Raw genomic sequence first — 129,102 nt, forward strand, 5'->3', positions numbered from 1 at the left:
ACACCACACCAAATTCTTAAAAGAATTCTATACAGGTACAAAGAATAATTCTAGGACTTTAAATGCCAAGTTCAGGTTTTGTCAAATTAGCAGATTTACTAAGCTTACTCCTAGAAGACATGTTATTACCAATAATTTCAGTAGCTTTCTAAGTGACATCTGTGCAAATTTTTAAATACATCACTGCATTGAAGCATGAAATCTTGGAATGATGATCATTGGCATTTGTGATTATCTCCGTGTTACTTGGGAAATTAGGGAACCAAAGCAGTTTCTGTAGTTACCCTAAAATAACTTCCCATACTGAAAAAACCTGAAATGGTTTTATAAAGCAGTGCCTATTGAGTATGTTCCTTTGGCTTTCCTGCTCTAATTTCAAGATTCCCCTTATCATTATAGAGCTGGTAAGGACAGATTCCATGTTTGTCATATCTCAAGAGGCCTCTTAAGACTGTGCCACAAAGGTAGAGAAATGCAAGAACAATTATGTCTAGTATAGATCAACAGCAGGATGACAGCTGTGATAGTCTTCAGAAAAAAATCGTTTATTCATCAATAAAACTATAGTTTACAGTAGTATTTTCTAAATAAATTATAGAATTTCTCTTTTACAAGAAATAAAGTAAAATCAAAAATATTTCAAGGACAATATATATACACAACATAAGGCCTTGTTATAAATAACATTTTTATCTCCTTTTTACCAACAGTGAAAGTATCTTTAGAAGGTCATTTTCATATGGTATGAGCAGATATTTGCCCTAACCCTCATACAACATCAGTTCCAGTTTCCACTGGTGTGGACCTAAGCAATTAGAATGGAGTGGGTCAGAAAAATGAAATTTATTTTATTCATCATTGTGCTTATTTTTAAATAGGTAAAATAGATAATAGATTTTGCTTATGCATAGTTACAGAATGCATGCAAATGAAACTACTAGAGAGCTGATAAGAAAATATCACTTCAGAGTCCAAAAAAGTTGATTGGCAATATTGTAGAAAGCAGCCTGAATACACAGTTCTTCACAGTTGAGCAAGCAACAACAGATGATAGCAGAGTGTGGAATGTTTAATATCATTTTTGTCAAGTCCATCAATTCTTTCTATGGTTCAAAGATCCTGGCACTTCTTAGAATTAGTTCTGTTGATTATTACTCTTTGTCTATTAGGCTCAGCAAATTCCTTCTTCTTAAACAAGGAGTGTAGAAAGTGCTCTTCATTAACCATGGTCACTTCCCTTAGTTTTACTCTTCATATATTCTTTGTTACTGGAAATACAGAAATGACAAGTTAAGAGTTGTGTTTACTTGTTTTCTTACAGAATCATACATAGGCAACACCTTTCTTCCTCCAAACAGGCTGCAGTACAATTTGGCAGTGATTCTCTTATGACCTTGGGCCCTGATCAAAAGCACTGGGTCTCTTGTACAACATCTAACCCCTATGGGTTTTGCAGGCATTGCAGTACACTTGTATTATGTGAACTAGAACTTGCTGCTCCAAAATGCTGAACACTCTGGATATCGGAGAAGACAGAACAATCTGAGACCACTCAGCAATTCACAACAGGTTATTTTTATCTTGCAGAACTGTGGTATTTATTACTTTAAAGTAGCAGTCGTCATATATCACAAATATTAGTGCTCTCAGCAGAAGCATGGTGTCTTTCCCCAGGTGAAAAATCATACCTATCAAAAAAAAACTTTCAGGCACAATTAATGTTCAAGTCAATGTGGCAATCATTTGATTTCACAAAAAAAAAAAAAAAAAAAAAAAATTAATAATCCTAATGGATCACAGTTTTCCTAACTACCCTCATGTCACAGAAATAGTTGGTCACTTCTTGGCATCCCTGTGGAGTTAGAGATGAACTGAAAAGAAACTCTTCCTTGCTGAACATTTTATTATGACAAATCAAACTAAGGATAAAGTGGCAGACGAAGAATATATTTCAGTAAACTGGATGCATTTCAGCTGATATACCCAAAATGAAGCAAGACACAAAATCAAAACAAAGGGATCTGCAATGACCTTACTCTAAAACCTTATCAAAAAAACATTACAAAGATGTAAGGTTCCATTTATTAAACAGATTTTTAAGGTCACCTTTACCTTATGCTTTTTGATACAGGCACTTAACTAACCTTTAAATAGTTTGACAACAGTTTAATCTTGATTATGAACAAAAAAATCTCTGAAGGCATTTCTTAAGCTTATCTCAGAGAAATGTAACCAGTAGATTTAAATCAATATTTTTATTATGACTTCTAGCACAACCCTTGAACCTTCAGGAATGATATTTCAATATTATTCTATGAAAACTTTAAACTTCCTACTGTATTGTGCACCAGTGTTAGGGTGTTCATAATCACTGATGCTACTGAGCACAGCGCCAGTCTCTCAGGTGCTGTTCTCTCTCTCTCTCTCAGGAACTGTGGTCTGGCAAGTGGAGTTGATGGACATATTAGCATTGAATGTCCTAAGGCAGTAAAGTACTTAGAAAGTACAGAACAATTTCATACGTGAAGTGAAATTGTTGGACAAGTGAGTAAAATTAAAGAAAGTGGTATTCTAAAATCAATGTGATGTAAAGCTAACAAGGACTTTCAATTAATTTTACTGCTTTTCACAAAGGTGACTATTGGTATTGCTGATGCTGGTTTTATGGTATTCCACTAATTATGCAATGGAATTATGACTAGTTTATTCTTGTTCTTGTTTCCTTTCCTCTGACCCTTCCAAAGCATTTAATGAAAAATTTCAATAAAAGATGCATGACAGAGTTGGAGAAAAGAGACCTGACAATAACTTGTAGCAACTACCAACTGTATGAGTCAATCACAGAAATACTCTTGATGGTTCTAATGCTCTTTTAAGAAGATGGGATTTTCAGATGTTCATATTTATGGCAGGTACAGTCCAGTACTGTATTATTCTAGAAAGAAATCCATCTATTTCAAGGCTCAGGACATGATCCTCTAGGCAACACTGTATCTACTACACAACTTTTGGATTTCACTGATTACAGATAAAGAAAACTTCTTTTTTTTTTAAATAAAAACTGAGTTTGGCTGTAGCAATTCGGTCCAAAATGACAAATAATGCACAAATGACACTACAGGAATCATTCCTGTAATCACTGCCTGAGATGTCTCACACTGTGTATATAATGGGTTTACAATGTTTGTGCCTACTTGAGGCTGTCTTGGAGCATATTTGTGCTCCAGTTCTCTTTCCATGGATATGTTTTTGAGCTGATTGATTTCCTCTTATGGTGTTTTAAAAGCCCCAGGCATGAGAACATGTGAAAATACGTGCTGGCATTTTAGCACTTGGCTTCCTCAGGCAGCATATTGCTTGTGATCTGAATTGGTACCTTTTTAATCTAATCAAGCACCTTATTCCTGTGTCTGATTTTCATGCAAGGGTGACTAAAATGTTCCTTCTTACATAATGTTTCTTCTGCAAGAGCACCTCTGCCAAACAACATTTGACTGCTCATTTGTTTTTCACCTCCAACCTGGTTTCAGTTTCATGGAACACATAGGCCTCGTTTTTCTCTCTCCTTTTTTGGGATCATGCATGGATGGACACAGATCACAACAGAGGAAAGGAGCAGTTAACTGTGCTGCATAAAACAAGTTGGTTTGCCCCTTTCAGCCTGAAACAAGTTCTGTTTTGAGGGGAGTGCTTGATTGGCTCTACCATGTGCACATAACATTTTAAGGGTTCTTATGCTCTCAGGGGAAAGAAAGGATGCCTGTAAGTGAGGAGGTCATAATTCCTTTCTCATACTCTCAGTGTTCAGGTTCAGTCTACTGAGTTGTTCCACCAGTATCTTCAGAAGAAATGGTGAGGCAGAGAAACTGAAGTTTCCGTAAAAAGAGCAACATATCAAAATTTGAGGTATGCTGTGCAGTGTGACGGCACAACTTCTAGCACGTTTTTACATGTATTCTGCCTGGGAGTTGCTTTAATCTCAGCTGCACTTTTAATTATTCCACAACAGCACCTTGAAGATAACTACACTGTGATTAAAATTTAATTGAAATTACGAGGAAGAGTATAGAAGAAAAGGAATACTGAAGAGTCAAATTTTGACAGCTTCTAAGCAAGCATTTTATAGACCAATAATTGTTAATCTGCTTACCTATGCATCTACAGCAGTTTTGAAATACATAATTAATCTTCAATGTTATTTTAAGACTTCAAAATCCTATAATAAAATTGGCATTTGGAAATAAGCCGCACCATAAGTAATTTTAAATGTAATAATATAATCTATGCAATTCTTCTGACACAAATCATAGCTACACTAAACCAGGCTCTAAATATACTGGCCTTGCTCATCACTACAGTTATTCCATGATTTTATTTTACTGAAGCCCTTACCAACCCATATCTTCAGTAGCAGTGACATTTAAATATAAATTTTATGAGCCTTTCCTTTAACAACAAGAGGCAATGCTGTATTCTCATGTGAAAACTTCTGTACTACCCAAGAATTTTGCATTGTAGCTAAATATACAGAAGTATTCTGTAACCAAAAAATAATTCATTAATGAAATTCTATATGCAGGACATGCATTTATTTAAGATCCTATACACTGGACACATATTTCTTTATTTAAATCCTATATTTACTACCAGATGACTTAACATATACAGCATCATAATGGAAGAAACTTAAAAGTTTTTCACTGCTATTTACATGCATTTCCTTTTTCTGTTGGAAGTATAAGGGAAATCAAGCTTACTTGAAGTAAATCAATTAAATACCTAAGCCTTACTACTTACTACTACCTAAGCCTTACTTCTTACTTACTGATTTTACTGATATTGTAGTACAGTATATCAGCTATCTTTATAAATAATGTCACGGGAAGGCAAAGAAAACACAGTAAAATAGTTTATAATAGCATGTGTTGTTTTTTAAGCTAGAGAAAACTCAATCAAAAATTTGATACTTCACTGCAAAACAGAAGGAGTAAGGTGACTTTTATTCCTTACTTTTTAAGTGGAATTATCACTTTTAAGGCACATGGCTATGCTGGACTAAGGTCTTCAGGATTGGTTGCATTGTTAAGGAACTTTTGCAAGACTGGACTTCTATCTTTTACTAATCAAATGCCATAGGACACTGAGACACTGACAACAGCATTTGCTGTCAATGCCTGAACTGAAACCAGTATATAGGGCTTCAAGGGAATTTTAAAAAGAGGTCAAATTTTTTTTACAGAGTAAGAAGGAAACCCTGTTTTGTAGATTTCTACATCAAAGTGCTAAATGGAAGTGTGTTACCTTCTCTGTTTCTGGTTTATATACAAGAAACCTGTTTATCTCAGACAGAATCATTTGTTTCCATCTGTCTGACCTATCATTGTATTACATATTCATAAAAGCAAGAAGCCTTTAATGTTTGAAGTTAGGCAGAGAAACATCTCAAATTTAGAAGTATTTTCTACATCACCGATCTTCTATTTATTATTTATAATTATTCTTTGTATTATTTATTCCTTCTATTTAATTGATAGTTAAAATTATTTGTATGAATTAATCAGTATTGTAACTATGTTACTAGAATAATTGGAAATCATTTAGATTTAGAAATCATACTTATTGCTCATTGCTTAGTCATATTCTAGTCATAAAAGCTAGATTTCTTAAGCTATTATCTGGGTAAAAAGGTTTATGAGAAAATAAACCAACGTAACTTAAAAGTAAACTTGATTTGAGAATGTACGTAATGGTGCTTCTTAGAGTAGCAAGTTAACAAAATGCTAGTTTGAACTTGGTCTTTTATCAGAATTAAGGAATTATGGGCCCCGACCAGCATTCAGTTGTGGTGTCCTGGAACAAGAATTCTTGTAACCTGCTTTTACCAGGTACATTCTCAGTTTTGACATCAGCAGCACAGTGTGAGTTTGCTTGGAGTTCTCTTAATGTAACACCTCAAATCCAATACTATTGCCTGTAAGAGGAATTCTTTTTTTTTTATAACTTAACTTTTTTTTCTGTTCCCCCTCACCTTACTTGACTATCAGAATTTCCATGCAAAACTGCTCAGAAAATGCCATTTTAAATTTACTCTTTATAGTAGATTAACATGATGTCATTTTACGACAAAATTTTTTTTCTATATGTGGGACCAAAATTCATACTTCTTAATTTACTAGTGGACTAAAATTTGTCCAAAAGATTTAGCATTTTGGCATTTCAAAACAGGAGGCAAAGACATCACAGAATTAATGAAGCCCAAAATTAAGCAAGTTAAGGTATTTTTCATGAAAATATATAGTGGGTAAGACTACAGCAGCTTGCCTCGTGGTAGAAACACAAAGATTATTAATCACAGGCTTAAAGGAAAATCTGAGAATGCCATTTAAAACTACATTTTTCTCCTTGCATTTTCCTCTTTTAAAAGTACATCTTGTAACCTTTCATTGATTTGTTTTATTTTTGAGACGTACATTAGAAATGACTAGTCTGTTTCTAGTGTTCTCAAAAACATGCATATTTTCCTTCTAACATGCATTTAATCATCCTCCTATAAAAGCAAAATTGCCTTCCTGTCAGCACTTATACTTTAGTACTATCAGGTTTTCCCAGCCACAGGCTAATTGTTGTTTCTAGGTCCACTGAAGGATATTATGGGGAATCAGGAAGTAACAGATTAGTAGATGGACAGCATACTGTTCTTGTTTCTTCCACAAACACCTCAGTACGCATACAGGGTATATGTGAATAAATTAAAGCTCACTTCCACAACAATCTCAAAACAAGCAGGCATCAATACACGGTGTGGGGACATGAGACAGAAAGCAGGGGTAAGTAACTTCTCAAAATGAGTTTGCTTATGAAGTAGTATGTGCTTAGCTATAGTATCCAATTTCCTTGAAGACAGCATACCTAGGGAGTTCAGGTCTGTGCCATTACCTTGATTATTGAATTTTGAATTTGTTTTTCTTCAGAGTGCAGAGAAAGGGTGCTGCTAGTTCCAAAAAGCATCTGTGATTCTCTCCACATAAGACCTATTTATTCTTCCAGACCTTTGCGCAGGGGAGTAAGCACTGGGTATTTGTATGACATCCAAAGTTGGGGTTTAATTATTTTTCTGTTGATGTTCATCAGTGGAATACCCACCAACTTACTGCAATCTCCAAGACATAATAGTAATGAATGTTCTGCAAGCTGAAAACTAACTGAAGAGATTATTTTCACACCTCAAACTCATACAGACAGCTTTACAAAAGGTGTTACCTGTGCCTGTCACTAGATTTTCAGAGCATTCCACCCTCTACCCTACAGACTTCAAACATATAAAGAAATACTTCACAGTGCAAAGCAGTATTATTGTTAAAGAAGACTGTTGCTTTATAAACTAAATTCAAAAGCTATCAGGAATAAATTGTTTCCATGTTTAAAGGGGGCCAAAAGAACAACAGATTGGCCCAGGCTAAAGGGACCATAAGAGGCTATCTAATTCCTCCTAACCTTTTGTGGAAAGGCAGCCTGGATGAGATTATCAAGCATCACTGTCTGCTGCATCTTGAAAACCTCCTGTGATGGGGACTTTACCACATATCCCTGGGGAAGTTGTTCCTGTGAATCATTCATCATTATAAATACGCACTCATTGTAAATCATTCTCCTTAAATCATTTTTATTGTAAAACCAGTTATTTCTTACATAGCGAGGAAACCTCCCTCACTACAACTTGTATCCACTGCCTCTAGAGAAAAGGAGGGTCTCAATACTATCTTCAGTCATGCCTTTAAGTTTTGGAAAACTTTGTTGAGGTCCCCCCTGAAAATTCTGTGGACTGAAACAAGCTGACTTTTACACTCTTTCTTCAAATGTCAAGTTCTCCCTATCCTTGACCACCTTTATGGCACTCCTTTGACTCATCTTCAGTCCATCCACATCTGTTTTGGAACTGTGGGGGCCAGAACTGGGCACACTGCTCCACGTGCAGTCTGACAAGCGCTGGTGAGGTGGGATGGTCACATCCCTCTCTGTGAGCAGTGCCCCATGGATGCATCTCAGGATCCCCTTTGCCTCAGTAGCTGCAGCAGTCACTGCTGACCTGGTCCCTGCGTGTCGTCCGCTGGGAGCCCCGGGCTCCTCTTGGCAAGGCTGTCCCACAGCTACGGGACCTGGCCTGGCCAGGCTCTTCGGTTTGGGGCTGCCAGGTGCAGGACTCTGCACTTCCTTGGTTGAACTTTACACAGTTCCTGTGGCCCCATCTTCCAGCCTGTTCATATCTCTGCAAGGTGACTCTCCCTGCTGATGAGTGTCCCTCAACACCCAGTTTAGTGACACAGCAAACGTGGCGAGGGTGCTTTTGCTCCTATCATCCAGATCATTCATGGAGATGTTACAACTTGGAGCCTGGTACTGATCCTTAGGGCACCCCCCCTTGGGACAGGCTGCCAGTCTCAGTACAACAAGCTGATCACCTATAAGATGATTCCTGCTTATCTCACGGATCAGCCCCATCCAGTCTATATTTGACATTTGTCTAGCTGTGGGACATATGTCAAATGCTTTACTGAAGTGCAGGCAAGCAACATCCACTGCTTTTTCATTATTGACTGAATATGGTAATTTGTTTCAGAAAGGCAATCCGGTTAGCCTGGCATGATTTGTTTCTGATAAATCTGTGCTGGATATTCCCAGTCACTTGCTTCATTTAGTTGGTAATAGTTCTTAGGAGGCTTGTTCTGCCACTTTGCCAGGGACTGCAGTAAGGATGCTAGGTCCTCTTTTGGGCCATTCTTACAGACAGGTATGAGATCTGCCCTCTTCCAGTCATCAGGGATGCCCCCTGATCTCTATGAATTTTCAATAATGATAGGACAGTGGCCCTGCAATAATATCAGCCACTTCTGCTGATACTCTGGGGTATATTCCCTCCTGGGCCTTGCATTTATGTGGGTTGAGCACTTTGCAGGGCACTACTGGTAGGTCAATGTCTGTTGTTATAGCTGCTTGATGCTGGGAGCTACGGTCTAGTTCTGGCCACTCCGCTGACCAAGGAGGAAAGAAGGTACTGAGAACCTCTGTCTTGACAGCATTATCTGTAACTTTTCCCCCTGCCTGGTCTAATAAAGGGCTATTGTCTTCCCTGGGCTTCTGCTTAACTGCTGCCTTAGGTTGCAATGCAAGATGTAACCAAAAGTATGTATTCTATCACCATCTGTTAAAACCAGGTGGCGCAGTGTTCTTTATCTCTTCCATGACTCATCCCTCATAACTTCCTCGGGGCGGGGGAAGAGGTGGATATCTTCTGCTAATGGGCCATCAAGCCTCACTGCATGACTGATAAAATTACATCATCCCACTGTGAGATGCTGTGCCCAGGGGGAGGAACCAAGCATTCTACATCTAATTGGCCACTGGTACTTGATACTGTTTTGCGTCAGTGGAGGCAGGACAGACAACAACTCCCCTAAGTGTGCTGGGCTATTAAATTAGTAGCTATTAACTGAGTACTATGCGCACTCCAGCATTACTGACTAAAGAAAAAGGAAAAAAACATCAGTGGCACGGCCTACAGAAAAAGAGAATGTGACAAACGTATTTCATCTTGATGTAAGATCAGACACAAACATGTTTCATCTGAACACATGAAATTTTTTTTCTGGACAATAATTACTGAAACAACTTCTGCAGGAATGTGGCAGAGTTCCAATTGCTGGAGGTTTTTAAGCTGCGGTGCAAAAGGGTGTTAGATAATCTTATCTAGGCTCTCTTTTCTGCAAGAAGTTGGACTGGATGATCTCTTGAAGCTCCATCCACCTGAGCTGTTTTATGATTCTAAGATAGTATGGCTTTCTTAAGACAACGATCAGGTAACTCTAGGGATAAGAAAAATTAAAAAATGCAAAAAATTTTATCTAGAAAGGAAACAACCATGTATCTGTTAAACATTTATTAGAAACATTAGCAAACTTTCCTCTTTTGATTCTTCATCTCTGGTACAATTCTTGCCATGACAGTCAAGGGGAAATATTACTAGAATCATGTCAGAATCGTTTATGATTTATGAAAATAAGCCTTTGGGAAAAAAGGCCAAGCTTAACATACCTGCCCCCTACATTTATACTGACAATTTCAGAATAGCTTAAAAAATTAGATGCAAAAAACTTCATTCAGTTGGGATTTGAATTTGGGTGCCTACCGCCTTTATGTCTGTGGAATGTGAGCTAGAGAACATTTGAAACACCAGTGATATGAAGACAACAAAATATAGACTTGGCCTTATCTTTCAGCAGTCAGATAAATTGCTTACTAGGAACTGAAACAGTAAAGAAAAGATACATTTTAAATCAGCTGTCACAATTGGACAACCCTTCAAATCAGAAGAGGGGGCCATTAAAGTATTTCACATTGAGCTCTACTGGCTTCAAAATCAGTGGTATAAACACAGAACTTTCCAACCTGAGAAATTTTTATTTCTATACTATGAAGTATTCTACATGAAGAGGAAAGATTTTGTTGTTGTTTTTGTTGGTTTGGGTTTTGGTTTTTTCCCCTCCAACAGAAACAACAGAAAACACCTATCATGAGAGAAAAACTGAAAGGTGTTTTGGTATACTTCATTATAATGCAATAGTTAATATGCATATAAATTCTTCAGGGACTTGCTTTGGCAAATCATACTTATGCAAACTTATGCATGTTTCATACAAAAAAAAACCTCAATAAACCTCTGGATTGAAGTTGAGCAGGTATTTTAATCATTTACTGAGCCTGAGTCAAAGCAATTACAGGCCAAAAAAGCCCATTAGAAACAGTTTGACAACTTACTAAGTAGACATCCAAAACTGAAGCATTATCATTTTCCATTTCCAATGTGCTCTGTTCTGAAGTCAAATAGATGGCACTGTCTCCCAAAGTGAATGTTGAACTTGAAGGTAACCCTTTACTGCAAAGAGAAGGGAGAGTACAGTCAACCAAAACCCCAAGTTACAAAGCTTAGTCATAACTGAAAATTTTCAAATAAGTTTCTCTATTAAACATGAAAATCTCCCAAATACTTGGAAAAAAGGAATGCAAATAAACAAATATAGATATGCTGGCAATTGCTAGATAACAGGAAGCTCACATTTGACTAATTGCACAATTTATTTTTATTTTATTTACTAAAATTTTATCAGAAAGCAATGCTATTACTGAGTTTCAATATTTATTTAATGAATTAAACTATGTCACAGTAAATGTCACATAATTACATTAATCTCAAAATGCATTATTTCCACATTACACATGGTGTAAATTTTGGCAGCATTTTGTAATTCAAAATGGGGGAAAAAAGAGTTAGCAATTAGGCACATTGTAACATTAGCAACATTGGACTTTTCCATGCAGACACAGTTTACTAGCAGCCATAAGTTCAGAAGGAAAGGTGGGAGAATAAGAGTGTATTGTAATTAGTACACCTATGTAAGGGAGTGATGTTTACAAAGCAGGTGCATTCTATTACTTTATTCATTGATTGATTTTTTGTTCTCTGCCTTACAGAAACAATGTGAAACTGCAAATGCATCTCCACATAAATCTCATTTTGTAACACACTTGGTCAACAAAGCTGAAACTCAAAGGTGTTTTAATGGACTCAGATGTCCCTTATCGCATATGTTACTGGCTGCCAGAAATTAGGCTCCAGGCTGCCTTGAAAACTCAACTGTTAGTTTTGCAGTGACATATTTTAGAAATTCTTACCTGTTTACAGACAAGGTGAAAAGCAAAAATTCTGAATTATAACATGGTATGGAAACATGGTTACAGCCATCAGTCCAGATGTGACTAATTTTCCCCTCTCTTTGTACTATTTTAAGTATATTTCAGATAGGATAGAACTTCAGAAAGTGCAAAACTAGCATGCACAATTAAACTTTACATGCAGAAACTAGCATGTAAAGTTGAAATTCAAATGCTCAACAAAATAATGAATCAATGTCATACTGGAACAGATCTTTACATTCACCACATTACAATGTTCTTTTATCATGTAATGCACTTGACATTTTTTTTAAAAGCAAGACTATTTCTCCTGTATTTGGATGACCTAGGTCCCATTGACTTAGCATTATTCTCATATGTGTAACTTGAATTGTACTGAGTAGTGTAAAAGAGTAAAACCAAAAATCTTGTCATTAATCTCTTAACAGCAATACACATGCTGTCAGCAGTTGGTAACTGAAGTTCAGATTTCTTCAATAGCATTATCATAGCTGCATTTATTGCCAGTTTTAATGCAGCCTGATTTTAATGAGGTTGATAAGGCAAAACCATATTGGGGGTGACACAGGAAAGAAGAAGTGAAATCCCCTCATGCACAGTGTTTCAGAAACAGCGGTTTAGAGGAACAGAGTTTTAATACAGTTTCTACAGTGCACTGAGTTCTCATCCTTAATTCTTAGGTTGAATAAGAAAAACCAAGCAAAAAAACCCCCAAAAAACCCAAAAGAAACCAAACACTTTTACAGGTATTTTCTCGCATTCAGTAATGACCAGCCGTAAGGAGCATGCTCAACTACGCAGTTGCCCTTCTCTGGCTAAAACACTCTATTTGATCTTGGTTCTTAATTAAGAAAGAAGAAAAGAAGCAAAAATAATTCCATCATTAGAGAACTGGGAAAGCTTTGTTTTACTTTAAGCCACAATTACACAATTGTTTCAATCATAGTCAAATTTTCTTTCCCATGGGGATACCCCCAGTGACTCAGTGCATCTGTTCATAGTGTTTGAGCATTCAATCCTTTTTCTTCCACCCAACTGCTTATTATCATGAAGCATGTGTGAATTTAGTCCACTTTGAATCAAATTCAAACAAAGTTGTCTAAGCTTCAGAAGCTAACAGTAGTGTGTGGACAGAGAGAACATTGAAATTTAACACACAAAAGTTTGCTTATGTAGAATACCAACTGGCAAAAGGGGTGCTTAATGTTCCTTACAACAGAAAAAAACCTATAATCCCTGTCACTGGAAAAAATTAGCAGAACAGCATTTCAAAGTCCGGATGCTTCAGGAAGCTTGACTGTGTAAGAGAACAAACTCACAATCCCTCAAAGCCTTCCAAAATTCCAAGTGGTCTCCACCAAGAAACAGCAATACAAAGGTAAGACAAGAAATTGCAAAATACATAGATAAAAGAAAGAAGGAGAAGGCAGAAGTCCAGACTACATATACATCTTCCAGAAATGAGGTATAGAATGCATAAAGAGAAAGAAGAATTAGATTTCATGTAGATTTTTTTTCCCTTAGGCTCAGATGTATGAGAAGAATTAAGCAATCCTCCTTATATAGATCACAGCATCTTGGCATTGCTCTTAAGAGGGAGTTGAAGCACCCCTTTATGCATCATGGGATTTTGTTTGGGTTTGGGACTGGAGAGTCCCATGAGACCTGCTGAAAAATATATTGAAAGAATACTTTCTATAATCTTGGGCTATTTAAACAAGAATTGTAAACCACCTACAGTTTGAAACATTTTGAAATATTTTAAAGCAAGGTTCAAACATTTCCAGAAGCACCATTGACCTTCTTCAGCTCTTTTCAATTCTAAAAGCCATGTCAAGTGAGACAAGAGTCATAGTGCTTAGGGCATTCAGATTTGTCATCTTTAATTTAATTCATCAGTACTAATTGGGAAAACTTTTCCTGGAAGGGAAAAATATCTGTTATCACTTCTGCTATAAAAATAATCCCTAATATAATATGCAAGTATTACATTTCCTAAGATAAAACAGATAAAGAAATAGTTTTGGACTAATAATTACATTTTCTAGTGAAAAACAGACCCTTTAGGTACTAAAATATCTCTGCACCAAATATAAACCTACTTGAGGAATAGAAAATATTTGAAAATTTTAATAGAAGCAATAAATTGTCAATTCTTTTCTTTTACTAAAGGAATACTTGTGATTACTTATGATAAAACCATTTGACTGAGAAACAGCTTCATGGAAAAGAAAACAGCTATCTTCTGACATACAAGAAGGCCTACATTTACTGAATAGCATATGTCATGATTGTATTTTTTTTCTTTTTCCTTCTGTTTTTAGATCCAGTCCTTTTTGTGCTGAAAAATACAGCCCTTTCCCTCTCTCCATGAATCTTCCATTTTTACTAATTCCTGCTCACACTGTCTGGATAGCACCTTTGGTTTCCTTTTTCAGCAACTGAGGAATAACTTGGTGAAAATAATCAGCTTGCAGCCTGGAAAAACACTCCTAGTAAGTTTATGTTTATGACTGCTCTCTTTTTCACTTTAATCATAAGTCCCTAAACACTTCTTTGCACTATATACCAATTAGTTATGCTAGTTTTAACCTGCACCAAGACAGCTTTACAAAAGCCCTCCTCACAAGACACAGCATCAAGAGCTGGCTCCACCTCAGCAAGTCACCTCCGTCTGCTTAACCTCAGCATCAGCAGTTTCTCCCTTTCTACCCACAGATGCTGAGCGCTCTCAAGGACAGAGGGTGCTGATCACCTTTCTTATGTTATAAGCCATTTGCCTCTCCTTAGGGAAGTACTGCATTGGATAACAGAGGGTAATTCTGAAGAAAAAACCCAAATAGGAAATACGGTGTGTGCTTCAAGGTATCAAAAAGTATTATTACTCTCTTTTTAATGAGGAAAATAATACCATCTGTTTTCTAAGTAGTATGGGCACATACTGCTCATTAGTAGGAGTCGAGGAGATGTACAAATATCACATTATTACTAAGCACACAGGACTCTCATCCTTTATTACCTTAAACCAGAAATTTCTGACAGGTTACAAGCAAATGAATGTACTCTCTACTTTGTGCTATGTTACTTTGAATAACAATAAAAAAGCCTGATGAAGAAGATGCCAAACTGTAATTCTAATAAATAACAAAGCAGAATGTCATAGTCAACTATATATTTAAAGACTGAAGGCAGGCTCACATTTGTAAACAAATCTTTAATTCAGACTTTGTTTCAAAGACTGCTCCAAGTTTTCTGTTTTATCAGAGACAAATCAGAGGCTTTTAGAATTGAAAAGAGCTGAAGAAGGTCAATGGTGCTTCTGGAAATGTTTGAAACTTGCTTTAAAATATTTCAAAATGTTTCAAACTGTAGGTGGTTTACAATTCTTGTTTAAATAGCCCAAGATTATAGAAAGTATTCTTTCAATATATTTTTCAGCAGGTCTCATGGGACTCTCCAGTCCCAAATGATAAGTCCTGCATCACATAATTTTCTAATATTCAGAAGAAGAACTCTGGCAAGAAAAGCCTCAGATCTGAATCTTCAATTCACTGCATCATTGTAGCATGGGGGTTTTTTGTGGGTTTATTTCCCTGCTAGCTTTTTTTATGAGAGGACTGAACTTCCTTGAGTGAACCATAAAAACATAAGTAAAACTTTTGATGTATATATTTTTTAGTGCCAAGAAGAAGGAATGACCTCCCTGAACTGATGCCAAAAGAAGTGGGCACAAAACAGCAGGTGTCCAGAATCTTATGGAAATTAGTTCATTACTGAGTATGCTTTGCAGCTTTCTTAGCTCCTAGCTATGACAAGGAAGCTAATCCTCATGAATTGTACATACTGAAATTGTGACACCCACAACTAATAATGAGAATTAAAAACTGCCTCCAGGCCCTAGCTGGAAGGGGCATACCTAGACCAGCAAAGGTGTTATTTGCTAAGCCCCTATGGCAGATCTCTTGGCTACAGTGCAGATGTTTTGGCAGAAGATGTGGAGAGAATCACACATCTGTGAATGCTGGTCTGCTTTGTCAGAGAATGTGCCCTCTCGTGATGATGAAGTCCATACCTGGACTGCAGACACTAACAACCTGATTTTTAAAGATACCCATGCTAATCACATAGCTGCCTTGCATTAGAGGTTATTTAATTGACTACATCACTACTGGGAAGTAAATGTGTCTAGATGTGCAAACATAGTGTAATCCTGCTATTTTGGAGTATGTTTACAGTACAATATAGTAGAATTACTTATAGGTTTTCTTTACAGTTAATTTTTTAGAGAGTAAAGAATATTTGAAACACTTTAAATCTGAACTCTATTCAGACAACTTCACCATTTGCTTTTCCTGACTGATGCTAATACAAAGCAGTTCTGTATTTTTATTTGATGCTTAAAGTACTCTATAACTTTATTTCTATCAAAGAAAAAACTTTGTGAAAGATCATGAATATTGAAGTCCTATAGGTAACAAAGTTGAAGTGAATGAGATCTATTTCTACTAATGTTTATTCATCAGTAGTTTTATTTCCTAAAACTTGTGCAGAAAAATTTTTGTTCTGCAATAAACACTTCATCTTCATTACACCCCAAAACATGCTTCATTCCAATTTTTATAGCAAATCATCAGACACTTGGAAGATGCCAAATCAGTGAAATTTTTTTCAACGTAATGGAATTGGAAGCTGTAAATATCACTACCATCAATTAATGCTGCAAGTCATTTTACTTTTTATGTAAATACAGTTGTCCAATATTTAACGGGATGTAAAAACCTACTGCGTCATCAAGATTGCTTTTAAAATAACTTGATTTTTTGGGCAACATGCAGTTTACAGGAAAGAACTACATGTTGGCACATTAGTGCATTTGTCAAATTTATACATTGAGGAGTTCAGTCCAAATTTTTCCAAACAATATTCAAGATGCTTGAATGGCTACCCTTCTTGGTGAAAACAGGCAAAGAAATGGCTCAATACACAGTAAAGAGATCTGCAAGCAGGCAAGGTGACACAACACAGCACTCTTCAGGTTCACAAGGGAGCACACAGGCACGTGCAATCTCCCAGTAAGAAGTACTCGCTTAAGCATGGTATTGGACTGACACAGCTGAAATATATTCAAATACAACTCAAATCACATTTAACCTAGCTCACTAGCATCTGCACAAGTTTTCTTAAGACAAGTTTTCTTTCCTGTTTTTATACTTCCGGATTAAAATCAAACAGGCTCTAAGCACACCCACGGATGAAGTTTCACAGAAATTTACTTCAGAAAATGGTTGTTAGGGAAGAATTTAAAGCATACCAATCAGTGTACATTCACAATAAAGAACAATTTTTCCTTTTCCTAGCACATCACCACTTTCTGCAGCTGTTTCAGTCTACAGCCAAGTTACAAGGAGTACTTCTTACCCTGACCTTATGGTACAGACTAAGGCCCAAGCAAAGTTTAGATATTCAATTTAGTTTTGGAACATGAAGAAAAATTCATATAAAATTTTTCATCATATTTATGCTTTCTATTTCATGATCCCCAATTACAATATGCATAATTACAAACAAATACATTATAAATCCTATAAGCATTTGGCACCCCTCCTTCACTGGAAAGGTTAAAGACTGAGTTACAGAGACACTTGTCCCTTCTGTTTCTTACTTTGCAGAGCCCCCTTTTGTTGAGCACAATGTTAAACTTCTAGCAGAACAGAGGAAAATCCTCTAACATTTACCTGCTAGAATAGAGTGTAGGTTGATCACGCTGACAGTGATCATCTGCATTCAAGGAAGAAGAAGAAAGTGTTGTTGCCAAGGAAGCTGCTTCAAACAGAGATGGAGTGCTTGGCACTAGATCCGGCCGGTGGTGTGAACCTAGTACTGCATATGCAGAAATAAAGAACAATGTTAACAAACTTAGTTTTAAATTTAGCCCAACAATCTTCATGTAAGTATATCAAGTCCCATAGTGCCCTTCATAAGCTTCTTGAAGTTTCCTAATGTTTGAATTGATGAGATGGTATTATTCATATGCCCATACCCACACTCTTTCATATTACAGAGTGAATTTCAGCTGCTAACAAGTACATTCAGAATACAGAGTAACTCCAAAGTCAAATATTAAACAGAGGTATGAGTTATGAATTCTTCTCAGTCTGAGGACTATTCTCATGCTACCAGGGCTCATTTATCAGATTGGATTAGGTAATTGGCTCTGCTTTCATCATGGCTGCAAAGCAAGTTCTGAAAGGGGCAAAGTTGTATCTCAAAAAAACCTCTGGGAACATGAAATGAGCTTCAAAACATTTAGTGTGACATGCTTCTTTAGAGGCCAGTGAAAAAGATAACATTGGCTCTGGCCAAAATTTTCTACCTGGCCTGAATATCTTTTTTCAGGATGTCCTGAAATCTGAAAGTTTAACATCATATATGAACTTTGATTCTGACTTTGTCTTGCTTCTGAAGGTCCATTTTGACAAATATTACTAATTACTCTCTCCCTAAGAATAACCTGACTCTTATTTTGAGAGTTCAGCCATACTAGTAATGTTCTAGTTACAGGACTTCTAGAGCTTATACAAAATTTTTAATAACATAATTTAGGTTGTTCATTTGAAAGACCGTACCTTCTTCATCAAGGCTGGCATAACTTTGTCCTTCAGCAAGAATGCCATGCTTTTCATCCTTCCACTCCTGGCTAACTGCACACACTATTTCTTGTGATGCTGCCTTCAGGGCTGTGATGGAATTACACCGTTTCTTTGAAGGTGAAGGCTTTAAAGCTGCATTACCAAATGAACATAGATGTTGAATGATGTTATCTTATCTCCCTACACATCTTTAACAGCAAACAAAAAAGTAAGCGATATAGAAAATAAAGGTTTGAATACAGGTGAAGAACATATCCAAAAACCTACTTAACAAACATTACATTAAAACTAGAGGGAAAGGTATTGTTATTTCATCCACAAGAGATGTATTTTTGTCTTTTTCAGTTTCTTACTGCTTATTATAGGACAATAAGGTAAGTCACAGGCACTACTGATTTAAAAAGCTCCTATGGAGTACCAACTCATGTAATCAGAGACAGAATGATACAGAAAAAACCCCCAGAAAATACAAAAATGGAAAAGACATTTGGAGTATTCTGAGAGATTATGATCTCTTTTTTGAGCTGTTAACTACTTCTATGTAATGCTACTGAAGAATTTCCACTTCAGACTCATCTGTCAAACATTTATTTTCAGATACAATAAACACTTCCAAAGTCTTGATGGCCTACACACTCAGGTATCAGCGCCTCTTTTATAAGTCTTAGCAGGGCCTGCCTACTTAAACAGCATTTTGAATCAAATTCTACAATTGATCATTGGCACTACTACTGAACTGTGACCCCCATCTGTAGCTCTTCTCCAGAAGGATGCCAGCTATTTAATTTAGTGTTTTTCAGCTGCTGGCTGCTGATCTCCACGCATTGGCTGCAAAGTTACTTTAGATGCACTATAACACTTCTTTCATTGCTTTACTACAAAGTTCAAATTAAACACATCAAGTCACTTGGCTGAACACTGAAGGAAAGAATCAGATACATAATTCCAGGGTATTTTTAAAAAAGAACATAGAAGAGAGTTGCTGAGCTAGCCTCTTCCCAAGGCTAAATCCACTTATTAAGTTTTTGTTGTTAATTATGCAAGGTTGCTCTGTGCACTAGGGGAAAAAACAGATTCAGAACAGGGCTAAAGTGTTTAAACTGAAATGTCTGACTCAAAGCTTAGAAATAATATTCCTGAAGGCAGGAAGACTCCTAATTTTTTATGAAAGAATAATAATGCATTTGAACCATTAATATGTATAAAAGTGCATTAACAGCCCTGTATACAGAGGAAATCAATAAGAGTAGGATACTTAGACAGGTTAATTGCCTGGGAAAATGAGACAGATTAATTAAGATCAGAGAGAAAATTAGGCATGATATACTTTAATTGTACATTGTAGCTTGAAATACAAACAGGTTGTGTCTTGTCCTGGAACAAATCAAGCAGTCAGAATTAGAAAGAATTGGGGAAAAAAAGACGCAGATGTTGATGTAAGATATATGGTATTTATTTTGTCAAACAGGAGGGAGTGTCAAGTAGTAAGGAGCAGACACTCTTTATTCTTTATCAATGCAGAGAAGTTCCTTTGAATATTGTCTCAGACAGCAGAACTCCCACCAGTTCTTTGCTAAAATTATTCTAAGATTTAAAGAGAACTGGGTATCAGAAGGCTGCTTTCTCCTTTAAGCTGAATTTTGCTTCACATTTTGTCACATTACATCAGTTGCTTCTATTTTCTTATTAATCAATCTTTTACAAAGGACTTAACTTTGAACACTTTAAATGGTTAGTTTATTCTAGTATTTGTAGTCATTTTTGGTTTACTTAAATCTTATTTTGTTCTAAAGCTTGTTTGTATTTTGTTCTCTCTCTGTCCACACAGAGTTGTTTTTCACTTCAGATAACTAATGAAATTGTTAAGAGACTAGCATAACACTGGTCAAAAAGTTTTTGCAAAACGCCTTCTATCAGTTTAAGACAATGCCATATGTTCAACACTTCTCCTGTAGTATTTGAGCCAAGTGACCATTCCACATTTTAACACTCAAACTCCAAAGCAAATACACTTCCATGAGCAGGTTTATGAAACTGCTAACTCAAATCCATTTTAAAGTACAAGCTCCTCTACAAACTAGATAATTCTAGCTCATTAGTTAATAAATACTTATTTGTCAAGAACACTGCTTTATAAATAAACCCTCAACTCAGAAAACACTCTGTCCTACAGGGTAATCAAACCCAGCCATTGTCTTACTAAAAAGAAAGGTAAAAAAAAGGTGCCATATCAGCATCACCTCCACATGCTTAAAAAATAATCTGGTAGTAAAGCAGCAAGTTACTATGTGTGCACACTATTCAAAACACCTAATCTGTATGTCTTACTGTAAGGTTTTATACCACTTGTGATAATTGTTGGAAAGAAACCTCATTGCTCCCAATAATCCAAAGAGCTTTTCCCCAAAGAACTGCCTGGACCTCATCAAACCTCAAGCATTCATCTTTGCCTTGCCAGTATATTTATTAGAGACTTTCTTACTGTGCACACATTGAACATATCTCAGCAGTTGTCACAGAATGGCATGTGTTCGAAGCAATATCAAAAATCATTTAGTTCCAAATCCTGCTGAGCCCATTGACACCTACCACTAGAGCAGGTTGCTCGCATCCCCACCAAACTGGCCTTGAACACTCCCAGGATGGGGCATCTACCATTTCTCTGGGCAACCTTTCCTGCGTCTAATCAACCTCACTTGTAAAGAGCTTCTTCCTAATATCTAACCTAAATCTACTCTTCTTCAGCTTAAAGCCATTGCCTCTTGTCCTGTCATTATATACCCTGTTTAAAAAGTCCATCACCAGCCTTCTTGTAAGTCTCCTTTAGGTACTAGAAGACTGCTACAAAATTTCCCCATATACTTCTCTTCTTTGGGCTGAACATCCCCAGCTTGCCTGGTTTGACCTCATAGGAGAGGGGCTCCATCCCTCTAGTCATGTTGTTGACCCACCTCTGGACTCTCTCCATCAGTTCCATGTCCTTGCTGTGCTGGGACCCCAGAGCTGATGCAGCCCTGCAGGTGGGGTCTCAGCAGAGCAGAGCAGAGGGGCAGAATCCCCTCCCTGGCCCTGCTGCCCACGCTGCTCTGGATGCAGCCCAGGACACGTTTGGCTCTCTGGGCTGGGAGTGCCCATGGCTGGGTCATGTCCAGCCTCTCATCCACCAGCACCCCCAAATCCTTCTCAGCAGGGCTGCTCTCATCCCCCAGCCTGTGTTAGAACCAGGGGTTGGTCCAACCCAGGTGCAGCACTTTGCACTTGACTTTGTTGAACCTGATCAGGTTCACATGGGTCTACTTCTCAAGCTTGTCCAGGTCTCTTTTGTGCCCCATCACCATCCTTCTCTGCACTTACAATACCTCACATTGAATTTCCTTTCAATAGCATGGTCAATTTATAGAGAAATTATCCATGAATTCATTAATATTTAAAAGACTCCCAAAAAGTTTTATTTTCCTGAAAAGCTGCCATAACATATCATGCATACAGGGAATCACTACGTGGGGTTTTGGGGATTTTTTTTGGGTTTTTTTTTTGGTTTTTGTTTTTTTTGGTTTGTTTTTTGTTTTTAATTAGTAAGATGCTAAATTAATTTCCCTGTTTTGAGTTAGTTTTTCTGGGGATAGTAATTGGTGAGTGATCTCTCCCAGTCCTTATTTGAACTCACCCACCTTTTGTTATACCTTTCCCCTCATCTAGTGGAAGAGGGGGAGTGATACAGTGTCTAGGTGGTCACCTGAGGCCAACTTTAGACAGCCTTGATATGACAAAAATACATAGTACATAATTCTCTGTAATTTTACTAATGGATCTCAATTGTCAGTAATTTATTTTCTTGACTGGAGTTACAAAAGTGCTACATGATGTTGAAGACAGGCTTGTTTCATTGCAAAGACAGGAGCATTATAAGATTATGGTTATAAAAGATATCTAAAAAAGTAGAAGTCACTACTCTCTTACCTTGAACTTTTTTGAAAACTCTTGCATTCATAAACTTTAAAAATCTGTCTGCATAAAAACTTGGTCGGTGAACTGAAACAGTATCCTACAAGATTAAAAAATATATCAGTCACATTTTCTACAAGTAAGGTGTCAAGAAGAAGCTGGACACCTCAGGTGAACTATATTATATATTTCGGGCATAGTCAAAATTAGCGAATCATTACCATTTATGAGTTATGAATTATACAGGATATTCTGCAAAATCTTCCAAGCATTTGAATTTTTTTTTCAAATTATGTATATTTTTCAGTTATAGATTCATCAATGTTTTGCTGGGTGGCTAGACTTGTGTAAGTTATAAGGACAAACTAATATTATTAGTTGTTATTTGAAAGCTCAATAAATAAAACCAGAGCATGTATTGGGAAAATTTCAGCAGCAGCTCAAACCACATGGTGAGGTTAGACTACAAATGTACCAGAACAAATTTCTTCCTGGTCAACATGAGTCAAAGGTCCACCAGCTAAAATATCAGCAGTTTAAAAAATTAATAAAATCTACTTACCCCATCATAAACAAGAGCTTTCCAAGAATGTTCCAGCTTTTTCATTAACCTAAGTATGTAAAAAACTAAATCAGAACTGCTTTATAAAGCTTACACTTTTAAAAGTAATTTCAGAATATTTTGTTAATTGAAAATTCATTGAAAGTTGAAGTTCAACTTACCTGTAAGATTGGAGAATATCAATAATACCCATAAATAAAAGTAGCTTTTCACCTTTATGGCTTTTTGCTGGAATACCTCCCATTCTAAGAGAAACAACATAGAATATTTTTTAAGACATCTCTGATCACCCGTTACCAGCTGAACTGTACCCACTTGTAAGCCCAAAGGAGTAGACAATATTCAAGGCAGATACCACAGTGCAAAGTCAGTCAAATGTGAGTCACCTAGCATGCAATGGATTTTGAATAGAAAATTTAAAGTATCTGGAATTCAGTGGCAAATATCCATCATTAAAAAAAAGAATAAATACTTTAAGACATGTTTTAGACAGATTTGGAAATATTCAGATGATCTGAAAAGTGGAAGAAAGTATATTTCTAAGATAAGTGGAAGAAAGTTTATTGCTAAGGAAAATAAGTAACTTTAGATAAGGGAGAATTTTCTCACTTTATTGATCATAGGTAACAAATCACAAAGAGTCTGCAAATTAATCAAAGTCTAAAAGGTTGTTTCATATATTTTTCACTAAAAATTATGTATTGCTGTGCTTCTCCAAAATTTCTTTACAGACAGATAAGTGAGCGATACAGCAAAAGTATGAGGCTGAGAATTCTGACTGTGTGGGCTTCCAGTTGGTTCCAGATCCGTACTCAGCCATGAACAGTCATTCTAAAACCCTCTGTTCCTACTCCAACACCTAGAAAAATGGTCCATTTTAGAACCTCAGCATTGTTTTTTGCTCCACTAGCCATTATACCAATATAAGAGAGATAGTGCAAGGAACAAGGAAGGACTACATTCGACAGGATTTGAGTAGGACTATTTTAGCTCAAGTGATGTGGGAGCCCAGCTAGTGCAACACCTCTGCCATCATACAACAGCACTGGCCATCTTCTGTGTGAATGTGAATGAGTTGTAAAAACCAAGTGAAATAAAGCTCTGTCTAATTATAGTCTAGAGTTCTCAGTGTCTGGAAGCGCTCTGTGAATGCTGAATATCATAATTCTCTCATTTGCTTGCGGTAGGTTTAAGCACAGACTTCTGTATATTAGTTATATTTAGCTACATAGCTCTCTTGAGAACCAGGAAGAAAAGTAAATCCTTAATTTTAGATTAAATTCTAATTTAAATAAAAGACTGATTATATGCAATGCTGAATGGTGGCGATAATACTCTCATAGCACTTAATATATTATGAAAGAAACAAAAGAATAATGATTGTTTATATATTCAAATTTCTATTAAAGTTTTTGCTAGACAGAAAAATAGGAGAAAAACATTGGTTCTCAATCTCAGGAAATGGAATATATGACTGCACTTTAGTTGTTGATGATACCATCCTATGTACATCGAGTATACTACTTCAAGATGAAAACAACCCCCATAGGAATATCCTTTTCAATATTAATTTATAGTTTTTGCTTTGGTCTCACCAGGCTGCTTTCAGTTAAAATTAGATTGTAGCTGGGACTCTTGTAATAGTTGTCTGATAGTATTTCTTTTATAAAAGAATGTATGTGTGCATACGTAAGTCGCTCTGAACTATCATGTATTTAAAGACTGTCAATCTACTGACCAACATTCCAATTTCATGCTCTGTGGCAAATCTCAATGATGCAAGGGGAAAAAAAAAGGCGGCTAAATCTTTCAATTCCTGGAATGCAGTGTACTCATGAAAGTTTTGCCTGTTAATACTTTTAAAAGCAATCTTAAGAGCAGGTTACAGCACTTACGTGTTTGTTTTCTCTGTGGTGAGGGAGTCTCCAGACTTCCCAGGGCCCTGTATAGACTCCATGGCTGTGGAATAGAGAACTTTCTGCCCTCCATGGCGTTTTGCATCTGAGGCACTCTGGGAACACTCTTCTTCTCTTTCCTTTGTGTTACTGTTCAATATGTGGATCCCCAGAAGCAGACTGTAATCCATGATCTTAAAGCTTTCTAGAACCTACCAAAGAAGGAATGACTATACTGAAACCACAAAAGAATTACACAGCAGTATTTTGCAAACCTGAGTGAAAACAAGCTCTCCAGGTACAAGCTTCTCTTATCAGGAAGTGTGTGAAATTACAGTTAAACAAAAACTTTTTACTATTCATACAAGCCAAGTGCTCTAATTAGCTGAATGCTCTTGTAACAAGCGAGAAAGAAACATGCACAGCTGAAATGTAACCTGATGTTATTTTGTAGTCAAGGAAGATAATTCCAGGCAGCACCTTTTCCATTATAGCAAATAATTAATGGTTCCATCATATACTTATGAACATCACATTTTTAAAATTATCTCCAATCCACATTCCAGAGCTCCCTGAGCATTTTTGCCTGTACTCTTATCTCCCCTCCACCTCCTATTTGTAAAAGAGACAGTACTTTTGGAGAATTTTCAAATGTCAACAGCAGTATTTGCTGCCATCCCCTTATTAGCAGCTGATGGGATTGGAGTACAAAAATCATGCACCTCTCTACTAGGCTAAATAGAGCCTATCTAAACTCAAAACATAGCTTTTACTTCTGAAGCATGACTTAATCAACCATCCTTTTCTTCTAGCTCTACCAACCATTTCTGTCTCTGGCAGCATGTCTTCTCTGATACACAAATAGTTTCATTTGTTTTTAGTCAGCTACAGCACTACGAAGTCTGGCATGCTGTCACTGAAAGGCAATACAGGTCAAGTCAATACCCAAACATGAACTAAAGCAAGCTGCAATCACATCTAGTAATATAATCAAACTGTTCACAGTAACAGTTCAATGTCAGACAGCAACTGTGTTTAATGCCTTACACGACACTGCTAAGTGGAGGGAGAAACACCAGTAACAGCCAGGAGGGATATGCTGCGTGTTCACCTCTCCTTTACCTCATGCAGCTCAGCAGTGATTCATGATGTGTTTTGGCACAGTGCCTGAAGATAATGTGTAATTTTTGTCACAGAATCAAGAGGCAATAGTAGTGTCCTTTTATGTGAACAGGAAAAAAAGTGATTTTACAGAGATGAGAGCAGATTCCAGTTATGTAATTTTGATGAAGATTATCCAAGCACAAGTATTTTTGGTTAAGCAGAAACATCCTTTCTCTTAATGGGGAAAAAAGAGCAATAGGTTTAAAAACTATATGGCAGTAAATCAGTAATTTAGTATGGATCTGTATGTCTAATCATAAGGTTTTTATACCATTTACCTAATTGTTGGAAAAATACTCATTGCTCAGATAACCACAGCAGTGATGAAACAAAGCATAATGTAGAAAGGCACAATCAGACCTGATTTTCAGACTCAGAGAATGACTTTAAGACACCATGGGTTTGCTCTTGTGCAGAGAGATTCTACTCAGCGATGCCTTAGTTCAAATGGAACAAGAAAAAGGCTGCTAATGTATGGCCTTAGTAGTCCACAGCATCTTCTAATGACAGAACTCACAAAGCATTTCATACACAACAAAAGCCATATTCTAACCACAAGATTCTGAAATTTCATTGGGCATTGTGTGGACATGTTGGTCGTTTACAAACATAAATTGCAAAAATAGCATGGCTAACAGGTGCAAAGCACTTGGTTCCAAAAATGTCTAAAATTCTATTTTCTGCTTATTTATTGCTAAACTTTACTCCAACTTTCTCAGAAAGAAATTACAACATCATGTATTCATTAAAAAATATGTAATCAATGAATATTTGCCATCAAATGCTAAAACTAAGTTCAGGATAGATTGAAAAATAACACCTTAGTAAGCAACACTGTTCATGCAAAACCAGAACAGGAGCTAGTCAGGCTTGGTAAAAGCATTGCCACATTTATTTTACAGTTATAAATTACTGCTGACAGTTCTACCTTCAGCATATTTACTGCATTTTGAATTAGGTCATATTAGACACATGATTTTACTACACTAATCACATAACCTACTTCTACAATTGAATGTAGTCTCATGGGAGGCTGTGCTGTAATGCGCTACTCCTTCTTCCACAGGGACCTCTTATGCGATAAAATTAATCCTTCTGACTACATCAATTCATCACTGCCACTTAAACCCATACTACTTGTACAGTACAACAGACCATACCTTGACAATTTATGATTTTAGCGTAGGATTACAAAAAAAATCATAAAAACGAATTTCATTATTGCAGTTCATTAACAGACTGAAACACCTTCACATCCAATGGATTAAGTGCAGTACAAATTCTTGTAAACAGCACACAGCATAAGAACCCTTGTCTCCCAGACACTCAGTTCATGGCCCTACTCAGAGGTGACATTACACTGTCTACAAAGCGTCTTCAGGATATCATGACATGAACTGGCCCTGTCTGCCCACAGCTTTGATGTATAGTTCTGATTACTTCCCCTTAGAAATGTGATAACCAAAACAAACCACTCCTTAGGCAAATTAACCTTTTTGACCATATCTAAACACATTTCTCTCCCCACTTGTTTCTAATGAAAGTTCTGGTAAGAAATAACTAACCAGAATAACAAGGAAGAACCTTGTAGATCAGCACTCAACAAAACTTTGTGTCAAACTCCTCAGTCTGTATTAGGACAGTAAATCAGTTGGATTTACAGATGAAAGTATCTGAGGTGTTCTCACATATGAATTTTCATTAATATTTAAAATACCAAATCGTGACAATTTTAAAATATGTAAGTAACATTTTGCACACACAGTTGTACAAAATAATCTAATAACAAGGACAAGTTACAAAATGCAGAACATCAAGACATTTCCTGTGCTGAGGTTTGCTTACAGATACTTTTGATAATTTTAGGACTGCTTTTGAGATGCAGCAGCAAGTTTTTGCTACAGAGGCACCAAAACTATAACGTAATATAAGGAAAAAAACCCACTCAAATAAATTATAATATTACATGGTTATATTCATAGCAAGAGGAGAAAGCCCTGCAAAACACCTGATTCTGTCCATGTGAGATCACTAGAAATTGACATAAACTCCTAGAAATACACTACTTATATAGGTAAAGGGATCCCAATCTTTGCTCATGTAACCATTCTGACATGTTCCTTGCTAGCAAAATGGCATTGTGAAGTTTCAGCAGGAATGATCTTAATCATGCTGTGTACTAACAAGTGGTGGATTTGATAACAAATAAACCTTCAGTTCATTAACTTAACATTAAATTGTTCATCTTGGTAGTACTTATATATATTAATTCACTAGCTACACAGAATCTGCCAACACAGTGTTGTCACTTGGTCACCAAGTACTGCTGTCAAGGCTGACTTCAGCTGCTCTGAAAACTTCCAGATGGCAAGTGACACTCACCCCTTGTAACCTTAAGCACTCTTTTTTTCATACCACATAAAAACCCACAGTAAAATGGCATCACAAAATATGTCACTTCAGAACATAAAAAATTAACTCTCTGAATCAGATTTCCTTTTCTCAGAGCTAATCAGATGTTAAACTATTCTGTGAATCATCTTAGACACGGTTACGCTCCAGTATCTCAGCCACTGACTAACTGAGCAAAACAAGTATTTCTGCCATGAAATGTCATTCTTATTTTATATGCAGCCAGCCCAAACTACACACTATCTGACAGAGAAATCTGCATTTACATTTGCTATCCATGCAAAACAGCATACAAAAAAGTCATCAGATCATTTTCATAAAAGGGTCAAGAAAAATACAACTCAAAAGAAAAAAATTAGAAGCTTATTTAATGAAAGTACGAAATGAATAACCATGCAAGGAAATTTTCCTCTTCTACAAGCATTCTGGAAAAGTGACATAGGAATTAACACAGTAGAAAGAAGACTGATTTTACAACATATCAATAATTATTATTCAACATAAGGAACTATATGAAATTAACACAAATTAAAGGACTGTCTCACAAAAAAACCATGTCTTAGGAACAAGTTCACAAATGTCAATGCCAAAAAAATGGGTCTGGTTTAGAAAAAAATCTATCCTAAGAAAATGAATCACCACATTCCCGCCTAAACATATGTGGAATCACTTCCCATTTCAACAGAATTCTCAAAATATATTGTTAATTAACACTCCAAAACTAACAATCTGGATTCTGATTTTAAAAGTAGAAGTAACAAGAAATTCCTAATGTCAACTGATATGACAGGAGTGATAATATATAAAGATACAAGAGACCTACAGCATTGTGCTACAGTCGTTTCCCTCAAACTACCATTTCTGACAGAGGCCCTTCATCTAAAATTAATATGTTCTCCATCTCCATGTCACATCATGACACCTTTTATTTCTATCCTATGCCGCAGTTTAATATTTCATTAAGTTATGCCAACACTACTGTTTGTAAGGATATGCTATACAATGGGTCACTGAAGTTATTTGGCTTAAAGATTTGTGTCAATTCTTCGAGGTAGAAAAAAGGCAAAAACCTGCAAAACACCACACATGCTACTAAGGGATTTGAAAAATTCTGTGGATAAATTTGGTCATACAGGGTCTCCATCACATTCACTAGAGCACAAAACAGATGTGCAATCACACCATCAAACTTTTGTAGCAACTGGCTAAAACAGCAGTGATGAAAATAATACCCAAGTCTCAAATTTAGGAGATATGGTCCTCTTTAAATTTCCTGATCTTTACAGGTTTCCTCATTAGTCACTTTTAAAATGCAATTTCCTCAGAAAAGTCCAGTGGTTTTTTGCCATAAAGATAAAATGCAGACTCTCAAAACCCATTCATTTCTCAATAGTAAAAACATCTTCAAATTATTTTTTTGCTCTTAAAAATGACATGACCACAATTTGATTAATTGTTACTGCTTCTCCAAACAGGCAAGGATACTTGCCAGCTACAGAAAGTCTCAGCAATAGTCTGGAATTTGAAAGCTAGTTCAAATTTTCAATTGTGTACATTGTATATATGATAAATTCATTAATATTCCCTCTTTAGGAACACTGTAATATTACACTCCTTGGTTCAGTTAAGGTGCAAATGATGCAAAATAAACTGTGAGACAAGTTTTCAGACCCTGCCACCTCAAGTGCGAACAAAACAAGCAGGGAATGCAGGAGCTGAACAATGCTATCAACCTGTACTTGTCCCAGCATGGGTAATCTGGAGGCATCAGCCCATGAGGGATCACCACAAACAACTCAGCTCCATTCTCTAATTGGGCAGGCCATGCATCTCCTCACCAGCACTGCCGGGAGGAGTGAAAGGCCAGAACTACTCCAGCAGTGGTCTACCATCTTAGTACTGCATTCCCCAGGGAAGAAGCTCTGTTTCAGTTGTCAACATTGTCTGTGCTGGATGAGCAGATGTATCAGGAGGCAAATTCAGCTAAGCAAGGAAGCCACAGCACAGCTTGAACGTGAAGAGCCAGCATGCAGGACAGGAAAGGACAGACAGGCTAGAAAGGAGGAATAGAGAAACATTGTCTGGGCATCTAGGGATGGCAGCTGTGATCAAGGAAGTCAAAAGGCCAGACGGAGTAGAGACTAGCAAGGAATATCAAGACACAGAGAAAAGCTGACCAAGGAAACATGAGTCCATTGGTGAATAGGGCAGGAGATTTAATGGCAGCAGTCACAGACCATAGCAGGTCCCTACCACCACTATCTTTCATTACCAGGAAATTCTGCCAGGCCTCTGAACTCAGCAATTGATCTTAAGGAGGAGAGGGGCTAGCAGACAGGGATGTTTATATTTAAGAACTAGGAGAAAAGTCCATTACTTCCTGATTCTGATTGCAAATATGAGCAATGGAAACACAATCCAAATTTAAGCAACACAGAAGAGAATTTCTTAGTCCTGAAATACTGGAAAGATCAAAAATTTCATTTCTTAAATGAATTCTTAATTTCAAGTGCCTACACTAACTTCTTCACTTTGAAGTAGCAGTAAAAAGGGATGACAAGTTCTCAAGTCCTAAAAAGATGGTCAGTTGTCACTATACCCATCCAAATACCTCATGGGCAGAAAAAAGCAGAGGCAACACTGATGTGCTTTTCACAAAATGGATGGAATATTTCTGGTCTTTTTAAAGGCAGAAATAAAAGGCAGGTAGTCAGATCCAACCTTATTAGCTGAGCAAATTCAGCGATATGAAAGATAAGAGTGTCTGCTCCCTCTGTTTTACAACACAGAGTAAGACTTGTTTGAATAGAAAAAAAAGGCAGCTAATTTTCAATATACATATAACTTTCAGTGTGTTTATATATCTACAGTTACACACAGACATATATTTTATTGTGTATATGTGTATTTATGTAAATGCACTGATTACTATAGGATAATTTTCTTCTTTACTTTTAATACTTTTAAAATTTAGCCAGGCCTTTGAGAACTCTAGACTAACTTTAGAGTTGTTAATTTAAGATATACATTGAAAAAGATTATATTAGCACTCAAATAATATGTATCAGGAATTTTCCCAGACTTGCAAAGAATCATTAACCGTCCCTTTATATGTAGCAATTAAATTATTGATTCCTGTTTTTACTTTTCAGTCCAGTTCCATCTTTTAGATACCCTCAATTATTTCCAATACAATAGATTTCCCCAAGCTCTAACTGGATAAGTAACCTTGGACAAGTGGGGGGTGCACAGAAAGGCATCCACATCCCCAGATGTGACATACTGATGCATTCTGTGTCATCACACATGGTAGGAGCTCAGGAAATACTCACTGCAAGAGGCTACAGAAAGAACAATGTGTCGTGTTAGATAAATGTCTCTTGCTGAATGCACAGCTGAACATTAGGTCACACAGCTTTACAAACCAATCACAAGGCATTGCAGACTTCTGTGATAAACAAAAAATTCTATTCATGTGCAAAAACAATGCTTTCCATCTTGTACCACAGGTGGCAGTGAACAACAAACTCTGATGTTGAGGGTGCCTCCTCTATGTGGTGAGTTCAGACTATTTTGCTTTATTATTATGAAATTCTTACTATTTCCCTCAGAAAAAGCAATTTTATTCTTTCCAAAACGCTATGAATCCTGGGAAGTTCTGAGAGATCTGGAGTCTCCCTTTTCCTGCTTTACATTTTGTTACCCATGCCACAGGAGAAAAAAACCGTTTAATAGCAATTCTCTCTCCCGTAATAGGAACTGATTCCATTCATCAAGGTCCTCTCAAAGAGTAATGACAGGTATCCCTCTTCTGCCTTGAAAATATTTTGTGGACAGCTTTTATGTGGACTTTTCAGCTGAGGAAGAAATTACCTAGCTCAAGAAGTAAGACTGCTGCCATTAGGCCTGCCTTCCCATTCCTAGGTAACCAAGAATCATGTTCACAGCAGCTCTACATACAGTTTATCATGCATAATAAAGTTTCACAGGGCTTATTATGTTTCAAAAAAAAAGTAATTAAAATCTCCAAATTGGTGGAAATCATCATCATCATCAAATCTACTGGACTTCATTCCTGTATTAATCAGTATTGCCACGGATGGATCAGTGTAATCCTAGATGTACATAGAAACAGAGGGATAGCCCTGGAACTTAGGGTTGTGCTAGATTATAAACTTAACGAGTCAGCAATGTGCCCTGGTGGCTAGAATGTCCACCTGTATCCTGGGGTACACTAAGCACAGTACAGCCACCTGGTTTGAGAAAGGGGATTGTCCCACCACACTCAGCATTGGAGCAGCCTCACCTCAAGAACTGCAAGCATGTTTTGGGCTCCACAGTGTAAGGAGGATATTAAATATAAGAATGTGTTCAAAGAAAGGCAACATAGACAGTAAAAGGACTACAGGGCATGATTCGTGGGGACCAGAGGAGGATATAAGGTTTGAGGGTGGCAGAAAGGGTGGTGCTGATCTCTGGTGCCTGGTGATAGGATGCAAAACAACAGCTTCAAGCTGCATTGGGAAAGTTCAGAGTGGATAGACGAAAAAGTTCTTCAGTGAGATGGTGGTTTAGCATTGGAACCAGTTCCACAGTGAGGGAAGTGCTCATGGTCCCCAGTCTTGGTATTCAAAAAGGATATGGACATTCTATCTATGACTATGATCTCAGTTCACAACAGCTTAACTAAAATACAGGCTTCATCAGTGCTCTGACATCCATAGTTATCCCTCCTTAAATAGCATGGAAAACAAATGGAGGTTCAATAATCTGTACTGAGTAAATTTAGAGCAGAGGTGAATACAGAGGTTTAAATTTATACTCACTCGACAATCCCGCAGTAGTGTTTTCATGAGTGCACTGTGTGTTTCAGAGTCAAAATACAACCCTTCATGCATATCTTGCAGGAAATCCAAGTCTTTGAATGTAGGGTTGGACTTCTCCCTCTCTTTTCTTGATGCTCTGCGTTTGTATGTGGAGCCTTTCAAGTCGTATGTGAAATGCATTTTCAAGGCTCGTGGCAAAACATTGTTCATGACAACAATTCTAATATTAATGCCTCCTGACTGAACGCAGTACAGCCCATAGAATTTGGGAAGAAGAGTCCTTGGATTCTGGTTCAGATTCTAAAACAAAAGAGATATTTTTAAATATGTCTGTTTTCAATGAACTTCCATGCTTAAGAAAGGGTTTTCTTTAACACAAAAGACATTAACAAACATGAAGAAAATTATGAATGTTTTCTTATTCAGCACAGTTTCTTCAATCAGTTGATTATCTTTGTGGGTTTCTATTCCAGAAAGCTAGCATAGGCACTGCCTTTTTGCCAGGGCCTTACAAAGGGCAACAGCAGAGCAGTAACTACATTTATGCCAGGTTTCTCTTTCTCACAGAAAAGAGCAGACTAGATCAAACCTAAAAGCATCCCAAAGACTTCATTTTTTTTCCTGACCTGAACAACCTTTGTGTTTTACCTGCTGGAAGGAGTCTGGGTTAAATGTAGTTCTCATTATCTTGACTTGGATTCTGAAAAACAGAACCCCTCTCTCCGTGAGGCTTTGAACACAGTCAGGGTTAGTGCCAAATCACTAAATTATTTCCAAAGGCATGTGAGGGCATAATAGAACCACAACTGACCATCAGAACAGAAAAGTGTGAAATACTCCAAATTCCACAACAGGTAAAATAAATTTAAATACTCCAAATTCCACAACAGGTAAAATAAATTAGGTAGGAGAGGATAACAGAGGTGAGAGAGAAAATCTTCCTCCTGAATACAACTGTTGTCAATCTTCAGCATGAAAAAGAAAGAAGGGGAAAAACTGCTTCAGGTCTTAGATGATTACTAAGTCACAATATACAACTATCAGAAGAAAGTATTGTCACAGAAATAATCACAGTAATTGAAGTTTTATATTTTGGAAGCAATTGCATAGCAGTGAGAATAAAGTTCCCAGAAATAATACAAACTGGCCTTATATGTACTTGTAATAACTCAGACTTGTGCTGAGTGGATTATCATGGTTAGGAACAACAAAACCTGTCACCATTGTCCTTTTTGATGTGTCAGTACACATATTTTTTTTTCTTACACACACAGTGAATCCATGTTACTTTAGTGCAATAATGACAACATTCCTCATTTTTAGTATAAGTGAGAGGGTAATTTTTCAAGTATTTACATCAGGAAACAAAGCAAAAAAAGAAAGTCAGTCACAGGTCTAATAATACAAATACATACCACCCAGAAGAATGTCTGTTCATATGTATGGGTGGCTTTTGTTACAAAAAAAAAAAAAAAAAAATTAAATTCTACTCACTTTTTAATCAATGGTTTTCCTTTTAGATGACACATTAAACCCAATACAATGGACTTAGAATTAGCCCTCAAAAGGCTACATTTAAAAATTAAGTTTTGAACAAATTGCATGGATAAAAATATCTTTTACATCATTGCTTTAATACATGAGAAATGGAAATCAGTAGTTGGAAACAAAAGGAAAACTGACCGGTCTAGTTTCTTTGTCCACTCTGAGTGAAATGCAGAGGGTAGACAAACACAAAATGGAGAAAGAAAACTGAATTAGAAATTTAGAAACCTTATTTTGTTACTAGCTTATTAAAAGCAAAGTTTGGTATCAAATTAGCTTATGACATTCAGCTTCATCTTGAATGCTAAAAGAGCACCAATTCTTATCTTAAATATATTCTAGGTTTATACCTATTCTTTCTGTTGGGTATGTACAGAGTGAAGTAGAAAGACAGGTAAAAATGTTATAAATATTACAAAAAATACAGATTAACCCAGTGGAATATTTCAAGACAAGTGAAACTGAATATTCAGAAGTGACATGAAGCAGGAGAAATAGAAGTAAAATAAAGTCTTCAATTACTTACCATGTAATAACCTGGCAAGAGCTTCTGAAGAAACTCAGCCTCTTTGTGTTGAACTGTTTTGATGATGAATTCATCGCCACTAGTTACAAAAAATAAAGACCCACTGGCACCTGGGTTGGATAATTCAATTAAAGGTTCACTGCAGATTGAGTACTGGAAGAGACAAAAATTGCTTTTCACTGCGTGCATTACCCAAACACAAGTTTAATATGAAGAACTGCAGGTTCAAGTAGTCACAAGAGAACCTCGTAGCAGCACTACTGCTGCTGGCTGAGGTTTGGCAGGCCACTCTGCCTGGGCCATGCTGCTCAGCCATAGAAGAGAGCTGGCAGCTGAGCATATATCCCTCTTGGTGTTCCAAAGCAACAGGTTCCTTTGGAGTGAAGCCAGTGGTTTGTGTGGAAGGAGTTGATCTCCATGCTGTCAGCATAGCACATTCTGAGACAAAAGCTTTGAGAAGACATTTTGACTGGAACTGTTTGTTTTCACATCCCTTTTTTTTGAAAGAAACAGGTACAGAATGGTAGAAAAATAAACTGGGAGTGAGGTTTCTCATTATAGACAAACAGGCAAATCCTGTTCTGTGCAACTGGGATTGAAACTATTAGACTGATAAAATTGGTATAGCTATAGCTACTAATTTTAGTATAGTTACAAATTCTTCAAATCTTTTACTAGTTTTATGATTGAAAACCACCTGAATCAGAAAAAAACTCAATACCAGTAAGCAAGAAAACCTGGAATTTGAAGGACCATTATACTGCATATTTAGCCAGGCTTCCTTTTCCACAGGACACATCAAGAATTACAATTGCATTATGGAGCAAAAAGACTGTGCTTTATTAGTAGAACCATACTCTAATACAGAGACAAATGTACATTTACTAAGTGTTCACTATTCCAAATTTCATTCAAATTATATGGAGAACTGACATTCAGCTTAAAACCATAGAAAAAACTATCTATATTAAAATTGAAAGCAGTGATACTAGAAAATCTAATAAATATGTTCTTTTGTGAGCACTTGAACTAAAGAAGCATGTTTCCTATGGGCTCATGCCATTGCCTTAATGCATCTTCTTATCCTAACTCCAGGTAAGGCTTATAATTTTGAAGAGAATTTTGCATGATATATAAATATTTCTTCTCCCTGCTTATACTCAATTCCAATTAATGCAAAATAGCTTTCTTGTTAATCCTATAGCTGCAATTTTCTACAGACAGAATGGTCATACCAATCTGTAACACTACAAACCTTTAGAGCAATTCAGCAGTTGAAGTGCAGCAATTACATTTTTCTTGACAAAATATTTAAATCTTAATGAGTAACTGTCACTGTGAAAAACATTTAAATATGATTATCCCAAATATTAAAGTTCAATAGAACAGTATAACATAAGCAAAAAACATTGTCCTACACTCTGCATTGGTCATTTTTCAGTGGTATGCATTTCTGTAAAAAAGTCCACCCACCAAATGCTGCTATAGAAAGGGCCCAGCTAGTTTTAACTGGACACCTCTGAAAGGCAAATCAAAACCAAAAGGCAAGAAAATCCCCAAGAGCCTGACAAGTGAGTATTTATGATCAAGAAGTTTCCCTGCAAAATGGGGAAACTTCTTGTAAATCCATGAGATTTACAGTGACAATTTAATTCTACCAGCTGTTCAAATGTATTTACATTTGTTATCCTGTCTGACTCCTACAAGTATGTTACTGCTCATCCTCCTTGAAAAGGTGAAGCTTTAAATCTTGAGCTTTGTCACTTCAAATTAACAGTGTAAACTCACATGTGCTTTCTACTCTTCTTATTTTACTTCACATGCCCTTCAGCCACAGCTAGACAACCATTTACTACATACATACGTGTGTGTTTTCCTGTGCCAAGAGAAAAAAGAATCTGCAACAAGTTGTCTTTACTAGTAACTTCCCTCAGGGAATAGTCTTTTTGTAGTTAAAATGACTGTCACAAATCTTATTCACAGCATGCAGTCTTTGTATAAACTTTTATTTCTGCTACTGCAAAAGCTTCCTTAGATGGAAAAGAAGTTACAGGTGGTAATAACTTTGCTCTAGGAAGCACAGTCCTTTTAGCAGCTGGCAACACAGCCCACATATTTCATCTTTTACCAAGACCATAAAAAGAGATAAGATAAAAAGCACATTACATAATGACACAACTGTCATCCATGATGTCCTTGTCTCTAATCTGGAGAGGCATAGATTTGATAGATAGATAACTCAGAGGATAAGGAATCAGTCATACTCTAAGAGTTGTGGTCAGTGGAAGAAAGAAATTCTTCACTCTAAGGATGGTGAGGAGCCGGAATGTGTGGTCTAGAGAAGTTGTGAATGCCCCATCTCCAGAAGTGTTCAGTACCTGGCTGGATTTGAGCAACCCAGTGTAGGGGAAGATGACGCTGCCCATGGCAGTGAAGTTGGAAACAAATAATGTTTGAGCCCCTTCCAATCAAAACCACTCTATGACTATGATTTATAAAATTCCCAAAAAACTTAATTTCCTTGCTACTACCATTTATAATTCAAAATAATTATCTTTTTTTATATGTAACTATGGTCATGAGGACAAACACAAAATTCATACATGGCACTAAAGAATTAAAATAAGACACCCACATTAAGACACCCATATTCAACCTAAATAAAAGCAAAACCAGGCTTATTATTCATCTAGGAAGAAAACCCCTTTATAGCAGAATTGAACACAACAGAAACAATTTATTTAGTAGCATATTAATATTTCAGAAACATTTAATCAATTTTTCTTTTTTATTCACCTAAGCCCTTTCAAATTCTTTTGGTCTTAAAGAAGCCATTATCAATAACAGAACAAAAGCTCATTCAGCATTTTAAAGCTCATTCAAAAAATTACATATAAAGTTGCTAATTTTTACTAGGACTCTGATTTCTTGCGTGACCTACCATGAAACAAACCAAACATTGGGCAAACATCTAGAAGATGGGCAAACATCTAGAAGAAAATCCATCTCCGCATTCACCCTACCCTTCCAAAAGCAGAGCTACAGGAGAAATAAAATAGCGAATACTTGTTCTAGCAGTATATAAAGTGGTTCCACCAAGTAAAGCCTGCTTTTACAATCTCAGCAAATTTGTAACTTTTTTCCTAGTGTAAACTGAACACTGTGAAAGAATAAGTCTTCAATTTATAAAATAGAGAGAAAAAAGGATGCATTCTAAAATGCTTCATTTTCAGTCTGTCATCCACGAGCCTCAAAGGTAGACAGGAACATTTGCAGACTTCACTTTGTAATGATGTGCATAACACAAATCACACAAAAGTACTTAATTAGAACTGAATTGATAAAAGTCACAAAGTACTGATCATAACTTCTCTAGAAAAAATTATCTGAATGACATGGATGTTGCTCTAGTCAATTAACAAAGCAGGTTTTTTAATACGAATAATGTAAAAGAATTAAAATTTTTGTCACCAGTAAAAATATGCACTAGTTATATACCCCTCCACACACAAAATTTCTTACTGGTTTGGGCACCCTTTAAGAATCCCTTTCTGCCGCAATAAAACTAGCATGCTTTATAATAGTTTGTAACTCAAAGGAAAACTGCAGGCTCTTACCAAATAGTCATCAGGCTTGATACCAAAAAGTTCTCTGAAATAGCGGAAGGCAAGAGGTGCATATGTCTTAAATCTGAAGTCAGGGTAATGATGAGCAGGGGTAAGATTGCTCCCTTCACTGAAAATAGAAACAAACCAAACCAAATTACTGAGTAATTATTAGCACTAGTTTCACCACTAAGCTGCCTAACTTGACTGTTCCCCTGCTGAAAAAAGAGCATAAATGCAGATAAACCTCTCTATTATCATTAACCACTAATAGAAATGTCCATGAGAGACACTGCCAGCAAATTCTTTTTCCTCACCTTAAAGAAAATAACTATTTTCACCACCTGTATGCATTTGCATAAAGATCATGTTTAGACATGAACAGGACAAAGTCTGCATTTCAGAAGTCTAGGGTAGAGACTGACTTCACCAAGTACTGAAAACTCCTGTGTCATGGTTTCTGTGCTCAAGATGGCTCCAACCCAGCATCTCCCACCAGCCCATCTCTGTTTGTAAGCAGCAGATCCAGCAGGGTAGCTCCCCTGGTAGGCTCACTTCCCAGCTGTATTGAGAAGTTATCTTCACATACTCCAGGAATCTCCTAGACTGCCTCCTTTCTGGTGTTGAATTCTAGCAGACATCTGGCAGGTTAAAATCACCCACAAGAGCAAGGGCTGATAATCATGAAACATCAGCATCACATCATAGAATGGTTCATCCACCTCCTGATCCTGGTTGGATGGTCTATAACAGATTCCCACCAGGATATCTCCCTTTTCAGCCTTCCCCCAGCTGTCACCCATAGGCACTCTGTACACTCAAAACACTTCCTACTGTACAGAGCCACCCCATAGCTCTCCTTCCTTGTCCCTTCTGAAGAGCTTGTAGCCATCCAGTGCAGCACTCTGCTCATCCCACCATGCTCCTTTGGTAGCAACTATGTCATGGCTTTCCTGCTACTTTATGGCTTCCAGCTGTTTGTTACCTATACTACCTTAGCTCTTTTCCTTGTTTTATATTTATCACCTCACTGTATTTTTAGCCTGAGTTACAAAACTCTTGAGATGAATACTAGATATAAAATAAAAGTCAGCAGCAAAATGTTGCTAGATTAAAAAAAAAACAACTCTATGCCCATGGATTCATTTATGATAGAAAATGAGAGAGGCCTTTTAAACAGAAGAATAAAGTTCTACACTGTGATTTCAAAACAAACAAGAACACCTTTAAGACAAAGTTTTGGTACTGAAAGCAGCCAGATAGAAACTTTCTAACATATTTTTATTGGAATATTAGAAAGTAGGTCTTTATTACAGCATGCTGGTTGCTCTGGGGATCTTTCCTCTAATCAAGGACCCTGAGAGTCATGCAGAGTTTTTATGATACACACTGATTATATATTCATTAGCTATCCCCACTTACTTGACTTTTTTTGACATAATTACACCCCTTGTCAGAAGTCTTCATCTGATTCTTTGGGATCTGTATTCAATGTCCAGTGTCCTTTCTATGTGGCTGTTCCTTGACCTTTGCTTCTGAGTAAGTGCAATATCATTGTTTTGCACAACTTCTACCTTGCCAGCCAGAGCTGAGCTGGCATCCTGCTTGTGTTTTGCATTACTTCTGTTTGCCTTTATTTATTTCTCCAAGAAATAAACACAACTGTGCTGTTGTGTTCCACTTTCCTTGATAACAGTAAAGTGCTGCTCTGTTTTACTGTTCTTATCATTTTGGTCAGGGTCTGAATGGTTTGATAAATAGAGAAATACAAATCCAAGACTTGACACAGTTGCTGAAATTAGCTTTTCCAGCACTTCTTTATTCATTTACTGAAACTAAATTATTCAGTAATGCAGAATGTACCATTATGCTTGGCAAAATAATATCCAAAGGACACCAAAAAGAAAAAAGGGCTACAAATTCACACAGGTATGAAAAGCAATAAATGTTAAGCAACATTCCTGAAAAAAAATGAATAAGAATTAAATATAATGAAAGAATTTAAGAGCTTTCATCCTGTACAATTAATATTTGTCATATGAACTTGCCACTTTTCATTAACAGTTCGATGACAGAAGTCTACTCAACCTACCTAGCTGCCCCTGTGCTGCCAAACCACACACAACTGAACTGTTTCAGTGACAGCAGGTGAACAAGCTTTCTCAGTCTCCAGAAATGTATATAGTGCTGCTTCTTGGAGTGCTAAACCCTACAGGTAATAGTAAAGGCTGCTTAGTTCTAAAGAACTCCTCTGATCACTCTATATTTACTGCAGTACAACTCCAAGATATCAAGTCCACATATGCTTTATTGTTCCATTATAGAGTTAAAAATGGAAATCAGTAGGATACAAGCTAAAGATAGTGTTTCTTTACAGTTAAGGTAGACTAATGGTCTTTCATAAGGCCTTTTTACTGCTCAGAACACTCCTAGATTAGTCTGACATTAAGTTTCATATAGCTGGTTGTGACTCACTGAATTTTTGTACAATATGAGGATGCCCCAGTGGTCATATAGTTACACTGGAAACCTGGGGTTATACTTGTAAGTGCATTTAATTGTCATAAGATGAAGAAAATAATAGAACAGAGTATTCTCTACTGAAGTATCACATAATTGTCAGGGAATATAAAGCATCTAAACTTTTTTATTAAGTTTTACATTTCGGTACTAAACTTTTCTAAATCTGCTTCCAGCAGCTGTAACTCAAAAGCTTCTCCTGTGAAAAGACAAGAAAGCACGTCAGCAAGTAGATTACACATCCTTACTATACCAGAATATGTTCTGTCACTTCACTAAGGTGAGATGAAGGTAGGAGGTTTGCTATGACAATGGGACAGTTCTGAGCCATTTCATAAATGCATATGGAGCAAAATGACCAATGCTGGGTCCGCAGGTGAACAGTAACACATAGCAAGTGGAGATTTATTGCTAAACAGAGCAATTATTTTGGAACAGCTTCTACATAGAGAGCAATTCCATGTATTTAGAAGACAATAGATACTATATTACAGATATAATAGTCAATTTCACTGTACAGACAGCTTTCCTTATTATTTATAAAATCATGTTTAAAAACACCTTCTGTTTTAAGTCTACAGAGTATTTTACCATATTCTGTTTCTGTTAATCATATTAATTAGTTTCAGCTTCACTACCTAACAAAATAGTTTACTGATCCCAACAGTAAGCTCTTCTGTAATTCACGAAGCAAGCTTGACACAAATTTAAGATTTCTTGTTAGTACTCTAAAAAATAGTTTTAAGGTTTTCCTGCTTGTACTTCCAACAGAAAAAGCACCCTCACTTCCAGTAATTTCTTACAGTAATGGAAACCTTTCAAATTTCTTATCAATTTGAAGCTTGTATGACAAGTATGGATTGAGTACAGCCTTGCTCTTTCTGGAAAAAGACAAACTCCACTGTACAGCAAGCTTGATCTAAGTACATCCCTATCCTATTTCCTATTTAGAATTATTCCACTCTATTAGCTATGGAAAGAATGTATTCTATGGTTTCTCTTCACATTTTCTTGACGCATTTTACAGTTTCACTCTCATGGGATTAAAGTGTATGTGCAAAGCACTACCTATAATGATTTTTAATCAGTCTAGGGAATTTCAATGAAGGGATGAAAAGGGATGATTACATCTTTGAAATGTAACAAAAAAAAAAAATGCCCATGATCCATTAACAAAAAGTTAAATTTGTGAAATGGTGCTTTGGACATAATAAGAAAGGGGGTAACCATGTAAGTTCCCTCTCAGCTAGTTTAAGCACAGGTGTACCAGAAAAACAAAGATAAAGACTTTAAAATTAGCTCTCATTCTGGCAATCTTGAGCAATTCAAGTCTTTCTGTATGAGCTATGACAACAAAATACAGGGTTTGGAATGATTAGGCAGCAATTGTAATTTATAAGGTATTTTAATAACTTTAGATGTTATACCCCACAATAGAAAAAGATTCATAGGCAGACTAAAGGAGAGAGACTAAGCTTAAAATACAAGTTTGGTTTAACACTTATATTGTAATTTTTATTTTTTTTTAATCAAGTACACCTAGAAATGACAGTATGTGCATCTAAGCCTGCCCCTTTGTAAATGCTGAGAGTGGATTTAAAGCCTAGGTGGTACAATATCAAACTAAAAGTGAAGTAAAACGAATTACATTTTTAACGGCCAACCCCATGGCTGTAAAAATTTGCTAAACAAGACACCCAGATACATTTCTTGGCAGCTTTTCTTTACTATGGCCTCGCCCTGGTAGGATGTACTCAGGAGATACCACACCTATCTGAACGGGCAGAGAAAGCCAGCTGCATATCTTGGTAACAAGCCTTCATCACTGAGGTTACCTTCATCATGGAGCTGTTATCAAAAGAATTAGTCTGTAGTTGTGACCCTGTGTATAACTTTCCTGTGTGTATGGTAAAAAAACTGAAGAGGAGGAACACATCCATTCTTGCCATGAAAGCAATTATTCTTTAGATTGTAAAATCAAAATAAAATGTCTAAACTTAAATGCTCTCAACCTTAAAAACTAATATTATCCAATTTCAGTTTCATTGCTCTTGAATACAGCTGCTTTTAAAAAATTCATCACAATGTGTTTCAGCTCTAAAAACTGTATCAAACAAACACATGCTGCAGGTCAGGTAGTGCTTTGGTATGTTCCTTTCCAATATGTAATTTCAGGAAAGCATGATTTCCCACATGCTGGAAGTAGGTATCATATTTATCTGTACAAATAGGTGTGTCTGTGTTTTCCTCATACTGTGAGCTAAAGCCCAGTGGTAACATCGTCTTTTCTCACTTCCATTTTCCTAAACTTCCAGTTAGCAAATGCTGTCCTAAGCAGTTCCCTGCCAGTCAGCTTTGAAATATAATTAGGAATAGTCAGTAACTTAAAAACAGGTCAAGTCAATCATATCTACATAACAGCTGAATACAGAAGCATTTACTTACATTGATGGAGATATTGTTATTTTATAACCAACTGGAAATGCTATTAAAATATAGGATCTCAGAGTACTTGAAATGTAGTTTAAGAGACTACATAATTATACAACAATCCAGATTATGAGGTTTACCAATCATTTGTTGGTAACAGAAGTAACTGAGTCCAGTAATTCATATCAGACTTTGCTTTTGTCACCAAAGTATCCCCATTTCTAATATTTGTTTTGCATCCTCCCCTCTGTGCTATCACTCCACTCACAAACCATAAAAACCTTGTCAGAACTTGAGTAATTCTGTGCCTCTCTGCAACCAAAGCACCAAGGAAGAGCAGCAGCACTTCATCAGAATATTCAGGTCACTTTATCTTTCTTGTGAAACTGCCCACAGGAAACATGTGCCATGGTGTAAGTTACACAACAACTCATCATTAGTCTGAACATTTAAATACTAGTCACACTAAACCTGTAGAGCATTCTATACTACAAATACACTACTTAATTCATCAGCTAACCTATGATACAGGTTTGATACAAAGATATTTCCGAGGGTAAGTATCAGTTTTCTCAATCAGTCCTCAAAAACATACTAGAAAGCAGTACACTTCAGTCGTATATGTAGGGTAGAACCCAGCCTGGCCAAGTAAAGTTTTTACCTTAGTACTTTGACTACTTTTTTTGGCTGTTATTTAAATGCTATCAAAATACAATGGTAAGCTTCTGACATTAAAGAGCAGAAAGTATTGAATAATCTTTCATTAGCATCACAAGAAAGCAATTTGTAAATGAACCAGTTCAGTGTACAGACTGTAGCTGCAGAGGGCATACAGGTCGTCGGGCATGGAACACACTTCCCAGCTCGATTAGAAACCATAGCAACTGTTCTCAACATGCAGTGTCCAGATCCTGCAATAAAAGCTTATTAGCAAGGGAATTGCATAAGATTGACTAACAACTTGCTGCAAAAACGGTCAAACTCAACAGCTGTGCTTAGAAGCAGCCTGCATCTAAAAACACAAATGCAGGCGGAAACATACTGTCTGTCTTGAAACATTCCGCATTTCTAATATGGGTTAGCCAAAATTAGCTGATATAATGTAGCAGCTTCTGTTTGGCTTCTCAGTCACCACAGAAAATGCACCTCCTTCCGTGTCTACTGAAGAGCTTAATAAACTGCCTACACTGCCAACTCAAAAGCAGCTCCACAGCCCCATGGCCCAGCAACCAGTTTGAGGCACCATGGCCTACCAGAGCTAGGCTCACAGGTGAGCAACGAGCCATTCTAACCAAGGCCATCTCACTTGGAGCCAGCACCACCGCCAAGGCAAAAGGCTGACAAAATATTGCTGAAGCCACATTGCACAAACGACTAACTGGAAGCAAACTGTGCTACCAGGAACTGCTTCCAGCCAAGGAGGATAGGCACAAATATGCTCAACACAGCTAGTCACAGGACCAAGCAGAGAGAGCACATGCAGGATGAACAACCTTCCCACCAAAACCCTCCAGCTGCTGTTGCAGCACTACCAACCCCAGGTAAGCACAAGCACCTCTGTTGCTAGATTTCCAAAGCAGAGTTGAAAAGCCAGAAGAGGTTACTCGGAGTGGTTTCCCTTGTGGTTTCACTCTGTTCAGTGGGTAGTAGGGTGGAGACTTCAGGCACTGTCTCTTCAGAATCAAGTAGGTCAGTGCCGGGTGCATTTTGTTTCTCCATCCAAGGAGCAAATGTGCATAGTACTATTTTAACTCTATCTGGATGGTTGTTCTCAATGAAAACCATTATAGCAGCTTCCAGTAATACCTTGTTTTCCAAAAACAACAAGTTACACAAACTCCTGGGGAGCTTGAAGAGAATGGGATGAAAGGCCCTCCACCACTACAATGTGCAAATGAAAGCAAGTACCTTTGCAATTCAAATTCACAGTAGTGAACAGACACAGTAGAAGTACAGACACCTGTACTTCACTCAAAGTCACTTCCAGAAATAAACACGTAAATTAACTGGGCTAAACTCTGACTAATTTAACACAGTTACAGAGTAACTCCGGACCAGGAATAACCTGCAATCGAGGGAGTTACTTCTGATTTACATCAGTAGCTCCCAAAAAACGCAGAGCAGTTATGTTCAGATCTGACCTAACCACTTATTTCCCAGACATTTTTCTCCCTTCTTAATGAATCCTGAATGCTTCAGTATGACTACTGAAGCAGAGATACAGGTTGAAGGCTATTTCAGGGTCTTGAGAGGTGTGCAGAAACTATCCTCTTCAACCTATTAAATTAATAAACAAGTGTTAACTATTTTCCCCCCAACTATAAAAGGGCAGATATAAAACTCCTCTGCTCACTGGTGCATAGGCTGCATTGCATTGCATTTCTACTAGCTTAAGTCTGTCTTACCACTGTTACCTTAACAGTGCCCCTGTTGCTGTCAAAGAAGCAGGTGTTGCCTATGACTGAAAAACAGCCTTCTCACCTCACTGACAGACACAGGTAAGGCAGAGAAAACATGGGAGGAAGGTGGAGCAGGACATCGTGCAAAGGGTCAGGTTGCTGTGAAATTGCTAAAATGAAGGGGAAGTTCATCTGACAGCTGTTTGAAGTTGCAGATGCATTAATTGTACCCAAAGCAACTGGAAAAATACTGCTACTTGCAGTGGTGTTTCAGCACCACTCTTGCTGCACTGTAAGGTTCTCCTTCTGCTGCAAACTTCTGCAAAAAGTTTACTCAATATCAGCAAGCTCCAGGGTACTTCCAGGTAGAGGTCAACCCATTCACCTGCTGGTGTAACTAATTTCCACTAATTGCTTTCAATCCAGACCAATCCAAATGGGACCAAAAAAAAGGTCATTACAGTAATTACTTTTAACAATACTGCCATCACAAGTAGGTACGCCCCCTTGGAAAAAGCAAAGAGCACCTGAGGTGCACCTTGGGAGTGCAGTTCCAGCTGTAAAGAATGTGCAGCCTTTGCTTTTTGCTTCAAACCTGGGTAATTAAGTTACCTATTGACACAACTCAGGACCAATCCACATAATACCGTCATGAAACAACATTCCAATACTCTGAACCAGCAAGAAACAATCCTGTATTAATTTTGTGCAATCCTAATGTATAACAATTCATGCACAGTAATACACTTCTGGCTGAACATAATTTAGATAAATAAAAGTGGATATTACACTAAGACATAAGCAAGGATTTGAAATTGGACATTTCTGTGCATCAGCATAAGAAATCAAGTCATTTGAAGAGATTGCTATAGATAGCCAACTTTTAATTCCATAGACAATGTTGTCAACAAGTGCTCTTTATGGAGAAGTTCTTTGTTGCAGTTAAGATGGCTCACTATGCTGTATACTACTTACTACCTAGCAATGTAAAAAAAAACAACAAACAACCCCAAAAGCAAAACTACACTGCTTTGGTCATTATTTTCATTTGTCTAATTTTCCTCAAAATATTTTTTTAATAAGAACTGTCCAGAAAGGCACTATTAAAGCTTTTCTATTCAATTTTACATTATTGCAATCAGTCTCTTCCTTCTGCCTTTTGGGGTTTTTTTCAAACCAGAAGGGATGTCTCCCTAGTCTTCCTTATTACCAATACAAAACAAGTAAATCTCATTTCTGTGTGTACAGGCATGTGAATCTCAAAGGAAAGAAGGCACATGCAATGCTATAGACTACAAACCATTTTATTTTACTTGTTCCTTTAAAATTATGTTTAAAAAGAAAGAGAATAAATTTTCTCTCTCAAACCATGCTATGTAATAAAACAGTTTCAGCATGTAGGTTGCATTTAGTTTTCATGAACAGATCTTATATAGCAAACATACCACGGAAGCCTCTATCACTGTCATAGGCAGACGTTTTTCACACTAATAAAAGCTTTGTCACGTGATATGCAAATTTCTTACCTGTAAGTTGGATTTTTTAAACAAAATTTTGTGATTATAGTGTATGAAAACACATTCATATAGTTAACTTCTCTATATCTTCCTAATCTACAAAAAAAATATTAGTAACCTGTGCACAAACCCTATCATTAACACCAAAACAAGGATATGAATACCCTCAATTACTAGGAACTAATGCAAAAGCTTCATTTCACATAACAATTTTTTTTAAGGATATCTCACTTCAACAAAAATCAAGGAAATTTACATGAGGAAATACCAAAATTTAAAGTGTATGCAATTATTTTGTACATTATTAATTCAACTTTGTTTAGCAACACAAGTAAACACTAAGGATTATAAATTATTTGAAACATCTTATGAATTAGCATTCAAACTGCACATAAACACAACTGTGAAAAACTGATAGAAATCAATCCCAAATCCAGGGAAGATTACACAGATAGCATGTTCTTACTTAAATGACTGTATTTAGCACTTCTGAAAACCCAGAAAACATTCATCACTTGCTAGCATATGTAACTTGGAAAGGCACTGTACTTCACCTTCTGAGCACCAAAAAAATCAGTATGACCTTGATTTTCCTATCAGCATAACTGTATTGCTACTATTTCTATACCATCAGCTTGGCAGTGATAAAAGCTGAGGTGGCAAAGCAGTAGAGGTGCACAACCTGTAATCAGCATATCTTGTAGGAGTTGAGTGTTGCCACAGACTAGACTCCTGGATAGAATTTTATAGTGTAAATATAAGGGAACGTTGTAGTATAAATTTTTACATTATACTTTATATGGCAGGACTTGAATTTTCATAAATTTTAAAAATCCCTCAACAAAATATCAAGTATTACCATCAAGAAATTAATATGCAACTAATCAAATGTGAATGTCAGATCCACAAACCACTTCCAATTCAAATTGACAACTCCTTTAATTGAAAGTGTCAAAATTACTTTCCCTTGCTATAAATGCTAAGTCTCAAATCTTCAGATGAAGTATGATCTTTCCAACTCTCTCTCTACCTTCCTTTCCAATGACAGCATGAAGACCAGAAAGTTTTCACGTTTCATACATTATACTTACTCTAACATGATTTTGTTAGAACTAGAAAACAAAACTGGTTCAAAATACTTAATTAAGAGTTTAATTATGAAATTTTATTGAGGAAAAATCCAGTGCGCTTGTTCTTACCTTGGTAGAAAGACACTTTCCACTACATAGAAGTCTTGCATAAGAACATCTCTGTCTGGTTTTGATGTAAGATTTCCTACTGTGTATCCTATTCCCAACTGGATAGCACCTTTAATAGCGGAGGATGCAGTCTGTGGAAAAAGTAAGAATTCAAGCATGAGTTTGCTAAAAGCAGATTTCTGTTCTTTATCGATGTGGTGGTTTGACCAGGAAGAAGTGGGAATTCTGGAATGCTGTGGTCAAACCAATGGGTGCTCGGATTTTGATATTGGCACCTGATGTGGCCAGTGGGATCTGGACACACAAGAGGAGGGATCGCTCTCCCTCCCCCGTCCAGCTGCTGCTGCTGGGCGGGGGAGGGGCAGCCATGTGGTAGGCCTGGGCCTGGACAGAGATGGGGGGTGAGGAGGCCCAGGAGACATCGGGCAGCCATTCCCCCCCCAGAAGAGAGAGAGGAGAGCCGGTGTCTGAATTTGATAGCGGCCGGCCCAGAAGGTAAAGGGGGGGAATGCAGCGAGGAGGTGCCGGAGCAGCAGCGAGTGTGGGAGTGCCGGAGCTCTGGGACAGACAGAGACTGAAATTTTAACCCTTTTTCTTACATGATTGGGACCTTGCAAAAATGCTGATCCTCCTCAGAGCTGAATAAGAAGAGAGATAAGAGGTGAGATAACCAAGAACTAGGCCCAAAGGACGTGGAGAAGCCTGGCTGAGTGGGGAGAGATGATTGGAGTGGCCTTTCGGCTGGACTTTTCTTGTGTAGCCATAGACGGAACCAGTTTTATTCCTGTGACACAGAGACTGCATTTAGGGGGAGGCAGTGCCTCAGAACCAGGAGGGTTCATTGTGGGGACCCCTCGGCCCCAGGGGGTTGGAAAAAAATGGGGGGGGAACAGATGTCCCAAAGGAGAGACAGTGTCTTTTTGGAGTGAGACAAGGCATCCTTGAAAGACAACCCTAAAAGCAGCTCTGGTCCATGCACAGTGGTGAGAGCACTGGGCATGGAAGGAAGATGTCACAAGCGGCAAAAGGACTTTCCGGGCGGTGCTGAGTGACAAGGAAGCATACGAGGTTTCAGCGTGTTTCCAGGGGAAGCCTATGGTGCAGGAAGGACTCCTCTCCTCTTCATGGACTGAAGTTTGAATATTCTAAAGGGTGGTGCCAGACTGGGCAGTTGGTGATTTTGGGGGAATGTATTGGATTGGGAAATCTTGGTGGTGGGGAGGAGGAAAGTGCTTTTTTGTAAGGTTTTTAATTTTTTTTTTTTCTCTTATAGGTTTTTTCTTCTTTTCTTGTAGTTTAGGTAATAAAGTTTTCTTTATGTTTAAGCTGGAGCCTGCTTTGCTTATTCCTGGTCACACCTCACAGCAGACACCAGGGAGGAGGTATTCTCATGGGGGCACTGGCTCTGTGCCAGGCCCAAACCATGACAATCGATAATATGATAGCTAAACATTTTGATCATTTTCATAATAACAACACCCTGTCATCTTCACATCCTAGACCTCAGTGATTTTTATTTAAATTTTAAAATAAAATATTTTAAAGAATCACTATATATAAAGCAAAACTTTTCAAATTACCCAAATAATTGAGATGTAGAGTTCTAACGCAGCATGGAATCACAGAACAGCAGGTTGGAAGGGTCCTCAAAAGGGTCAACCATTATCCCATTATGTTCAACCTTTCTTGACAAAAGTATGATCTAGACAAGATAACCAAGCACCCAGTCAAACCAAATCTCAAAAATGGGAATCCACCAATCCTGGGGAGTTTATTTCACTCCACTGGGAGTTTATTTCACTGTTTTCACTGTGAAATATTTCCACTTGCGTTCAAGTAGAATATTCCCAGGAGTAACTTTACCCATTATGCCTCATATTTTCCATGTAAAAATAGCGCCTCTACCTTCTTTGTAACCACCCTTCAGATACTGTAACATGATGATGTTTCCCCTCAACCGTCGTTTCTCAAGGTTGAACAAACCCAACTCTCTCAGCCTCTCCAAAGGTGTCAGGCTTCTCAGCACTCTGATCGTCTCTGTGGCCCTCCTCTCCACCCTCCCCAGCCCGTCGGTACCTTTTTTGTACAGCAGAAACCAAAAGAGACAACAGTGTTCCAGGTGTGGCCTGACAAACACTGACAAGAACGGGATAATCTCTGCTGCTGATGCCCCTGTTGATGCAGCCCAAGACCTCACTGGACTCCTTTGCTCCAGCAGCAACTCCTCACTCTTATTGAACTTTTTGCTCACTGGGACTCCCTGGTCCCTTCCCACAGAATTGCTCCTCAGCCTTGAGCTCCCAGCCTGTGCTGCCCTCCTGGATTTGTTTTCCCAGGTGAAAGACCTTTCACCTGTCCTTGCTAAACTTCAAAAGGTTCATCTTTGCCCACTCTCCAGCCTAAACCTTCCAGGTTTTCCTGCAGCATGGCTCTCCCTTGCAAAGCGCTCACTTGATCCCTGAGTGATTTTAAGTGCTCTGGATGACCACATATGAAGACACGAAACAGCATTGGGCCCAACACCAATCCCTGGGGGACCCCACTTGTGCCAGTTCCCAGCTGGGAAAGGAGCCATTTACCCCCACTCTGGGTGCTGCCTGTGGGTCTGTTCCCCACCCACTGCATGGGCAGCTTGTCCAGACTGTTACACAACAGCTGCACACAAAGTTGTCCAGCAGACTTGTTACACAACTTCACCAGAAAGCTGTGGGACACCTTGGAGAAAGCCTTAGAGAAACACAGGCAGACCACGTCCACTGCTTTCCCCCATCAACCAAGCAGGTTACTTTGCCCTGGAAGGCAATCAGGTTTGTCAAGCACAGTTTGGCCTTGGTGAACCTGTGCTGGCATTTCCCAATCAGCTCGTTCATCTGACTTATGATGGCTCCTAGGAGGATTCTTTCCATAACACTTTCCTTTGCCTTAGTATTAACCTTCAGAATGCAGAGCCAGACCCCAAACTCCACAATATTGTGATCACTGTAGCCAAAGCCATCACTAAGTGAGATATTACAAAGCTGGTTTCCTTGGTTAGTGAGCAGCTAGTCCAGCCATGCCTCATTCCTGGTTAGCACATCTAACACTTGTATGAGGAAGCAATCCTGTATGAACTTGATGGATGTTGTGACCTGTTACATTGCTCTACCAAGAATGTCTGGATAGTTGAAGTCACCAAAAAGATCCATGATCTGTTATCCAAAAGTTGCTAAGTGACCCTGATTAAATGCTTCTTTGCCCTTTTCATCTTGGTTTGGAGGTCAGTAGCAGATGCCTAGTCTAAGATGCCCCTTGGGGATGTCCCTTCTGATCTTGATCCAGAGGCATTTGATAGCGCTTCCACAGCCACTGTAGTTGACCTCTATATGTTCATGATTTACTTTTAACCCAGAGCACAACTCCTCCTCCTCTACTTTCCCGCCTGTCTTGACAAAGCCTATAACCATCCTTTGTGATCCTCTAAAAATAGTTGCAATCTAACAGGATATTCAAATTGCTTCAGGATTGTGAAGCATGAATTATATTCTGGAAAAAAACAGTCACAAATTCCAGGTGATTGTACATGCACGCCGAGGCGTCACAATGCAAGCTTATGGCTTAAATGCTGATTCTAGATGCAAATAAATGTATTCATTACCTTCTGCCTAAAATTCAGTGCAAGAGATCCATTGACTGTGGGGAGTCCAGAGGAAAATGAAATGGGGAAAGCAAAATCTCTCTGTAAAAATCTACCCCTATAAAGTGCAATGACTAAATTCAATGGCCTGAGCTTGCAGAACACAGAGGGCTTCAAAACAACAGCGAAGGCTTCAAATCACAATGAAATTGTGATACTATGTATTTGTAAATTGAGACCATATCTGAAACTTTCCCATGCTGAATAGACAGTCATGCTGCATGAATTTGAAAAAAAAGCAGAAGTGAGTTAAAATCAGAAACTAGTTAATAAATGAATTTTTAATGAAACATGGAAGGAGTGAATAAAGAAAACCATTGGGCAGGGAAAGAATGCTATGAAGAAGGGAGTATTTTCCCTTGCATGATCACCAGTTTGAAGACAACATGTTTGGTCCCTGTTTTTAGGTTTTACCTCCTACCTACTAAACAAGCAAGAGACTAGCAGAAAACACCAGAAGTTTCATGATCAGAACCATTTCAGCCCTTGAATGGAACCATTTCAGGAGTAAAAAATACATAAGAAGTGGTTCAAGTACACAAAGCTAATCTTGTTCTAGTTCTTGGAACATCATATACTAGAGTGGCTGCTTATTTTTTGAAAAGACAGAGATGTGTAGCTCTTAAATAATTAAGACTGCACACCAAACAGAACTTGCATAACAGTTTAGAACCAGAGATTTGGTAGGAACAAACAACAATCCATTCTGAAAGTGTGACTTTGACTAGTAAAAAGATTTGGCTTTGTGTCATAAGAAGAGTCACATTTTTCTTTCCTTGAAAAGCTTCTATTCATGAGTGATTAATGCCCAACAAAAGCTGTAATTATGTAACTTTGATCAAACCAATACACATACAAATAGTTTCTGCTTCATTGCTGGATGCCCATCTTGTTCACTGCCAGAGCAAGCAACTAAGTTTGAAAGAATAGCAGATAGTACAGTACAACAGAGGACATGCCATTCCAAATAAACCCTGACAAAACCCACCAAACTTCAAAAAAACCCCAAGACAAGTAAACTGGCAATATGACTTCCAAAAGAAACCTCTGGATCATTATCAATTTCTTGAGGTCAGGACTGAAGGCACTTGAGATGGTAGTTCATGTCTGGACTCAGGTTTATTATTTCTTATCAGTGAAACAGTCTCACAACCACAAGTTCGGCAGCCTTTCATTAGCAAGGCACAAAATGGCTAACTATCTCTTGTTACAAGGTCTTTTAAGACTAAACTATGCAATTAAGAGAGGACACCTAGATTATTTTCCCTTTTAACTCAGTAACTCATCTCTCAAAGCCTACAATGTGGACTTTTCTGTCCAATTATAAAACATCACCCAAACCCATGAAAAAGAAAGGGATTAGAAGGTAAAGAAGAACAACCTGCCTCCACCCTAAAACCTCCATCTTGCTTCATATTAATTTCTATGTTCTCAAACCCCAAACTCTAAGTTTTCCACCCTTGTGATATTACACAACTCTAACCAACGACACACCTGTAATCCCAGTGCGATCAATCAATTTTTGAAGTCTTCTCCACAGCCTCATGTCAATTGCCATGTTTTCTTGTGAGTCTGTGCCTTTAAGCACAGAAAGTTTAAAATTCTCAGCGTCCAGGGTTCCAGCTGATCGTCTTTCAAGCTCATACAAATATTTGTAGAATTTTTTTTTTCAAATTTAAAAGACCCACAGACTTGTAGTCTCCAGAAGGCAGAATGTAAGACCTTCTAATGCAACGACACAGACCTTTCCTACAAGGTTACCTTCTTGTTAATTTCCACTCATATTCAAAAACGTCATTAGTAATCACCCATCATTTCTGCAGCAACCACAGAAGTTGGTTTAGCAGAAAAGTAATGTTATGAAATCATTCAGAATGCTTTAACAACGGCTTTGAAACAAATTGAGAGCTGCTACAGTATGCTGAAGGCAACTGCTGGTCCAAAGTCCACTTTTTGTCAATCACCACTATGACCAAAGGCTGGTAACTCAGTGTGCCCTTAGCAACTGACAAGCATTTGTTTCCACAATCCATAAAATAAAAACAGAACAAGCCTTGGAATTAATCTTTTAAGACAGCACTTATCTTAATTTTTTATATTACTATTAATAATATTATTATCATCATTAGATCCAAGGAAAATATAAAGAAATTCCTTCTTAAACCTTAGAGGAAATGTTCTTGAAACATCCATTTTATTACTACAAAAATGTATTTATAGGAAACTGCAAATGCAACTGGAGAAACGGAAGTCTCTTGTGATTTTTTCCTTACTTGAGTATGTCTGTTAAAGCCCATTAAAAGGCATTAAGACAGCAAAAGGCAGCAAAATCTAGTTTCAAACCTAAGCCCCTTATTTATTTTAATTTTTCTTGAATAGTCTCCTGCTGCAAAGCAAAAAATAAAATTCAGCCTTCTGCGCCATGGGTTTTTTTTCAGTCTTTCAGAGACTGAAATAAATTTTTCTTGCTATTAGTCTCATGCAGAGGTTCAGAAAATGGCGCTGGGATTATTTATTAACTGTAACTGTAAAGCTGACAGTGCACAGGGACAGTACAGTGAGTCCCAGATAATTTAACCTGTTATCAACCTTCTGAAGATCAAGAAATATTAAGGGATGACAATAACCAGCAGGATAAAAATGTTGATGAATTTTAGGTTATGAAAGTGATTGAATTTGCAGCAAATGCTGTACACTATGACAGCTGTCTTCGTTACATAAAGGGGCACAAAGTAAAACTTCTCCTATTCTCTTTCTGCTGTTTATCATATTACTGTCTACTGCACAGGTACTTTGATGCTTTTATCCCTGCATAAAAAACCAAAATTGATCTCATTATGATGAAACATACCTTTGCCTATTTTTGTCAAATGTAACCATATACTTTTTCTGCATTTGTCATATGGGGGCCTGCTAAATGGGCCTGTAGATACAAAAAATTATATGCAGACTCATAAAGCATAACAGCAGCATATAATATAGAATACAGGTATATGGAATATTAGCATCACTGATAAATATTCTAGCACTCAATGCACTGTTCTCTTAAATTACTTTCTCTGCAGATCAGTCTTCCATTTGCTCTACATTACTGTAAACTAAAATCCTTTTTTCAGAGTAGCAAAATAAATGAGAAATTAAATCCTCTCAAATCAGGTCTTAAGTTTGCACACGATCCCACAAATAAACTAACCAGGATTTAGACATTGTTTTTCCTACAAATAATCACTTTCAGGTAGCCTTCTAAAACTTAAATTTGTTATTTAAACAAAATAAAGGTGTTACTCCGACATTCATAATGCATATAAAGACAGTTCATAACCAGGTAGCAAAAAACCCCCAAAAACCAAAAAAAACCCAACCAAAAACAACAACAACAAAAAAATCAACTAACTGAAACTATCTAACAACTGTACAGTTAGGGACAAGGCTACTGAAAGGATTGAAAAATCCTTTTCCAGTTACTTTATAGTAACTGATAAAAAATTTCAAGGATGGCAAAAATATGGATACTGTAATTTCAGAATGTATTCTATAAATTGGCCAATAATTGTTTCTGTTAGAGTGTGAAGGTTATAAATTACTGGTAATTAATGGCATAAATCATTTAATAAACCATGAGCAGATTGGAGCTGAGCAGGAGGGCACAGGCTTAATCTAATTTAATAGAAGTTCCTCTCTAATGTCATTCCGTTATTTTTCTGTTCATCTTTCAAGTCTCAATTGCTCTTTGCCAAATCTATATGCATTTCCTATATGTTCATGAAATGTAGCTCTAACATTCTGGGCTTCTTCAAGTGTAGATCCTAGGGAAACCCTTTAAGACGTCATGTGAACTTTGTCCTTGTTTTCTTGTGTTCTCCCCTTTTATAACATTTTATTGCAGCTGAAGTTTGACCTATGAACTTTCTACAGCAAAGATGGTGATTTTTCCAGAAGACAGCTGGTTTATTGCAGGTGCCATAAAGTGATGCAGAGAAATTAACTCTGCCCTGGAAATTCTTCCTCATTCTCACCATGAAAGGCAAAACTATGATTGCTTTATTTTACCCTCTTTACTACTGTCATTCATACCGGTTTTTAAATCTGCCAAATGAAATGGCACAGACACCTAGCTACCACAGCTCTTCATAAGAGATGGGGAGAAAGAGATATCTGAACAGAAGTCTTCACTTGTTGACACTGCTTTGCAACCATGCATCCCACAAAGTAGTTGTCACTGATTCATTTCTCTCTGCTACTGTATGTAGAGAAATCTGCTTTCATCTTCCTCACTATCCTACCCCTTCTCCTCTGTTGGAGAATGAATTGGACTGGGGTAGAACAGCTACCTGCCTTCAGGCAAAAGTCTCAGTGAAATAAATAAATTCTTTAAAAAGGAAGAAAAATATTCATAGTTCTCACTTGATCAAAATTGTTGAAGCTACATGGCTTATGCCAGATCTGAATTTTCTACTACAAGTAAGCATTTGCTCTTCAGTTTTACTAGTTAACAAAAGTACTAGGAATCCACCCATGTTATCACTTCCCTGCAAACACAGTTTATCTTTTCCAGACTTCTGAGAAGATAGAACCTGCCATGAATTGTATAAACTCTTAAGCCAAACCATCTGAGGAGAATGCCTGTGAAAAACAATACATTTTCCTCAAGCAATATTTAAAAATAGCTCTCTTAGGATATTAGGAAATTTCAATTAGATTCAAGACGTACATGTGGTTATTGCCTAGTCCATTGCTCCTGCACTTGATCTGTCTTGGCTTTGAGTGCCTGCTGTGCTTACAGTCTCACTGAAACAACACTTCTTGACACTGTTTCCATTGAAACTTCTGGATGGAGGTGGCTACCCCATCTCAGCATGCTTTCTGCAGCTGACCCATAATAAATCACAAATAGGGACATGAAAAGAGCGTTACCAGAAAATCCCATTAAAATAACTAATCTTAACTGTTTTTCCACAACTTGTGACTATGGGTCAATACTGCCATAGTACCCCCCCAGTCTTTCTTCAGTTCACACTTCTTCTCTCTAGCAAATGTTTCTCCACCTTCTGCAGGTCACACTTCATGAAGGCGGACTCCTGCGCATCGCGTATGCGTCTGTTCACACAATCAGAATCCGTTCAACTGCAATCTGCATGATTTTCTTTTTCAAGCTGAATCTGCTCTCCCTTTATTTTCCAAAATTGGATTCAGGCGACTCCATGGTTTTCAATTAATTTTTCCCCATGTCAAAACATTTATGCTTAAGCTTCAGTAGTAGCCATGGACCCAACTCTGGTTGTTCTATTTTGAGGAAGAGAATTTGAGACCTCTGAGCTTGGAAGTAGCCATAGCTCCAGGCAAAGTTGCAGTCATTTTAGTATCTTTATAGTTGCATAAAATTTGCAACTGAGGTCCCAGTAAAGCAACTTTCAGTGATGAAACTGCAGTGTCTACAAGAAAAAGTACCTTACCTGCAAGCATTAGACGCAAAGCATAAGTCAATGCTAAAAGAGATGGAAAAAATGCTGCTTGCACATGTTTACAAGCGATTGCTAACAATAGGTAGCTGGCTTCCTTTATCCAGGCAAATTTCCTTTGCTCCTGGGAAAGTGAGTCATGATATACAGTTTTGAACAGGTTACATAAAGTGTTTGTAATACACTAAACAGAAGAGCTGCAAGATATGTAATGGCAAGAAATAAATTCTAATTATATACTTGTGTGGCAGCCTTCAGACTAAACAAGATCGTGGCAATCCAAAACAGATTTTCACAAGTGCACATTTACATCTATTTTCTGGTGTGATTTTCTTCTACACTTCTAATGTGCTTTGACAGACCTCTCTGAGCCTCATTCTTGCCACCATCCTACTATTAAGCATTAGGATACTACTGAAATCTGATTTGACAGGCAACAGACTCAGGGCTTGTGTGATTGATGGCATTGCAATGCAGAAACTGCATGTGTGTCAGCAAATTCTCACAAGAAAATCTGCAAAATAGAGAGGAAATGAAAAAAGCAGCAACTGCATACTCCAGATGTCTGTGACTGAATACAAATATCCAAGAGAAACTACAGTCTGGTGACCTGATTTTTGCAAGCATGCAATGGAACAAATAACCAGTCTCTCTTATATCCTTTACCTTGTTTCTCTGAGAAAAACCTCACAACAAAAAAGGCCCACAAACCCAAACAAACAAAAAACTCAAACCAAAACCCCAAACCAAAATCAAAAGAAGCAAAGCTAACCAACAAAAAAAACCTCCACCCTGAAAGAACTGGCCACAGTCTGCACAATTTACAATTTCTTTGATCTCAAAGTTATTTTAATTCTCTACCTTAAAAGCTGCATGGAACATGTATCTGTGAAGAGTCTCTTTCATTAACTAAGTTCTTTGATCTGGGTGACTGAAACACTTTATTATTCATATTCTCACTGTAGACTTAACAACTTCTCAAAATTTACAAATAGACAGAAAATCCATAAGTAGTTTCAGATTATGATGTTTGTAAAAAATGCATGCAGCTGAACAGCTTAGCAGCCCCACCTTAAAAATCACAATTTAAAAGAGAGAAAAACACCCTGGTTTTCAAAAGGGAGGAAAAAACCAGAACCAACAAAAAACCCAAACAAAAAGCCAACAAACAAAAACCAAACTAAAAATCTAAAAAAACTCAAAACAAATAAGAAGAAAGTTGTGCTCCCTCTTCTCTCAAGACTTTACATAACAACAGACAATTAAAAGCTAGAGGAGCATTTATGTCAAGATTCAGCCCCAGAAAAACTGACAGCTAAAAAGAAAACAGTGGAAAGAAGGAGCACGATTCATAATAAAAATCATGCTCTATCTTGGTCCAGTTATGCATTTCAGAGTCTGAAAGGATAGTGTAGCAATGTTCATGCAAGATCTTTCACAAGGTTATAGTAATTAAGAAATTTCTTGGAACTTCAAGATGTTTACATTCATGCAGATGGCAAGTCAGCTGACTACCACAGGAAATTGAAGAGCTGGAGATTCAGATTATTATATTAATTCAGATAAAGCTGTTACCTACCTCTATGTCAGCTGAGATTAACAAAATAAAAAACAAAATATTGCAATAATCTAAAATTCCAGAGAAAAACCTGATGGCTTACAGACTGCTTTTTATTCTGGAAAGTTTTATCATGGATGAAGTCAGAGGTGCTCTTTCTGCAGATAGCTTGTTTTCACCTAACTCAGGTTAACTTAAAGCAGTGAAATACAGTCATTACTACAGAAGTTTGTAATACATGGATAGCAGTTATAACTACCTGAAACAACCCAAAAAAGCTGAAAAAGCACCAGCTGAGGAAACAAGCTCTTCCCCAGCTCAGACTTCTGGAGAAAGTGGCACAGGAAGTCACAGGAAGGACTCTAAGTATTTTTCAATCAAACAAGTGTAACAATACATGACTGGAGAACTGTAAATGGAACATCTGTGGGCAATTTAAGACGGGCAGCTTTTGGCTGCAAACAAGCCTTCTACCTGTGTAACTTACCTAAAACCATGGAGTTAAATGAGAAATTATATGAAATACCTCTGATGAACAGAAGTCCAACCAGACTTATGCTATACTTCCAACATATACTACTGATACCTCTGAATATCATTTTAAAACAGAAATAATGTATATGGAATATCTGAAGGAGGTGAGGATCACAGAGTCACAGAGTGGTTTAGGTTGGAAGGGACCACCAGTGGGGTCATCTGGACCAAACAGAGGGTGCAAAGTTTCTAAGGAATTTGACTTTAGAAAAGAGACACTGTTAAAAGTGAGGGATCAGGCAAATATATGTTAGCAGCTAGCTCTGCATGGACAAATTTTGAGATCAAAATTTATTAATATTTTATTAAAATTACCACAAAAAGGAGAAGTATGATGACACTATTAGGTAATAATACTAAACTATTAGGGGCATACATAGCACAGGATCTTGAGCACAGAACAACTGAAGGTGTAATTACATGAAAAGGAAATAAATTGGCATAAGATACAACAACTGGCAGTGCAGGGACAGAACTTGGAGGTGACAGTCGCTGTGATATGTGAGTGTGATGCAGCTGTGAATCACAGGTCTTGTCAGAGGTACTTCCAGTAGATACACAGTAGAATTTGCACCAAAGCGAGAAGACTTTCTACAGCTTCCTCTGAAAGGCTGTGAATTTATAGTTGAAGAGGAACAGAGAAGACTATGTGGGATGACCAGGGGGAATGGAAGCTTGTCTACAGCTATTACTAGTCTAATCTAGCAACATAAACCTGGAGAAGTTCAGGCACCAAACATTTCTTCCTTTCTCATACTAATTGTCAAGACAAATTTTGACTTCTATATTTTAAAGTTGTCCGTTGGGAAATTTGAACTAACCTGTACTTAAAACAAATATTATTTCCTTTCATTTCTGAGAAAATTATCTGGAATGCTAAGGCCACCAATGTAACTGCCAGGAAAAGGGATGGTAAAAGAAATACCTTATTGATCTCCTTGACTTTACCAGCAGTTGCTGGTTGCTGTATGTAACACCCAGAAATTAAAAACCCTAATCACTGTATGTACTACAGAAGCATGTGGACTTCTGGGCTAGATTACAGAATTAATTTTAAAACAATCACCATTTCTTTGAGATGATCTGTCAAAGTAATGATCAAATTCAGTAGCTAACAATTTGGTTGTGTAAATATGTAAAGAAAAATTTGCTTTTATAGCTCAGCTTAGTCATCAAAATTGCTAGTGGACTTAAATAATGCTGGTCACAGACAATCTGTATCAGAAAAACAAACCCCAAACCACTATCAGCAATATCTAAATGGACTATTGATGCATGCTCCTACATTAAATATGTCCTCCCTTATACACCTCCTTTTAAAAAAATACTTATCAAACAAATAGTGGTCTGCTTGGCAAAGTGCTGGAAAGATGCTTTGCTTTTTGGGTTTGTAGTCTAGACACATTACATAAACACTCAAAGCATTTGGAAACTTAGTAAATTTCTTACAACAGTGTTTAAGGCCAGAGATGCGTCTGTTGCTAAGAGCAAAGAATTTCTATCAATCTAGCAATATAGTATACTTTAAAGCTGGACTAAACAAGTTTTAAATACTCATTTCTGTGGATAGAAATATTTTATGATTTCACAGAAGGGATAAAGCAATTTCAAAGACCCCATGGAACATGTTTTATTTGTTCTTGGTTTTAATAAGTTCTGAAATATATTCACATACAGCAGGTCTGAATTACTGACATGAAGGGAAAAACATACAATAAAAAGGTTGAAGCTTTTATTTACCTTTTTATACGTTTTCTCTTCATTTGGCTTTCCAGCAATAATGTCTCCATTTTCAGTAACAGACGACATCTAATAACAGAAGTTTGAGTTACAAAGACAGTATCTGCTTTACAAAGGTTAATTTTTCAGAAAAATCCTATAATTTATTATCCATTTTTGCTAAATTCAAACTTTTCAGAGATATTCCTAGGGTATTTCTTGTAAGTATTTTCCACACAGACTAAAAGGACAGCACTGGCCCAGCAATATGTCCAGCATATGACTGATTCTACATGACTCTGCCTCTTATCCCCACACCAGTGTGCAGTGAAGTCTTGCTCCTCAGCCTACTGCATGAGATGTTCTTGAAAGGGCAAAACCATGAAGCTCATGAGTCAGATATTCAGTGGCATGTCTCAGTAGTCTAAGGTCTTTGGCTGCATCAATATGCTGTATCTTTTTAAAGTAGCAAGGAAATAATAGACTACCACAGAGTTGCAGAATATTCTGAGTTGAAGGGACCCACAATGTTCACCGAGTCCAATCCTTAAGGGAACTGCCCATATAGGGATCAAAGCCACAGCCTTGGTATTATTAGCATCATGCTCTAACTATTTGACATTGTATCCTATCACAGCTCTAAGACCATTCTAGACCAAGAATAAACCACTAAGATAGAGATCACCTTGGTAAGACGCTCTGAGTGCGTTAGCCAAAGTAAACAAAATAAAAAGGCACATTGACACGGTTTAAAATAATTCTAAATTTTACCAATACTTTAACAAGGGAATTATACTTACCCTTATGAACAACAGAACAGGTCATCTGGAGCTGAGAGTGTAGATCAAGCCATTCATTGGTGGTGGTAATGTTTCTTGCAGCCTATAAGAAATATCTGTCATCATTATGCCTTAACAAACTTTCATCTCACAGAATAGCTGTAGATTTCCTTTCATTACTATTCTTCAGCCCAAGCAAGCATTCAGCTACAAGTGAGGCTTTTTAAGAACCATGTCAAATAACTTGGTTACTATAATTAGAACTTGGTATACTTAAAACATATAACTTGGTTAATATACTTAGAAACTGGCAGTATTACACAGGAAGGAATCAGTGCAGAGTAATTCCTTTTTGTCCTAGATATTTCATCCCTGTGGCACAAGCACCTCTACAATAAAACATTTATGTAGAGCTGTACACATACATGCTCTGGAGTGTTGTGTAATTACATGTGTTATTAATCTTATAGCCTTATAATCTCCAATCACTTATAAGAAATGGCTGTGATGGTTTGGAAGACAGCACATTGAAAAATTGCAGATTACAAATTTAAAAAAATCTAATGATACCTCAAATGAGAAGAAAATCTCACTTTGTCTTTAAGCAGTTCAAATAGCATCTTGTACATAACAAAAAATTGATTTAAGAAAGTATTCTAGGGCCTCATTCCCTGATTTTAATTTTCCCTTAATCTAAAGGGTATACTTAGCACTACCAAGGAACCTTTCAATAAAAGGAGTCAAAGTCACTATTTTCCTGTCCTTTTCTTCAGAGAAGCGTCTGAGCCAAAAAAAGAAAAAGTTGGGGTGACACAACAAATAGAAACTTGGAGTTTCTGAGAAGAAAACAATGCCTCCTTAGAAAAAGACACCTCTTAAGTTGCATACCAGTCCTTTCCTCTGCAGCTAACTGCACTCTTCATTGTAGCCTCCATTTAAGTAATGTGTGTTAATGAGTAATTCCTTCATCTGGATATGCATTAGCAGTCTCCTGTGCACTGAACTCCTATTTAAAGGCAACAACTTAGTTTGTATAGCTTTTTAAATTGTATGTAGTTCACCTCACTCACCTATATTCACACATTTAATATTAATATTCAGCCATGCTTACAACTCTCTCAGTATACAAAGGCATCAAGAACTTGCTAAAACAGCTTTTGCAGGAAAAGAAATGTCATTTTAATTACTAGTAGAAGACCTTTTAAATAACTGATCACTCGGTTAAAACACCAATCCCTACCCAAGCTGTTGTTCTTCACATACCTCCCAAGACTATTGACACAATATGATGTTCCACTACACACAAAACTTCCTAAATTATGAGCACACAGATTCGGCAAAAGCCTCACATAAATGCAACATGGGAGCTTTCATGCAGTAAGTTAGCTGAAGAAAGCACTCATACTAGATGTGGGAGAAAAGCCTGTTTTTTTCCCAGCACAGACAAATTATTCAAGAACACTTCACTTATGTGAAAATATACCCCTGCAATGCTGACAACAATAGGAAACAGACAACGAGAGACCAAGTTCAGTAACTACCAAGTATAAAAACTCATACACGATAAAGAAGGCAAATTTTTCCTGTAAGTGTTAGTTCAATTCCTAAAGGCATCTAGAATAGAACTACTTTTGTTCTAATCTTTTGAGAAACAGAACACACCAGTCTATCTTAACTGTGGTTGTGTTAAACAACTTTCAAAATCTGTGCTGTGACAACCATCTCTAGCTCCATGCTAACAATTTTTTGCAAAGCAAGTTATACTTTGTGTATTTTCCTCCTGCCCTAGAGCTACTGAAGCAGTACAAGGTGTCTTCTCACACATTTTATAAAGCGCAGAGCAACAGCTACTGTCTCAGTTCTGATGAGGTTTAACAGTTCAAAGACAGTCACAACTTACAGTCCTGGACTCACTTCCAGGCTAAGCTACAACTATTTATTTTTTTGTTACCATAGCAGGAAACTACTAAAGCACTGTAACTAAAGCACTGAAGCTCTGTACGTGTCTGACAAAGGAAAAGCTCACAATAAAGTAAGACATGGGGTGGGGGCGGGTAGAGGAAAAAAACATTTGATTTCAGAAATACTGTAGTGAGCTGACTTTGGCTGGAATAAAGTTAATTTTCTTCACAGTAGCTAGTGTGGGGTTATGTCTTAGATTTGTGCTGGAAACAGTGTTGGTAATTCAGGGATATTTTCTACTCTTGTATAGTGCTTACACAGCATCAAGGCCTTTTCTGCAGCCTTGCTGCGCCCTTCCAGTGCATGGGCTGTCAATGCACAAGGAGCTGGGAAAGGAAACAGCTGGGCCAGATGAGCCCAGCTGACCAAAGGGATATTTCAGACAACATAGCATCATGCTCAGCATATGGAGCTGGGGGAAGAAGGAAGTAAGGATGGTCAAAGTGACAGTGTTTTCCTTCCCAAATCACTGTTACATGTTATGGGGCCCTGCTTTCCTGGGAATGGCTGAACAGTTTCCTGCCCATGGAAAATGGTGAATGAATTCCTTGTTTTGCTTTGCTTGCACACATGGCTTTTGATTTACCTATTTACCTATTTAGAAAGAAACAGTCTTTATCTCTGCCCCTGAGTTTTCTCACTTTTACTCTATTGATTCTCTCCCAGATTCCATCAGGGGGTAGTGAGTGAGCCAGCATGTGGGGCTCAGTGGCTGGCTGGGCTTAAACCATGCTGGGCTTAAACCATGAGTGAAAGATGGCTATAAAGATCTTGTCTTTAGCTCCTTAGATGCTATCCTACCTGATAACAAAGAAAGAGAAACATTAAAGTACAGAAGGAATTTAAAGTTTTTTTCCCCAGTACTCTTGAAGAGTCAACATTTTGGTCACAAATCTTACATGCAACAAAAACTACTGTCTTGAAACGCAAGATTACAGCCTTCAGCTCCAGCCTTCTGCTCCAAACACCTCCTAGTGCTAAATGCAGACTTTGAAAAAAAATCATATCTATTTTCAATGTATGCTTCAGGAAAAAAAACATAGTGTTTCACAGTTTAGTTTCTCACACTAGAATCATAGAACCACATGCTTCTTAACTAACACAAACTGCAATTTCCATCACTCTGGAGGAAAGGTGCCATATGCATTTTCCTCTAGAGCTACAGGGACACCTTTTTAATTTCTCTAATCAGCCAGAAGCCCACAATGTCAACACCACCCTGCCCACCACATAGCTGGCATTTTGGAACAGAGATGACAGACAGCAAATGTGAGCTTCCTACCCAGCTTTGATATATTTTCCTGAATTTTTAATTCCATGTTCCTTATATAGTCAAAATTTATCTTTTACTAACAGCATAAGGTACTCATTTTTCCAGACTGTAAATAACCAGCTGTTTTCACACAACCTGAGTTGCTGAGGCCCAGCTCACATGAGCAGGCATTTGTACCTTATATCCAAATGGCCCCTCAGCTCAAATTTAAGTTAACTTTAGAACTTCCAACAACTTCAGTGAAAGCCAACATCCATGAAAAAAGCTAGTGCTAGATTCCTACAGGCCCATGTATTAGTTCATTCAACCAAAAATCAGGTCTGCTTTCTTCCATTACCATGAAAACTTTTTGGGTTTTTTTGGAGAATACATTTCTTAGTATATTTAGACCATTTTCTTAAACAAATAATTTTTAAAAAGCATTAATAAAACATGCTGTTGAGGAATCACACTCCAAATAAAAGCCATGTAACTTTTTATTATATGTTCTTGCAATTGTAATTACATGTTCTTGGTCTGACTGATAGTTAAAATTGAAATAGTCTTCATAGCTTTTAATGCAGACATATCCCTGGATGTACTGCTGTCAGGTCTCTGCAGCGAGTTAGAAACCTCACACAAAAGAAAACAGATTTATAACTTCTCACAGGTGTAATCTTTAATTTTAAATATGAGGAGGAAAAAAAACCAAGACAAAACAAGATTAAATGAAGCTTTAAATTATCCATTGGGCAGAGGGAGAATACTAGAAATAAAAGAATTCAAGAAACAATTATGGATGTTTAAAATTAATAATATACAAATAAAATAGATGGTACAGTGCAGATTTTTCAGTCTCAAACACACAAATATATTTTCAGGACCACTTTGGATTGGTTTTGGTTTTTTTCTGGCAAGTGAATGCATTGGGACGGAACACACAATTTTGGACTCAATATAGAAACTTCATTCTCATCGTTCTGGGCATGTCAGATTACCTATTTATTTAACTGTTTCTTAATCCTTGAATAGTTCTCTTTTGCCAGGAGGACACTAAATCCTCAGAATGTGGCAGGAAACTTCTCAGAAAAGCACAAAGACTCTTACATTAAATTCATACAAATGGTACTAACAGAACCAGACAAGAAAAGATTATCAGAATAGTAATTGTATCTGTCCTAAGTAAGTGGGACTTTACACACCAAGACTGCATTCTTTCTTGATCACCGCAGTTTTTCAGTACAACATGTAAGGATGCCAACAAGAATTTCTAGTCCTACAAATAGCATTTATAGTGAATTTCATTAAAAAGAATCATCAGGTCAAATTCCTTTGTAACTCCTGTCTGCCTTCTGTTACTACTTTGAAGCAGCAGCTTCTAAGACAACTATGAAAATCATAGTCATTCCATTATTGCAAAACTCTTACTGATGAGATTTGTTCAGACATATTTTCTTCATGGAAGCTGTGAGAGTAGCATTTAAAGTCAGTTCTTCAACTCACTAAAAGGACTTGCAGATCTGTAAGACAGCAGTCTTCCACCAAACCACATTGAGAGCAGACATAGACTGCTAGATTTCAGCTCTGATGTGAAGCTGGAGACCTTGGTTACACAAAATTTTGTCAGAAGAGGCAAGTCTTCTAAGCCAAAAATGCTCTATAGTGGAAGAAATCCATGAATACATATTCATTAATGAAAAGTTACTACTTTCCTACTTGTTCTCTTGCATTTCCCCTACCCCAAGCTCGAGCACCCAAAAACCATTCATGGTATTCTTGGAGCTACCTGAAGGCAGCTCCAAGATCAAAAGGCACTATTAAAGCTAACTCCCCTCCTTCTTTGAGATGCTAAAGATTTGAGTTCATACTTTCTTACTGAACATACTTCATACTGAACAAACTTCTCTTACAGATGAGGCATTTATAAAGTCTCCCTCCTGTCTGGATTCTCTGCCAACTACTACAATATACACAACAGCACTGGATTTCCAAATTAGATCTCATCTTATCTTGCTTATTATTCCATGAAACTTGCTGGTACTCTGGACCCTTGTCAAATTTAGTTGACAAACTTAGGTCATTCAAAACTGTCAATCGTTTTTTCCCTACCCTCTCCAGCAGAACTTGAACAGTAGGATTATTTATTAGATTATTTGTAAATTAAGGAGTTTGGGACACAAAAAAATCCTCTGACATACATAAGAATTGCCTACACACATCATGTTTCCATACAAAATCCATCCACAGGTATCAGCATACTATCAGCACTATTTTCAGAAGGCTCAAGAGGCAAATGACTTGTTAGCTTCAGGTGAATAGTAGGACTTATATTGGTTTTATTGCATTTTAGCTCCTTAAAGAAGCTTTTCTCCACACTTTAAAATAATGCTCACTATAATTTTCATGGTTTAATTGCCTTCCTTCTTGGTTTATCAAACAATAAAGAGTGGTATTTAGGAACCTGCAAGCACTGCTAGGCAGAGTGCCAATACACAGATCTAAAGAAGTGAAAGGAAGCATAATTTAATGCACAGGGTGGTGAAAGGAACAACACATCAAAGATCCAACAGCTTTCTCAACAGTCATCACAAGTTAACCCCCTGTCCAAAAACCCTATGTCTTTTAATGTCAGAGAACATTTTTCATACATGAGTGCTCAGGCAGTTACATAGCCTCCAAATAAAAATTTAGGTAATGTATATAGCCACTCATTTACAAGAAAAAAAATATATATACACACAATCCAGCTCTCTATTTTTTTTTTCATAATATCCCAAACACTAGTTTGTGGAATAGATTCACTTTGTATCAGAAGGACACGTAGACATCTAAGATCAAACTTATATGCTCCCATATCTGAAACATCTGAGGAGTAAAAGATAACATACATATTTTTAAGCTATCCTTCATTATCATACTCCTGATAATGAAGTAAATGTTTACATGTTGCATTGGACTCAACAATCACTTAAAAGTCATTAAAAGCCTCAAATCTAAAAAAAATTGGATTTTCACTCTGAGAGCATTTAATCCACCCAATCCCTGTAATGCCTGTCAGCCTAACAAATCTCTACTGTCAAGTGCTGTGACTTCCACTCTTCACAGAAGTACTGAGAGATCTCTTATGTCTAATACTGAAAAAGAAGTAGAGCAAACTTTTTACTGCATCTTAAACACTATTCACTTATGTCACTAAAAAAGTAATTAAAAAAAAAATCTATCTTTTCTGTCTATCTGGCAGGAAAAAAAAAGAAGTGTCATATGAATTTAAAGAAGGAGGGGAAAAGTAAAGAAAAACCCCAAACAATTAGGTCTGAAACGTCGTCAAGATCTCCCAGCCCACAACTGATTACAGCGGTTTTAAGGGTGACTGAAAGTAAAATATTCCGCGTAAAATTTGTGATAGTACTTGTGAAAACTGGAAAAAGTTGTTCTTGTTAATTAATGCTAGAATGAACAATTTCAGAGTACAGAGAACAGCTAAAAAAAGCAAATCAGAAACTGTGTAGCCTGTGATGCCTAACAAGAAAAGCCAACCAAAACAAAAAAAGCCCTGATTAGTCTATCTGATTTGGTTTTTATTTTGCCTCAAAAATAATAAGATGAAAATCAGAAGTCATACACAAAATGATGACATTCACAAATAAAATAAAAGGGGGGGAAAATCTCCTCTTTCTCCCGGTCTTTGTAGTACCATCAGCCCACCACAAATGTTACAGTGAAAGCAGGGAGGAAAAACCAACACAAAACTGCCATTTAGACTGTACATATACTCTAAGTCATGTCAGCTGTTCACACCACCTTTATTTACCTAGCTTTAATAATACACATTAGTTTCAGTGCCCTGACAGATCTTTTAGTCTCTCAGCAACTAAACTGAGCACAATGCTAAGATTCTGATACTGTTTGATTTCCACAGTTGCCCTCCCCTCCTTCCTCCCCCCAGTTTCAGGAATACAGCGCAGTACTTGGCTGGCTTTTAAAAATGTCATTATAGGAGTAGGATTTTTTTCTTAGTTTGCTGGCTGGATTTGAAAAGTAACTTATCATACTATTCATACTATAAAAACATATGTTCATATTGTAATGTTTTGATTTACTGCAAGAAATGTCAGATCATCTATCTTCCTCCTCTAGCTTTCAGATGGGAAAAAAAATGAAAATGTGGAACTTCAGAAAATACTACTTTCATCAAATACTCAGAATACGTCTGATTACTCAGAAGATTTGACAACCTACAAGAGTCCCTTCCTCTTCCATTTAAAGTAGTCCTTGTGCACTAACTTGTTCTTCAAGGTGAAACACGCTACCATTGTAATATCCAGGGTCACCAGAGCAAACTGTAGCTACAAATCATATCTTTCATTTCAAAAATAGTCTGCTGACATTCTTTCAGATGGAAATGATTTTACAACAATGCAAATAAAACTGAAAATTCATTGAAGGAATCAAAGGGTAGAAGTCCTTGGAAACACAGCATACTGTGCTCATTCAACAAAGCACATAGATTTTAATTTCTAACTTCTGTATTTTGTCAATTCTGCATGTGACAGATAAGCTGCACAGAAGAGGCGGGTTGGACTTTGTTCCTCCTCCATGAATTTCCAAATTCAAGGCTTCATTCCAAGGGCCTTAAATCTACCTCACTCCTCTATTCCCTATTAGCCTACTTAGCATTTTCTGTCAACTACTGTGTCTTCTGCTTTCCCCAAAGCACCTGAGGATCTCTTACATCTTGCCAAACACCATTTGTAAAGACAGAGCAAACTTTCTACTGTGTACTAGATGGTGTTGATGTCTTAATAACCTTGGGACTTTTCCAGATCAGGGAGCTCAGATCAGCAATCAGAAAGAACAAACATTTGATCTGACATAACTGACGTCAAATTGTGTATCTTGCAGAAACTGTTAACAGGCCCTCCTTTTGCAAAGTGAAATGGCCCCATTAACTTCTCATTATTTAGTAACAGTCTGAAAGCATACAAAGCAGAAAGGCATATTTTTACATAGCCAAAGAAGACTTGCCAATTGCTACTTACGTTTTCACTATTCTGATTTCATGTGCACTTTTACAATAACAGCACGATAACAGCACTAGAAGAAGAAGACTAGCAAGATTTCTCTAAAGACATCTGGAATTACAAATTAATAAAAGTGTCAAGATAGGGTTTGTCTTTGAAACCACTGAAAGAAGAAAACATCTGCATGCTATATACAACAGTATGCAATATAAGTTAGGGTAGTATCACAGTGAAGGGCACAAGTAGAAGACTTGTCAGAGCCCAGAATTAGAGTTCTGCTCCTTTACTTTGGCAATTTTGGTATGGCAATGGACTACTGTTACTAACACATACCAGACACTGCACTTTGAGATAAAGCCACCACGTGATGCATCCTGTCCAATAAAATAATGCAGCACACTGAGACAAATGGTTGATAAGGAAAAAGCACAAGGAGAGGGAAAATTCTTCTACATTTGTCTTTGGTACGTGCAAAATAGAGTGACAGGGATCATGCAACACTGTGGTCACGATTTCTTGAAAGGAAAGCACGACAAGCTGCTTCATTCATATAAGCAGCAGGTAAGATTTGTGGGGAATGAAATCTCATGTATGGCAAAAAGGAGATCATCGGAAGTGTCCATTTCTAAAGGAATGATACAAACAGAAGCAAACAATCCCACCTTGCTGGGTGGGGAATACATATAAAAGTAATTTGGTCAACCCAGAAGCTTCAGTAATCTGAAACTCCAGAAATAGTCATTTGAGAAAAGAAAAATAGGTCAAATGGACTTGGAGAAGACTAAGTATAAAACTAATAGATTGAACATGCAAGATAAAAAGGACAAAAGCACAGGACAAGTTACTTTGATAAGAAATACATTTGTAATAACAAGAGCTTCACAATAGCTGTATTGCTCTAGTTTGAAACCTCTATCTTTTTACTCATCCACTTTTTTCCATCTCGAAAGGAGGTCAACCACACTCAAAACTGCTATGCAAACATAACTTTACAACAGAGGCAAGAATAAAAAATGTTAATAAGAATTCTTTGCTTTAAAGAACATTGAGAGTTTTGGGTGGACAACACAAAAACGCTTTGGTTAAATAATTTGCATGCACTAAATCAGATGGCATAATTTGTGCATCAGTTCTACACAGGTAACTCATAAATTATGCACTACTGGGAATTATTTAGGCTATTTTCATATTAGCATGTAATTATTCACAACAATGTTTGCAGAAGGATGTGTCATGCAAACGCTGAATTCAGTGCATGCGTGGATTATTATGATCTTCAAGTTCTCTGTGCTTTCTTCCCCAGGACCTCTGAGTATAACTTTTGCACATGTAGTTGTTAATGGATGCCTAACTAAGTTAAACTGTTCAGCAGTAAGACTATCTAAGAAATTCAAGTATTTTAAAATCCCCTTTTTGTCTCCAATTGAGGGCCATTCCATACAGCTGCAAAAAGACAGTTGAAGACTGGAAGAGATTACCCCGGAGGATATGACAGGTAATATCTGAGATTCTTTTGATAGATTAGTCTACTTTTTAAAAAGTAGTTGATAATGTCTTGAAGGAAGGAAAAGATCTGGTTTCTGCCATGACTCCTCCTGGTTTCCATTGAATCACTATATATCGCTCAGACTGGATATCTGCAACAATTTCAGCTGGTCCAGGCTGATGCTGCTGCAGTCCTGCCTTCCAAACATGCATTGGGTAGCATCATTATTATGCACCAGTGCTACTCCTGCCCCAGGACAACTCACCTAGACAACTGAACTAACAAAAAAAGTAATCTACCAAAGAATAGCGACCGTAATGGAACCCATTACAACAGCTTTTTATGGTCACCCCTAAGATCAAAAAGAAACTTGGGAGGGAATGAGGAAGGTAATGAATACTGTTGGACCCTTGATCCACAATGGAGGAGAGACCAATTGCCTCAGCTGTTTCAATCACTCACATAATTTTGCATAACCTCAGAGTCACCAGTCCACTAGTGATAATACCAGGAAACAAGACTGGGAGACAGATGGAAAGAAGCATTAGCAGTAGTGCTTGATGGACCAGGCAACAGCAACCAAACTGAGTTCAACATTACCTTCAGAGAAAATGGAAATGCATGGGTAAGATTAGGTTCCCAAATGTACATTCATACAGCAACTTGTTTTTCAGCCTAGCTTGTATGAAAAATAAGGTCACTCAAGAATGGCTATAGAAGAATGATATAAGCACCAAATTCAAAAGTTGTGTATAAATTCAAGATGAAAGATACTCTAAGTTACGCTATTGAGTAAGAATATCTATTGTAACCAATTAACCTCCCCACATACTCTTTTTTTCAGGAAAGCTAAAACTGCAATTACCAGACGCTTCCCATGGACAGCTACAACATAATTTTCGTTAGCATTTAATAGAAAGCTTACTTTACTCTTGAAAGGGATTTGAAAAAACTGTCTTGTACCAGTCTCAACAGAGAACAAATCCTATTTCACTAGAATTCCTTTGATTAAGAGCTCTCAGTTTCCTATAGAGCAGAAGTTCCTCAGATACATTTCTGAAATCACGCAAAAAGCTATAGAAAAGGAAAGTATTATCCCATTTTATGACATGCCCTATAAAGTATAAAAGCTGAAGTCTTCTTGGTTTAAAGGAGCTCTCTAACATATTTCTTTTTAAACCACAGAGAAAGCTTCAAGGGAGAAAAAAAAATCATTTCAGAAGCTACATAGGACCAAAAAAAAAAAACCTCCAAAAACATGATTAATACAATAACATGAATTTCTGAAACCAATTCAGTAAAGAACTGCTCAGCATGCAAGGAAATAGCGATATTTGTCAGAGCTCCTGTCATCAAACCAGGACAGATATTTTGCAGCCACTAGAATGGAACTGCAATGTGGGAACCAAAAGAACTGTGACAATTTTCATAAAGTTATTCCATTCTCTGACTGAAATGTGGCTGCTTAAATGTAAAGGTTACTACTGCCCTTATAAGGAACCATATATTTCTGTTCATGCTAAGATTATTTTTTTGCCTTTTCTTTTGTGTACGTTTTACATAAAGTTCATGTATCCTCAGTACTCTTAGCATGCATATTTGTAATTCCTTAAGTATGATAATTTAGCATAGGCCAGGAGACCAAACATCCTAAAGGCCTCATAGTAGGAGGCCTTTAGGCCAGAAAACCCTACACTATCTTGGGAAACCAATGTCCTCTCTAGAACATATCCTGTAAATCAGATTTGGCCCATCCCAGGTGAAATTCCATGCATGAGGAAATATCACGCCATTCATCCAGGCCTCCCATTGGGGTGTCCTTGTTAGATATGCTAATTTGTATGGTCCATAAATTGTACACGTGATCTGTCATGTGCGCACGTTGCGGCGCATCCCACCTTGGTGAAGTGGTGCACCAATAAGTATCCTTATTAAAATACCGAGGTAAAAACCCCGTATCCCTTAACTGCTTCTGGCTCTCAGATTTTTAAGACCAGTAAAAGGCATCATTGTTCTCCAAGCCATGTCTTGAATGAACAGATCAGAATGGGCAAATGATTAATTTTTTTTCCCAACAGTATGCTTTGGCACTTAGATGAATTACAAGCGTATCTGCACTGGAATATACAAATCCAAACCACATCAACACACATATCTACTCTACTGACATCAAGTAACATGAGATACATTGTGGTAAGAAACACATACAACTGTTTAAAGGCATGGACACAGTCACAGAATTTTTAAATGGTAATACAAATGTTTTCAAATAAACCTTTAAAAGTAGTTATTTCCAGCCAAATGACATAAACAAATTGTCTCCAATAGTCTTTCACTTGCCAAACCAAATTGAAAAACCTGTCCCTGAACAGTTTTGGCAGCAAGAAAGTAAGATGAAGTCATTACTAGATGTTTTTGCCAGTTCTGAAACACTCTATTATTCTTCTGAAATTGTTTATACTCCACATATAGTTGCACCACCTTGACCATTTTTGTATTAAAAAAAATGCAAGTTAACAAATAATATAGAAGCACCATCACAGTCTCCCTCCCCTCAAACTTCTTTGCAAACAACTAGCTGGATTTAAATAACCTAGCTGGAAATATCATAGGAAAATTCAAAATCTTAAGCTACCACTGTAAGTAAAAAACACATCTGCACATAAATTGGCCCTTTCAATTTAAAAGTGTCCACGTACACATGAGCAGGACTTAAAACAAAAAGAAGACAGTTTACCACCAGCAACAAGAGCAAGCAATGGGCGGTAGCTTTGTAGAAGACCCATACACAACCTGACACCAGAACCTGTGAACTCTTCCAAGAAAATTAGTGTGAGTTTTCCCAGAAATTAAAAGGTCTCTGAATTCTTGAGAGGCTTAAATAAGAATCTCCTTCCTTCACACAAAAGCCCTTTGAAACAATATCTCCACCGCACACTGCATCATTATATCTGGGTTGCAAGCATCATTATAAGTAGGTTAGAAAAGACACCCAGTATTATCTGTAAGTCAGTTAACAGCCCACACCACAGTTTTCAGAAGGTAAAAATACAGCTTTCAGCATTTAGAAAGAAAAAACCCACACAACTAATCACAGTTTTTGCTCAATGTATACTGTTTTATGAATTATTAACTAGAAAAAGAACAAGATTCTGACTAGATGAAACATGGCTATGAATATTATAAAGACTCCATAGACTAAAGTGGAAAAACCCCAAGAATTCAGCCAACACATTATCCCAGGAACAGAGTGTTCTTACAATTTAAGGTGTACAATGCAATAGCCTATTTTATTATATTCCTTACCCAGCATTAATCTGCTGGAACATCTGATTAAATAAATTAAATACCTTTTCCAGCCTACAATTTTACTGGCTACTGGATTGGGGGTTTTTAGTCTGAGATGACAAAGACCAGTATATTCAACAGCACATATTTTAAATGCATTTATAGAAAATTGCCTTTGACAAGTTGTTGCTAACAGTGTGTAGCCCCTGAACCTTTCTGTTTTCTGTCTTGTTCCTGGGAATAGGGAGTCTGATGATTAGCTATGTAAAAGAAAAGTGATATTCATTAAAATTTCATTCTAGCTGGCTATGCTTTTACTTTATAGAAATAAACTGATGTTCAGTTTTGCTTGCACTATGGCAGCATTATAAGAGCAATGAGTTGTAGCCCAGCATTAGCAACCAAGGACTGCCAAATAAAGGACAACAATACTGCGAGACAAGAGCCAGCCAGACAAGCCTGTCTGCTTACCCTTCATCATCATTCTAGAAGCAAGGATGGCCAGGGAACAGACAGATGGTCACCTTCACTGCAGAAACAGGTGCAGCAGGTTGTCACAAAAATGGTAATGGTGGCATGAACAATTTTCTTGCAGAGCACAGCATTACTCAGATGCTTGTAAAAGGTAGCCATTAGCTTGAAAAAACCTTTAGGTTTAGATCAGCTAAAAACCTTTACTGAGTTTTACCAGCTGTGGCTGGTGTGTTTGTGTGTCTGTGTGTGAGTCAGTGTGTGCACACGGAAAAGTGAGAGAGGAAGGCTAGTCACTAAGATGCCTCACAAGGCCAGTCTGAAGGTGTAATCACATTTTAAAAGCTGCTGTTAACATGCAGTGACTAACACTGGTCTGGTATAAAAGCTGAAAAAATTACATTATCCACATCTCCCTTCAAAGCAAAAGGTTTTCAGTAAAAAGTACTGGTTTGGAGATACAAGTCTGAGCTTGCAGTTTTTTTCAAGAGAATAGAGGAGTTGCTAGGTGATGGTGAAGTCAGGCTATGACAGAAAGAAGACACATAGACTTAACACAGCAGTGGATGGCAAATCCATCTCCCCTTACAGCAGTAAGGCACTGGTCAAGCAATTTTTTTTGGTAGATGCTTCTCTCAGGAATTTCTCCAAATCATAGTAAAGATGATGTGGTTTTCTAATTAACATAACTAATTAGAAAAAATAATTTTATAACTAATCCTTGATATCTTGTTCTATCAAAAGATGTTGGTAGAAATTTATAGTAGGTGCCTGTTTTTGTACACCAGCCTCTGAAAAACCTCTTGCATCAATGGGCCCAGCAGGTCACAAACTTGGGTTTGGAGGGATCTCTTTCCATACCATTGAGTTACAGGTAGCACAGGAACTCTGCATAACAAATATAGCTCCCAAGAACTGACATGTATGAGGCTGGAGGGACAGAAGAGGGATCTCCAGGGGCATTTCATACCTGCATGGCATGCATCTCTGTGAGGGTGTGTACCTTTCTTTGCTCAGAAATCAGCCAAGGCTCCTGGAAGTCTGTCTCTCACTTTGTCCATTTCCTTTGCACTGTTTATGTCCTCAGAGCAAGAAGAAAACTAAATCTAGCTAAAAAGCATTCTTTCTTTCACTTTGAAGACTTTTATGCATAAAACAGACAGGAAGGGTGCAAATAGGTACAGGGAGCAAGTTGGGATGGGAAACAAAGTAAAAATAAAGAGCAAAAAAGGCAAGAAAGGAAGGGGGACACCCAACAAGACATTGTGCACAACTGAACTGGGAAGAAAGGAGGAATGGGAAGCTGTAGTGGATGAATAGCAAGAGAACGAAAGTAGAAGGAACATACACACTAATCGGAAACATGCACATAGGAAATTATTTCTGCTTTGGTCTGCTAAAACAGGCCTTCGGTGCCATTAAATTTGAATGGTCAAAAGGGTACTGAGGGGAAGGGAAAAATACATTTAAAAAGTCAATGAAGAGCTGATAGTTCTATTGTAAGAAAGAGAGCAAAGAAAACAATTTTTTCCCCTTTCCTTAATTAAGGAAAAAAATAAAAGGCAAAAAATCCACAGGCATATTTCAATGCATCTCTGTGAGGAATATATCAAGTACAGCAATATTTTCAGGTGGATCAATCTGAGGTATTAAATTTATGCATAGCTTTGTCTAAAACAAAAACAACACATATTGAAAAATTCAGCAAGATATTAAACACTGCTTTTACTGCAGTACATGCTGTCAATATTGGGAAACATCCTCCTGAATGGTTATTTCAAATACATTGATCTTTAGTAGAAATGCAGGTGAAGCATATTTTAAAACCCGGTCAGGCAAGTAAGATTGAATTACTGTTCACATTTGTGATGATCCTCCAAATGGTGTTTTTCCAAGCAAAACAGACACATCTGGAAGTCTAGATGTACACTGATCTATAGCAAAAAGTTACATTTGCATATCCTCTGTTTGGATAATTTGATGGTTACAAAAGGAACCTCTGAACTAAGGGACACAGTCAAAGGAGCAAGATATGAACCTCCACTTCGCAAAAGTTCTGTGTTACACTGTTCTTGCAAATTGGACAAAAAGCATAAGTTTCAATTTCTTTCCAACCTCTGTTACCAGGGTCCAAAATTAGCCTCATGGGGATGAGAAGCCCAATTACAATAATGTTTTGCAGAGAAAAGAAGAAACCTCACAACTTTATAAAAGTTGTAAAGCCCGGTATGCTTTTATTACGACGCGCGCCGGACGCAAGTCCCTCAACAAGGCATGCGTACCTCTGAAGACCTCGGGTCTTCTTTTATCCCCTTTCCAAATGCATATGCATACAGTTTCACAATAAGTTCATACATATTCATTCCGCATGACATTTAGCACCAGTTCTTCTTTATCAAAGGAATTTCTAAGTCGGGCCAAATCGACCTTGTGGTCTTTTCTATTTTTCTTTCTCTGTCTCCTTGCTGTCTCGGCATGCAAGTTTTTCCTTCAACTTTGGCCTCACAGACTTTTCACCTTTCTTAGACACTTCACCTAATTCAGAATGGATCTTTACTCTGTCTCAATAAAGCAGAAAAGGTTTGAGTGAGTGAAGCTAGTTCTGCAATACATTTTTTTATTTTTAAAACAGAGAGCCTTTACAATGGGCACCAACTGCTCAGGCACCCTTTCTTTTCCTCTATCAATTATATCACGAAAAAGAGATCACAGATTAAACAAAACAGCAAATACTGTATGCGAAGGTTTTTCTTCCAAGTCATATAGAAGCTTAACTTTAGGCCCTGAGACATAAACACAGGCTATCACTATTTACATCTCAAGGCCACAATTCCAGCAAAAAGCATTCATGTGTGAATTTTAGTATAGCAGTCTATAGGATCATAGAATGGCTTGGGCTGGAGGTCTTAAAGATCATGTCGTTCCAACTCCACTGACATAGCACCTCTCAGTAGGCCAGGTTGCTCAGAGCCCCATCCAACCTGACCTTCTGTGGGCAACTAGTTCCAGCGTCCCATCACCACATAGTAAAGAATTTCTTCCTAATAGCTAATCCATCTTCTCCCAGTTTAAGACCATTAGCCTTGCCCTTGTCACTACATGGCCTTGTCAAAAGTCCATTGCCAGCTTTCTCGTAGGCCCCTTTTAGGTACTGGAAGACGCAATAAGGTCTTCCTGGAGGCTGAAAAATTCCATCTCTCTCAGCCTGTCAGACCTCTGATCGTTTTTCTACATATTTTGCACTGGATGTATTCATAGCAGTCTGGATAGGGAAATTGTTTTCCTCCTACTTCTGCATTGAGAGAAGTTGCTATTTGTAGACAAACAATGTATTTTATATGAAAGTATTTCTATGACTGAAACAGCTTTGCACTCTCTCACTCTTATATTCATTCTACACTAGCAGAACTAATCTGTGTATGCCTTACCGAAGCAGAGAAGGAGTCCACTATTGGTTTTTTGCACAGACCTCAAGTTTCACACCATCTTTACACGGTATAAACATGAAGCACCACAATCAGCATGCACTGCCTGAGGTCTTTTTTTCTTATCCCACAGAAGAGGAGACACCATACAGAAGCCTGAATTTTTCTCACATTGCTTCATCCTGGACATGATGACAATTTCTAGCTACAAATATGTCATTCATCAGGTTTGTTCCTTTGTGACCTCAGTGTAATTTGCAAACAATTTTTTTTTTAATATCTGGACTATCTTTGTGATTTCAAATGCCCTGCAGTCCTGCTAGATTCCACGTTTCACCATTAACTATACTAATGTTCTCAGGATAACTTGAAACACATTTGTTTTTCCCCTTTTGCAGCTTGTTATATAATTCTTACCAGGATTATACATATTTAATAATAAGGGAAAAAACCAGCATGATTTTCCCTCCCTGCCAACACCCTGTGTCAAAAGAAATTTATTAATATTTTTCAACGTGAAGACCTTCCATAAATACCTTCCAAGTAGGCTTTTTGCAGAACACACCATTTTATCAGTGCTAAATTTGAGATACAAGTCCAAAAGCTGCCTTTGCAGCTCATTAAATCAATGCTATTTTGACAGTATGCTGCAGTATGTGTGCTCCTATATGAGAAAGTTTCACCACTACCTTCTTGCACTCTAACTTTGTCACTGCACACTTCTCCCCATATAGCTTCCTGATATCACTTGGCACCATGCACCGTTATTTCCACTGGGAACAACTTTCAGTATCACAAGAAGTGGTTCAAAAATAAGAGAAGCAAGTTGTTTCTGAAGAAATGTGTTTCCCTTACTTCCTGCATTACTATGGCCTTAGTGAAATTGCTTTGAAACTTGGCTGCTTGAAGAATCTGGTCCTGTTTTTTGGTGGTTTTTTTGTTTTAATTTAAGAAAAAGCAAAAGTACTTGTGTCACAAACCCCCCACCTCTATGGCAGTAGCTTCAGAAATAATCTCATAGAATAGGAATAGCAAAACTAATCCTAAGGAAACAATAGCATATCATTTTGTTAATAAATGCACATCTTAATTTTGATGCATTACTTATTAAGAACACAAAGTAGTACAAGTCCAGTGTCTCTTAGTCTGCAAAAATTCAGCCCTCATTATTATTTGTAAAAGATAATTTTATTATATATTTACATTTACTTAAATAAAAACAGTATTTATTCTCATATATAAGATGAGAATATATCCTCTCTTATCCCCATTTCCCATTTTAGAGCATAAATAGTGAAAGCCCAAAGTATTTCACATCTCACACAGGAGCCAGGCTACATAAATCTCTGTAAATGTCACCCCGAACAAGTATATTATCCCAATCTCAGGAGAATAAGGAAAAAACAAAGATAAACACAAGAAGTAGGAGAGGTAAGTTGACCACTCCAGTAAAAATTGCCTTGGTAGATAAAGTACAGGCAAGTGAGTTATTGATGCATCTTTATGCAGTGCAGAAAAGCCAGGGGAGAAAAGTGTGATTCTGCAACAGACTAGAAAATGAAAGGCTTTTCACCCACCATCCTCAGCCTGATATTCTCTCTCCCCTCTAAGACTTTCTACTGCTAAAACTTTTTATTGTCAAATGACATGCATGAGTTACCAGTAGTGCACAACCCAACAACAGGCACTTTGTCTCTGAACGGTATTTAAGGAAATTCCCTGAAAAAGAAAACTAAAGCTATTTTGCATGAAACTTTTTTAAAACTATTTTGTCTTGAAATAGTAGTTTTTGAAGTGGTGTTTAGCACAGACTCAAAACAGAGTCCTGGATTTAAGAAATTATGGATTTGAAACAAGAGAAGGCCCCAGAGGCTGTATCTGCAATATGCCGTAGCTCAAGACAGTACTATCTAGACAATTTTTTTGAGAGGCCAGCAATAACCACAGAGAAGACACATTTTAAAAACTCACAAAAGCAGCCCAGTTTCTTACAATCCCATATGAAAATGGGTTATTTCAAGTGCACTTAATGGGGAAGTTTTAACTGCACTTATTACAATTGCTTTAGGACCTGAGCATGCTTCTTGAAGCACCATGAGAGACAAGAGTATTTTTTTTATTTTGGTGGTCAGGCTTAACCATCAGTGCTTCCAAAGATCTGGAGTACAGCTTTGCCCACCTCTCTTGATAACTAAAGAAATCTGAAAAGGGAGTGCTTATTGGTTTCATGCCTGCACAGCAAAGCTCTATTAATGCTTCAACAGTGCAACTGAAAGAGTATATTCCAATTTCAATATCTGAGTTGCACAAAAAGTGCATTAAGTATTTTAACTTGCTTACAAGAAGCTTTCTTCTTACAACTTCAAGGAAGGACTACGCTTCTTACCAAAAACATCTAGATTTCCTTGTGGCAGTGGGACAAGTAACAAAAGACAGAATCATTCATGTAGTTGAAGCACAGACAATTATAGGCCAAACAACCTGTAAAGTTTATACATTCAATACTACAGAATCATGCAAGACATGTTAGAGTTCTTACAGGATCTAAATAAAACTGGGGTGAGAGGAAAGTCACCCTAATTCACACATTTTCCATTGAAATATTGCTTGAAATTACCTCCTTAACAGCCCTTCCCCCCCACTCCCCCAAATCATTCAATACAGAAAAAGCTATTCTGTAAGTACTCACAAACTTGTGGTCAATTACCTCAATTTTACTAGAAACAAACAGGAATTTAAAAATACCACTGTTCAGAGTAGACTTTTGAAAACAGCATATGCTTTTCATCTCTGTAAAAGCACATTTTTAAGCCATTAGGCAGGCATATTGTAATGAAAGGAAATACATAAAATGTAAATCTTACTTGAGTTCAGAAAAGCCCTTCATAAGTAAGCTAAAGAATGCTTTTATACATGCGTACACAATTTGTATATATGTATATTACATATTTTGTCTACATTACATGTTACCCACTACACCCTTTAGCGATATTATGATGATCATAGAATTGTTTGGGTTGGAAGAGACCTTTATGTTCAGCTATTTCTAATTCCCTGTCAAGGTCAGAAAAACCTTCCACTAGACTGATGGCACACATACATATACTGGGCATGTATACGCACACAGAGATAAAGATTATAAAATACAATTTGTTGCTAAAATGCAGTGGTAAAATGAAAAATATTCTCAACTGAACATGACATCAGAACTGTCAAATGGAGAAGGAATTTGTTCCCACATAATTTACAATTAAAAAGGACACATTTTTGCTGAAGAATAGTATCAAAAGCAATAGGACACTATAAAATAATAATAATAATAATGCATTATAATGGCATATTCTTACATATATGTTCTTACAATATTTGAAATGCAAAACAGATCGAAGCAAATCTAATACTGTATTTTTTAAATTATGGCATAATACAAGTAATGAATCAATGAGTAACAGCCTCTTCAATGCATAGTTGATGTTGGAAGCTTGTGAATTTTCATTAAGAAAAATTTATCTTAACTTAGTCTTATGCTGTATTCAAATAAATTAGAATTTTATTATGTGGCACTGCAACAGTGTTAGATCTGACTGAGTCCTGATTTCAAGTCTCTTTATCATACCAACTAAACATACAAACTACTTCCCATTGCATTTTTGTAAGACTTTGATTAGCCAAAATTTCTGTTAATTACTGGCATTCTTAAATTGCATTGCTAGATGAAAACAAAAAATTTCTTGTCAATTACTGGCATTCTTAAGTTGCATTGCTAGATGAAAAGAAAAAATTTCTTGTCAATAGGAGGTACAGGAGCTACAGAACCATGTTTCATGGGCCACACCCAAATAAATCCAATTCTGCTGAGCAGGAATGAGAATTTCTCTTCCCGGTGAATCCAGATGTGTAGGGATATATTTTGCCATTGTAGACTGATTTTTAAAGATGATATCACTAGGATTTTTGGTGTTAATTCAGCAGAACACAACACAATTGAGATTATTTCATACATCCAATTCCCAGGATACCTAAGAGTAACATTTCTTTAAAGTTGGCCTTTGCTACTGTTGTCACTCACCTTTGCTAGCTGCTATTAGTGCAACAAAGTTAAAACGGGAACAAACGGTATTCTTTTACTTGCTCTACGTTTAATACCCATTGCACACACCTAGCATGATGATTCACTGTCTGAGCATTAAAACATTTGCTTTCCCTACAGAGAACCTTATGCTCTTGAAGATAAGGTAAATGAACAGATGAAAGTATCACAAATGAGTATGTAACTTCCCAACATCACTGCTGGCTTTGCCAATTATTCCCTGCATACCAGGTCTAATTCTCACTTACATGCACACAGGGTTGTGTGTCAAGAGAATGTGTATGATGGAACAGAATATATTCCAATATTTCATAGGTACAAATAAAAAGTTACCTAATAGAATATATGGCAGGAAATACATGGTCAAGGCCCAGTAGATAACAGATATTTTTCAAGTGAAATCTGATTCTGTGTGCTGCTGGAGTCTCTGAGAAACCCTAGAGCACAATTAGGTTCACAGCCTGCATTTGCTTACCCTGCACAGAGACAGGCAACATGCTCTCCTGCAACACAGAGACAAACCACAGAAAACACATAGTTGGAAATGGGCCTCAACCATGGGATCTTAGCCTTCCCTGTACCCACTATATTGTGTTTCTGTTCTTCAGTTTGCCCTTAAAGGTACTGTTCTTACAACTTGCTTATTTAGTCCTTAAGAGTCTCTCACAGAAAAGGCTGGACCTTTGGAATCCTCATTTCTGCCAGAAGGAGCTGCAGCAACTCAGTGGGTCTTATGAGGACAGCCTTGGTTTTCTCCTCATATCCCAGGTTTTAAGGGACAGCTTGTTGCAGAGGATTGACAAACTAAGTGCAAGCTTTTAAAAAGCAAAAACTTATATAGCCCAGGTATTTGTATTGCACTTCATGAAATGCTTTTACCTCCAGTGCCTTATACAACAAATCTACACAACCAGAACTGAGGCTAAAAGAACCACCTGCATCTTACTGAACTACTCATTTCCATGTAACAGCTAGCTTCAATTCTTCAAAAAAATGCAAAGATTAATTTTGTGCTCTGTAAAAATTGTGTTTGAAAATTTACATTCAATTTTAGTGGTGAAGACACTGTGTCCAGCAAACCTCATAAAAGCTTTAAGAAAACCACTGAAGATTTTATTCCTGATCCTTCCAAGTTTCGGGGTCCTCCTGCAAATCCCAGCCTTTAGTATATTAAAGACATACTATCATTTTCACTTTGTTAATTCATACTGCACAGTATTTCTCAGAGTTTGCAAAATCCATTCAAAATATCACTTACAGCTGATGATGAAAGAGTCAATTTCTGACATCCCACAGAAAGACTCTGAACATCCATCTTCCTTTATCAACATTTGTTGTTCATTTTAATTAGCCAAAACACCTAAGTCAAACTCTTTCTGCTTCCAGCCTTTTCAGCCAAACTTTTGCTGCTTTTAATTGCAATAATCCCCACTGTGTCAAATGCACTCTGCATAAAAGGATGAACAATATTAAGAGCACTGCAAGCAAACATCCAAGCATTTAATGTGACTGCTACTAAAACAAAGTTTAAATCCAAGCAATTACTAAATCCCAGCCAGACATTTGTCACTAGGATACCTAGAGATTATTGCAAATGCAAAAATTAGTAATAATTTTTTACTAAACTTAGTTGCTTAGTCTGTCAAAGTACTTCATTAAAATACATATTTCTAGCAGATTTAATGTCATTTGTGATGCTTTAGCACAATATTATAGTGTTGAGAACACTGAGGAAAATATTTACTTTTTGACGAACAAGTTAAATCCCTGAAAGAAGCTTATATCCCTGTAATTATATCTCAAGTTTGAAGCTAAACTCTTTCTGCTTTGAAGATCTATGAAAGAATCAAAGATTTGTTCCAACAAGAATATAATAAAGCATCTTTTGTTTTTTAACTCAACATGTATGAACCACACTTTTAGTCCATACCACCATTTATTTGCAGGTAAACTACAATCTTCTATTAATGTAATACTGTGACAAAAAAAAAAAAAAGAGAAAAGGAAAACCAGCCAATCAAAAAATACCCCAAAAAACAACCCACCAAAAAGCCCCCAAACAAACAAACCAACCAACTAAAAAACCAAAAATCCCCTAAACAAAATAGAACAAAAAACTCACAGCCAAAAAAACCACAAAATCCCCCAAAAAAACAACAATTCAAAGCCAAGCAAAAAACTTGTAATTTACTTCCTAACACAGTCTGATATTATACATCTAACTTCATCTAAAATTGCCACTTGCATTTTAACCTCCAGTTTAACCATACTAAACAAACTATATACTTGTGTGCTTTCATACTGGCCATAGTACGGTGTTATCCTGTTACACCACATTAAGTCAGAAATATACTGAACATCAAGACTGAGGAAATTTCAGATCGTATTCATTAACTACATAAATTCAACTCAAAGTTCAATAATACATGTGTGAACAACATTTGAATAGACCAGATAATTTCAGATGAAAACTAATTGAATATGATTATTTTAGATTTAAGTTCTTCCTTGAACCCCAAACAACCACAAGAAAATCCCCCTGAGTTTTGGAAAAAAATATAAGCAGCTAGGCACTGCTGTATCCCTGTGACTTCCAAGATCCTTCTGACCACAGAATCAGCCTGGCATAGGGATACAATTATAAACAGGTAAAATTCAGCTCCAGTAAGAGCTGCAATAATGCCATGCATGGAAAAAGTTTAAAAGATATCTTCTTTTAATTACTGTGGCTTATATATTTCTGAAATAAATCACTCAATTTTTTAGCCTCTATCAGAGTGAGGTAAAAAAACTCACAAAACCAAACAAAACATGAGCCTCTTCCTTTTAAAAGGAATGTACAATCTAAACTGGATTATGATTTGGCAATTATGCTATTATTTTTAAAAATTAAGTGAAGCATTAACTACCAATCCCAATTAGTACAGATGGGGGGGTTTGTCCCACAATTCACACTGTCATAATTTAATAAAAAATATATTTGTTTCCCAGTAATTTTTTTGTTCAAAGAAAACTTCTAATTACTCAAATATAACCTGATGTGAGAAGAATGAAACATACAAAGCCACACAGTGTCACATCACAACCAAAGAGATCAGACAGTCCCTCAATCACAGGTGACTTTCACAGTTCTTTTTTAAGTTTAAGATAGATCCAAACCAGGCATAGACTATGGATGTGCATCAGTTCTCTGTGGTACTACATTACATGTCCCCAGACACCAAACTCCTCACCATCAGTCACCAGCATCAACACTGCAGTGACGCCTGCCTTCTGCCAGCTGTGCCTGGGGCACACCTGCCGACACCACTGTGCACAAGGCTCATTTAGGGCACTGGCAACACTGCCAGCGGGTAAAATGATAGCGAGGGCCAGAGGGCGTCCTTGCCCACATAACAGAAATGCAGGCAAGTATGGAAAAGCCATGACCAGCTAGAAGATCCACTGCAACCTTTGTATCAGGGCACACACCTACACCTAGCAGGGCTCCCCTTGTTTGTCCAAGGAACACCTAGATTCAGATCTCACCACTTCAGCTCCTACACTTCTCAGAGGGACAGAGAGGGGATGAGAATAAGTCTGAACAGCAAACTAACTAAGAGAACACCAACAGTAGGATCACACAAAAGGGTCTTCATCAGGTTTCAAACTTCTGTTGACAGAGATTGTCACTTCATACCAAGTGAAGTGGAACCGTGGAATTCCACCATTGGAGCCACAATCCAAGTGGTGACGCCTAAAATCACAAGCCAAACAATATTAAGATGATAACATGCATTTACCTTAAATGAACGCCCTTCATAGTGCAAATATGGTGAAATGCACACATAATACAGGACCCTGACAATTTTATAAGTTTGAAAAAATTAGCATACTTAACAGAAATAATCCAATTAGAGGAATATTAATTAAGTTAATTAATTACCCACACTTTTGGTTCTGCCCCTACTTAAGCCCCCTCCACCTCCCCCAGCTGGTAACGACACATGTATTATGTCTATGATACACAGAGAAAATAATAATCTCATTGGTTCACCACAGAAGCAAGATTAAACATTCCAGGAAAATTAGCTTATTGTTCTAAAATCTAAGTGAAAGGGTAGGACAGTACTACCTAGACTACAGTTAGTTAAGGACCTATATAACTTTGTAATAGTAGTCTACTGAGCTATGAATATATGGAAAATGTATAAAAAACAAAAATCTTTTTGGCACCAGTGGTAAGATGCAAAGGGCAATTTTGAATTACAGACAGTTTGCACAGTGTATGTGCACAAAGTATAAGGAGTCAAGATGAGTGATGAAGGTAACTGCACTTAGTAATCATGCATATGTTCATGACTGCTTACTAGTTAATAATTGACCTCCACAAATGGTCACACATCTGTTTACAAATTATCATTTTTACATCACAGGTAAATAAATTCAAGCATCAAAAAATACGAGGTAGGATTTTCCTATGATGCACCACTGCTTTGGGGCTGCACCAAAGTTACATTTTGATCACAGGTGCACTTAAACTACAGCAATCTTTCTTGTGCAAGCTCAAAGAAGAGTTCCTCAGAACACAATTACTATCAGAATCCCTATACAACATTTCCTCTAGAGAAACTATGGTAAAGAGGGTACTGATCTCAGATGATCAGTTTGATATGTCAATCCTCCATCATGTAGAGCTTCTGTCACTTCTGTGACATAAAGCGTAAAAAATGGAAGCTGGATAGGTTCAAACCAAAAAATAGGAAAATACTTACAAACTCAGAAGTTAGTAACATACAACACACATTCTCTTTGGGCTTCAGTATGACAGACTTCAGATCCCAAAGAAATACAGCTAAATCTAGATGCTGGAACTCCCAGAGATTGAGCATATAATGGCTCTTTTTTCCATTTCAAACAACAATTTTAGTTATTTATATAGTAGGAAAATACTGCTTATGTACATTGCTGAAACACAAAGATAGCAATCTCCTTTCTTGGTGTTGCACTGTGCATTTGTCTTACAATACTATCAGCCTCCCATAGCAAGCAGAGTATCTATTAAAATTAGGAGTCAGACAAGTGCATGTCACAGATTCCCCTTTAGAAACAAGCCTGTAAAGAAAAGTCAGAATACTAATCAGCAAAGCAATAATTTAGTGACTTACTGGGTTGCAACTGAAAAGAGGAAGTGAATTGATCAGTTCAGCTGTTAGCAGAACGCAATAATCTCAAGCTGGGAACCAGTAACTCTGACGAGTAGTTTCAAATACGTTTCCTCTTTTATCCCGAAGCTTTGTGCGCTCACTTTTGTTAATAACAGCACAACAGGAAGGCCTCTGCTCACATAATTATAACAATAATAACAACCTGGTCTGTTGAGGTAAGAAGGAAAAAATGAAGGAAACACTGCCCTCATTGCAGCCTGTATGTGCTGTAGATGACTCAAAGTATTCATCTGCTGCTCAGAGCTTCCAGTTTTGCTGCTCTGCTATAGAAAGGCAGTCAAATAACAAAGACAGTCCTAGATGGGGACTGTCTGTTAGTAGTAATACTTCAGACGCCAACATAAGTGTATGAAAAACACAACAAAAATCACACCTAGATAGACACCAACACACAACAAAACCCAGTATGTTCTCTGGCACTATAGAAACCTAGATAGAGAAAGAGAAGCAACCTTGCAAACACTAAACGTAGGCCTGGGGCACCCATACAAAACACCTAGTTCTGCTAGAGACTCATATGCTTCTTGGCTATTTTGCATGAGAACACCACAGTACGCTGAATCTGCTCTTTCATATGTGGACAATTAAAATATTTCTCCACGGACGGGTCAAAATTAGTTGCCCGTGTTCTACATAACTCCCAACAGAGAGCTTGGGACTGCGCAGAGATGACAGTTTATAACATTACAAGACTTAATTAAAAGCTTTTCAGGCTAACAAGTAGGACACTCCTCCTACTGTTGGAATTTTATTTTCTTCAGAAACTTAAGCATAAGACTTTGAATAAGAAATATATTTCAAATGAAAAGCAGTATGTGAGCCATCTTAACCTAAATATTTGTGGTTATATACTACTCATTCCTTAGATCTGACTCTGAATTTTTTTTTATTTGTTCAACAGTGAACATTTTAGCAGGTGTTCCTACATAATTGATACAAAAGAAATTTTGTATTCACATCGTCAATTAAGACCATCTTCTGATTGGATGGATTGTTTTATTGAAGAGGTCTCAAACTCCTTCTCATTATCAACACTAAAATTTTGCATTGTTTTGTCTAGTAATATCAGAATATTAGATGATCTCTTAAAATTACACAGATATTTGTGCTTCAATTTTAGGTACTTTCATATCTTAGAATCCATTATTTGCACCCCATATAGTAACATTTTGTGTGTTCTTCTGCCTAGAAAGACACATCTTTAAGAATGCCACCTCTGCCTTCTGCATGCACTACGAATCATCACACTGACAGGCCTGAAGATTAAAGTAGTCTCAGAAGCACCACATCTGCTTATATGCTAGCAGCACCATGAATTTCAGCAGAAGTCTAACAATCACAGAAAATGTGATCAGAAAGACTATGACTCTTCCTCATCCACATTCCCCAGTACTTCAAAACTATTTCTAGTGGAAAGACCAGCAAAGCCTCTAAGCAAAGTAAGTTTCCAATTCAGATTTCTATTGCCCTTGAGAAACAAACAATAATCCTCTTTCCATTGCTGTATTTAAGAATCCTACAGCAATCTATGAATAGCTGGCAAAAAAGTTTGTAGTGTAAACAAAAACTGATAACATTAAACATACAAGTATCATTATTTAACAAGATGACTTTGTTACATCATCATGTTTGTACTAAAAACAAAACCAGAAACTGCGGACTCCCATGAGAAGATTTACTGTTTTCTAGCCAGAAAGCTCTTCACAATACTTCCTTTGTTTTCATGTTGAACAAAGTGACTAAACTTGGTGGAAATCTGTTCCCTCTCAGGAGCTTCCATTACCACTTGGAATGTGAAAGTTTCTTTTCCTCAAAGTTGAGTGAGATGTAAAGAGCTAAAGTACCAGTCCCTCAAAGGCTACTCTGTGTGCCGGCCTTCATGCAGACATGTATGACTATCACCTACCTTATACAGTTACCACACTGACTTCCACATCACTCAAACTCAAGCAAAGACATGAGTTTTGGCAGAAGCCGTGAACGCAATTTTGTCATAGGGTACGCTCCTTCATGCAAGATAAGACACATGAGCCTTCTTCTTTGCAGGCAATTTGTTTAACCATAGAAACACCACTGAATCTCTCTGCAGACCAGTGACCAGGACCTGGGTCAGCTGAGTACGAGGCAATCTCCACACCAGACCATCCCTTCTGCTCAGTGAAGAATCTCACATTAAACACATCACAAAGAAATACAGACATCCCAATCAGCACCCGCAGGTGTGGATCTGCTGATAATGCATTGCACAATGAAGACAGTAAAAGTATAGTGATCTTTACCTTGACTCATACTCCAAAAGACTACACTGCATGGCAATCTCTCTTACAGCCTAGAAGGCAATTTTCACCCTCCATCCTCAGATAAATCTCTCCCAATATGGTCAGTCAACATACTGGAGAGAAAAGGCTGAATAGGACTATATATTTTCTTAGCAATGTTTTGTCAGAATTATGCATACAGAAATATTTGTCTATTCACACAAATCAGTAACAAGTCTTCTCAAATTTGTAAAACCCTAGAGGAGGAGAGACACCAAAGACAAAGGATTACAACACAGCTGACTCATCCCTTGACAGAGTTTTGAACGTCAAATTTGACACTGAAGTAACTAAGTAACACAGTGATCAAAAAAACTTAACTCAGACAGCACTAATGAAAATGAAGTTCAGTGTTCTTATCTGAGATAGTTTTGATTCTGTGTAGTGCTCCCTGCCAGACTCAAAATGGCCATGGCCTCAATGGCCACTGCATTACTCCTGTCAAAAAGCTCTTACAACACATTAAGACCAAGAGTTAAATTAGGTATAAAAAGGGAGAGCATCTGCAGACACCAAAAAGTTACCTTAGCAGTAACCAGGATATCCCAGAATCTTACCATTTAGCTCAATCATCCTTTGAAGATTTCCAGTATAGCTCTAACAGGAGCCCCACAAATTTCTCAACTCCCTTTTAATAATGCAGCTTTACAGCTTGGGTTAGAGAAGGTAACCCTCATAGCCATGAAGACAGTTCTTTTGACCCAAAATAAATATTTTCAATTATCTTCTAATTGGAGATAGACAGAACTGGTAGCTGCAAGGGATTTTTACCCTACTCAAATAAAAACCTGGCTTCTCCCAAATTTTCTGGCTCACAAGTGTTTAAAATGTTTTACCAGCAACTGAGTTCACTTGGGTAAAAAAAAGACAAAAAAAGCCCACATTTCCCAAATTTTGTAAGCCAGCAGATTACAAACTTCCCTCCAAATCACTCAGAGATCAGCAGAAATCTTCAGAAAACCAACTAAACGCCATTTGACATACAGCCCACGGCCCAATTACGGCCATTAGTAATGAGAAAACCACAGTTTGAGATCCGCTATCTCATTCAGTTATGCCTCTTCATGAACTGAAAAAAAAAAAGATTTGGGGAAGAAACAACAGTTTGTAATGAATCCAAGTGCAAATATTTACTGGCTTTCATGGTCCAGTGGCTAATGGCAGGAGACTTCACAGGATTTTCCATAACTAAATGGCAATGCCATTCTAGCATTGGGAAACTTTTCTACACATGCCAGTCAGCAAGAGCTGCTGACACAGACCAGAGGCCAGCACAGGCTGCCAGTCTCAGTACAGACCCGGGACTACCAGCAGATTGCTGCTGCTGGTATGTCCCTGCTCCCCCAGCTGCTGCTGTTGGGAATAGCTACACTGAGACCTGGAGAGTGATGGGCACACCCCTCCAACAATTAATCACAGAATCGTAGAATGGTTTGGATTGAAAGTATTCTTAAACATTACCAAGCTATAGCCCCACTAGCCACAAGCAGACCAGGTATACCTTCCACCAGATCAGGTTGCTCAATGCCCCATCCAAGCTGGCCTTGAATACTTTCAGGAACAAAGTTTCCACTGTTTCTCTGAACAACCTGTTCCCGAGTCTCATCACTCTCAAAGTACAGAATTTATTTGTAATATCTAATCTAAACCTACCCTCTTTCAGTTTAAAGCCATTCCCCATTGTCATATCACTAAATGACCTCGTCAAGAGTCCCTCACCAACTCTCTTACCCCCTTTAGGTATTGGAAGGCTGGTCTAAGGTCTCCCCAGAGTCTCCTCTTTTTCAGGCTGAACATCCCCAGCTTGCTCAGACTGTCTTCACAGGAGAATTGTTCCAGTTGCTCCACATCATCTTCATGGCCCTCCTTACGACTCTCTCCGACAGGTCCATGTCCTTGCTGTGCTGGGACCCAGAGCTGATGCAGCCCTGCAGCTGGAGTCTCACCAGAGCAGACAGAGGGGCAGTACCCCCTCCATTGCCCTGCTGCCCACGCTGCTCTGGATGCAGCTCAGGATGCGGCTGGGTCTCCAGGCTGCATGTGCACATTGTCCAGTCATGTCCAGCCTCTCATCAACCAGCAACCCCAAGTCTTCTACCCACGCCTGCTCTTAATCCATTCTTCTCCCAACCTGTATCTGTGCTTGGAATTGCCACAACCTCTATGCAGGACCTACATGAGATCTACATAAGACTCTCAAGCCTATCACAGTCCCACTGGATGCCATCCCTGCCCTCCAGCACATTGACACCGCACACTTTGGCGTTTTCAGCACAGCTGCTGAGGGTGCACTCCATCCCATGGTCTCTGACACCAACAAAGCTGTTAAACAGCTCTGCTCCCAATACCAGCCCCCGAGGACACCACTCACCACTGCCCTCCACTTGGACATTGAGCCATTGACCCCAACTCTCTGAGTGTGATCATCCAGCCAATTCCTTATCCAACAAGTGGTCCACCTGCCAAACCCATGTCTCTTCAGTTTAGAGACAAGGAACAGTGGCAATATTTTGTATAAGTCCAGGTAGGTGGTGTCAACTGCTCCTAACTACCAACTCTATAACCCTGTTATAGAAAGTCATCAAAATTTTCAGGCACAGTTTGCCCTTAGAGAAGCCATGTTGGCTGGCACCAAACATATCTTTATTTTCTATGCACCAGAGCACAATTCCAGGAGGATCTATGCCCTGATTTTGCTAGGCACATGATTGGCCTGTAGCTCCCCTATAGTTAAGCCATCATCTAGCTGCATGGATGTATCCTCTGCCATTTAGCTGATTCACACTGGTACTCAGGCCAAGAACTTCTTGTGAAAACAAACTCACCAGGAGAAAGAAAGCAAATTACTTTCCCAGATAGCAAAGAATGGGAATCTCTGCACACAGGGCAAGGAGAATCCAGTCCATTCACTCTCTCGGCATGCACTAATCTGACCATGGGCTTTGCTACAGAGTAGTAAAAGTAGCTAATTTTGCTACAAAGTAGCGGCAACAAGAGGCCCAGTAGGCACAGAAAGTGAGATTTCAGGCTGGGGACAAGGCAACACCAAGCTGTTAAAACCAAGCAACAAGTTCCTCTCTCTCTTGACTAAGTCAAATGAACACCAACAGCAATTTCACACACTCAATCATCTTCTCAAGAGCAAGAGAAACTATCAGGTCTCAGTTTATCAATTCCACTTCTCTCAGGCCTGTCCCCTGCCATTTACACTGCCCCACCCCCCACCACACAGCCCCACAAGTGCAGGTAAAACATGCAAATTGCCCCAGCTAAAGAGCCAGTTCAAAGACAGCTGCCCTTCACACTAGTTTCTTTTGTTCTTGCAAAGCTATTTTTAATTCAGATCCGTTCAGTGATCCGATATTATGACAAAGCCTTATCAACAGTTGTGCAACCACAGCCAAAAAAGTGGCAAACTGCCATAACAGTTGTAGCATTTTTAGTCAGCTTTGTTTGGTGCTGAAGGCAACATCTCATTAAACTGCACTGCTCACCAAGCTGTAATCTTAAATGGCAGCAGTTTTCTTCAGCTCAAGTGGCACAGTTAACTAAGTTTCTGAAGCTGTTAACAAGGCTTAATAACTGTCAACTACTGCAAATTGCACCAAGATTTCTACTGTAGAAGGACATTGATTTTAAGTATTTGTGCAATCAAAGGATCTTTGTATTTGTGTTCATAATGCATAATATAATTGTGGTCATAAACTAAAAGCTCCACAAAAGGACATCGAGATAGACTTTGCAATTTATATTTTCCCTTGCCAAAATACTGCCAAATTCTAAGTTTGCACAAAGATAAAAGGTGCCAATTGGAACCTGATTCCAGAAGCCTGATAGTTTCAGTTTTTTTCATAGGATAAGTTTCATGATTCACAGCAAAATGGTCTCCTTTAGAAGAGAATAAAAATCATCCTACCAACACTGGGTCTTGATCTGCAGTCACACATTTCTTATATAGCACTGAATGAATCTTTCAGCTTCTGTGTCTCAGCTCCAGGGTCTGTTCTCCGATCTTAAAGAGACATTTTAAAAGGTACATCACTATCTATAGAATTTATAATATTGCAGTTACAAGTATCACATAAAAAAACAGAGGGTACCAAGCAGGAGATAGGCCAGGTGGCACACAATTGCAAAATACATGAATCTTGAGATAAAACAGCTAGCATAAAAATGAGCACAGTTAATAAAATGGCCATCATCCAGCACCTGCTTTACTAAACAGAAGCATCCTATGACTATGCAAATGCACAGCATCACAAAAAAATTTCCAAGTAACTTAGTTTTTTTTATTATGATGCAGATCATAGCTGTGACACTCTGAAGAAACTATTGTGAGCTTACTCTTACTTAAAAATTTCATATTTCAAAGTACAAAATACAAGCACATCTGGACAGTAGTGAAAATAAACCATGCACTTGCAACACTTGCAACTTCCTCCTACTTCACTGATGACAAATAAAACAGACCAGCTTTACTGAAAGGAGGAAATAATAAATAGTTGTAAATTGTACCTTGCAACAGGTTGATATGGTTTTCCAGTAACTACTGGAGAATGAAGAGGGAACGTAAAAAAATGGAATTTCCAGTTCACTGAAGGAGGACTTCAAGTTTCTTGCTCACATATGAGGAGAAAAGGTCTTTTAGAACTGTAAAAATGTGAAGAATAAGACAATACATGTGACCACATAACCACAACGGGAATCTGCAGTGACAAATTACATACTTGATCTATTTAGAGAAAATAAAATTCAGAGTATCAGTGGTGTCACTATAGCAAATAATGACAGTACAAAACTGATTCAAATACAAATTACACTTAGAGAAGGAATGGTCAAAACTGTACCTAGCACCAAATGGCAGGATGCCCAGGAAAGAAGATGTGAAGACCATGATCCCAATTCCCACTTGCTACGGCCGGGGAAGACTTAACTTGAAAAAGCATTCCATTGCAGTTAACTTGTGTAGAGCTTGCTATTATCTAATATGGGGTTTTAATCAATAAAACACATATCCAACTGCTCATCAATATACTCCTAAATGCACATTTTATTTTGCCTGATCATTGAAGTTTGCTTTTCACCTTCTACCATACATAAATTTCAAATATGGCATCACATAACTACAAGCAGTAGAATCATAGCATCATTTAGGCTGGAAAAGACACTTAGGGTCACAGCTATTAGCCTGACTGTGCCAGGTCCACCACTGATCCATGTCTACCCAGCTTTTGAACGCGTCCAGCCATGAGGATTCAGCTACTCCCCTGGGCACTCCTCTCCAACGTCTGACCACCCTTCCCGTGAAGAAATTTTTCCTAATACCTTATCTAAACCTTCCTTAGTGCAGCTTACGGCCTTTTCCTCTTGCCCAATTGTTACTGGGAGAATAGAACGACCCCTACTTAGCTACACCCTACTTTCAGCATCCCTTGCACTCCCCTGATCCTCGTTTTCTCCAGACTGAACAACCCCAGCTCCCTCAGCCCCTCCTCACAGGGCTTGTGCTCCAGACCCTTGCCCAGCTCCGTTGCCCTTCTGCGGACACCCTCCAGCATCTCAATGTCTGTCCTGCAGTGAGGGGCCCAGAGCTGAGCACAGGATTTGAAGTGTGGCCTCACCAGTGCTGAGTAGAGGGGGACAATCCCTGCCCCGGTCTTGCTGGCCATACTATTGATGGTACAGGCCAGGATGCCAGGAGCCTTCTTGGCCTCCCAGACACATACTGGCTCATGTTCAGCTGCTGCTGACCAGCATCTCCAGGCCTTTTCCATTGGGCCCCTTTCCAGCCACTCTGCACCAGCCTGTAGCCCTCAATGGAGCTGTTGTGATCCAAGTGCAGGACCTGGTATGGCACATTGAACCTCATACCCCTGCCTTGCCCACCAATCCAGTCTGTCTAGATCCCTCTGCAGAGCCTTCCTACCCTCAAGCAGATCAAAACTCCTCCCCCACTTGGTGTTGCCTGCAAACTTACTGAGGGTATACTCAATCCTCTCATCCAGATCACCAATAAAAACTTTAAAAATTGACTGAGCTCTGGGAAACATCTCTTGTGACCAACCACGAGCTGGATGTAGTTCCATTTAACACCACTGCCTGAGCCTGGAGATCAAGCCAGTAGTTTTAACCAGCAGAGAGGGCACCTGGAAAAGCTATGGGTAGCCAGCTTCTCCAGGAGAATGCTGTGGGAGACAGCACCGAAGGCTTCAGTAAAGTCCAGGTAGCCTACATCCATAGCCTTTCCCTCATCCACTAAGCAGGTTACCTCCTCACAGGAGGTGGTCTGCAACAAAAGCAATCGCACTGCAACACCAACAAGTACACATTCTTCAATCACTGTGTAAGACAAACCTTTAGGCAGGCTCTCAGCAATTGCTAGCACAGCACTGTATTGTGCAGGGTGCTGAAAAGGGCATAGAAGCTGTGCCAGCCCTTATCTACCCTTAAAACCAAATGTGAGCTGGGGGGAAAGGGGGAGGCAGTGCCCTGTAACCAGCTGCCCAAGGAAAGGTTGTTGCCAGTTTCTACTCTAAAGTAGCCAAGAATGCCAACACACCTAACGTGCCTTGGATACACAGAATATAAACACACTGATTAGGTACAGTATGTTCAGGACTGGAAGAATCAGTTAGCACATTTTCAACAGCACATGGAGCACATTACATGACTCGAGAGAAAGCAGTTTTTATAGTTTCTAGCCCATTCTACTGGTGTCAAAAGTAAAAGAAAAAAACCCTTTAGCTCCCTACAAGCTAGACAAGAAAGAGAGAAATCAACACCATTCCACAAACACACCCTATTACAGTAAAACATGTGACCAAATGCTTATTCTTAGGCACAGGTTTCAATTCTTCCAATATCAAGAATATCCAAACATATAACTGAAGACACCCTTTAACTACCGCCCAATGAATTTGGAGAAAGAAACTTCCTGCTGCTTTGAATGGCTTAAGGATCGATTCCCAGACTTAGAATTATTTTCAACTCCCTGTTTTATCTAATTGCAGGAAGGGAAGAATCAAGGAACGAATGTAATGCAGTAAAATAAAAATAATTAAGAGGAACATATTTACAGTCCTGTTTGATTTTCTCCCAATAAATTACGTATTAGACACTGATCTTTAAAAGCAAGAGAGATTTGAATAATTGTGTTAAATTTTGGTTTTTCTGAATCAGTTTTGAAATGGCTGTAAGCAAAAAACCCAATAGATTATGGATAGGAAAAAATATTTTGGTGGAGAAAGAGGTGACAAATTAAGTATTATTATAGGTTTTGGAAGAGTCAGAGTAACAACTACATTAGGCATTCATCAGAACATGTATTCTCCACTTTGAAGATGGAAGAATTTTGAGACACAATTTAATGAACTTCATTATGAGCATCTCCACACTAATAAACCATGAGATAAACATCCTATAAATTTACATTGCTACATAAAAAAGTCCAGTGGGTGCTACAGTGCACATTCATAAATTTCAGAACTGTCAGTGCTCCTTAGGTTCGTTTTAAGAAGAATTTCTGTGGTTTTAACATTGACCTAAGCCCTCTTCACCTTACATTATCCAAATGTTAGTGTCAAATCATCTACATAAATACACGACTCTCTAACAAAATAAAAGGAACAAACTCTCTGTTTCTTCACCTTAAGCAATATCCTTTCAGAAGTAATATGAAGCAAGTCTATTTACATTTCCTTAGGGAGAGATAACAACACCAACACCAAGTTTCCCTAAAGCAATAGTATGTACCATAGCTTAGCTTTTAAGAGGCAGCATTAAAGAGAAAAGAGAGAGGCAGAGGAAAACCCAAAAACCTCTGATCACCTAAGCAGGGTATTGGAGAGATCGCTACTTTACAGAGACACTTTATGGTACTAACACGTAAGTTTACTATTTAAGGACTTTCCTGCTATCGGGCTCTATTCGGCAAAACAGCCTCTTGGGCAGAGAGTCCCAGTCCAGCCCCGCTCTCCCTGCAGCGCCAGCCGGACCTCCACGGCGATGCACCTGGAAAAGCCCTTTCAGCTGCAGCAGAGTCCAGTCCCTAAATGGCCAGCGCCTCAGGCACGCAGGAACCCACCTCCCACCATTCCCCCCCATGCTGCTGGGTGCTCCTTTTCCTTAAAGTGCTGCAACCCCACAATTAAGAGACTTAAAAGTCCGTGGAAGTTCAGACAATCTCCCCCCTCCCGAAACGAAGACAGACAGACCGACAGACACACACATAAGTAAACAGCACAGGAACGAGACACGCTTTCCGCCAGTCCCTCAGGCCCCGGGCGCCGGCGGGGCTCCCGGCGGGGACAGGGACCCGCCGCCCCCGGCGCCCCTCAGCACATGCCCCAGCCCGGCTCGGGGGCCCCGCCAGCCTCCGCACGCCTTTTCCCCCAGCCCTCCTCCCTGAGGCCGAACTGGACAGCAATAAAAACATAATCAGACTAACCCGGAGAGCCCGCACCGCAGTCCCCGGGCACGCCGCGCCCGCCCGCCCGCCGCCGGGGACACACGGCGGGGCAGGGCGGGGCAGGGCAGGGCAAGCTCCGCGCTGCGCGCGGCCGGACCGGGACCGGCACCGGCACCGGCACCGCTCCTGCGGGGCGGCCCCTCGCCGCCGGCGCCCAGCCGAGCGCCCCGAGGCCGGAGAGGGGACCGAACTGCCGCCCCCGGCGCTGCCGGCCGGCACTGCCGCGCTCGCTCACCTCCAGCGCAGATGACGGCGGGAGGCGGTGCCGCGGCACGGCTCCTCCCGCCAGCAGCTCCTCCCTCCCGCCCGTGCCGGGGCCCGGCGGCGGGACCGCTCGGTGGGCGTCCGGCCAGGCCTCCCCGCCCGGGCCCCGGCCGCTTCCTCTCGCCCTGCGGATGAGGGCGCTCTGGGAGCTCTGTGCGGCACGGCCCGGGTGAGCAGCTGGCCTCGGTGGTCCCAGGTCCGCGGGAGACGCGTCTGGAGGCGCTGTGAGGGCTGCGCGCCGCTCTGAGGCCGTGCGAGGCCGCGGTGCTGCGCCGAGAGTGACGGCACCTGTTGGCGCCTTTGTGACCGGGGGCTCTGGTTCCACTGCTCACACTAAGAAATTTCTCCCCGACTAAATTTCCTCTCTTTCAATTTGTACCCATTAGTCTTCGTCTTAGCTCTCTCTTCATGACCAAGAGTTCAGCTTCCCTGAAGGCCCCCTTCAAATACTGGAAGGTTGCTATGGGATCTCCATGCAACCTTCTCTTCTGCAGGCTGAGCTGCTCCAGCTTTCTCAGCATGTCTTAGCCCCTGTTCTCAACCCCTGTTCAGGGCTGAGCCTTTCGGCCTGGACCAGAGGTCAGGATCAGAGGAGCAGGTCACCTTCCTTGCCTCTCATTTTATTTCTCCTCATTTGTCACATTTGAGCTCCGAATTCTGTTTCTTATATAAAACTGCTTTCTGGGCCAGCCACTAGCAGACATGCACCCTGATGAGGACCACTGGCATCATCCACCTGGTCATTCCTATCCATGCTGAGAAGGCAAAAATTCCAGATTATTAATTCCCCCAACATGTACTTTCCATATTAAGTTTTTCAGGCCTCAGGAAAAAATTGAGGGGGAAGAATTGAGGAGGAGGACAGTGAGGAAGGATATAAATCTGTGTAAATGAATGACTGTGGAAAGAAAGCTGTGAGAAAAAATGTGCAAAGATTTCCTGCTGATGAAAATGGGAGGTTACTGGGGCTTCATCTGCAACACTGCTGCATGCAAGAAAATGTCACTCCTACAGGGCTCTGGGCCCTTCTCAGGGAGCAGAGTGCTGGAGCTGAATTGCTGCTGTGTGAAGCAAGACTGCACAGTTGACTGCCTGCTTGCTGCTTGAGAGTGGTTAAGAACTGTAAGCTGCTCAAGACCTTTTTGTTCCTGGTAGAAAAGACTACTCCCAAGCTACACAACATGAGTGCATAATAGCTCTGCATTTATAGCTGTAATTGCTGATATCGGACAGGCTGACTCATGCACATTGAATTCCAAGTGCAGAAGGAATTATTGTGTGCTGGTGTGTGTTAAAAGAAGAAATAACATAGCATTTCAATGTTCTGCTTCTATTTTTCTTCCATTTTGTTTAAGGTCCTTACTTCACTCTGGTTTTTATCTTCAATGATATTTGTAAAACATCTTTGTCACATGTTTACTCAAACCTATGTGCAATAGCCGCACCACTTAGAGGCTGTGGCTGCCCTAGGTCAGAGCCACAAGAGAGATTCCTGGTAAACTAGCTTCATCCACTGATGCTTCAGTTTGCGCTTTTCACAGCAGTAGGAGTACAGTGGCTCATATACACTGCAGTCAGATGTGCCATCTGGCTCAGCTCTGAATCTTTAGAGTGGTTGGCATTTTGTTTAATGTATTCAGAATCTGCAGCTTTAACTAGTTTCAAATAAAAAAATGGAAGATGAGAATAATCTAATACTATCAGGTCTTCTCAAAATTTCAGATTTTTAAAGTGAACTGCTTCATATTATATTTCACTTGAGTGAGCAGGATTAAACTGTCTTACAGAACTCTTGCAGAGGAAGTTTTAAGAACTGCAAATAGTGGTGACGCTGGTTATATATGACGAACAGGGAATACCGAGTCCCAGGCCCTGTTCCAAGAGTGAGCAGAACCCCTGACTACTCTACTTTCGAAAAAGCATCCTAAAGCAAGAGAAAGTTTCTTCTTTCTTCTTTGTGCTGAACCAAACAAGTACCCAAACTTTTTTTTCCACTCCTGCATATACTCTCTAACGGTGCTATATGATATAAGTAAACTCTCAGTAAATGACAAGTTATGTATCTCATTTACCGTGTTTTTCTTCTCACACTCCCAGGGTCTCCTCAGAGTGCTCTGAGGTCTGCCAGCTACGTGCAGGTGTACAAATATGAGACAGATGGGGCAGGAGTTGCCGCTAGTTGTGGTACTAGATTGCTTGTTTGTGGGGGCCTGAATATATGTATTGTTATGGAGAGAATCCCTGTTAAGATCTATATATTGTAAGATCTGTGTGGGTCTGAGTTACTCCATACGAGCTACAGCTACAAAGTCCTTAGCTGGGCAGCAGCTGTAGCTTGTGAAGGTAATTGGAATAAATAGGGGTGGGTCAAGAGCCCAGGATGAGCTGCTGAGAAGACACACAAAGGACTGTGCTGCAGAGAAGAACAGCTTGGTACAGTATGGGACCTGAGAAATATGAATACAACAAAAGTACAACACTTGTTACAATCTAATTTTCTACAATTATCATTTCAGTAGATTGCCCTCATCATGGTTTATGTCCAGCTGGCAACCAAGTGCAACTCACTCACTGTCCCTTGGGGTAGGAGGGGGGACAGAATCAGAAAAGTAAAAGTAAGAACACTTTGAGGTGAGATAAGGACAGTTTAATAGGTAAAGCAAAAGCCATGCATGCAAGCAAAGCAAGACAAGAAATGCAGTCATTTCCCATAGGCAGACAAGTGTTAAACCATCCCAGAAAAGCAGGGCTTAGTCAGGTGTAACATTGACTTGGAAAGACAAACACCATCACACCCAATATCCCAGGTCCTTCCCCCAGCTTTATAGGCCAAGTGTGACACCATGGTATATTTTTAATTCCCTTGGGTCAGTGGTCCCAACTGTGTCCCCCTCCTAGCTTCTTGTGCACCCTGTTGGTGGGGTCCCTTGAGGAGCAATAAAGGTCTTGTTGCTGTCTAAACGCTGCTCCACGGTAACAAAAACATCCCTGAGTTATCAACACTTGTTTCCAGCACAAATGTAACTACTGTAAAGAACATTATCCCTTCCCCAGACAAAATTCCGTACCAAATTCCATGTAATGCTGCTTAAAGCATACAAAGTAGTGAGGTAACTGCAGAAAATCTGGAGCTTTAGGGGTAGTCAAACACATTTTTCTTCTTTGTATAATCACTGTTCAATGGGATTGATGATGATGTTTATATAGAGGACATTTATGACATTTCATACCAATGTATTTATTCACAAAATATCTGAGATGGGAAAACTACTATTATTTACTTTTATATAAGTGTGATTGAAGATGTATTAACAATATACTGAAGTCAGTTTTAAGACTCATAGTTCTAGATCAAAAACGCTGTGGCAGAGTGATGATCTGGTATAAACATGTTTTTCTGGTTGAGTCTCTTTCAGACAATTCATAGGAATTAGTTTTATGCTGATGAGTTTTTACTTTACAACTTACATTCTTGTTGGTGTAGGGAGAAGTCTAATTGTATGTCATGCCTAAGCCAGAACAAGTTTATGCTACCAGGAGAGCCAGAGGTGCACAGCTCCACTGGATGAATTTTGATGAAACCATCAGTAATTGCAGCTGGATAATTTGCCAATGCAGAATATTTAAGATTTTTCTTACATCTTCACTTTGTCAAAACTTTTGCATAAGGATGGCAGTACAGAGTGCTCAGTCACTGCAGGATACGAAAGTTCTAGTTATCTCCACCAGAGGAGTGAGATCAGATAATCCAAGTAATTTTTTTTGTCTTACCATCCTTGAACCAGTGCTGATCTGAGCTACTAACTGCGGAAGTTCAGAGTACAGAGTCCAGCATACACACAGATAATATTTTAGGCCCACATTAGTAATGTCATTTTTAGTTTCCTTTGGTTTTACATATCTGGTAAGCATGAACCAATATTTGAAGGAAAGTTATAAAATTGCACTTAGGAAGATCTACTTCTTTCAGACTTAAAAAAATAAAATTCAGAAACAATTTCTAGAAATCTGCAAATGCAGTAAGAGCTGCTGCTTAGAGTCTTCTGAGTAGCAGTGGGTAATGAAACCTTTTGCTTCAAAAGTCTCGCTCCAGAATATGACTTATGCAGGAAGTAAAACTAGGCATGCTGTTTCAAGACAGAAAGTAATGTGTTAATTTGGTGAGATTTTTTTTTCCTTGTAAATGTAACGAACTACAAAGACTTCTATTTCTTCTCTTAATTAAAATAAGCAATTTTATTTACTGTGTTTCTCTCTCACCACAAACAAGCAAGATATATTAAAAACCAGAACCATATAGTTTTCCCCTTCTGCTGATTTGATCAGCTTATGAATACAATAAAATGATATATATTAAAATAATATTGAGCATGCTCATTAAGGATACACTTTAGAGGGGATTAATAGTATTAGTTTCTTATATTTGTCTGGACATTTCCAAGGACAAGGAAAATCCAAGGACATTTTCTCCTTTCTGTCTAGTAATTGCAGATTTATATTATTGCATACTATATGTCATATCAGAATGTCAGCACTAAGCCTGCATTTTTTTGTTTGCTGAAAACAAAGCAGGGCAAAAAGCCTTTTAAAATGGTCCATAACACTTTTAAGAGAACACACCTTATTTGATAGGGATTACTGAGGCTTCTGATGACTGCTTTCAGGTGATAATGAATCTCTGGTAGCTAAGAACTGATTGCTTGTGCCGGCCTACCCTCCCACAGTTTTCTTTTTAATTTGCTTTTTGTTTTACTCCACAAGCAATGTAGATAACTGAGCAGAACTAGGCAGTCAGTTTTGCTGTAGAAATCAGAGAGCTCTTCATACAGCTACTCACATGAGCCACAATCATTTAGACAACTTTTGTCTACAAGTTGACAAATCTATCATCCTGATCTCTTCTGTTAAGCAAAACTAACACCTTTTTACTGTTGGCATTATTATTCTAAACAGAACAGGTGTGCTTTTCTGAAAGATGGGAAACCGTTTCCTCCCTGAATCTCTTTCTTCAGCTTTTGATACGACTAACATTACAATTAGATTCAGTATTTCTGGATTCCTCACTCATGACTTCATCATTTTAGCCACCTGCAAATCCCTGCACTTGTGCTTAATGAACTTTATGAACAGTTCTGGAGTAAGCTGTACTTTTTTTGATTTTTCTTGTAACTGTGAGGTTCTAGAGCATGCTAACCACTTGCAGGCAGGACTTCTCATCTGAGTGTTGCCATTATTTCCTGTTTTCCTGAAGAATATCACACAATCTAAGATAGGTCCACTAAGAAAATTGTATGTAAGACAGAAAAGGTTGTAAAAAGTTTCTGAAGGTAAAAAAGAGAGAAGCATCTGCATAAGTTAAAATTCCAGCACTGCCAAACGGAGAGCATACAAAGTTCTGGCAGTTAATTAGTTATGTTTTGCAACATGTTTGCTGAAAAACTGAGCAGTGTTGAGCTCTCCTAGCTGTCAAAAACTAGATGACATTGGTTCGGTTTCCCAGCTCAGGGCATGCACCCGAGGTGATGGAATCACTAGAAATTCCTGTGGAATAAGAGTAACAGATAAATTCTAAACCAGTCCTTCATTTCCTGCTAGTTTCATTGCTTAGCATACATAGATGCAAACTGGTTCAGAGAAGGGGAAGAGATAAGTAAAATGTTAATGTTGTCTAAATGCTTTATTGACTAGTCTTCTAGTTTCATGCTCTTTAAAATAACAGTGTAATGACCATAGAAATATCATTTTAGATAAAAGGATGATTTGAACTCACCTTTTTAAAAAAAACATCAGATTTAAAGTGAGATTGCATTTGTAAAGGTTTTACATGTTCACTAATTATACAGTCATTAATTCACAATAATTTGCATTATTTGCAGTATAAGAATTCTGCTTCATATCTGAAGTAATCCGGAAAATGGAATTTAGAATATGTGTTTTGATCTTTAAATTCTACTAAATGTATTATGATGCAAACCCAGCAACCAAACAGCCAAAAGCAGGTATTGGCCTGTAGCAGGTACCCTGCAGACTTTGTCTGGTTTTTGTGGCTTTCTCCTTCTCAAAGCTGTGTTTTCTCTTAAAGGCACTGAACTGAAGTATGGTAGTCTGAGTGCATGATTCAGGTTTCTCTGAAAATGAAATATAAAACCCAATTTACTATCTAGCAGAGCAAGACTGTCTTTCAGGGCAATCAAATAACAGTGCACGATCTTCCATGTAAAGAAATGTTTTCTCCCATGCTTGGGATTCTGCCCCCTCTGATTCTGCCCCCCTCTGAATCATTTGGTTTTAGTCTCTCAGTGCCGTTTTATGTTTTTCTATTTAAACAGTATCTAATCTTTAGAGAAATATGTACTCAAGATTTATGTCAGAGAACTTAATCATGACATGCAGTACACTTTCAGTGGGTGTTGGCACCATTTAACTGATAAAATCCTGCTCTTGAGGTAGACACATATGTAAAGCTATGCTTACATATATGGCAGAGAAGAAGAAAATTCAGTTTCTAAGAGTATTCAGAAGTGGATTGCTCAGATACCAGTAAATTCTCTTACTATTTCAAAACATAAAAATGTTTTTGCAATTACATGCAAGTTCTATGGTGCTTTTTTCAGAAATATGTTCAAAGTGTGAATCTTTATCAGTTATTACCAGGACTAGAAAGTATTTATTTATTTCCTAGCTAAACAGAAGTTCTAAACCATGAGACATATCCTCTGCTGGACATGGATTTTTTCCTCCAGACACATTCCTTTATAGCTGCACAGAAACAGGGTCACAGTGTATTTCTATTGCTATATCATATCATCATATTGGAGAGAAATGTTGGTACACTGTATTCCTGTGCTAAGGCTCTCTCCTGTATCTGTGGCTCAGCCCTGTTGGTGCTGTGCAAATACACTGAAGGGAACTCTGGTGCCAGTTACAGCAGAGGCACAGGCAGCTGAATCAGCCCAGGCTAAGGATGATCTACACAGGTAGGGTTCCAAATGCAATGTCTCTCAGCACTACCTGTAAATCATGATAATTAGGCATACTTTGCTAACACTGCATGAGATGCTATATTAGGCCTTGTGAGCAATCGAGTAAATGTCCTGTCGTTAGCAAGCTACTGCTCCTAAATCTGTGGAAAATGCTAAAAAAAAGGTGTTGGTAATTGTTTCCAGTTGCAAAAGAAAGAAAAAAATACTAAGCATAGCAGAACAGACAGAACCAGAGGGACATGAAATACGTTTGTAAGAATTCAGAATTCCTTCTCTGCCTCTGGCTAAAATCCAGCATATTCAGGAGAATTTGTTTCAGTGTCTGAATCTTCTTTTTACGCCATCCATTGAAACTGTGTATTTGGAAAACCTTCTTGCGACTGTTCTATTATTCAGTGTTCTCCGTGCATTCAGAACTTGGTGTTTGAACAGAAGACTGTCAAAGGTAATGGGACTAAAATGCTGAAAATGTGTCTCTGTGATAAAGTCATCAAAGAACTATGGATAAAATTTTGACTATATGTTCTGGAGTTGCACACATGACCTAATTGCTAGGTTTTACCATACTTCTGACTGGGATATCTCCTGAAAACACTGGAATGTGATTGTGTTAGAATGTTAGATTATGTTTAGATTATGTCAGAAATTTTTTTTCTCTTTAACCTGTTAGTTTTGCTGTAGATAATGGTATCATTTTAGACTGAACATTTCTGCTGAGCTTTTCCATATAATCACTGTTTATTGGTATTCAAATTCAAACAACTTTTAGAGAAAAGAAACATTGAAATGCAGAGAAAAGTTCAAATTTTGTTTCTTTTACACTCATGACTACAATTCATCTCTCTGTGGCCTAAAATTGAAGATGAATTTGAAAATGTGGCCAGGAAAAATTAATGGCGAATAGGTCTGCATGTCTAAAAATCAGATGTCCTTCACCTGAAATCAACTGGCTATTAAGAAACCTGCTCCATTTATTGAAAAAAAGAAAATAGGCTAGACTCACATTCTTGTTAGTGCTTTTGCTTTCCAAACTTAATTTGAGTTCTTCATTCACAAAAAGAAAACTTGTCTTCATTTGGTGTGAATTATACCATTGGGAGAAAAGAGCAGCCAAAACAATAAGAGCCAAAAGATTTTGAAGAAATCTGTAAAGAACACAAACCCAATTTCTTTCACCAATAGGTTTGTTCAATGTATTTGACTTTCTTCAGCTAGACAGAACTAAAATAACAAAGTGTTCTCACTTTTTACTGGCTTGGCTGTAGTAGGTAATCTTTTTGCTCTGATTTTCACCTTTCAAATCAGTATATCCTGTAAGTACATGTACAGTCTCACCCAAATGAGAATTAAGGTATCCATGCATACCTCAGAGCAAGATTTTTTACTGCAGAAACTCTTTTCTAGTAAAGTGACTAACTGTCACTGAGTTTGTTAGCAAAGAAAGGATCATTTTCTTCTTCATACTAACATGATGACTTTCAGTACCTAGATCATTGCACAGCCCCACTAACTTGCTGTGGACTTCTCACAGAAATAAGCACTAACCCCAGGCATGGGACTGCAGGAATACATCACACAATATTTATGATAATTTAGGAGGAATATGATTGCCATTATGATAAAAAGCCAGTATTATTGACTATAATAATACTGCATAACCAAGATCAATCCAAACTTTGCTCCTGAGCTGCTGCCACTTTACTAAAGCCTGAATTCATAAAAGAGCTTTTGTACATGACTAGTACAAAAAAAAGTACCTTTTAATTGGGGTGAAGTCAGATTCCTATAGTGCACAAGGAGACCTGAATTCTAGATTATGTGCACGTACAGATCTCACAGCTGTATCACTTGTTTGGATAAATCACCAAAATCTTGAATATATTACCTAGTGAGTCTGAGATAATGTTGGGCTTTTCAACATATGTGCCTGTAGACTCTTGAACTTTCTCTCTTAAGCTGTAAATGGTTTTATGAAATAGAAAATGGACTTGTAGAAATATAGTCTCTCAAAGATAAGCTTTATAGATTCATGTACCTTTTGCCTTTTCACAGAGTCACAAATGGGTCATGTTGGTAAAGGCCACAGGGTGACATCTGGTCCGACCTCCCTGCTCAAGCAGGGGCATCCCAGAGCACAAGGCATTGGATTGTGTCCAGACAGTTCTTAAATATTTCCATATCTCCAGGTTCTACAACCTCTCTGGTCAACCTGCTTCACTTTTCTTCTATGAAATATTAAATTCTTTGTTAGGCTAAGAGTGTGCAAGTTTATTTATTTTGCTTAAATTTGTTGGTGAAATGAAATCTAAATTTTATTTCACCAACAAACCATGTTGGTTATGTGGGTGGGGTAGTAACAATGACTAAATGGGAAATATCCAAGGACTTTTTCACGGTGACTCCCTTCTTTGAACTTTGTACTTGGAAACAGTTCCTGTCAGTATTTCACTTTCTCTCTTAAAGTGGTAAAAATAACCAGAAGCAGAAATGCTTCTTGCTTTCTCTATTGAAAAGGGTTTCTCCCTTCCACGTAAGAAAATATTTACAAAATTTATCTTAAAATTTCTGCTGCTAAATGCCTGGCAATATGTAAAATCTTAATTCATGCAAAAGGAGAACTTGCTTGCCTGGACAGCTGTGAAGTCAGGTAGCAGTGATACAGCATGTATGTTTTTCCCAGACACAAGGAGACCCCTGCAGTGAAACATCATAACCTAAAGCTCAACATTGCACAGCTTTCCATACATAGGATTGTTGAATTTGTAGTAATATATATTTATATGTGTGTATGTATAAAATGATGTCACAACTGTTTGTTTGTTTGGGTTATAGATCATCATTTTCCTGTGATTTGGTGTTCATTCAAACAGGAAAATGTGTATTAGCTGAAAGATATTTGCCAGGTGACGAAAAGCAGAATGTGGAGTTGGGGGGCAAGGGGAATTTCTGAAGTTGTAACTTAGTTCACTTTTTTCAGGCCAGTGTTTCCATAAACAGAAATTCCAAATTTACTTCCTCTTAAATTGCTAACTCTTTAAATACTAGGTCTGGTTTTTTTGGTTTTTTTCAGAGATGGATGACACATTTTCCTCTCAGTTCTGTAGTGCCAAAGGCAACAGAAATCTAGTCATCTACAAACTTGCTACACTGTATTTCAGACCATCAGTTTCTCAGGAGATATTTTCAGATTATGTCAAATCATAATTTCAATTTCTCTTTCTTAAGGTACCAATGCCCTTGTTGCTATGATGGTTTCATGTTTGGCAGTCAATGAGCTGATTTTATCCCTATGAAATGAAAGGTCAAAAATAAGCTATATAAATTGTATTTGTTATAATGAACTTTTTTCCACTGTGAACCCAGGTAGTAAATATTGAATGTGTTAGTATTCCCCCCCCTAAAAAACAACAACAACAACAACAAAAACTAAAAAAAACCACCGACCCCCCCCCCCCCCCACACACACACACATGTTTAGGAAGTTTATTTGATGAAGTCTAGTCATTTCTTGGTGTTAGCAAATTAAATGATAGTCCATTAGCATAAGAAGTCAATAAAGTCTTATTGTAAACACTCAACTGAAGGTTAAAAATACCACACTCCAGGATAAGAATGTTGGCACAACCTTTTTCTTTAGGATCATTTAGGATCAAAAGTAATTGCTGAAGTAAGCAACATCTTGAGTGCTTTGGATTGTTTTGTTGACCTCTTTATTAGTTATTAGTTTTTGGTGGACAGTAAGCTGTCCGTGAGCCAGCAGTGTGTCCTGGTGGCCAGGAAGGGCAATGGTGTCCTGGGGTGCATTGGGAAGAGCAGTGCCAGCAGGCTGGGGGAGGTGATCCTGCCCCTCTACTCAGCTCTGGTGACACAACTGGAGCGCCGTGTCCAGTTCTGGCTCCTCAGGACCAGAGAGACACAGAGCTGCTGGAGCTGGTCCAGTGGAGGAGACAAAGATGATGGGGGGACAGGAACATCTCTCCTGGGAGGAAAGGCTGAGGGAGCTGGGCCTGCTCAGCCTCGAGCAGAGATGGCTGAGAGGGGACCTCATCAGTGTCTGTGAGTATCTGAAGGGAGGGTGTCAGTGGATGGGTCCAGGCTCCGCTCAGCGGTGCCAAGGGACAGGACAAAAAGCACTGGGCACAAACTGACACACAGGAAGCTCCACCTGAACATGAGGAAGAGATTCATTACTGTGCAGTGACCGAGCACTGATTGAACAGAAGGGTTGTGGAGTCTCCCTCACTGGGGATGTTCATTGAGTCTGGACACAATCCTGTGCCATGTGCTCTGGGATGACCCTGCTAGAGCAGGGAGGTCAGACCAGATGACCCCCTTTGGTCTCTTCCAACCTTATCCATTATGTGATTTTGCTTTCACCATGATTGTGAAATTGCTATAATAATTTGTAAAACCCCCTTCTTCAAAGTATATTTGAATTGCATCACCATGTTAAATGAAAATATCCCTTTATCATACCCATAGTGCAAACTGACACATTTGAGTCAGCAATTTGGCAGGTAGAATGCGTTTGGTGACAGTTGCTATCTGGCATACTGAAAAATTCATTGAGAGTGAGGCTTAACAAAATCAGTGTGTTTCGAGTCTTTCAGGAAATATCTAAGGGATTATGACTGAAGCAATCTTTTGTGCAACTGCACTTACTGCAAGACAGAAATAACTTTTAAAAATAAAGATTTAGAGGAATTGAAAAGTTTATTTTTCTTCTTGTGGATTTTTTGGGCCACCGGGGATTTGGTCATACTATTGTTAAAACTGATAGCAAAAATCCTCTATTATCTTGTGGGATCAAACCCAAAAGAAAATAGAGTTCTGTGAAAATACCAAACTGATTATACAAATATAGCAAATGTAAGTTATGATAATCTTGATATAGTTGATTTTCTAATAGTAGCTGAGTATCTTTCCCAAGGGCTTTTTTGATCTCTTTGGGGCAAACCAGAGTCTCAAATGTAAAATTCAGCATATATCCTTATTACAGTTTGTCACAGCTGAAAGTCTTAAGCAGAAATAAGGGCACTGATTACTATAATCTATACATTCATCTTCTTTCATCCCCAGTTCTCCTCTGTGAGTGATATTAGTCATCAAATAAGACTGACAACTAAACTTACAAGATTGCTGTTTAATCCCTCAGCAAGTTTCCATTTGATACAATTTCAGAAAAAAAAACTGGTAAATCTGAATTGTTGTTATTAGATGTCTAGAACTAACTGGTTTTACACAGCCAGAGGCAGAATTATCTTTTTATTCAGGTAAAAATAACATGTTAAATAGTCAGAGTTCTGTGTACCTGCCACAGAGGATTTAATTCTTCTGAGTAGTGAATTGATTGTTTAAACTGAACAAAGGATTGGGAGTTTGCTGCTCAGCATCATAATAGGAAGAATCAGAATAAGCACAACTAGCATTCATTCACATAGTAATCAAAAGCTGTTATTTATTAGGGATGCTTTTGAGCTACTGAGTCAGAAAGAAATTAATTCCCATTGCTAAACCCATGATGTCATTCCAACATTTCTGATCATTGGTGCTAAGAGGGAAGAGGTCAAGAGAATTCCACATGAAAAGGGATGTGTGTATGTTGGGGAGAGACATTTTCTAAATCAGGAAAAGGAAAGACCATATACACAAACATGAAGCAGTTTGCATGGATGGATTTAGCATTGAGAATATATGCACACAGTGCTATAATTTTTAGTCTGTGCAAAATTATTTTTAATGGAACAACCGCTAATAAGGCTTAGGCTGCACAACTGAAGGAGCAGAATAATGCTTGCAATTGTTCTTTCTAAATAATTCAACATCAGCAGTCACTTTCAGGGAACAGCCTTTATGGGAGCACTCAGAGTGTAGAAATGTCATCTAAGTACAGTTAGAAAGGTTAGAAACACCATCATCCCCATATTGGCTCTGTCAGTGCAGGAGCGATAAAGAACACACAGCAAGCAGGAAACATGTTAAGAATTTACCAGCTGCAGCAACTGTTCTGCCAGAACTTCAGTTTCTCTTCAAGCTAAATACCCAGCTCCTTTTTAAAGGAAGTGGTAATGAACAAATCACTTTTGCAGAGAAGTCACATGCAGTGTCACAACCAGTAAAACAGGCTCTTTATCAAATCCCCTCATAAATCTCCTTCCTAACAAGTTTACTTTTGCCCAAGTCCTCATCTGAACAAATTGTCTAAATAATCTTTGGGGAAGAAAGATGGGCTACATCCTCTCTTCATTAAGCGTCTAACTTTAGACAGCCTTTCATGTCTTTAAATGGTCTAAAGAAGTGAGCTCAGACCACCCATTTATTCCTTAAGAAGCCCAGTTGTCTGTCATATGCTCCCATCACCTATCTGCAAGTCATATGTGAGATTTGGCCCCCAGACCACCTCTGAACTGCACTCAACATATGGCAAACCCTTTGACAAGCAACTCCTTTAGGCATAGTTTAAACTGTATGCACATAATTTTTTATTTCTTCTTCATCTTATAGAAAGAATTTGGAAGTTGAAGAGTTTTTCATAAGTAGTTATTTAAAATAGAGTGAAAGTAGCCATCTGTCTTGTTTCAGTTTTATCCTGTTGCCTTATTAACCCACGTTTTATGCTACTGGCTATAAATACTAGATAGAACAGTACAACTAAAAGGGAATTTAACAGGGGAGATTAGGTAAATAAGAAAAAACATAGCAGTAGGAAAAGTGAAAATGGAAATAGAAGAAAAGACTGAGAGACAGGAAGGGAAAGAAGGGTAGGATAGGGAAAAAGAAAATGTAGAAGCAGTGTACTGTTGTTGCTATTTATAGCATAATGTAATTAACTATACCATAACTCCTCATCCACAGAGAAGCTGGAACTATTTCAGCCCACTTTTCATATCTCTACTACTTTGCAGATACTATTAAGCTCAAATTAACATGACAAATGAAAAAAAACATTTATTTCGGAATGCCTAGACCTCACATATAACAAGCCCAGTAGCTAGAGATGCAAATAAATTGAGAAAATTGAAAAGGAACTATTACTGCGCCTGAGTGGGTCGCAGCTGGTGAGAGAGAGATGGTGAATCTTGTTTCTTGAATCAGGAGGCTTGATTTATTGATATATAATACATTAAGACTATACTAATAGAATATGAGAGAGGTTTGCAGAGCAGCCAGGCTAGCTAGGAATAGATAGAAAGAATCTACAACAAAGGTGTGGCCAAGGACTCAGTCCCCTGGCTTGCACTGGTGATTGGCCCTTAATTATAAACATAGAACATGAACCAATCACCAATCAAAATAGGTGCCCCTGTTGCATTCCACAGCAGCTGATAATAATTGTTTATGTTGTCTTCTGAGGCCTCTGGCCTCCAGAAGACACAGAAATCCGAAAGAAAGGATTTCTGTGGAGAAATGTCTGCCACAAGGAACAAGAAAGGCTTGAATAATTGCTGCCAATAATCTGATTAAAGGCTGGAACTCTCTCAGCTTGTACATGTAAACTTGTACTTTGATTCAGTATAAGACTTGTCTGCATGTGAGAACTGTATGATTATACAATTAACCAGAATTGCAGCGATACTGATGTTACGTCCTCTCCCATACAGGGAGAGTTTCATTCCAATTGCATTTTAACAGCAAGGGAGATCTCCCAAAATCCCCAGCTCAAAGAGCTGCTCTCCCTTTAAAGCCTGGACCAAGTCCAGTCTAAAAACCTATTTCTTTGCTAAACAGTTTGGAGGTTGTGGGAAATATTTTTCCACACTTTTATGTCTTTATTTTTTTCAAAATGAACAGTGGGCTGTTGTTAAGTGGCAGGTGTTCATAGTGGCGGGCATGTGTGACGCTAAGTTTTGTTTTCAGATACATAAAACAATGTCCTATTACAGTATCATACAGACTCTCCAGGGGAGAACATATACACCAGGCAAAACAGTAGATTTTGAGAGTGGTTCTTTAAAAAGGCAGAAGGCAAAAGTCATGGCACTCCCAGTAAAGTAAAAGGAGGTTGTATCTCACATCAGAGGACAGAACATCAAAAACTTCTTTTTCCTTCTGCTTACCAGTATAGACAAAATGAACTCTTCTCAAAATGAGAGGGTTTTAATAGGAATGGAATTTCACTGCTGTGCATTGAGATAAAGATATAACCTCAGGCTCCTAATTTAGAGAAGCATGTGAAAGGGATGAAAAGAGGCTAAAATTATCATTATTTTATTGATACATGTTATAAAACAGAATATTTTGGTATCCAGAGTAATAACTCTGGGCTGTAACTTGTGGTTTTCCTCTTCTCCATTTCTTCTTGTGGTGGCATTGAGCTGCATGTAAGAAAACTACAGAGAGTACATATTTCATAGGTTGGACCTGATGATCTCCAAGGTATTTTTCCAACCTAGTTGATTCTGTGATTTCATTTTGGTAGCCTTTAAATCCTTCTTTGCATAAGTGCATGGGAGTACCTAGAGAAACTTACCTGCTTTGGGAAAGCAAAAATATTTATGAAAATAAAGGCAGCCTTGAGATACTCAAAGTTTGTATTTTTTACTTCCCCATTCTCAGCCCAAGGTAGCCAGTGTCATGTTACATTTCCCAAATATTCAGCAGGTGCAACTGGCATAGAATAGATAATGTTCCTGAAACATTTTGTTTTAGGTAAAGTAGGAACTGTCCAACTTTCATTTTCCAATAAATCTCACAATTTTCAAATATTAGTAAGTAGGGAACTGAATATCACAAAGGAGACTAGCAGCTTTACTGGAAGAGCAAATCTTTGGCAGAGAGGAAAGCACCATTTTCCTAACACAGAAAGTAAGCACATCAGGAAAATAAGCAGAGGAAACATCCACTTTTACTCTCAATATAAGCATAATCTTGTGTCTTCTGGAAAAGTGATACACTATTATCCCAGTCATCAGGCACAACTAATCAGCAAAGGCTGTGATGGTAGAGTGGTAGAGTGACATAATTTTGAATAATTTTGAAGTATTCATCTGTTTGGAGACAAAATTTCTGAAATAATACTCATGTAGTCTGGCTACCTGAATGCAGAGGGAATTCTTACGAGGCCATCAAGCTAAATTCTGTGTGGTAAGGTGTGGATATCTGAGTGTTTAAATGTGCTCCTTAAATTCCAATTTAAAGTCAAAATAGGACTCTTACCATGGTCCCCATAATAATCCCATCAGCTGGGATATGAAGACAGTGATCCTGTAATTTTTTCTAATGCAGAGTTCCATGGACAGTGAGACCATTGTGTGGCTGCAGGTGTCATGGCCCTGCGCAGATGTTCCTGGGTCCTGGTGCTTCTCCTGGTCTTCTGCAGAGTCCTGTCTGGGCTCCGCTCTCCCTGTCTCACCTCCAGGCTTTATAGGAGGTGGCAGATTTCCAGTTGCCATGGCACTGGTCTTGTGAGCAGCTCTCCCTTCAGCACACTGAAACTGCTTTGTGTTATTGGGTGTCAGTCTTTTAATCTGTTTGTGTTGCAGATGTTTATAAGAGAAAAGGGCAGAAGTTTTCAAAGCAGTGATACATTTCACTTTGCAGTGTTTGTACGACTGAGATGAATAGGGGGTTTGGGGTTTTTTTTGGAGGGAGTTTGTTTTGTAGATTTAGGTTTTATTATGTTGCTTTGGAGTTTTTTTGTCCATGGATTCCTCGGTGTTTAGGAATGAAATATATTTAGATAATTGTAGGGAATAAGCTGCACAATGAATTCTGCATGCTCAAAGGTGTGCAAAGAAGACCCACAAGCAAAACAGCAGATGTTCCTCTGGGATGCATAGGCTATGCAAAATCCTCTCAACACTTCTGTCTTTTGTGTCACTACGCAAAGAGTTAGGGGAAAAGGAGCAGGAGAAATGATGCAAGGAAGAAATTAGGATGCCACTCTTGTGTGTGCTCAGAATTGTTCTTTCTGGGGTCAAGAAGGCTGTCAGGAAGGCTGACAGGGAAGCATGTGAACCTGGGACTACATGTACCCAGTATTGCTTAAAGAGCACCTACCTGCCGGGGACCACAGGCAGTAGCCTGGGCTAGAGGTTGCAAGAAGGGCTGCTCAATAGCCCAAACCCCAGTTCCAGTGGGCAGCACTCAGGAAAAGCTCAAAAGAGGAAGTGTGATGTTGTGTCCAAGCTGTTACTGCTTCTGAAGACATGAGGCTCTCATGGCTAGAAAGACAACCAGAAAGAGTTGATGTCTACAAGTAGCACAAGGGACATAAGCTTGTACCTTCTGCAGGCAAGCCTTGGTTAACAGAAGGGGTTGTGTACAGCTGTAGCAAAGTGTGTTTCTCCAGTAGTACTTCTATATTAACAGCAACTATGTGGTCTCCAAGAGCCTCAGTGAAATGATGGAAACAGATGGAACACGTCAAGGTTTATGAAGAGATAATCCAGTTGATCTCCCATCTGTAAAAGATTTTAAACCCTGTAAGTTTGTAATCCATTTCAAGAACATGATGCAGAGCTATCATTTTTCCTTGCAAAGGATACATCCTGTTGTCTGAGGCAGGCAGTCATCATCTAAAGGTCAAATAACTTGTTGGGAATCATCAAGTACTATTCTTATCAGATTTTTACAACAGGAAGTGACTATTATAGGTTTCTTGATTGATGTCCAGAGAGGTATCTCGCTGCTGCAAGGTGTTTTGCAATTACATTGAATTGTCTACCATGACTCTGAAATTAAGGATTTAATGTAGTGATCAGAGCGAAATTGTTATCTACTGGGAGATCTAATTAGATGACTGTTGTAATAATTTTGATCTGTTTTGTAAACAGCTATGTTCTTTACCCACATGGACTATATGATTTGGGTATGTCCCACAGGAATCTGCTTCACACTTTGAAACAGAATATTTTCATTATTTAAAATGTTTTATTTCATAATTTGTTTTATTTAACCATTGGATAATATCTTGCCATTTCAGTACACTGTTCCTTTTCTGTGTGCCATAGGAAACATAGTCAAATAAGGTATAAAGATTCATTAGAGGATGGATGATCTCAGCTATAACCAAACCACTGGATTATCATAGAGGTCATAGTAGGAAGTCCTAATCATATTAAAAGAAGTCCAATTTTACAATCAAAGTGAAAGTCTTTGACAAGCTTGACATTTTCCCCTATCACATTATTGATAATAATACTGAAGTATAAAAGGCAAAATACCAATGTCTAGTGTTAATAAATTTCTTTCAGATTTGTGGGTTATATTACATAGGCTTTCTGGTTTTCCATTAAAACCAATAGGGTTTTTTCTTTGACACCAGCAATCACAAGACCTTGTCCCTTGTGATTTCTCTCCCTGTTTTCTAATCACTAAGCTACCTCACGTGTTGAGCAAAGCAGTGCGGTTACACCATTACTCTGCCTAAGTAAACTGTACATATAATTGAAACAGAAAATGCTCAGTAAGAAACTGCCACCTCTTCTGTTATAGAAAAAGAAAAAAATAACTCGAGATACTGTCATTACCCTTGCTGGTGTCATGACTTCTGTTCACAGCTACCATTACATGACCATGATTGCTGCAATTTAACTGCTGGGAAGTTGTGTTACAAGGCTCACATTTGTAGTGGGCTGTTGAGCAGCTTCATAGCACATTTCTTTCTTCTCTGTGACACAGAACAATACAGAACTAGTAGTGCTATTAGTGTAAATACAGCCATTTCCAATAAAGGTAGCATAATAAATGATTCGTAGGCCTGCTGGCAAAGAACTTTCAATTGAAAGCACACAAGTAAATAAAGCACAAGCCAGAAAGGCATCTGCTCACAGGTGGAGTACTTCCCAGAACAGATGGGTTTTCAGGACCATCTCAAAGAAGAAAAGGAAATGAGAATAAGCTTATTTTTGGTTGGTGGGTTAGTTTTGTTTTTTCAGTTTCTTATTAATTGGCATATGTAATATTTTTCATAAAAATTATGAAGTAGGAACTGAGCAACTCATTAATCTCTGACAAAGCTGTGAATTTGGAAAAAGGTGAATAAAATAAAAATGCAGATGTATGGTGATAAGTTGTCGGTTTGTGGTGAATTTTCATGTGAATACAATTAAACTTCAGCAGTAGCTCTGGATCTCATGCTTGCTAGTTTATTCAGCATTTTCCTAGATTATGCTCAAGTTCTGAAATTAATCAGAAAACCAAACTATTTCACTGACTTAGAACAAACAGAGCTAAAACTGTGGTGTTCCCGTAGGTCTGCTTTGGTAATGATCACTAATTGAGTGTCAGGGATGCTTCTAACCAAGAGTAAGAGAGGATTGTTACATCCCACCTTTATTCTCCTAGTAAGACACACAGTGTATCTTTTGCAGGGTCATGAGAACAACACATTTGATCAGTCAATATGAGAAAATAATTTCTCAGAGAAAAGAGGAAATGTGGGAGTTTCAGAGCCAATGCTGTTTTTAGCTGGGTTAGATAGTCAGAAATATCCAAGGAACCAGGAAAATAAGCTGGAGAAGTTCCCTGGCCACCCCCTATGGGGGCTGCAGTGTGGCATTGGTAGTTTAGGAGGAACAGCCCATGCCCTTCTTTCTTTGGACACCCTGGCAATTTCAGGAAGTAATCCATCTGCTACCTACATACCCTCCTACTTCATCCCAGCTTGAGAACTGTGAGTGAAGAGCAGGATACATGCTTAGGAAGTATGATAAGTATTTCTATTACTCTTTCTTTGTAGGTGTTGCACTTTAAATGTCACTAGTGTGAAGCAAGTACAACAAATCACTAGTGTGTCACAAAGAATAACTGTACTTTACAATGTAAAATACATAATTTTCCTAATACATTACTTTTGTAGCTATGCCTACTACCTATGGAAAGAAGGAGTTCCCTGGGGGAAAAAAATCTTTTCAATGTGATGTTGCTTCTGTATTTAAATTGTAGTTTGTATCTGGGAAGGGGAGGATACAGAGAAAATATGGGAGAAAGGGAACTATTTTTTTGGTTAGCATGTGGAGGATTTTGCTTTTTTTTTTTTTTTTTTTTGCAAAGGGCCAGTTGTTCATCACAAATGTGAACTATTTCAAAATGCTGTGGACTGGAGACCTCAACCATTTGCTCAAAACACAACATGTTTTAATAACATTCACACAGTTACTGAGCTTTACAGAAACAGCAACCAGTGCTCACCAGCTAACCAAAAAGTAACCTCTGTACACGTAGGTGAATATAAAGTTTTTCCACATTTCCTATGGGATCCTTATCTCACAGCTAATCACACAGATCAAGTAAAAATGGAATTTGATTGACGTCATTTCACTCTAGAATCTTAATGTGGCCAGAAAATATATGCTTAAGGAGTTTGCTGATCTTAATTGTTTCTGTGATCTCTTATCTCTATACACCTAAACTGAATAAGAAAAATAAGGAAATATGCTCAGTAATATGTCCCAAATAAATTCTGCCTCATGAAAGCTGTATGTAAAGAGTAAGGAAAATTAGTTGTCCTTCCCTTAGCAAATCTGTAAATGAAGAGGCGGTAATCCTGTTTTGCTACTTTTCAATTAAACTCTCCCTTGTTTGGCACTATTTCTAACATATTGGATGTGGCATTGTGTTGAAGAATGCATTTGTGGTAATAGGAGCATTAAGTGCTAATATTGTATAAACACAATAGCTCAGCAAAGAGGAGGTAAAGAATATTCTGAACTGGAAAGGACCCACAAGGATCATGTGTTAAAGTAGCCAGCCTTTCTGCTTTAAAATGTTAAAACAATTCTTAAAGTTATAATTGCTATAAAATTAATATGAGATTTCATGCTGTCATTAACCCTCATTAGCTCAACAGTATTTCTTATTTGATAATTAATCCTGTGTACAGTTTACAATCACAAATCCTCTGGTAGTATATAAATGTATTTTACACTGTGGAGTGCAAACTGCAGGAGTCCTCATACCACTTTAAAAAATCTAAATGTGATGCCGTCTGCTTCATCACTTTTCTCAGGGAAGCACTGCTTCTCCATGACCCAGGCAATTCTGTACTGGGAATTATGGCCTGCTTTACATAGGACACACCCATGTCAGTTTGCAGCCTAGCATTACTAGGGTCTGCATTTTTGTCATAACATTTCTCTTTATTTTTAAGTTTGACTTTTTATTATCAGTGACATCACTTACTGTACTTCCTTGTTTTAGCTGAGAAACTGAAGTACCAATGCAGCCTGGAAAAAGTTGTTTCTACCTTTCCAGGCTGGGTGGGAAGCACAGTCTCACAAGAACAATGAGTCCTATTTTGGTATCCAAAATCACTTAAGTAGGTCAGGAGGAGATCCAAACCTCTGCATTGTATTTCTCAGAATAAGAGAATCACAGACTGGTTGACACTGGAAGAAATCTTTTGAGGTCATCTAGTCCAGCACTGCTGCTCAAGCAGGGCCACCTAGAGTGTTGCTCTGGATCTTGTCCAGTTGGTTTTTGAATATCTCCAAAAATAGAGACTCCATAACCTCCCTAAGCAATGTGTGCCAGTGCTTAATCAACCTTACAATATAAAAGTGTTTCCTGATGTTCAGAGGAACCTTCAGTGTTTCAGTTTTTCATTGTCTTTCAGCCTGTCACTGAGCATCACTGAGCCTGGGTCCATCTTCTTCGTACCTTCCCTTGGGATGTTTGTATCCATTGATAAGATTCCCCTTCAGCTTTCTTTTGTCCAGCCGAACAGACCCAGCTCTTCCAGTTTTCAGTCATCAGGCACTTCTAGTTGCCACAATCAAGGATTTTTGGGAGTGGCCTCACAATGGTATCACAGCATGTGGAACTTCTGTAAGTCCAGTTTAGTTAAGTATTCCCTGATATGATTCTCTTACAAAAAGGGTACGTCTCTCTTGCTCCAGACTTCTACCATGGTCTCTGCAATCTGAGAACTCCAAAGGCCATCCTCTCTAGTACAGACTGAGCATCATTCAACAATTCAGCCTTTTCTATGTCTTGCATAACCAGGCTCCTTTTTGCAACAGGCCCCTACCTTTTGATCATCTATGCATACTTATACATATACATACATGTACTATATATACTTATTATATGTACTTATTAAATGTACTCACCCTTCTCGTCTTTGACATCCTTGCTGCATTAAAGTCCATTTGGGCTTTTGCTGCCCTAATTCTCTCCTTTGATGTTTGGACAGTACTTCTGTATTCCTCTGAGTTTATCTATCCTTGCTTCCATCTTCTGTATGATTCCTTTTTGTGTTTGAGTTTGGTCATCAGTGCTGGCCTCGTGGCATTTTTGCCTGGAGGCACTGCTTTTGACTTTGGAGGAGGCAATCCTTGAACATTAACCAGCTATCTCGGGCCTGTCTTCCCTTCAGAAGATCATCCCACAGTACCCTTCTAACCAGATCTTTGAAGAGGCCAAAGTCTGATCTCCTGAAGTGTTCTCATCCATTTTTATCCTCCTCACTGCCCTCCAGAGCCTAAGTCCACAATCACATGGTCACTGTAGGCAAGGCTGCTCTTGAAACACTCAATCACACAGAGATCTTAAGACGTTCATTCTTGACACTTTCAGATTCATATTTCCAAAAATTCTCTAGTTATTTGTGAATATAAAATACAGCAGAACCTCTTTCCTTGTTAGATGAGCTGGCTTTGGCTAAATTTTATTCAAAATGATCTTTCAAATATTGACATTGCAGACATATTCTGATTGCTAAAGCCATTCTCTTGTGTGGTCATTCAGATGTCACTCTGGGAGTCAGAGTCACACCATCCAAGGTTTTAGCTGGTGGGACCATACCCCCTTTGCAGTGAGTGGCTCCAGTGAACCAATGGTGCCCTGTTTGACTCTCTCCACACCTCACACCCACAAGTTGCTGTTCCTGACCCTGGGTTCCCACAGCAGCGTGAGACCCCTGGTTCCTGTAAGTAATAAATTGTGGAGAAGCAACAAAATAAGAGCACAATCTGGGTGCCCCAGATATCCCTGAATAAAGGAATCCCTGACCCTCGCAGTCATTACACACTCTCTTCACACACCCTTCATGTTCTTTTCATGTGCCTCTTGGTCCAATGGTTTAATCTAGTCTGGGGTCCTCTCCCTGTTCACTGTGCCCTGCAGAGGCTCTGGGTGATGGCTGGCATCCCAGGACTGTGCCCTTTGTTGGGCAGGAGGTCAGTGTGCCTCCAAAGCTCGTTGTTTGGGGCTGCAGCTGTTTCCCACCAGCCAGGGCACAACCTGCAGCCAGTGCAGGACTTCAAGCTACCTGCACTAGGTGTGTTCTGCAAGATTGATGATCTAGAGTAAGTTTAATTTCAAGATGTCATGTTAGTAGATGATTGTAATTGTTGAGGCAGATCAAGTCAGTGCGGGGTGCTGGGGGAAGCAGTTCCTGACAGGAGAACTCACCAGTGGTACTCCTTGTCACAAGCAAAGGCAGCCAATCTCCAGCTAATTGTCTGTATCTTGCATCTGCAGGACCTTACTTCATGGGACCTATGGGGCTTACAGGAATCTTTCCAAAAATCTGTGTTTAAAATGATTCTTCAGCTAAAGACAGAAATAAAATGGCAGATAAAGGTAGTAAAAAGAGAGGGAAAGTGTCATTTCTCTAATGCAGGAATACATTATGACTGCAGAATGAAAGAACTATATATGTGAATCAAAGCAATATGTGCTTTTAAAATTTGATACCAAAAAGATTAGCTAAGTAAGTCTGAGCCTTTTTCAGTGGGTAAGTCCGCTGCCTCAGAGAATTCACTGGTGGCCAACAATCCTTCATTAAATAAACCACTGTTGACCTGGGACAACATTATTGTATTTTACAATATTGATAAGCTTGTCAGGCATAAACTACCCTAGCTGTGTAGGTGCCAAGCAAGTACAACAAGTAAGCAGCTCTTTACTTCTCTGAAAGCAAAATGGATACCCAGATCCAGTCTATGAAAGGATACACTTGAGGACTTTTTCTCATCAGGATTCCAAGAGGCTATTTTTACAAGGAAAAAAAGTTTTTAAAGTAATCTAGTGTGATGTTTATGTAATCAGCATCAGTTTGTATTACTTATTTTTCTAGTGGTTATTTGTTTTAAAATAAATTCCCTGTTAAGACATGTAATATATTTACGTGAAGATATTTCTAGAAAATGCCTTTTCTGCCCTGGCCCCAATGTTACTTTGATTCTTAGTTTCACATCTGTCAAAACTGACTTATTACAAACTACTCAAATGATTGCATTACTTGGACTCAGGAGGAAAATGTATTTTGCTATTGCAGAAGAAATATTTTATGCATTTTTTGGTCTAAATAAAATACTCAGCTCACAATTATGTGAATACAGGAATTGAGAAATAATAATATGTTTGAAAATCAAACTGGATTAGAATAAACCCTCTAGACTCAAAGTATGGCTCAGATCAAGAAAACTTCAGATCAGGTTATTCAAAGGACAACTTACATATTCTTGTTTAGATAAATGTGAGATCTAACTCCCCCTGTATTTCCATGTGAATTGATACATGCAAGTAACCAAGGTGATCACCAAAGCACAGCTGAAATGCAGCAAGTAGATTTATTTCATTAGGTCACTAACAGTAGAGTCCCTACACAGCACTGTGCTGTAGAAACACAGGAAACAGGGTTGCAGGCACATTTAGGCTTGGTCCAACCCCAGTGGGGCAGGGGACCCACTGCCTGCCCTGGGACACCAGTGGGCCTCACACACGTGCAGCTCATCACAATGCTCTGCTTCTGTGACCACCAAGATTTTTGATCTCTTTCCCAGCAGGACACTCAAGATGGTCTGTGAGAGGTGCCTCTTAAATTTCTGATAGCTTCTATATTATCTCTACAGAAGTTCTGCTTCTCAAAACAGACTGAGGATAATCAGCAGTAAATATGTGAAGTTTCTGTCATGGATATTCTTAACCCAGCCACAAGGTCACTTTGAGCAAACCTATCATCCTCCTCATCAAATCTTGCATTTTTAACCTTTTCCTCCCAATAATATTCCTCTAGTTGCCAAATGCTGTATTAACTGAGATGAAATATGTTTTCAAAATACTATGTGAAGTGAAGGACATAGGACATGCGTGAGTTGACACAGGCAGGCAGCCAGAACAACCACAAATTCATGGCTGAAATGCAAAGAGTAAGTTTACTTCATTACTTTGCTAAGCAGGGTGATCCCAAGGCAATGCCTGAGCAGAGACAGTCAAGCAGGAGCACAGGCACTGTCAGGCACAGTCCAAGCTGGCAGGTGGCAGGCAGTGGCTCTGCTGTTTCCACCAGTTTCTCAAGGTCCTGCACACATGTAGTTTATCACCATGCTGTGATTTCCTCACAGTTTTTTGTGATCTCTGAACTTTCATCCTCTTTCCCCCAAAACAGGATTCTTGAGCAGGTCCATGAGACTGCCTCCAAGTCTCTCCTATGCCATCCCTACACAGAAATTCTATTTCTCGAAACAAACAGAAGATAAACAGCAGTAGGTATAATATATGGGGCTCCCCACACCGTTGTTCTCCAGGCCTTGTCATTCTCAGCTGCAAAGTCACTTGAGCTAATCTACCATCTTCTCATTATTCTTCCATTTTTGACCCTTTTCTCCTAATAGGAGAGATTTTATAGAGTAGCCTTACATTTTGATTGGTTTCTTTTTAAAAACACTAAAAATGCAATTGCTTCACAGCATAAATAAAAATCCAGGTCCACAGAAAGTACTGTGTTGGATCAGATCAGTGTTTCAGCTCTGACCAAGAAGTGCTTTAAGTACCTCAAAGGGACACATTGACATGGTTATCTTTGGAACAGTCTGTTGTAAATCATACTATTCAGCAATTCTGACTCATGCCCCCAAAATGTGAAAGTTCTTATTTTTAATAATAACCAATCTGCAATGGTGGATGATCATATTATTCATATTGATAAGGGCAGTAGAACAGAACAGCGTTTTACTCACTTGATATGGGTGGTAGAACAAAACAACATTTTTCTCTTATCAAATGAAGGGAACAGTGTAGCCTTGGAGAAGCAGACAAAACAGAAGTCATGCAAAACGTGAGCAGGATGCCAGCTCAGCTCTGCAAGGCTGACAAAGTAGAAGTTGTGCGAAACAATGATATTGCACTTATTCAAAAGCAAGGGTCAAGAACAGCCACACTGAAATGACACTATATGCTGGAGACCACTAAAGAAGATCCCAAAGGACCATATAAGGAATTCCAACAAGGGACATGACTCTGTAAAGTAAAGTAATGTATGAAGTAAGCATGGGTATTTAATGAATTTGTAATTAACATATATGACAAAAACTGTGTTTACCCAATGCTAGGGCACTCAGTTAAAGAAGATTAAGAATAAAGAAGATTTCTGATTTCTAATACTCCAAACTACATTAGAAAGTTTCTATCTGGCTGATTTCAATATCAATATAAATGCATAAAATCCACCAAATCTACAGCATTTTCTGGACAGTCTCTCCATTCAAATCAAGTGAAAAAGACAAAGTAAATACATCACCTGGCAGAAGTACCTGAACAACTTATTTTCTTTCAGTTGCATGTCTATTTTTTTCTTTTCATAGGATCATAGACTGGTTTGGGTTGTGAGGATTGTCCAAGATCATCCAGTTTCAACCTCAATACCTCTTGCGTTTTCTACATGTCCTGAAATTAAGAACAATCCAAAACTTACAATAATTTGTAAGGAACATCTTAGGATGTGTCCTACTCCTGCTACATACTGTTAGATATGTCTGAAAACAGGAACAGTAGTTTTGTGTAAGAGCACATTACCAATATTAACTAGAAGTCACAGCTGTGGTGATGTTTCTACTGTGTTCTGAATTCAGCTGAGTAATGTCCAGCACACCATAGGTCAATGACATTAAAATCTACATTTTGAGAGAGAACATTATAATATTAAGTAACTTAGCTGACTCATTACTTTCTAACAGTATAGGAGTTATTGCATAATCTGTGTTACTTCTATTTCCTCTGTTTTGATCTGGTATGTAGGTGTCTTTGCTCCTTGTCCTCCCCAGGGATCAGCTGGGGCAGAAACAAGCCCTTCATGCTCTTGGAGCACACACCTCTGTTTCCAACATATAAGGTCTGCCAAGATACCTAGAGGCAGCAAAAGAAAAAACTAGGACAGATTTCAGAATTGGCTTTCAGAGAACTACCATCGTTCACATTGGAAATCTATAAAAGGGGTAAAGGTGTTAATTCTCCTAAGGGGGGAAAAAAACTATTACAAAGGGCCCAGTGAATCCCTCTAACTTGCAGAAAAGCCATCAGACTGGAAGACAGAACAAACTCTAGAAAGGTGAAGTTTGCAATTTTACAAGCAAGCACGAAGAAAAATTCACACTTTTAAAACTTGCCTAGCTAATATTAGTTAGATCATCTATTTTCGTTTTCAACTGAGTTGTGTGGCTGGACATGAAAATAGTGTGAGGGGGAATAAAACCCGCAGAAGGCACATTTCTGCAGGCTGTGCTGTGCTGGGATGGCAGGAGCTGCCCTTCGGGTGGTGCTCTGGCCTCTGCGGGGACAGCCAGGGGCTCCCTTCCACACTTGTCATCAAACACATCTTCATCCTTTTTTGTTTTCTGCTCAGAAACCTAGCGTGGTCTCTGGTATAGTAATTTACCGATCTTTTTTCTATAAGTACCTGTTTTGTTAGCAGCTTTTTACCACGATCAGTGGTTATTTGATATGAGATGTACTATTATTGCTGCAAGACTGACTTCTCTGCTCCCACTTTCCTCATTGCTGACAAGTAAATAAATAAAAGAGTCTGGAGAAAATGAAACTAAAGAAATACTTCTGTGCAGTGTGGTGCTATGCATGATCCTTCTTTTTGTTCCTGGCTGAGTCATGGAAAGTTGCCCTTCTGTTTGCTGGATGGAGGGGGAGCAAGAACTGAGAAGGACAAGGTTAGCCAACTATCTTTCATTTCAATACGTTATATTTCCTAATTATTTGTAACATTTGCTGGGGGAAAAAAGCTTCTTTAGAGAACAGACTTTTCAAGTTTTTCCACTTTTTATCATCTTACCTTTTTTAGCATTGAAATTCTAATGACTTTGGAGGTAATAAGTGTCAGGTTCCCAATACTTCCCCATACTTCTGTTACATTGCAAAAGCAGGAAATATTGTGTGGGTACAAAGGGTGCAAGAACACAAACATAGTTGTCTAAGCACTCTCAGGCTTGTGAGAACAATAGCATTTCTCTAGACTAACTGATCGTGCTGTGTGTACACAATGCTTTCTTTGTCTCCTAAGTACCTACAACAAGAAACGGAACAAACTGTTTATCGTCTGAGCATATTAGTGTTAGCATAGTCAATTTTTCTGTGTCAGAGCAAAGCTGTAGCTGATTCCACTAGAAACACCTTCCTGCCCACGCATTAGAGAAACAGCAACTCCCTGGCCCAGAATGAAGCCCCAGGTTACAGTTTTCCAGCACAGAGTATCTTTGCAGTTGAGTTGGTGGCAGTTGTTGTTAAGCACCACATAAACTGGAGAATGTCTTAATTCTCTATCAGGAGAGAGCTTCATTCTACCTGAGTACAGAAAGAAAACTAATGTTTTTACAATTTTCTGCTTACTTTTGAAGTCTGCCAAATTGCCAAAGCACAATGATCACTTTTACTTTGTGATACAAGATTCTTCCTTTCTTAATTAAAGCTTTTTTCAATGTCTTCCTTCCTTCCTTCCTTCCTTCCTTCCTTCCTTCCTTCCTTCCTTCCTTCCTTCCTTCCTTCCTTCCTTCCTTCCTTCCTTCCTTCCTTCCTTCCTTCCTTCCTTCCTTCCTTCCTTCCTTCCTTCCTTCCTTCCTTCCTTCCTTCCTTCCTTCCTTCCTTCCTTCCTTCCTTCCTTCCTTCCTTCCTTCCTTCCTTCCTTCCTTCCTTCCTTCCTTCCTTCCTTCCTTCCTTCCTTCCTTCCTTCCTTCCTTCCTTCCTTCCTTCCTTCCTTCCTTCCTTCCTTCCTTCCTTCCTTCCTTCCTTCCTTCCTTCCTTCCTTCCTTCCTTCCTTCCTTCCTTCCTTCCTTCCTTCCTTCCTTCCTTCCTTCCTTCCTTCCTTCCTTCCTTCCTTCCTTCCTTCCTTCCTTCCTTCCTTCCTTCCTTCCTTCCTTCCTTCCTTCCTTCCTTCCTTCCTTCCGACACTTCCTTCCGACACTTCCTTCCGACACTTCCTTCCGACACTTCCTTCCGACACTTCCTTCCGACACTTCCTTCCGACACTTC

The 129,102-nt window shown here is 38.3% G+C and overlaps 1 protein-coding gene across 2 annotated transcripts; it reads right to left on the reverse strand.

Moving 5' to 3' along the window:
- Nucleotides 1–524: 524 nt before the first annotated feature.
- Nucleotides 525–99,712, reverse strand: PIP5K1B (phosphatidylinositol-4-phosphate 5-kinase type 1 beta). 2 transcript variants are annotated; one of them, XM_063179583.1, is made up of 17 exons: nt 99,632–99,712; nt 95,701–95,835; nt 95,102–95,197; nt 62,687–62,768; nt 61,908–61,976; nt 48,944–49,074; nt 38,891–39,008; nt 35,274–35,426; nt 33,203–33,502; nt 24,801–25,012; nt 23,067–23,150; nt 22,906–22,954; nt 22,359–22,443; nt 18,375–18,530; nt 17,484–17,628; nt 10,813–10,930; nt 525–1,268 (listed from the first exon to the last, which is right to left on the reverse strand). In XM_063179583.1, exons 5-17 carry the CDS (start codon nt 61,974–61,976, stop codon nt 1,266–1,268), a joined length of 1,623 nt encoding a protein of 540 aa, XP_063035653.1. In that variant the 5' UTR covers nt 62,687–62,768; nt 95,102–95,197; nt 95,701–95,835; nt 99,632–99,712; the 3' UTR covers nt 525–1,265. The 2 variants fall into 2 exon arrangements, with proteins under 2 accessions (XP_063035653.1, XP_063035654.1); XM_063179584.1 differs by lacking the exons at nt 61,908–61,976; nt 62,687–62,768; nt 95,102–95,197; nt 95,701–95,835; nt 99,632–99,712 and adding an exon at nt 54,111–54,541.
- Between the last annotated feature and the right edge of the window lie 29,390 nt (nt 99,713–129,102).

The sequence above is a fragment of the Melospiza melodia genome, chromosome Z (genome assembly GCF_035770615.1).
Source record: "Melospiza melodia melodia isolate bMelMel2 chromosome Z, bMelMel2.pri, whole genome shotgun sequence".
NCBI lineage: Eukaryota > Metazoa > Chordata > Aves > Passeriformes > Passerellidae > Melospiza > Melospiza melodia.

Bases quoted from the DNA above. Each gene is read 5' to 3' on its own strand.
- PIP5K1B (XM_063179583.1), bottom strand. From the start codon at position 61,976: ATGTCGTCTGTTACTGAAAATGGAGACATTATTGCTGGAAAGCCAAAT. The intron at 39,009-48,943 runs GTAAGAACAAGC...TTCTATTTTCAG, and splicing joins GAAAGTGTCTTTCTACCAAG to TGAAGGGAGCAATCTTACCC. The intron at 18,531-22,358 runs GTAAGAGAGTAG...TTGGTAATGCAG, and splicing joins AGTTTTCAAAAAAGTTCAAG to CTTTAAAGCCTTCACCTTCA.